Below are 143,010 nucleotides of genomic sequence, written 5' to 3' on the forward strand. Positions count from 1 at the left end.
GCCAGGGATGCCAGTAAAACTCTCTGCAGGGAGAAACCTCCTTCACCCAGGAATGCCCTGGAGCAGCAGAGGAGTGATGCCAGGGAAGGGATGGGCATGAGCTCCCCCAAACCTGGCCCTGGGGACAGACCCAAGCCTGGCACTGGGGACAGCTCCAAACCTGGCACTGGGGACAGTCCTAAACCTGGCACTGGGGACAGTCCCAAGCCTGGCACTGGGGACAGCTCTGAGCCTGACACTGGGGACAGCCCCAAGCCTGCCACCCGAGCCCCAGATCTGTGTCAGCCCCAGGTGGGAGTGAGCCTGGTGTGTTTTTGCCCCAGATCCATGTCAGCCCCAGCTGGTGTGTACCTGGTGTGTGTTTTGGGGGCTGCAGCTCGGGCAGGGGCAGGCAGCACCTTGGCCACAGCAGCTGTGCTTTGCCCACGGGATGGGTGGGCTCTGTGGGGCTGCACAAAGGGGCTCATTCCCAGGCTGTGATCTCATCCCCATCCCTGGCCATGCACTCCAGGATATGCTCCCTGCACAGACCTGTGGAGGTGAGGGTAGCACGGGGAGGGGGGAACAGGGGCCATTTTGTGCCAAACCACTCCTGTGTGTAACACAGGGTTCTGCCCTGCGGTGGTTTGGTGGCAGTAGCTGCTCTTTCCAAACAAAGGGCTCCTTTCTTCCCAGCAAGCAGAGGTAGCTGGTGTGAGCTGAATACAACCTGCCTCCAGCCTTTGTTCCGTGCTGCCTCGCCCATCCCAGCACTTGGTGCTTGGCATTTGGGCAAATATACAGCAGGAAAGAGATGGTCCAGCCCCCCCAGGGCTCAGAGGAGCTGCCTGGCTTTGTCCCACCGCTCCATCCATCCATGGCCTTTCCCAGGGATGTCCCAGCTGAGGGTGGTGGCTCTGTTCCTGCACTGGCTTGGTGTGCCAGCTGTGTGCAAGCACCTGCCCCAAGCTCCTGTCCCCTGCCCCATCCTGGCCCTGGGCACGCTGCCACGCTGCTGTGCTTTCAGACAGGCACAGCTTGTCTTGGGAGGCAGCTCTGAGGTGGGGAATTCGGGCATGGCTGGGGCTGGAGGCTGGGGCTGCAGCAGGGGGAGCACAGCAGCACTGCTCAGCCCTCAGGGGTGGAAAGCTGGTGCCAGGAGCCAGTACCATGGGCTGGTGTGGATGTCCAGGCTGTGATCTGGTGCCATGGATGTCCAGGCTGTGTCCCTGTGCCATGGATGTCCAGGCTCTGACACAGTGCCATGGATGTCCAGGCTGTGACAAGTGCCATGGATGTCCCAGCTATGTCCCTGTGCCATGGATGTCCAGGCTGTGATCTGGTGCCATGGATGTCCAGGCTGTGACACAGTGCCATGGATGTCCAGGCTCTGACACAGTGCCATGGATGTCCAGGCTGTGACAAGTGCCATGGATGTCCCAGCTATGTCCCTGTGCCATGGATGTCCAGGCTGTGATCTGGTGCCATGGATGTCCAGGCTGTGTCCCTGTGCCATGGATTTCCAGGCTGTGACACAGTGCCATGGATGTCCAGGCTGTGACCCTCTGCCATGGATGTCCAGGCTGTGACCTGGTGCCACAACCCATCCAGCTTTGACAGGGCTCTCCTGTGCTCCAAAGTGCAGCTGTCCATGTCAGCTCCCTCACAGTGCCAGCCAGTATCTAATGAAGCAGAGAGGCACCAAGATCGTTTCTGGCTGACACATCACTTGGGAGGAAATTTTAATGGTTTGTTACAGTGTTTTAAAATCTGGGTTAAGCCCAGATATGGCTCAGCAGAGGTAAATGTCAAACAGCAACAAAACGGTGCCATCTCCTCTTCCCAGCTGCACAAGGCCACGTTGTGACCAATCCTCCTTTCTGCTCACATCACCTTTCTGGATTTATCATTTTAATGTTCTCTGGGCCACCAAGCCCCACAGCTGTAAATTAATTTTTAAAGTAATACAGGTTTTAAAACTTCCATCTGCTTTAATGAGCTTGGGGGAATCCTGTTGTATTAAAAAACATGCATGCAATTATTTTTCCATCTTGGGTTTCACCAGCTCCCAGCACCACTCGGTGATGACATCTTCCTCCCCTCTCCAAAGTGTTTTCCTGTGATAATGTGGCATTGTATCCTGATGGTGTGTGTGTGTTTTGCTGCACGTGGGCAAGGCTAGAGAGGACTTCTCTGAGGACACAGCAGTATCATTAGCAGGTCCCTCGGTGGCTTCCCAGTCACCTTTCCATTAATCCAGTTCTGCATCACAGAATTACACAGCAGCTAATGAACAGCTCCAGCGCCGGGAGCCTGGAGGTACCGCATTAACCGGACGTCTCTTTGAACTCTCTGATTTCTGGTGGGAAAACTTCATGGAAAAATGAGATTGTGTTTGTTTTCACAGCCTTCTGCATCTGTTTTTAAATATTTGCTCACAGTAGTTCTGGGCTTTTTTTCTCTCTTTTTTTTTTTTTTATTAGCAATTAGCCTAATAAGGCACCTTTTCATTGCTTTGCATGTAGATTAACCACTTCAGAGAGTACAAAATAAACATTTTGCAATGCATGCGTGTATCTTCTGGAAAAGATGAGCAACTTGCTTCCACTGAGACAAAGTCCTCTTAACATCAGGGTTTTGCTCTAATCATTAGTGCCTGAGATTTTTTTGTTGTTGTTGTTTGTTCCCCTTTATTTCCCCTTACAGCATTTGTTAACCTGAATTTTAAACACAATTAATTCTTATTTAGCCAGTACATTTAAAAATATATTCTTTATAAGTAACAAATAAATAGCCTGAGATTGTGCAATTTCCTTCTGGTATCTGAGCATTTAGAAGATGCATCTCGATCAGCCTGGCTGGCTCTCAGTTGAAGCAGGAGCACAGCCAGGGAGTTGCTGTGCACTTTGTGGAGACCCTCCTCTAGTTCTTCTCCCCCACATTTGTAGGATATAAACATTGTCCTGGCTTCTCTCTAGGTGTTCCCACAAGGATGTGTCCCCAAGGACGTGTCCCCAGGATGTACCCCCAGGACCTACTCCCAGAATGTCCCCTCGAGGATGTACCCCAGGATATGCCCCCAAGGATGTCCCCATGATGTACCCCCAAGGATATCCCCCCATTATATCCCCCAGGATATGTCCCCCTGAGGATGTCTCCTAGGATGTCCCCCCATGATGTCCCACATGATATCCCCCAGGATGTTCTCCAGGATGTCCCCCCGGATGTCCCTCCTGATGTCCCCCATTATGTCCCCCATGATGTCCCCCAGGCTATCCCTCCCGGGATGTCCCCCATGATGTCCCTCCTGATGTCCCCCAGGCTATCCCCCCGGGATGTCCCCCATGATGTCCCCCAGGATGTGCTCTCATGATGTACTTCAGGATGTCCCCCCATTATGTCCCCCGGGCTGTCCCTCATGATGTCCCCCAGGCTGTATCCCCCATGTCCCCCTAAGGATGTCCCCCCTGATGGTCCCCCATTATGTCCCCCCCGATGTCCCCCGGGCTGTCCCCCCGACGTCCCCGGGCTGTCCCCCTGATATCCCCGGGCTGTCCCCCCGATGTCCCCAGGTTGTCCTTCAGGCTGTCCCCCCGATGTCCCTGGGCTGTCCCCCAGGCTGTCCCCCGATGTCCCCGGGCTGTCCCCCAGGCTGTCCCCCCGACGTCCCCGGGCTGTCCCCCGATGTCCCCGGGCTGTCCCCCAGGCTGTCCCCTCGACGTCCCCAGGCTGTCCCCCGATGTCCCCAGGTTGTCCCCCGATGTCCCCAGGCTGTCCCCGGGCTGTCCCCTGATGTCCCCAGCCTGTCCCCGGGCTGTCCCCCCGATGTCCCCAGGCTGTCCCCCGGGCTGTGCTGGCTCTCCCGGGCCGGCCGGGCACGCCCCATCTCTAACCCGATCAGCGCTGGGCGCGTTCCCCGAGCAGCAGCGGGAACAATGAGCCTCTGTCCCAGCGCCGCCTCAGCGCGAACAAGAACCAGGCCGAAAAACAGAGAGCAAAAACAGGAGGAGGGGAGGAGAAAAATCCTCATTTCTGAGCGAAGCTGTGCCCGTGTGCCCCTCCTGCCTGGGCAAACTGAGCCGCTCGGTGCCCAGCCACAGCATCACCTGCCAGCTGTGCCCAGGGACAGTGTGGGGTTTTCCATCAGCCACCCCCTCGGGGACCCTTCGCTCCTCTGTGCCCACACGGCCCCTCTTCAGAGGGGTGACAAATTCCACATCATTGCAAAGGAATTTCCTTTCACTTCCCGAGGTACTGGGCCAGGCTGGGTGCAGCAGGGTGGCCCCTTCCCCGTTGGCATCTCCCGAGGGGGTTTGCTGTGCTGCCCAGGGGGCAGGGAATGCCTCCTCCTCTTCCTTCTTTTCTTCCTCCTCTTACTCCTCCTCATCCTTCTCCTCCTCCTCCTCCTGCCATCAGCAAATGGGGTCCGTGCTCCAAACAGAGGGGGCTTTCCTGTGCCACCCCGGGGGCAAGGAATGCCTTCTCCTCCTCCTTCTCCTCCTGCCATCACCAAAGGGGTCAGTGCTCCAAACACGAGGATAACCAAGCACTGAAATGGAGATGGGTACGTGGGCACCACACTGTCCCAAATCATGGAGTCACAGAAAGGTCTGGGTTGGAAGGGACTTTAGAGGTCATCGAGTTCAATCCCTACCACGGGGGGGTGGAAGTGCTTTCGCTGTTGTTCCAGGATTTTGCCTAAATGACAGCTGCAGGTTCTTGGGGAATTTGATCTTCCTGCCACTCTCAGGGCCTGGACAAGCCCAGGGTTTCCTGCTGAGCTGCTGGCCCTGCTCCAGGCTGGCTCCTCTGAGCACTCCTCACCCTGCAGGAGTGTGGCCCCAGCAGAGTCCAGGGCTGTCAGCAGGACAGCAATGACCTTGGACCAGCCAGGCTGAGCAGGCCCCACAGGATTAACAGAAAATCCACTCTGGATTTTCTTAGGAAAGGTGTTTTTTTGGAGAGAAGTTCTCAGGAGAAGGTCCTTCCAATGAGGCAGGAATCGTGCTCTTCCCTGCTGCTTTTTTGCCTAAATCTTTCCCATGGGCCAAGCAATTAGTTGGTGTGACTCAGTGGCTTTGATGGAGCAACTGCTGATTTACACCAGTTGATGAGCTGCTCTGATTTTCTTACAGAAAATCACAGTTAGGCTGTTACACTTAACCTGTACTAAACTGTGCATGAATGATTTATTGTGAACTTCTCATGCAAATGACATTAATAGACTCTGTCATACATAGGAGAAGATGCTAGAAGATTACTAAAAGCTGCTGCACTTAAAAATGTTTCAGAAGAAAATAATGTCTTATATTGTATTACCTGAGAAATCCATCTGATCTCCCCTTGAAACATGAACATGAGAGAACAGTGTGAAGGTTGTGCTGTTCGTGTGTAGTACCTTGAGGCTGTACCAGAAAAGCTACAAGAAGTGTTTTAAAGGAATAGATATTGATACCCAGAGCTGCATTACAAGCAGGGAGAGAGCTGTTTTCCTCACACACATCCTTCACCCCGCCTCGTGATCCAGGAGTATTTGATGACTTCAGGATCACACTGCAGAGAAGAAACAAACCAAAAGCAGTCCTGTCTAATTAACTGAACATATTTACATGTGTAAAACTCTCCTGTAGTCCTCGTAATGACTAATGCATAATTATGCACAGACAAATCCCCACAGTAAACACAAATATTTTTGTTTGTGATTATTTATCTCAGGAGAGCTTGGCAATTTGTCAGGGCTTTGCTGAGCTTCTCAGCTGAGCCCAGTGAGGTGTGGGCAGAGAGTGGCTGCTGTGGTCACCCCAGGAGCCCTTTCAGCCATGCAGCAATAGAGGAGGGCAGCTTTGGGCTCCCAAAATGCCTCTGCATTGAGAAATGTAGATTTGTGGAATCACAGGATTGTTTAGATTGGAAAGAACCTTTAAGATCGAGTCCAAGCATTAACCCAGCATTGCCAAAATCACCACTAGACCATGTCCCTCGGCACCACAGCTACATATCTTTTAAATACTTCCAGGGATGGTTTGGATTAAAACAAAGTATTTTGCAAGTTTATTCCAATTCCATGGAAATCCTGTGATTTTTCCCAATTTTAGGCAACATTCACAACCTTTTCATTTGACAACCTTCTCTCTCTTGTGCTGTCTCCCTCAGGTCGCTGGGATGGAACAGGCTCATGTGTGCTCATCTTGTCTGGATGTTACCAGGTGATGTTTGCCCACAGAGAAAAGCCATGTCCCAGTGGCTCCTTCCTCTGTCCATGTTCAGTTATCTGAGCTGCAGGAGCCAAGCAGGTTTTGTACTTTGTACTTTGACTTCAGCTTTTGTTGTCCTGGCTCACTCCAGGGCATTTCTGCAGGGACAGACAAACCTCCCCTACCCAGCCCCTGACCAGGGCTAGTTTGACATCAGCCCTGATTCCCCTGGTTTCACTGAGGCATCTGCACCAGAAAATCCATCCTGTTTTGATTCTCCACAGCACATTGTGGTGCTCTGGAAGGCTGTGGGGAAGGAGGGCATGGGCACCGTGGCCAAACCAGCACTGCAGCAGGTACAGGCAGCTGTGGTGTGGGAACCCAGGACATCCCTCTGGCTGTCCAGGACAGCCAAGACCCCTGCCAGGGGGCTCAGAGACCCTGGCACAGAGCCCAAAACTCCTGTGGCTTTGATTATGACCCATGGAGCAAATTACCAACCTTAGATGAGGATCAGCAAGCTACAACAGTTTAGGTAGAATAATAGTGAAGTTATCAAAGGGTGGAAAAGTAGATTTTGGGGTTTCTGGTATGGGGGTTCAGGAGGCAAGATGGAGGGAACTGGGTGTGTCCAGCCTTTCTCCTTCTTCTTCTTGGCCTCCATTTTCTGCTGTGATGTTGGCACTTTTGGATTGGTTTAGAGTAGAAGCTCACTGTCTAACATAGGTGATAGGTATTGGAAAGCAATTGTAAACATTGTACGGGTAGTTTTTAGTATAAAGACATAACACCACCCTGGGGGCAGGCAGAGTGCCTGGAACTGTCCTGCTGGATGGACCTGGGCAGGGCAGGAGAAAGAATTTTATAGATAAGATGCAATAAACAACCTTGAGACCAAGAACTGAAGAGCCCTGACTCCTTCTTCAAGTGCTGGGCTGGGAAAAGAGACTTTCAAACTCTTCTCGGGGTCACTGATAAGCAGAGATCCTGACACTGTGGGAGCATCTGCCCAGTGCCCTGAGCGTGTGTGAGAGCTCTGACCCACCCCACTGGTGTTGTGTCTCCTCCCTGAGCTGCCATCACCCTGCCTGGGGGCTGTGTCACATCTCAGCCCATGTTGCTCCTGCCTGAACCCCCCCAGGGCCACCAGGAGCTCTCCGAGTCCTCTGTGCCATGTCATCTTAATCCATGGAGCCAAGCAACCCCCAGTGACAAATTCATCACTTAGTCATTGCCTTTCCTCCTAAAATCCTCTTCAGGGAACAATTCTCCCATGTCTGATGCAGTGACTAATTGATAACTTTCTTTAAGGGGACTGCACGATAACTTTCTTTAAAGCAGTATATTATGATCAGTGGATTTTCCAAGGAGTGTGCTGCTCTCTTAATTCTCACCTTCATTATTTTAATATCTCCGTAAAATGGATTTCTAATGGATCTATATTGCCATAAAATTTTAGGGATGGTGGGTGGGTGTCAATAAATTCTTTGCAATCCGAGCGGCTCCGCCAGCCGGGTAGGGAGCAGAGTGACAGGCTCTGGGGACAAGCCAGGTCTTGACTCAGGATTGCAGCTTCCAGCAGTGTGACCTTCCCTGATTTGACCCCATCCTGCTGTTTCTGAACACCTTGCAAAACTTCATTAAGCAACATGACTAGTATCTGTCAGAAGCAATTCTTTCTCTCCCACCTCCTCACCCCAGGGATAAGTCATATCAGCTCTGGCAGGAATACAGAAGCTGCCCTAGGTACAATCCAACCCCAAGTGTTGATACCTGGTGAGTCTGTGCAGAGCAGCAGTCATCACATCTCAGTGTTTTCACCCAAAGTTCCCAAGGCAGGTAATAAATGTACATTATATTGGCATCAATCCCCTTCAAAACGTCCTCTGCCACTGACAGAGAAGGAAAGCAGCAGCCAGGGTGCCCAGCTTAATCAAAAAAAGAAAGAAAGCAGTGGATGTTGTGGTCCTCTGAGGATTTTACAGAGGTCAAATTATTCCCATGTGTATTAGCCAGCACATTGGGAAAAACTCCTTTACCACTGGGTCCCATAAAAACTGCCCAAAAATCTAATTTTTGTCTCATCCATAGGGGCTATCATAACTCATTTTTATCTTGAAGACTGAAATTGCTGGCCCAGTAACTGCTCAGGAAGGAGCTGCAGCTGTAAGCATTGCCACTCTGCCATGCTTTACCCTGAAGAGCTCCAGGATTAGGAGGTGATGGAGGGAGGGTGATGTCCACACTCAGCACATATGACATGAAGAAATCCTCTGACAGAAATGGTGGGGGCTGAAATCTGTTCTGTTGTTCCACTGCCAGCATGGGATGACTGGATATTATAAAGTCCTGCTGCAAAACCCCACCAAAGGCTGGTTTGCCCTGAGGAAATGGTGTTGGGCTGCCACAGGCACTGCTCAAACCAGTGTGGGAACAGTGCCTGGCCCGAGGTTTATTTTTTAACTTAAGCATTTGCAAGTTCTTTCACCACTGCTTTAATGGCTGATGGGGTGCTAGGAGGTATTCTCCCTAGCCCTGGTTTCTGAAGAGTTTTCATCCCTTAGGTGCTTCTTGGGTGCAGCTGTTTGAGCTGCCAAAAAAAAGTCAGACTGGTGTATACAGCAAATTAACCTTTTTTGTGGCCCCAAATCTGCTTTCTTTTACTGGGGTGAGAGACTTGCAGACAGGTAGGAAAACCAAAAGCACCTTGACTTTTAAGCACATCATGAAAACAGCTCCAGTGCTTCCCATGTGCAGGAGGCTCTGTGTGGGGTGAAGATAAAAATCTACAAGCTGAAGGAGACTTGGAAAAACCTTTTTGGAAAGGTTTCTTTTCAGCAAAGAAGCACTGGCAGCTTCCTCCCAGTTCATTGAAATGTTGGGTAATCAGGGTTTTTTCCCTTTCTGCTGCAGGATTTTTATTATAAACACTTGGCTTGGTGCCCCTGTCAGTACCAGGGGTGACAACTCCAGTATTTCACTGGGGTTCACATGCTCAGCAAGGGTTTTCTGTGCAAAACCAGGGATTTCTGTAACATTTGCACTGCCTGGATGATGAGCACTGCCTGTGCCACTGAAACACTCTGTGTCTTCCCTCTGCTTATTCCAGCCCCCTTGTACCAATATGTGATGACCTAAAAAACAGAGGAGGAGAGGCTGATTAATGGCAATACTTTTATTCTCAGAAGCACAACGGGAAATTTGCATCTTTGCACATTCCTCCAGCCTATAGACTTATCTCAAGGTGCCACATTCAAAGGTTCCAACCTCTAAATCATTGCTTCCTCCCCCCCAAAATAAGCTATGGGGTAAGCAAACCCTGGGCTCTGAGCCCTCTGTTCAGGGCAGATTATGTATTTATTGTAAAACAGCTATTGATAATAAGCAGAACGTGTTATCACTGCTGTTGTGGCAGGCAGGGTAGGGAGTCATGTGCTTCTTGCTTGCTTTTTGGCCTCAGGACACTTGTGTTCCTGTTTGTACAATAGCTCTGCTTGGAGAGCAAGAATAAAAAATCCCATGTTTTCCCCCCTGCCAGATTGCTGTTTAGCATCGTGCTACATCTGTCTCGTGGGAAATACAGGTTGGAGACTCTCGGGTTGGGGAGGGAATTGAATCCAGATGTTGTGTTTTCTGGGCAAATGTTTCAAGTATTTGGTTGTTACACAAAAATAAAAAGGGGAACCAGCTCATCCAGTGCAGGGTAAAAGGTGAACTGGTGTTTTCTGGGCAAATATTTCAAGTATTTGGTTGTTACACACACAAAAAAAAGGGGAACAAGCTCATCCAGTGCAGGGTAAAAGGTGAAGTGTCAGACTCCTGGGATGATGCTCACCACAGTGGGTTTGCTGATGTGAAATGTCTGTGCCAGGCATCAGGAGGAACATGGGGTACCAGGTTTTCAGGAGCTCTTTCTGCTTTGGGCCAGTGCCATGAGAGGACATTTCATAGTTGATGTGGAGGTGTCACAGCAGGGCATGGTCCCAGCAAGTGGGAGGAAAACATGGGGAAAGAAATATAAGTTATGAAAGTGAATTTTTCCAATAAAAAATTATGTATAAGCTCAGTACAGTTCATTAATGGTTGAATCAAAGACCTTTGAGGTCTTTTCCAGTTTAACAATTCTGTGATTCTATTTAAGTGTTCACCCCAAAGACACCATTTGTGTTAGGGTGGCCGGGGAGGGATGTACTTTGCATCCTTCAGAGGGACTTTGTACAAATGGTTTGCACATTCATATTTTCATATTTTCCTTGGAAAACTTGGGAAGAGCCTGTGGTGTCCTGGATCCTGGCTTCCCAGAGTGATCCTGCCCTCTGAGCATCACCTCAGACAAGGGAGAGCCTTGGAGCTGTAGCTTCACTTTGTGTGGGCTCTGGGAAATCCTGTTCAGCACCAGAGACTGGATTCTCCTTAAGGAATGGGGCTGTTTGTCTCACAGGAGCACAGCACAAGGCTTTCACTTTAATTTTGTGTGTGCTCCTTATTGCTGGGTTGTAGCCCCATAATTCTCTTTGCAGAGAAAAGCAAGGCACAATTCTTCCCAAGAATATTCTTATCTCGTTTGCTGTGCCTGTGCTTGTGCAAAAGTAGGATGCAATATGGAGATTGTTTCCCCACAGTGATGGTGTTTTGTTTCCTTGGCCTGTCAGGGCCAGGTGTGTTTGTGTTGGGACTGTTGAGTGACAGTCACGAGATTTAGTGCAGCTGGAGTGCAATTGTGTGCAGGGTTGAGTGCTTGGCAGGTTCAGTTTTAGATGTATAGAATAATAGAGTATAATCAAATAATTAATTAGCCTTCTGATAAGATGGAGTCCTCCTCGTCATTCCTCCATCATTGGGGCCTTCTCAGCACAGCAATACTGGGTAAGAACTGTAAGAAATGCTGAGTGATGATTTTGTGCTCGGTTGGGTGATACAAAACCAAGCAAGGAATATTTTGCCTGGGTGTTGAGCCATTCCAACACAGCCCTGAACGTGTGAAGACCTTTGCTTAGCTTGGTTTTGTCACTCTCAGCAGAGAAAAAAGCTGTATCTGTGTGAGTGCCTGGCTCTGTGTGCTCAAAGCCACCCACCCTGGGGACACTGTGGTCACAGCCCGTTCCCTAACACACAGGCAGACTGGGCAAGGAGGTTTACAAGGCAGCAGAGGAACTCCTGCTCTGTGAGCACTGAGCCCTGGATCATCTGTCCCTTGGCCTCCCTTCACCCCAGCTGACATCTGCTCTTCCCCACATGTGACAAAAGCACTACCTGGCTGCTGGGGAGAAGGAGAGCCTTCAAAGGCAGCAGGGGCTGCCTGGAGTGATGGTTCCTGTGCTGGAGCAGCTCTGGAAAAACACAGCTCAAGGAGAAGCCTGTGCCCTGCCAGGGTCCTGCAGCTCAGGGCAATTAGGGGACAGATGTGCCATGAGTGGTGACAGCAGCCACCAGCTGCTACAGAGCCCTAGGTACTGGGGGGCAAACCCACCTGGATCTGTGTGAGCTCCCCAGGAGAGTGGGAGGGCAAAACCCCAGTGGGAGACCAAAATAGGGGAGAAAAAAAAAAATCAAATTACATTGGTTATAGCCCTGTATTCAATGGCAAAGAGCTCAGGTAAGACAGGAAAAGTTTACTGGAATGTGTTTTTATCCATCTAGGACAGTATTTCAGAACAGGGGTGTCAAACACAACAGGCTCTCTGTGGGGCTGTGGTTATATCATGCTTTTGGTGGTAATTTCTCCAGGGCCAAGAAAACAGATTAGTACACAAATCACTTTCAGTTTTATTCCATTTTGACATTTCAGGGTCTCCAGCAACTTGGCATCACTCTGCGAAGCCAGAAATATTTGTGTGTTAAGAGTGTGTTTTGAATTACAAATATTTCAACGTTCACACCACGGAATTTAGGGGACCAGGAACATTCCTGGGCACAATTGCCAAGCAGAGTTTTTGGTGCAGGGCAGCCTCCTGTAGGTGCATGTTGTGCCACAAACATGACATCTCTGGAGTGAGAAAGGCAGAACAGAAGAAATCTCCTTTCCAAAAGGACTCTCCTTTCCAAGTCTCCTCGGAAAGCAGCAGTGGTGCGCTGCTGCAGCTCAGGGGTGTTGGGAAGGAGTCTATAGGTGCTGACCTACATTTAAGTGAGGAGAGTGAGGGGCAGCTCAGCTGGCCCTTGGGATGACACAAGGGCATTTTCCCTCCAAGCCAGGTCTGTCACCATCCTGGCGTATGAATTCACTCCCGGTGAAAGGTGCCAGACTGACATTCAAAATAAGAGAGGAGAAAAAAACGAGCCTAGTTCTTAATAATTCTTTCTCTTCTTTGTGCTGATGAAGTACAATGGGACATTTAAATCTGATTTTTATAACATTTTGCATTGCTATAGATCACGGTCTGACCTGGAGAAGACACTTTGTTCTGACTACAATGATCTGATATTTCATATTTTAGTATTTTTTTTTGTCTTCCCCGTAGTGTTTCTGTTGCATTCTGGCACAATATGGGCTCCCTCCAGTGGTCAAGGGGCTCCGGGCTCCCGGTGTCGTTTGCCCAGGGGCTGGCACAGGGCGGCTTTGGGGCTGGCATCACAAATGCCAACGGGAATCATGCTGAGATTGTGCTTCTTTGCCCCCAAATCCCCCCTGCGGCTGCCAGGAAGCAGAACCACCCCTGCTCTGTAACCCCTGCTCCATTCACATTTCAGATTTCAGTGGAACAGCCCGAGAAAATAAAGATTGAGGCTCTGGATTTCCTTGCAGTTCCCAAAACGTTCGCTGCAGAAGGGGGAGAGGAAACAGGAGAGGAGAGGGAACGGGAGAAGATCTGCTGGAAGACCCAGACACAACAATTTTTAGCAAAAAAAAAAAAAAAAAAAAAAAAGACTCATTTTTTTTGCATTCTACTCTTCCCGTGGGATTTTGAGATCAGACCCTGACTTTCTCCTGACAGAAACACTTAATGTGGTTATTGTGGGGGACAAGTCAAGCGCTGCCACGCTGAAATGTGACATTTCCATGTGCTCAGCCAGGGTTGCATTTCAAACTGGGGAATTATTTTTGGAGTCCCCGTTTAGGACGGGGATCCTCTCCGATGGCCCTGAGCCCAGCAGGGCTGTGCAGGGAGGTGCCCTGGAGGGCAGGGCCGTGTCCCTGGGTAGCCCAGAGTGTCCCCAGGTGTGTCCCTGCAGTGTGTGCTCACACCTGCCACAAACAGGGATGCTCTTGGGGTGCAGCAGGGATGTGTGTGTGATCCCCCTTTCCACCCCTGGACCAGCCCCACAGAGCCCCAGCCCGCGGGAGGGTGTAAGGAGGGGTGAAGGCACAGACCCCCATTTGCAGGGGGTGGAGGTGAAGCCCCACTGCACCCCTTTATACACCTTTGGGGGGTTCAGATCTTCTGCCACCCCCGTTCCCAGGGGTTGTGAGGAAGGGATGAATGCACTTAACCCTGTTTTGCGGTTTGTGGGTGTGAATGCACCGACCTCCATTTGCAGGGGGTGGGGGGAGCCCTCTGCACCCCTTTATACACCTTTGGGGTCTTCAGCTCTCCTGCACCCCCGTTCCCAGGGCTTGTGAGGAAGGAGTGAACACACCTAACGCCGTTTGCCGGTGTGTGTGAAGGCACCGACCCCCTTTTGCACGGGGGTGGCGGTGAAGCCCCTCTGTGTCTTTTGGAGGGGGGGCACAGCTCTCCCGCTCCCACCACCTCTCCGTAGGGGTGTGCGACCGAGGGGTGAATGCTCCGACACCCATATGCACGGGTGTGTGTGTGTGTGTGCATGTTTTGCATCCCTTTCGCACCCCTTGTGGGGGGACACAACCCCTTTGGGGGGGACACTTTTCTGTCGCCCTCTCTCTCCCCTCACGCACGGGGTGGAGGGAGGGGTGAATTGCCGTTCGCCGCCGTTGTCACGGGGGTGGTGTGTGTGTGTGTGTGTGTGTGAAAGCACCGACACCGACCTGCCGGGGTGGGGGTGTCCCCCCTTGTTCCCCTCTGAGCTGTGAGGGGATGTGGGGGGGGGGGGGGGGTGTCACATCCCTCTCCCCCCTTCCCCCGCGCGCCTCGGCGGGATGGGGGCGTGGCCCGCGGCGCGCGCGCGCGGCCTCGCCGCCGTTTGGCTGCGGCCGCCGCGCTCATTTGCATACCGGCGGGGGCTCCCCCTCCCCTCTTCGCGTCACGTGGTCGGAGGGGCCGGCTCGGTGGTGGTGGCGGCGGGCGGGGGGGGGAGGGGGAGCGCGGCACTTCCTGTTGGCGGCCAGCGCGGGAGGGGGCGCGCGCGGAGCCGCCCCGCGGTCTCGCGCTGCCTGGCGGGGCTCTGTCAGTCAGCGACAAAATGGCCGCGGCGGCGGCAGCGGCGGCAGCGGCTCCTCTGCTCCCCAGGGCGGCACCGGCGGCAGCGGCGGCGCGGAGGAGCGGGGGACCGGCCCGGCGGCACTGAGCCCGGCACCGCCTGCCCTGCGAGCGGACGAGGCGAGAGCGAGCGGGAGAGACGGCGAGCGACGCTGCGTTCCCTCCCCCCTCCCCTTCAGCACCCCGGCGGACCGACCGACCCTGCCCGAGGCGCTGCTGCGGCTCCCCGGGGACACGCCGCCGCCTCGGCTGCCCCGCTCCCCGCCGGTCCCTGCCGGATCCCTGCGGAGCGCACGGAGAGAGCCGCGGGATCGCCCCGCTCCCGCCTGCCCGCGGATCCCGCTGCGAGCCAGGCACACAGACTGTCGGGTTTCCCCGCTCCCTCCTCCCTCCGTGAAAGACTTTGCTGGATCCTCCTCCCCGGATCCCCTCCCCGCGCTCGCTCCTTCCTGCGGGAGCGGCTGCCGGATCCTCCTCCCGCCGCGGATCGCCCGCGGGGTCCCTGCGGAGCCGCGGACCCTCCTCCCCTGGCAGAGCCTCCGCTGGATCCTCCGCCCCCCCGGAGCTCCCGGCGGGATCCTCCTCCTGCCCGCAGCCCCATGTGAGACTCCGCAGCCCCCGTGCCTCCGCCGTGCTCTTTCAGTTGGTTTTTTTTTTTTTTTATTGTTTTTTTCCACCCCCTCCTCCTTTTATTTTGAAGGGGGGATCCATCTTAAAACTCTTTTTCTGGATCCCGGTTTCTCTCTTTTTGATTTGCACTTTTTGAAAAACCCTCAGATGCTCCTCCATGTGGACTGAGAACCCATCAAGACACACACACGAGAACTCATCCCGATCAACTCCAAATCCTGGCTTTCCGTGGGTTTTGCTGCAACACATGAAAGCAAACTTGTATTTAAGACACACTCGTGCAGAAATTTAGCTGGGGACTTGAACGTGTATTTTGTCTTGGTTTCTTGGTCTTGGTTATTTTTTTGTTGTTTTATTTTTCTTTTATTTTTTTTAAAATTTTGCTTCACTGGAAATCAAAAGCTTGTTTTGGAATTGGACCTGCTTTTGCTGCACTTCTCCTCTGGGCTGGATAACACTGAAGCTCTTTGCTTTTCTACTTGGATAGTGTTTTCCTGTTGATCTGTTGGGTTTTTTTCATCTCCTGTGTGGCAGACTTTTTTTTTTTTTTTTTTCCCTGAGGGGGGTAAACAAACGACGACAAAACAACAAAAAACTTAATTTTTTTGGCCGTGTGAGATTTTTTTCGTATTCATATTCGTGAAATTACGGGTACACTTACAAAAAAATTGAAAAAAAAAAAAAAGAAGCATTAAAAATAAGAAAGGAACACGTCAGAGAGACCCCTACACGGTAGACAAAATACTCACTTGTTTCCTTACAGCAAGACTGAATCGAAAGCTGCCAAAGAGCCCCATAAAGAAAAGACTAAAAGGTAAGAAGGGGTAAGAGCATCTCTTAATCCGGGCACGGTAGAAGTTAGCAGGGGAAGAGACCTGCAAAGCCGGTGCATTGCTCCTTTTTCACAAGTCTAAACTAGATTATTATTATTTTTAAACTGTTTAATAGTCAGCGAAGCAAGAAACACCCCAGAACATTTCAAAATCTTTTATTTTTATACGATTTTTTAAAAATGCGAGCAACCTGCGGATATTTTTTTAATGGTAGAATTAACTGGGTGTTTTTTCTGTGTCCGGAATCGCTGTTTCTCCCCGCACAGCGAGCAGAAAGTGCCATTTGTGAGCGTGTTGTGCCATTCAGACATGACATGAAGGCAGCTCCTGCTGCAAGGCACGGCCGTGTGCTCTTGCTTTAGAACTTACACGTGTGAAAATTATCGCACAGCGCCTTGGAAATGATCCCAGGGCTGGAAAATTGTGGGCATGGCCAGCATTGCTGCCCTGTGGGCGAGCACATGAGCTCCAGCTTTGTCCTTCATGGCTGCTTTCTCTTAAAAGTTCAAATACCTAGCTTTGGGTTATTTTTCCTCTTTTTCCCCCGCGTAATGAGATTGTGAGGATCCGCAGTAATTTTCTCCTGAGTGTTCACAGAGAGATCTTCGTCTAAACCTGGAATGTCCAGGGGGAGAGAGAATAGTAAACAGAGTTTTATTCCTTTAACTGCGACGCAGAAGGGTAGGAAAATGGGGAGGGCTCAGTTGTTAACCTGAGAAATCTTGAAACACTGGAAGTTTATTAATTGTTCGAGGCTTCTTTGTTTGTATCACAAGTTTGTGTCAAAGGTTAATCTTCTTAATATGTAATTAGTTGAAGGTTCAATTATGGGATTTATTGAACTCAATTGGGTTCCCCCCCCCCCTCTTTTCCCATTAAAAATAATACTGCAGGTCTTTGTGACTAGTTTATTTTCTGCTACAACTCGAGTGTATCTGCGAGATGAGATTTATTCAATTATTCTAACAGCCAGTTTAAATTTAGAAATAATCTTTGGGACGTCATACCCATGTCTGTTGCATATTTTTCCTTCTCGTTTGCATATGTATGTATCTGGCGAATTATGCTAATTTATGTACAGAAATTTGCTGTGGACATTAGGCCGGTTAAGGTAATTAAAATTCCAATAAATCCCGCTGTTAGTGGTGCAGAGCTTTAAATCAGGTGGGTGTCGGTGGTGCTGTGGACCTGAGGACAATGCCGGAGCGGAGGAGCAGGAGAACATCTGCACTGCTGCTGGGTGCACTGGGAGAGCCAAGCACGGCTTCCGGATCCTGCCCTCCTTCCCTGCGGTGGGTGGGGGTTTTTTTGGATTTTTTTTTTTTTGGATTCCCCAGCAAATTTAAATGAGAATTTAAATGGAGTTTCCTCTCAGATATTACATTAAAAAAAAAAATAATTTCGAGAAGGTACACACGGGTTCTCACTGCTTCCCCTGGTGTTTTCCAAGGAAATAGGAGGTGACTTGCAACCTGTGCTTAGCATATCACAGAGTTTCCTTCCCGCAGTTCCTGGGCTTCAGGAATCCCTAGGATGTCTGGCTGGCTACTCCTGTGTGTTATTTGTGAGCTCAAAATGGTGTGTGCTGAGCAACAGCCCCCGGATGCGCTGGCGTCCCTGCTGTGGCTTCTGGAATTCTTTCCAGAAGGTGAAAGCAGCACTGTCAGCCCTGGATACCCCAGTGAGGAAGCGGCTCCAGCCTCTGGAAGCTCGGGCTGCTCTGGGGAACACTTGGTGTTTTTTGGCTGAGATTCCTCGTGGATAACGTGGCTGCTTCCGAGCCCAGGACTCAGTCTGTGAGAAAAAACCAAACCTGTAGTAAATCAGATTAATTTCAACTTTTTTTAGGGAAAACGAGTGCTTCAGGGCAGCAGCAGTAGTTTAATAATGCCTTGTGTGGCTTTGTCCTTATCTTCAAAGGGGAACGGATCATTTCTGAGTGGAAGTGATCTGCCTGGCTGCCTGAGATGAGGAGGGTTCATTGCAATCCAGCCCCCGGAGAGCAGGTGCTGCCACGGGGAAAACTGCTGCAGCCAGCACTTGCTCCAGGGGGAAAGGGGTGGGCATAAGTAGGGGCTCATTTTAGCCAATATTTTGTACTTTTGTCTAATGGTTTTGTTCATAGCAATGAAAGAAACAAGACAAACCTTTTATTGAGAGCTCCTGTGGATTGCAGCAGGATATATTCATTTTTCTGTTCTATGTGTGGATTCCCATATTGACAGATTTAAGTCTGGGATCCATCAGCCTAGGAGATGTTGTGTGTGTGCTGTACATCAGCTTTGCAGCACATGGATTATTTTGGGGCTGTCAGCGGTGCAGGTTGCCAGTCCCAGTGCTGGGAATGTCCTTGTGGGCAGCCTTGGGCTGTGCCATTTCCCCGCTGGCCACAGCACAGTGGAGTTTGCTCTGGGACACTGCCCTTGGGCTAAAAACCGTGTGGGGACTTGGGGGTTCACTCTCAGCCATGGAATCTTGGCTTCCTCCAAAATCTGTCTCTGATCGTCTGCGAGTGGATGGGTTTGCCCATTTGCAAAGCCTGCTGGATTTGATGAGATCAATGAAAACCCCACCTCCGCCTTAATTTCTGGTTTCTTCTCCAGGATTTGCCTTTTCTAATAACAGCTCGCACTCTGCTTTTAATAAGTTGAGGTCTCTCACTGATGTTTGTAGGAAGTAAGGTAATTCTGTACTTTTTCTTGAAAGAGGTTTTTAAGACTTTGAAAATAATGGGATGAAATTTCCTTAAAATAAGAAAAAGAATTGGGCATAAGACTATTTTAATCTGAAGATTCTTTGTTGAAGCTCTCAAAGCTCTTATGTTCCATACCTTGCCCAGTATGGACTAACAATAAAACAAGATCGAGTGAAAGGTTTTGTCAAGCAGGGGTTTATAATCTTGTGTAGTCAAGCAAACTGTTGCTGAGTGGCAGTCTTATGGAGAGCATAGCCTTAAATTAATCTAGGAATAAACCCGCTTATTTTTCAGTTTTTCATTCACTTCATTCAGAAAGGCCAGGAATTTTATTGACAGAGTTACTGCCTGCTGTTCACTCTAAATGACCGGGACCTCTGCAGCCCCTTCAGATGCTCCGTGCCATGGAGACTCCTTTTCTCTTTCACGTTACATTTATTAAAAGCCCAATGGCAGCGTTTACTTTCAGTTTTAGCTGTGAAGACTTAACCAAGAGCGGGGGATGTGGGAACGGGTAATATGTTAACTTAGCAGCTGGCCTCGCCGAGATAAACATGCGCTTTTCCAAATGCTGTCATCTGGCCCCTTTCCAAAACAAGCTGAAGGAGGAGGTCAGGGGTGGAGCCATCCCCTGCTTCAGTAAAAAGAGGCTTTCATTTGGAAAGAATTGCCAGATCGTATTGACTAAAAGAACTGCAGATTTTAAATAAAATGACCAAACCTTTCCTGAGTAAATCAAATGGTCTCTCTTGATGGCTTAAATTTAAGTGCCTTGTTACAGTGCTGCTTCTCTTTAAAGGTTCAGCAGCTTCAGTGCAGAGTGCATATTTCTGCATTTTTTTTAAAAAAATCAGTGTTTTATGTAAGACTTTGAACACGACAACTGATAAAAAATGTATCATCTTTGGTAACAGTAAGAGACCTGCAACACAAAAGTGCTATTGTTTTAATTGTTTAAAATTCAGATTACAAGATAATGGTAATACCATTAGAAGGTTTCCCCTTGGCCTGGAAGCTGCAGGTAGGAGTGTGTCGATCCCTCAGTATTAAAGATGAATGATAAGGAAACCTCTTAAATGCCTGTGACGCTGCAGTCTAGCCAATTTAGGATCAGCTGATGCCTTCTAGTGATAATGGCTTGAGGTTTTCAGCTGTATTATGAAGATATCAGCCAGGGCAAATAGTGTTTAGAAGAGAAGTATACTTTATTGAATGGGGAGATGATCTAGAAGTGACAGTAAATTGCATTACTAAATGATCTATGTGCTCTGTGCCGTCTCTTCACTGGCAAATGGTGTTGGTAAAATGAAAGATGGTTATTCTTAATGTATGAAAGCAGTGGAATCAAAGTATTATTTGATCTCCCTTTAGGAATCTGTGCTAGTTAGGAAAATTGTCAACTGAAAGCATGGCTCAGTTGTACATCTTAAATACCAGAAGGAGATGTGCTTGGGCTTATTTTATCATTACTTAATCATGGTTAACTTCGCTGTGGATTCCCAAATACAGTTACAACTGTGTTTTCTGAAACTTCATTGTGCTCCTTCCTGCCTTGTCACTAATATGTTTTAAAATCTGCCACCCAAGGTACAAATGTGTGGATTTGATCATAAAGAAACTGGCACCGAGCAGTCCCTGGGCTCTTTGAGGTCGTGTCAAAGATGGTGGAAAACCCAGCACTACTCTAAAACATGCATCTGATTCTTTTGTCTTATTTTTGAAGAGAGTAGCATGTCTGTCTCTTCCTCCCAATAAAAAGGCTTCTGTCACTGAAGGCAGCTGTAAAATCACTGGCTGTTCTTGCATCTCGAGGTTCAGGGTACCGGGCAAATCCGAGTGAGTTTTGGTCTCAGCCCTGGGTGTGAATCAGCGCTGTAATTTTTCAGCACTGAGGTCTCGAACGTAGTTGTAATTCAAGTTCATAAAATATTAGAAGCCCTGGCAGTCCTGAGGTCTGGTTTCTGGAGCTCTTCCCCGTGGGTTTGCAGCCAGGGATGGCTGAGAGGGGGAACAGTTATCTGTGCTGCAGCAGTGATGGTTTATGGCTGGGTGCCCAGATTGTCTGGCTTTGCACACAGCTTTATAGTTTGCCTTTGAGGGCTGTGGAGGAGGTGGAAGTCATTTGTAATAAACAGCTATCTGCAGCCTGCTTTTTCTGGGGTTTGAAATGTACAGCCATTTAAAAAATTGCAAACCAGATGTACATTTACTTAGATTTCAGTCCGGAGCCTCTATGTTTTAGGGACTTGGTTATGAGAAATGATAACAATTGCTTACTGCTTTGTATTGAAAATACCTAATATTTATCCCTTGGATGTTTGTGCGGTTTTTTTAAGCTCTGCATTGCTAGACAATAAGATTTTTCAGGTGGGTTTTTTTTTTGGTGTGTTTTTTTTTTTTTTATTTGAGAGAAAAATTGACTTGTCAAATCGGTTGGCATCCTTTGTGGTAATTAAGCCCCAGAGAAAAAATATGTTTATATATCTCAAAATAGTTATCATGCAGCTACCAGCTATAGGCTCATTTAGGAAAAGATAACAGCCACCCCCCCTTCCACAGCAAGGAAAACAACCACCCTGGGCTATGTTTAGTTGCTGCCCATGGGTGTTTTCAGAGGGAGATCCATTCCTCCCTCTATTTCTCTCCCCCAGCTCCTTGTTCTGGGGTCTGTGGTGTTTTCCCATGCTGATTTTCTGTAGGGATGGTGCTGCTGCCTTTGTTACAGTGTTGCCCAAGAGGAGTCTCTTAGAATGGCATTACCTGATTTTTCTTGGTTGTGCTCTTTTCCTTCCTATTCCTTTCTTCCCTTCCCGTGCTCTGTATGCACAAAGTTTACAGTTTTCTCTCATCCTGCATTTCCAGAGCTTCCCCGTGGGAAGTGGGAGAGCTGTTTGTTTTGGTGAAGGGATGGGGAGTGCTTGCTGCGGCTTGAACACATTCTGGGTGGTCAGTGTGTCTGTCCACAGATCGATTGTTAGTCCAGGCTGACTTCTGCCAAGTCTATTTTAAGCTCAGCCAGATATCTGTGTTGTGTCAGTTTGATTTCAGTCCTGCTCAAGCCTCCGACTCTCAGGTCTTTGAGTTCTTCAGAATTCCAAAGTGTTTTCATGGCTGATGCTCGCCTCATTCATTGGTGCTGACAATGGAGATCCTTGTTTTTAAACAGTGGCTGGTTACTGGTAAACAAAAGAGCATCAGCCCAGTGCTTTAACACAAACCGTTCTAGAAAAAAGGAGCAGTTCAGGGAGAATGCCAAGGGAAAAAAATAAATAAAAATCAGCTGTACAGATGCATAATGTGCTGACTGCCATTTTCCTGTGTTCCTACAAGGTCATTCATAGACCGTGGAAGGTGCTCTTGGTGGTGTTTGTAATGTTTTTGCTTGAACACAGTGTATGTTCACAGTAGCCTTGAGGATGATCCTGCACATGAAATATGGAGCTAAAAACTTCAGTAGCACTGCAGGCATAACCTAATGGGGGTGTGTGTAAACCAAGTAAATCACTACTTACACTACACAGTGTGTTACCAAAGGCAGGAGCAGGATTCCTCATTATCTCTCTGCTAACATCGTTCTGTCCATCTGCAGGTCTCAACTTTCCTCTTCTCTCAGTGTTTTTAGTTGCACTTACCAAGTGCCCAAACTTAACAGAAGAGAATTGCTCCCAGTGTTTGTATTGTCTGAGTTTTTACCACATCGTCAGCTTTCAAATGGGTGCTACCCTGAAATTCTTTCTCTTACAAAAGATGCTCCATCTCTGCAAATTGAATCATCCTTATCTCCTTCTGGTGGAATGCTGTAAGTGCCCAGTACTCATTCCTGTTTTGTGATGCAGAAGAAATTGCTCTTAGTTAAAAATAACCTGTTGGCATACATGTGCTGTTCACATCTTCCTGCCTGTGAAATTATTTGGTTTCTCTTTGCTGATGTAAACTATAATGAAGTATATGTTTATCTTGAATCTTTCAAAAATAAATTAATATGGGGAATGCAACATCTTCTGATAAGGAAGGAGGAGAGCCTAGTGGTAGCAAACTAAATGCTATTTATTGTTTTCTAGTATGATCATTATAAAAGATGTCTGATCCAGGTGTGGAGCTAAATTTGGTGTCTCACAGCAATAGAACTGCTGCTGTTGAGAAGCAGTCTCTGTATAAATAGCTCTGTTTCAGGTGAAAGATTTATTATCTAGGTGGAGTTTGGTGAATGTGGTGAATTTTTACTATTTTTATTCTTCTAATCAATCTCAGAGAATCAACTCCTTCACTTGAGAAAAGAATGGTCCAAATAAGTCTCATTACACCAACAGTGCATTAGAGATGTCAGTGTTTATACTCTGCCACCACATTTACATGTATTAATTGAATAAAGCAGAGGTTGGCTTAGTGGATGGATGTTTACGTAATGATTTGCCTAAAAAAAAAAAACCTTTAATTTTTTCTTAGAAATCCTCTCCCTTAACTTTAATTTTTTCTTACATTTGTGAGAATGAAATGTACTTCACAGATCTCTGGGTGAAATACTGCAGTGATGACAAAACTCATTGCTTGTGAAACCAACAACCCAGACTGATAAAATCTTTTTTATCTGGGTGATATTGCAGCACTGATAGTCCACCTGCGCTGAAATTGTGCTTCCATCCTGCCCCATCCCCAGTCCCTCAGCATCCAGACAAGCAAAAGCTGCTTTTTCTGGGATTCTGGCTGCATCTACTGATCAGATAAAATACTTGGAGACATATTGGATATATTTCTGAGAATATTTGCTCCCCTGGGCATTTCATGCACTAAATGAAGGCATAAAATAGTTATTACTAAGATCATAATTGACCATAAATTGATTTCCAAAGTGGTATTTACTGCAACTAGTTTTCCTGTCCTGGAAGATCATTTATGGCTATTTCCTTTGCCCATCTCTCCCCCACCCTGCCTCTCCTCCCCCGTGGAGCTGCTATTCATTTGCTAAGTTGAAAAATGCATGATGGCCCATTCTGATGCTGGGTCTGATATTCTAATTTATGCTTTTAGTATGGAAAGTGAGGAGAGGAGCAGAGAAGTTGGTTTCCATTAAGCACAAGTTTTAAGGATTACCCTTTCAGCACCGCGGGGCTAATCTTTTAAACTCTGGTAGGTTTGTGGAAGGAAAGGTGGTTGGATTATGCTGTTTCCTTTATTTTGGATGACAGGATAAATCTTGAACTGAATCCAGTTTCCAGCCTAAAGATAGGTACAGAGTTATCGTTTCTTATCTTACTCAAATTATGCTGCCATCTTAATTTTCAAAACAGTCTTGCAGCTGAAGATGCAGTGGAACAAAAACTTAAAAGCTTTAGAAAGTATTTTCTTTAAGTTAAATGACATTATTAGGGTGAACAGTGTGTTTTGATTTTTGCAGTGAAATACAAGGAGTGTATAAAGTGCACAGACCAAGTAGATTTTCTTCATTTGTGTTTAAACTTTCAGAAATTCGCAGTGCACAACTTTTAGTACAGTTTATTAGTCTATAGTGTGTTTTGTCTTCCTTGACTCGGATCAAATTTGGTGTTAACCTCCTGCCGAGAATTCCAGGACCCCTGACATTTTATTGTGACTCTTGATTAGCTCACCAGGGTTCCTGCTAAGAATTCTTCTTTCATTCATTTGATAAATTGAATTCCCTATTCACAGTGCCTTTAAATAGAATGGTATTTGGAAAACTTGAAGACAACAGCTTGAATGTTCAATGAGCTCACTCAGCAAATTTAAAAATGCAGCAGAAGGAAATTATGGGTTTGTGTATTCTGAAATCTTCTAAAAGAATAAACATATTACAAAAAGTTAGATCTCCATCCTCAGATTTGCTTTGAGTGTATTTCCCATTTGGTTTCTAAGACAAGGAGGTTTTTTTGACATCTCTTTTCCCTTTTTCATCTTGTTTAGCTCGTTGTGTCAGCAGCTGTGCATTCAGCTTGCCTGTGCCCGTGGGAGCAGGTGTGGTGAGGTGTCACAGCACAGAGGGACAGAGGGACTTCAGCTTCCCAAGGCAGTGTGGGGAGAGAGCACCTCATCCTGCCCACCCTGGGCTCTGCAGCATGAGGAGCAGTGTCCTTATTTTTCTTCTGATTGTAGATTTTGGGACATCCCTTCCCTGTGGGGCTGCTGTCCTGTGATTCCCCCACCCAGTGCCCTGCATCTCACCCACCTGTGCCCCCAAGGTGACACCTGGAGGTCTCAGTGCTGTGGTAACAGAGGCTCACCCCCTCTCTTCCTAGAGATTGGCTTCTACAGCTTCTGCCACACATCTAGGAAATTATTTTAATGTCACAGGACAGCCCAGGCTGGAGGGGACCTCAGGTCATCTCAGCTGGGCAGATGAGTGTTCGGCTCGGGTGACACGTGTGTGTCAGGTCCCTGCTGCTGTGCTGTTTTATTCCTGGAGCTGCCTGGTGCACTGTCCCTGCCTGTGGCTGCAATGAGGGCAGTGTGTGTGCATTTTTCCACTCTGCCTCAGGGGAGGTGTTGCTCACCTTCCTGGGCCTGTGTCATCACACTGAGCCACTCATGAAGGTGGACACCCAATGGAGCTGTGGCTGCTGTAAGCTGGGGGTCTTTTGCTGAAGGTGTTAACATCACCTTATTCCCAGAATAATCACAAGGGCAGCACCACAAACCCTGGCTTCAGGGTAAATTCTCTTTCCTTTTTTTGATGCTGTGAGTTGTGTTGTCCACCCCACCTGTGTGACAGCACCAACCTGGTCTTCAGCTCTGGCAATAAATAAGTTCACTGTGCTTTCACCTGCTGCTGACAAAGTGATTTGGCTCAGAAATAATTGAGCACTGGCACCTAGCTGTGATGGAAGGGGGAAAGGAGGATTAGGTGGAAATCCTTAGAGGTAAAATGGTGCATCATTGTAGTAACACAAAGTTGATTTTCAGGTTTTTTTCAATGGAGGAGCATGAAGGCTTAGCTTTGCTTGCTGGAGGGCTCTGAGGGTTCACTGCACAGTGCTCCCAGCTGTGGCCTGTCCCTCCTGACCCCGTTGTCCCTTCAGGATGACAGGTGACTGACTGGCTCCAGCAGCCTCCCTCCCTGGGAATGGCAAAACATCCTGTGGAGCTGCTGCTCCTGTTCCAATTTCCTGGCCTCCTACATTGCAGTCTCTCTGTGCAGCTGCCCCAGGAAGCAGAGCTCCTCTAAATTGTTCTTGGAGTTCAGCTGCATAGAGCCAGCAGCTTGTCTGTGGCTCCTGGGTCAGCTAAAGGGTGACACTTGGTCACTGAGGGGGACTGGCACAGGGCTCTCATCTTCTGAAGTATTTCCAGAAACCAAAATAGCCAGCAGTATCTGGAGAGACAAACATGCTGTGCTCTTGCTGAGCTGCTGGATTCCAAAGCTGTTTTCCTTTGTGCATTATGTCCCAGGAAGATTTGGGACGAGCTGTGGAGCAGATGCCAGATCAACTGCTGGTAGCTATCATCAGGCCTGGGAGGGAATGGAAATCTGGTTATCTGCACCCTTCACTGTGTGGAGCTTAATTTTTCCATCACTCTGTGTTTGCTGGGGGAGGAGAGTTGTTTTTCAGAGCGTGTTCCTTGCTGTTTGTAGCCTGCTTTCAGTGATGAATTTAAGGCAAGCTTTTTTTTGGGCATGTGGGGCTTTTTTACTTTTGGTGCTTGCATAGCATGAGCGGTGCCCGTGAGCTGTGGTGTTGTCAGCAGATTGAGGTAGTAAATTCTGGTATGGTTCATGCCTGAAATGTGCAAATGGCTGAGGTTTGGTGTAGAACTGGGTGCTAGAATTGCCCATGGCCACATTTACCTATAACTCCTTGATCTGCTCCATATTGGAGCTTGTGTGAGCACTAATATCCCTGCACTGTGGAGAGCAGCACTCCCACAGGAGCGGGGATGGACCTGTGTGCTGGCATCCCTGTGGGATTACCTACATGAATCTCTTCATTTGGATTGCAACTCCATGATTGATCAGCTGATTGTCCCCACTTGCTGTGCTTTGATTGGTGTCATGTGTCGTGGAGTGCAGTTCTCAGATGCCTTTTAAATCAAATGTCACTGGGTGATGAGTTCCAAGGGTGCAGTTAATGCTCTCCTGCTGCATAGGAGCAGGGATGGTGTCAGTAGGAAATCCTCTGCAGTGTCACTTTTGCTCAGTAATAAAGGGTTAACAGCACCTGCAATATTCCTGCTTTTACTCCAGTGCTCTCCTCAGCACCCATCCCTCTCAGCTAACACACCAGGAGAAACTGGAGTGTTTAACAAAACCAAAAGGAAATCTTTAGATGAACAAAAAAACAACTCCAAACCCTGCAAACGTTTGCTGGAACTTGACAGTGCTCAAATATGGGCTCTTCAAACTTCTGGTTTGCCAGTCATAGTTCATCTGCATCTTTAGTTTATAAGACTTTTTCTTCTCTGGAATTTCCCTCCTCTTCCAGTCATTGGTGATAACCAGGAGAAGCTAAAACAAGGCCAGGTTGGTGTGCTTTTGAAAAATACCTTGAATTGAATGATAGTAACTGCCTGTTCTGCTTTATTTTTGTTCTAATCTAATCTGCTTGAGTGGTTATTTACCTTATGTGCACACAAAGGAGGGTCACAGCAAGTTAACACTGGCTGAGCTGGAAACTTCCAGTGGGAGCCCAGGTCCTGCAGCTCACACCAGCTGCAGTTCTCTTTTTCTCTTCTTGGGGTCCTGCCAGGATTTTATTGCTCTTCAACCAATATTCCAGAGTGACATCTTAGAAACTCTGTGTGCTACTGAGACAGAGCATGGAACACAGACACTCTTTCTGATCCTGGAATTTCTGTTTTACACTTTGTAGGAGCAGGATTATTAATTTAATCTCTTGGACAATCTAAAATCTGCCTCTTATTTCAGCAGTTTTAATAGAATGTGTTGCTTTTCACACCATGTTCTCAGCTAATGCTGTGATGTTCTTGGTTGGTTTTGAGTGGCAGCTCCATTCTGCTCCTGCAGACTCCAGGTTTGGTGGAATTTCTGAGTGGATGCAGAAATCTGACTGCTGCCCCTGTTCAGATGAATTTTCTGTTACACATTTCAAGATAAGTTCATCAGAAACTGGAGGTAGCAAAGCCCCAGCCCACATCTGTTAGCAATGGATGATATCTTGATGTTTCAGAGGAAGCAATCTCCTGTCAAGGCAAATAATCTATTAATGAGGGTTAATTGCAGGACAGAGACATAATTGGACAGTGAGAAACCCCAAAACATGGCATCAAGGAATCATAAATTGTGGTCCAACAAAAACTCTCATTGAACTTCACTTATGACTCCCCACAGGAACAAATTTTGCACCCAGACTTTCAAATTACAGGGTGTAATTTCAATCTCTGTGCTCACAGCTGTACCTGTAACTCCTCCATAGATTTATCTTGTGCACAGGGTGTGACTGGGGGCTTTCCCCCACTAATTCCCTGGAAAGGAGATTGTAGGATTTCCCTTTGTACATGGGCAGAGGCCTCCAGTTCTTTGTCTAATTGTTTTTGTGTTTAGGAGTTGGTGTGGCCATATATCAATTTTGCTTCATAAAAAATAAATAATCTCTTCTTTTTATGTTTTTCCTCTTCTCCAAATGTATATTATAAAGATTTGATATACATTTTAATGTTGGGAGTTTTTAAAATGCTTCAGTGTGGAGGATTTTTCTTTACCTAATCCAAATCTTCTTTGTTGCAATTTAAATTCAGTGCTGCTTACCACAGCTAAAGGAGAAAGATTTTACTCCTTGCTTCTCTACCTCTGTCTTTAACACCTTTTTGAATAGCAGGGTTGCCATTTCTTTAGATTAAGTGAAGTTTTTACCAAGAGCCTGTGCTTTTTTCATTTCTTTGGTGCTGTTTTCTGGGTTTTCTCCAGCTGACCTGTGTCTCTCTTGCTGTAAAAGTCCCAAACTGGACACAGCACATCAGCTAAAGAACTTCTGACCATCTGTGGAGTGAAATCCACTGCAGCACCTGCTTTTTTGTCTCCCCAAAACTGGTGTTCTCCCACTTGTTCCCTATGCTGTATTTATATAGGATATTTCCTGCCAAACATGGTACCTTGTGCTTTTTCTCACTGATTCTCTGCCTTTTTGAGTTCATCAGGGTGTTCTGAGTATTGTCCCTCCTTAATTGTTTCCCAGCCCCATGACTTGATATATTCTAGAAACTAAGTGGACACATTTTCCCAGCAGCCAAGTGGTTCATTAAAATTTTACTGCTGGGCATGTGGCACACTGCAACAGAAATTCATCAGGTCCCTGCCTTGGGGGAGGAGTTTTGTGGGTTTTTATTGTTTTTTTTATTATTTTACATACTACTAATTTTGGTATGTACCTTAAATTACTAAATAATAGTTCTTAAAATGATTAAATAATAAAGCAATCATATTCCTACTAACAAAAATCTCCATGTGGATTGAAAAGTAGTTTGGTTGCTTCTCTTTCATCTTTTCCAAAAATACTAGGACTGTGCTGTAGGGAAAAAAATCAGGTTTTTTTTTCCCTCCACAAATCCTTGTTAGCTCTTGCTGATATTTTTCTCTCTTCCCTGTAAGTTTTGTGCAGTCTTTGCCATCTGCTGCTTTTCCAGAGTGCCATCCATCCACCTGCTCGTGCTTTAGGTACCCTGCAATGACTTAGAGATGGTAAAATGTCAGCAGGCCCAGCCAGGGGGGAACATCCCATTTCTCTCAGGAATTTTTAAGCTGTTCTTGCCTTTGCTGGCCTGATTTCCTCTTTGGAGTGGTAGCAAAATGTTTATCTCCATCTCCTTTTCTTCCCTGCTGTATCATGTAAGTTTTTCTGAGACGCCAAATCATCTCAGATTTTGGGAAAAGGGACTTTTTTAAACACATCTTGAGTGTTTTGCCTGTATGGTTGTTTGGTTCTCTTGATGGGGGAAACTTTTTTGTAACAGTTTTGTGTTAGGAAAGAGAGACCTATGGGACTTCTTTGGTCTTCATTTTGTTGTTTATTGTTCTCTTATTACAAGTTTCGGTACATTGTCTGTACTAGATTTAGTGTACAGGAAAAGCACTGTAAGAAGACAAAGACAACATTAAAAATATTCCATCTTATTTCCTATTTATGTCTACAGTAAAAATCCTAAAACTTAAATTTCTCACCTGTGGTGGTGTTTGCAGGGGTCTTAGGATGAGGGAAGAGATAAGAATGTTGACTCCATGTTTCAGAAGGCTTGATTTATTATTTTATGATATATATTATATTAAAACTATGCTAAAATAATAGAAGAAAGGATTTCATCAGAAGTCTGGCTAAGAATAGAAAAAAAATTAATAACAAAGGCTTGTGAGTGACTGAGACAGTCCAATACAGCTGGACTGTGATTGGCCATTAATTAGAAACAACCACATGAGACCAATCCCAGATGCACCTGTTGCATTCCACAGCAGCAGATAATCATTGTTTACATTTTGTTCCTGAGGCTTCTCAGATTCTCGGGAGAAAAAATCCTAAGGAAAGGATTTTTCAGAAGATATCATGGCTACACTCACCTAATAACAAACTACACTGTTCTCTATTATCTGTTTTACACTCTAGTGAACTTCAGTCTATCTCAAAGTCTTAGTAGCCCTCTCTATAAGCAAAAATCAAAACCAGTACGTCAAAATATTCTCTGTCCCTTAAGTTCCCACATATAGCTAGTGCTGTATTCATCAGAGCTTTGGGAAGGAAGCCAGAATGGACCATTGCAGGGATGGAGGTGGAGTGTGGGTACCCAGGACATGCCTCTGGCTCTCCAGCATGGCCAAGACCCCTGCCAGGGGGCTCAGAGACCCTGGCACAGAGCCCAAAATGCCTGTGGGTTTGATTGTGACCCATGGAGCAAGTTACCAACCTTAGATGAAGATCTGCAAGCCATGACAAATTTGGTAGAATGATAGTGAATTTATCACAAGGTGGAAAAGTAGATTTTGGGTTTTTTTGGAATGAGGGTTCAGGGGGCAAGATGGAGGGATCTGGGCATGTCCAGCCTTTGTCCTTCTTCTTCTTGGCCTCCATCTTCTGCTGTGATGTTGGCACTTACAAGTTGGTTTAGAGTAGAAGCTCACTGTCTAACATAGGTGATAGGCATTGGAAAATAATTGTAAACATTGTATAGGTAGTTTTTAGTATAAAGACATAACACTGCCCTGGGGGCAGGCAGTGTGCCTGAACTGTCCTGCTGGATGGACCTCGGCAGGGCAGGAGAAAATTTTTTATAGATAAGAAACAATAAACAACCTTGAGACAGAGAAATGAAGAGTTCTGACTCATTCTTCAAGCACCAGGCTGGGAAAAGAGACTATCACATCTCGGGGTCACTGTGAGCAGCTAAAGATCCTGACAGTGGAGCAGGAGCAGCCTGGCTGTGGGTGCTTTGCTGCCCCTGGCACCAGCTTGGCCAGAGAAATCCCTGGGAGAGGAGAAATCCCTGGGAGCAGAGAAATCCCTGGCAGAAATCGGTGTCGGCACCACAGCAGCGCGGCCGTTGTTGGCCATCTGTTCCCTGCTGACCTCTTTAGGGAGGGCTGAACAGAGAGAAAAGTGCTGTCACTTCAGCCCTCACAGGGTCATCTGTCACTGCTCCCCCTTCCCCAGCAAGAATCAAAACTAATATTTCCTCTTGCATGTTAATGAAGCAATTAAAGGTTGATTTGTTGCTGTTTTCTGCTGATATTTTTTTGGCTTTTCTCAGTTTGTCCCTGTGTGTTTGCAGTGTTTTTTTTTTTTTCATATTTCCTTCTTATTTATTTGACCTAGTTTTGCATGCTGCTTTCTTTTTTGAGGTGATTGGAGAGCTTGTAATTAGGGACCAGCTTGACTCTTTTTGATTAATGACTGAGCCTGGATATCAAGGGAACAAAGCTGGCACTTTACCAGTCACACCAGCTCCTTCCCTTCACCCATATTTACTCTGCAAAGGTCACAGAGCTGCACCGTGCAAAGATGAAGCAGGAAACAAAATTAGCAATAGGCAAATACAGATTTTTGGTTTATCTGTTGCAGCACTTGTGAAAACAAGGATTGCAGATGCTCTGGTGACCTCCTGCTTTGTGTAGGATTCCTGCTGTACATGTGGGTATCTGCATTGTTGTTTAAATTCCTGGTGACTTCCAAGAAACAGCACCTGCCTCTTCATGTGGGACAGTATTTCAGGTGTCCTGAAGGAATCCAAGCCTGCCTTTCCAGAGTTTGATACTTATTTTGATGTTAATTTTTAATCCCATTTCATCACCACCCTTCAAGCTCTTTTCTGCCCTCAAGATTTCAGCCACTTCTTTCTTACAATGGGATCTTGAAGAATTTCTTAAGTAGCCATTTTCTTCCTTTCTGTTTGAAACTGTGATACCAAATTTGGAGAATTTGTCTTTGAGAGCTCCTGTCTGTGCTGTCCAAACCCTCTGTTATCTGTTCCTGTAACCATGCATGGATCTATTCATTCCTTCCATAAAACCTCCACACCCTGCATTTGAATGATTATTTGCCAGTTCCTTACAATTCCAGTTAGAAGATTTTCTTTTTTTTCCCATTTTTTCCCCTGCCATCATCACTGTTAGTAAAAATGCCTGTGCAGGAATGCACAATGACCTCTTGTATGGTGAGGAAAGTCAAAACTAGAGCAGTGCTTGAGCAGCTGTGTGCAAATTGTGGATTTCTCTCAGTAAGAGCAACTTCCACCACTGTCAGGGGAGTCTGTTCCAGCATAAAGTAGGATTTAAGGTGCAAGAGGTACCTTGGAATTAAAGTATGGTGGCTAAACCAGACAAAGGCATCTGTAGGCAGGGATTAGGAATGCTCTGCTGAAAAGGCAGTTTTCCTATGTTATTAAATAAACCTTCAGCATCTTGCTTATACAACAAAATTAATGAGGTTGTTGAGGTTAGGAGCAGTGTGACATGGAATGACAAGAGAGACAGGTCTGTGTTTAGCCCTCAATTACTGCAGGAACTTCTGAACTCTAAAACACTGTGTGGGCAATAATACAAATAGACTCTACCTGAAGGGTGTTGAAGAACAGTGTTCCCAAAAGGAATATTGCAAAATATGCAGTATTCATCCAAAATGTCCCCTCAGTGCTGGTCCACAATGCCAGCTGTGCCTTAAGCTGTGGAAGCAGGAAAACTCAAGTTCCTACTTAGCTAGATTTGTTAATTTTTTAAAGGGATTAATAAACCTTTCAGCAGCAGGCAATGACAGAGCCACAGTGCTGGAGTTGTTGTGGCCATGACCTGAGCTCCTCTTGCTTTCCTGCTCTCAGAGAGCTCTCAAGCACATCCACTTTAAAGATAACCTTGGCTTAGGCTTGGATTTCATAAGCAATTTGCAATCTGTGAAAACACCACTTCATTCTGTAGTAAAACTCCTTGCTCATAAAAATCCCTCCCCATTCAGATCCATATGTAAGAACAAGGCAAACTCCTACAGGGATATTCTGAGACACTCCTGCTTTAGAACTTGAGCTTTGTATTCAGAAATGTTTTAGCCAGTTTCCTGCAATAAAGATTAAATTGTCGCTCAGGAAGCAAAGCTGTAACATGTGCCTTTGACAACGTAATCAAACTTTATATAGCCATGTTTTTATTGTTTTCCTTTTGTTTTGCTCTTAGATGACTAATTTCTGCCTAAAAGTGACAGCAAGAGTTGCCATCTGAGAGGCCGCTCGGAGCTTTATTTCTATTTTAAGCATATTTAAAGCACATGTATTCACAAGTGTCATTATGTAAATCAGGTTTGAAAATTGAGCTCCATTAAAAATTGCAGTATCATTTTCTGAGCTAATCCAAGGCTATTTTAATCTCACAAATGAAAAAATAACCCCACAACCAAACCTCAGGTTTTTGTTAGGAGCGGCACTTCTACCTCTGATGTTGTAATTGCTGTGCTAATATTGTCATAAAATACATTGGATTCTTAGTGGAGGAAAATGTTTGCTCTTCTTGGATTTCCAACTGTTCCAAATTTCACTGACCTGAGATTTGGAATATTTGGAAATTCCACTACATTGCCTGGAAACAAAAATTGATAGTGGAGTCCAGTGTAAGGAATGATTTTGGCAGCGGTGAAAATGTCCAACCCTTTAAAGACTTGGCTGGAACAAGAAAGGTTGGACCAGATAATCTTTAAGATCCCTTTCAACTTGGTATTTTAGGAAAAGAACTTGATATTAAAAAGGAGGCTTAAAAAGGAAGTTGGGTAATAGATAATTTATAGCTTAAAGAAAACTCTGCATGTTAGGCAGAGTGGTGGTGGTGGTTTGTTTTTGTGTGTGGTTTTTTGTTTTTGTTTTTAAATACTGCCCTGAGTATTGAAGGGGATTTAAATGTAACTGTGGTGTTCTGGAATGGCTGTAATGGCATGGGGTTTCTTAAATACCAGCAAGAGAAAACCAAAAAGTTTCTCATTTTACATGGACTTGTTTCATTCACCTGCTTTCAAAAACCAGAAAAAGCTGAACTTGCTCTGGCAACAGTGTGAGAGCTTGGGGGAGTTCACTGGAACTGGGCCTTTGTAGAGTCTGCTGTGACTTGGGTAGGGAGCGCTGCAAATGAAGGGCCTGGATGTTGTTTCTTTGTAGTTTCTGAGGTCCTGGGGACTTCAGTTCTCCACTGAGCTAACAGGGATAAAGGCAAATTGTTACAGTTCCAACTCCGTTTCTTTTGGCAACCCAAGTCATCACTTTTTGTAAAGTCCTGCAAGAAGCCATTTAAAAGTACGGTTTCATGCACCTTTCTCTTAAGGGTGATTTAACAATTTTGGATCCCCACCTGCAGTTCCTAAGGGCAGATATTTCCCAAACCTCAGTTTACATACAGGGTTTAAAAGGTGGCCCCTTGGGACTGGCAGAAGCTGAGCAGGTGTGAATTTTTGGCCATGACAGAAGGGTGAATCAGTATTTTAAAAGCAGATGATTAATGCCATCCCAGCTGCCTGGACCTCCAGTGGTGCACCAAGAGCTCCCAGATGTGCCCAACCTCTGGCTGCTGTTCCAGGCCCTGGGTCTTGCCATATCTCTGACTTCTGTAAATAGTCTGAGTGCTGTAAAGTGCCTTAAAAAGACACCAACGCCTAAGCTTAGAGCTGTGAATTGCTTTCTGTAGTGTTTATAGTTTGGGGTGACACGAGGAAAGGGAATCTGCTTTTAATTTAGTCTGGAGCTCCATACAGGATCTGTGTAAGCATTAAAGCATCTGCATGGCCAGGGTCAGTATTTACAGGCAAGGGAAAAAGCCAAATCCCAGAACGCCCTCCAGCACCAAAATATCAGAAGTTACAATGTTCCCTTTTTTATGACAAAGGGAAACTATGTAGGAAAATGGAAACTTGTTAAGAGGCAAAATGTTTAATGGGGAATGTCTGAAGACACAATGTGCAAAATCTGAAGAGTGGTTTGTTTTCTTCTTTAGGTAAAGAGCAGTCTGACAGATTGTGACCAAAAATAAAGAGTTTTGTAACTAAAAACCTCTTTTTTTAAACAACAACAAAGATCCAACAAAGAAAAGGGAGGGGGGGCTACAGGCTTTGGCAAGTTAGATGTAAAGCAATAGTAAATTAGACTAAAAGTGATCTTGAGGAGTAATTGGAAGGCTTTGAATCTAATAATAGTGATGGTAATGGCTTCAGCCCATCAGAAACAGCCTTCTCAGAAGATCTGTGAGGCTGATAAATGATCAGGACCTGAAGAGCTGTCAAGGAAGATAAAGCAGTTATAGAGAAGTAAATGAATTATTTGTATTGGTATTTATTGGAAAGGATGTTGGGAGGGTCATTGCTATAACCATTTATTTCAGTGATGGACATAGGAAGCAGAGAAAATGTTTCAGGTGGGTTTTCTTCTTGATTTGGAAGGATTCAGGTTAATTTTTAATCAAGATGATACTGGAACAGTCTTGTTTTGCATTAATGCAAATTCTTCAGCAAGAATTTATAGGATGAGCACAAAATATGATTATTGGAATTCATCTGGGCCTTAGTTTACAACTCTTGAGAACAAAATTGATGCGTGTGGAAAATTAATGCAGCATGTGTTTGATCAAAAAGAGAAAAATAGTTGCAAAGTAATGAAAGTAATGTAGTTGCTTATGTTCTTCAAGGTGTATTGTGAATCACAGCTGCTGAAAGCCAGCAGAACTTGCATTCATTACTTGGGTTTGTTCCTTTTTTTTTCCAGTTTCAAACTTTCTTTCCCCAGGATATGCTAATATTGAACAGTGCTTATGAGTGATTGTGGAAAGAGGTTCCAAATAAAATCTGTCCTTTCTGAATTCTCACTGCCTGCTATTTTATTTGTTGTGAGTTTCAATTTTGGAACAGCTCTTTTTTAGAGCTTTTATTGCAGCATTAGAAGCAGCCTTTTTTAGACATGAGATGTAGAAAGTTAGCAATGCAAATATGGATTATTCACCTTCCTGGAGAAACTTCATCTTACTGGAAAACTCTTCCTAACTTTTGTTCTTACCAGGGAGAAAGAACAAGAAACACAAGAAGAGGAACATTTGATGGAAGAAAAGAAAAAGAAAAAGCAGGAAGAAAAGAAAAAGAAGGAAGGTGCTCAGAAAAAGGTTTGTTCATGTTCCTGTTGTAATAATCCTTTCACTTTTTAATGTGATTATGGCTACTGATGCTGCAGCTCCACTTGTGGGAGTTTTAATTTGAAATAAGAATTGATGGCTGTCTTTTCTGGTATAAAAATCAGGCATCATAAAAAGTTCCAGACAGATTATAAAATAAACAGGTCCTCTGTGCAAGGTGCTGGTGTGGGTGGGTTCAAAGGGATGCTGGATAAAGTCCCAGAAGTTCATTGTGCTGGGTGCTCAAGGGTCCAGAAAGGCTCTGCCCCCCAGGAGAGGGAAGGCTGGCTGGGTGGAAGGGGCCCACTCTTGTCATTCTTTACACTTCCTCTTTGGCATCTACCCAGTGAGGTGGTGGAGTCATCATCCCTCGAAGAGTTCAAAAAAAGACTGGATGTGGCACTTGCTGCCATGATCTAGTTGAATTGTTAGAACATGGGTTGGACTTGATGATCTTACAGGTCTCTTCCAGCCTTGAATTTCTGTGATTCTGTGATCTCCTTCTGGCTTCAGGCAGACATTTTTGTCACATGGAGTTAAACTAAAATTCTCTAGTCCTTAAATGAAACCAATGCCTGATTTATGTAAGCAGTTTCTGCAAAAAGTTAGGCCTGCAGCCCTATAATTGGTAGGTATCATTTGCAGTATTGACAAGTGGTTGATTTGTTTTGTTCTTCCTTTCTTTCAGGCTGCTGAACAAAAAACCAAAGGTAAATTCATGTTTATTCTCTGTGAAATGTTTGATATTTTGATAAGCTTGTTTAAAAAATGTGCTTGTACTTTTTATTCATTGTGTCTGTTTAATGAGGGGAGTATATCTTACTAGGATTGTTATATTCCTAAAGTTTTGTTGGGATTCTCAGCATAAGCTGTGGCTTATCTTGCTGGGTGTATTCTATGGCAGCCTTTTGACAAGAATATATGGATTAATTTTCTGTGAACCATAACACAGCATGTGTCATCTCTTTTGTCAAGACAGATGCAGTTTTCCATTTAGTTGTTAGTAGTTATTTATCTGTTTCAAAGACAAGTAATTGCCCCTTTCCCCTTACACAATTCAACTAAATTTAATGTGTAAACTCAATTCATGGAGCTTAGAAGAAACTATTTCCCCTGCTGCCACCACTGCCTGTTTTTCTTTCTGTGTGGCTTTTCTGCCTGGGAAGTGAGTGGAGCTGCTTTGCAGCAGGGTCAGGAAGCAGCAGAGGTAAGAAATGCCTTTCCCTTTGGGGGCACTGGGCTGCCAGCTTCCCTGGGAGAAAAGTTAATGAAGCTGTGCCTTTCAGAAAGGTGAGGAAGGGAGGCAAGGTAATGTCTTTCTTCTGCATCTGATGGCTTACAGAGCTTTTTGTGTCTCAGTTCTGAGGCAGCTCAAATGCATTGTCATTTCTTGGTGGGTAATTAGGTGACAACCAGGCAAGTGGAGCTTCCCAGAGTCCCAAAGAATGAGAATTAGGGAAGAGCCAAGCCTGACATAAGGGCTGGACTAAACAACTTATGTTTCTAACACTAATGATTTATACAGCAGAAATTAAATATTACTTTGATAAGATGAATTCAGAAAAATAAAGTAATAACTGCATGATGAAGATACTGTAACAGTAATTTATCAAAACCTTGTCCTTTTCTTTCTGAGTTTTTCTTATGTAGAAAGGGAGAGGTCAGAAAGTTTTAGTTTAAATTCTGTGGCATCTGCACTGTGAGATTTCATGTCATTTATAACACTGGATTTTACTTTCAGGAGAAGGGAGCAGAGGTATGTGAGTCCCACCAAAACTTAGGTACATGAAAAACCTTGGAATTAAGATACATAGGAGCAATTTCTATCTAAATGGAATATTTCTGTTTTCACAGCATTGCTTGTTTTGTTCTCTGTATCAGCTCATTTCTGTGATGGCAAGTTTCTAGTTAATAACCTCAATTTTTCAGGTATGCTCGTGAGTTTGTTTCTTTCAAATTTAGGGACTGCATTTCTCCATCTGTTGGATTTTTTTTGTTCATTATCCATGTATTTAAGAATCTTCTATTGCCATAAAATATGGATCAGGGAGAAGACAGCAGTGCATCAGGATAGTTGTGTTAGAGATTAAGCAGCTTTGGCATTTATTGTTTCATCTGTGAGAGCAGTGATGCAGCTTTCTGTGGTTCAGCATCACTGGAAGGGGGGACCTGTCCTACAGAGAACCCAAACCTCCTGTTCATGCTCAGGGCAAGGGCCAGGGGTTATTTACAGTCCTGTGAATGACCCTTCTTTAAATTTCCTTTGTCTGGCAAATGCCTTGTTACTTTTCAGGTTGCTCTGTGGAAATGTTTTATTTCCTCTTTGTAGTGCAGTTCCTTACATTTATCTTTAGGAGGGATGTGCATGAGCTTAGGAGACGTAGCAGGAATTTCTTAAAATAGATAAAATATTAATACAAAATTAATAAGAGGAGAAATCTGACTGAACTTTTTTCCTACAATATTCAGAGCTGACTGTAAACTTTATTGCAATGCTGCACCAAGTGCTTTATTTGGATACATTTTTGAGGATAAGTGACACATGCTACTAGAACTAAAAGGCAACACAGGGATTATCATTGAATTTAGTTAATTTATTTCCTATCTGAGACACAGCAATTCAATTAGTTTTGATGACAGCATGGCACAGCAAAACTGAGTGGACTGCAGCAGATAATGCATGCCAGTGAGCAGGATGTATTAAATCAGAGATTAAAGCTGGACATTTTGCAAAATGTAGATTTTGGTAGGTGAGATCTTTATAAATATTATTTAATGGAGCTCTTTGTGCTAACTTAAAAAAAATTTGCTTAATTTTATGTGTGTGTCATTGAGTTCTGCAAGTGGGTTGCCATGGCAGTGAGAGGTGCTTGCACTAGTTGGGTCCTAGTGGAGAAAAAGAAATCACACAAGTGCAGGTGGGATCTGGCAGGGTTTTTCAGTTTGTTTTCAGCTGGCTGGGGCAGGGTGTTTGTGCAGCCCCTGTTTGCTCTCAGCAGTGTTTGTGAGGAGAAGGCACTTGGCTGAAGTGGGTAGGAAGGGCCAGGTGGTGAGGCTTGAGAGGGAGGGAGGAGTTGGCTTCTTCTGTGCTAGAGACCTGTGACCAAGGTCTAATTGTTTTTAATTAATAGTTAGTTTTTCATGGATTTGTCTGTCCCAGAGCTGTGGAGTTGCTGTGCTGGCCAGTAATGAACTCGTGTGGTTTGTTCATGTAGCTCGGAGCTGGTCTGGGCTGCTGCAGGTTCAGTGTCTGGTGAGGCCTCAGGAAAGAGAAGGGAAGAAAGAGGAAGGAGGTTTCCTGTGGGGGTGTGTTTGTGGTGCGTTGTCAGTTCAGCCTTGCTCTGAGGCCTCAGCCCCAGCTGAATGTTTCCATTTGTGATGTGGAGCACAAACCCTTCCAAAATAAACACACATTTCCACCCTTAGGGGAAAGGTATGTGCTGCTGCGGGAGCCCAGGCTAGCAGCGCTCCCTCACACAGCTCTTGCATCCACTGAAATAAATTCTTTTCTCTTTTTTAACAATGATCCAACCCTTTAAATCTTCTCTACAGCTCCTTCAGTTTCTATTTTTTTCCCTGCAGCGTTGTTTGCCTCAGTATTTTTGTGAGGCTGGATCTTTTATAAATACCCCGTTGGCAACAATTCTAGGGAATGTGAAAAGAAGAGAGATTGGAGAGCTGATAAAGACCTGAAATGTTTCTCAATTACTTGAAAACAAATGAAAGTAGTCTTCCTGTTCAGCTGGAGAGAAGCACTGCAGAATTAGATGAGGTGGGAAATGAGCAGGTTTTTATTGCAAATTCAAGTTGTTGTTCTTTTATGGTAATTTTTTTCAGAACAGGACTATTGAGCACAGGCTATTAGTGTTTATTTTACATGTATAAACTCTTGCCAGTTTATGTGCACTTGATCAAGAAACTTTATGTATAAAGGCTTTTCTAATGAAAACATTCAGCTGTAATTGTGAGCTCTGTTCTGTGTGGTAAAGGGTCACTAGCATAGGAATGGCTTTTATTTAATAACCACAGGGGCTTTCAGGGAGCTGGGCTTGTCATAAAGACTGCCAGGGTGGGTTTTGCTGCCTGCTTTTCTTCTAGCCATCCTCCTGCAGGTTTAGTCAGCACAGGTGATCAGTTCCTGGCCTGCTCCACTCCCACCTCAGCTGAATGCATTTGTTTAAAGCTGATACAAAATAGCTTAAGTGGTTTGTTACTCAAACATCCACCCTGGTAATTGAAAGGCAAAGTATCCATCCAACCTTCCAGCTTTATATGCAATAAAGGTAAGTGCTAAATCTGCAAACAGAGAAGTAAAAACAGTTAAGCCTGTATACTGCAGTAAGTCTAACATAAAAAGTGTTTTGGTAAATATTTTTATTAGAATTGTTAGCTGGAAAATATTTTTATCCCTTGACTGTAAAGCAGAGCTGGTCAATCTGTGCCTTTGAACCTCCATGATCCCTGCAGGTCTGTCTGGCATGTTCATGGCATGGGACCAGGCAGGGAGAGGTGGGCTTTTCAAGGGGAAAATGGGAATTTCAGCTCATGCTGGGGAGGGATGGAGCAGGATTGCAGGAGCTGGAGTGGCTGCAGTGACCCTGGGGCTCAGCACTGGCTGTGCTCTGTCCCAGAGGGGCAGTGGCTCCTGAGCTGAGCATCATCCCCTTCCATCTGTGCTCTGTGAGGAGCTGTCCCCTCCCCCAGGCCGTCTGGGCTGTGTGCCTTGGGACTGCTCAGAGTGTGATGATTTTAATATGCAGCTCGCAGAGTCAGGGAGCTTGTCTGCAGGCTGGGAGATTGCTCTGCCAACCTTTATGCTTTCATACATTTTATTTTGGGGAACTGAACAGAAATCATGTAACAGTGTGTGGTTGCTGGGTAAACCATTGTGGTGTCACAAATGTTGGCATACTTCCTTCAGGTTATCTGTTACCCCACAGGCAGAGCTGGATATTTTACCTGGAGGAGGAACATGCTCTGCTCTATTAGAAAAGAGAGTTAAAAGGAAAAAAAGAATGGATGAAAAGATCTGAGATCCCACCCTCTGCTCTGGCATTTCTGTTGGGATGACAGGAGTTGCAGCATACCTGTTTCCAAAGCTGGGTTATTTTTATTTCCAAATCAGCCACGTAGATCATTGCATATTTGTAAATTGATTCTTTACTTACCCTGCTCAAATGGGCTGTTAGAATTTTCTCTGCCTGTGCTCATGTGTGTGTGAATCACCTTCCTGTAACCTCCATCCTGCTCATACAGAAATGAAGTTTGTGTATATTGATAATATGCTCCTTCTGGCTGTGGTAGATGTTACTGATGTTTAGTGGTAGTTCCATAGGAAAAAGGGAAAATGAAAATTTTTTAGAGAATCTCATCAGGATTTTAAGTAGAATTCTGACAGAGTGTAACACAATCAGTCTTTTTTCAAAAGAAAAGTCTTGAGTTTTTCTAGTTCGTGTCATATTATTGTAGGAACCAGCAGAGGCATTTTCCATAAGATTAGAAAATGTGTTCCAGCCTACAAATCAGGTATGATTTACAACAGATTTACAACCTCTGACTCATTTGAGTATTTATAGCTTGTGCTGGAATATCTGCCTCTGTCATCTTGTTAGTTAAGTGCTGTGTTTGTACTGAACTGCTGCACATTGTAGTGACAAAATGTGCCATAAATCATCATTGCAGAAGGAGGGAGAGCCCTGCAATAAGTTCTTCAATTAGATCTTAATATGCAGTCAGTTGATAACTTAATGATAACCTGTGGCCATACGTTAAGGCTTTGTAACACAGAAATGTTTTCTTTTTGATAAACGTTATCATGGGGGTGTTCTGCTGCTATAAGTATCTTTAAACAAACATGAATTTGTTCATAAAACCCACTGAGATATCACTTCTCTGATAGAGCAGTAATTACCATTTTACAGCCTGCACAGAACAGAGGATGGAGGTAATTTGTGAGTCCAGCACTGGGTGAAGAGGAGTAGAAAATGCAAAAAGATTGAAGCAGAGAGGAGGAGTAATTTGCATAGTCAAGGAGACAAAGAAGGATGAGCTGGGAGAATTGGAGTTAAAATACTAAAGAAAAAACTTTGCTTTCCTACCTGCTTTTCTTTCAAGTGGAGTGACTGTGAGGTATTTAATAAGCTTTTTGCTCTCACAAGTGCAAGAAATATTATGAGTACCTTCAGCATTGCCTTTGTGAAGTATAAAAGGTAAACAGTAAATGTATAAATAATCTGTGGTAAGCATTATTTGGGTTTGTAGCTCTTTCTGTGTGTGTCTTGCTGTTTGCAAGTCAAAGGTGCCCAAAGAGAGATTTGCATTGATAATTTTTGCAGGGTTTGTCAGGGCTGGACAGCCTGAGCCCTGCAAGCAAGCACTGACACTTCTGAAGGTTTAAATCTTCTGTAGCTCCTGGGAAGCTACAGATTCCCCAGCTTTCAAAGAAATGCTCTTTTCAGACAGCAGAGCAATTAGTACAGGCTTTTGGGAAGAAACATTTATCTCTTAAAGGAAAACAAACAAACACATAACTCTGGGGTTATTTGAAAATAAAAGAAGTAACCATGAAATATATTCTTCCTAATGTACTCCAAGCTTGAGCTGGATTTACAGAACAGCTGCCCCTCAGAGGTGCTTTGATGTCCTTGCCCGGAGTTGCTGCTGCTTTGCTCCAGTGAAGCACCTCCAGTCCTGGTGGTGCCTGGAGAGGCTCCTGCAACAGAGGCTGGACAGAGCTAAAGAAATAAAAGAGGGATTTATTTGTCACTATGATATTTTCTGTAAAATCCTTTTGCCAGCACTTCTTCTCCTAGGAAGCTGAGAAGCCTCAGAAAAGAATGAAAACAATAATTATCTGATTGCTTGGGAATGTGGTCTGGAGATCTTTTACCAGCAGGTGCATCTTCCATGTGAATTGTTTTTAATAAATGACCAATCACCATCAGCTGTGTTGGACTCTGAGGAGTCAGTCATGAGTTTTTATTATCATTTTTATTTAGCTTTCTGATGTATCCTTTCTCTTTCTTTATTGTAGTTTTAGTATAGTATTTCTTTAAATATAATATAGTATAATAATAAATCAGCATTCTGAGAACATGGAATCAAATTCTCATCTCTCACCTCATCCTGAGAACCTCACAACACCACATTTATTAAAAGGCCTTCAGAGGATACACCTGGGGCAGTACAAGAGCCCAGTCTGGGCTTACACCCAAGATAGACCTTGAGTCATGAGTTTTCACACTTTTATAGGTTTTGGTCCATTTTGGTATTGGGATTAATTGTCCAATTACAGCTCCAGTTTATGCAGTCCCATCCTCCCAAACAGCTCTCTTCAATTGTTGTTTACATTTTCTGTCCTGAAACAGCCCAAAAGCCCCAATAGTCTTCTCAGACTGGAAAAGGATTGTTTTGTCTGACTGAACTGTGCAGAGAACCTGCCAACACTTTATATGAAGTTCAGAGTCACACACTAAGGCACTACAGAACCTGAAAAATGGGAAAGGTAAAACTTAAGGCATCACTGATCAGTGCTTGCCTTGTGAGCTTTGCAGCTTCCTCATCTAGGAATGGAAAAGCAGGTAAGGGCTCAAGCAGGTACTCCTAGTGCTCCTCAGGTAGTTTTTATTCTCCTTAGAGATGGTCTGTTGTAGTTTGCTGTTCTGCAGATTTTGGCATGTGCTCATAATATAAATACAGGCAGAATATTGCTTTTTCTGTTTCCTCAGTTAGGAATGATATGGGTTTATCAGGTTGAAGATGGCAAGAGCCTGACCTGTAAATAGTTAGTTCTAGAATTAGATAAAAAATGGGAATTTCCCAACACTAGACACAATTGGTTAAAAGCACTTTTCAAATGCTCTAGGTTGTAAGGGTTGATACCCTGTGCATCATCAGATTTCTCTTTACATGATCCATTGTCAGATGCACTTCTAGCCTAGGACATTTTCTCTCCAAGAATACCCTTTGAAGAGAGAGCAAGCACAGACTGGGTAACACAGCTAGGCTTTTCTAGTCTAGACTAATTGTCAGTGGGAAATGCTCTCAGATAAATCCCAGTTTGCTTTCCCAGCAGCAAAACTGCCAATGCAGTTGTGGACAACTGGGTATTTAATGGATAAATTTTAACCCAGCTGCACAGTGCTCGTGGTGTTGGTTATGCTCAAACTGCACGCTGGGTTATGGGCATTTATCTGCCCACAGTGGGTGCTTTGCTCCCTGCTGCTGTTCCCCAGTGCAGTGTGTGGAGGCTGTGGGCTGTGAAATAGCCAAACTGCTGCTCTTTTGGCATTGCAGCAGCTCAGGCGCTGGCAAATGCTCTATTCTGCTGTCAGTCTGCTTGTAAAATAACTGTTTTCCAATTATAAATAGAATGTTGTCTGATATTTGCCCTCCATCAGAGCATGTATGCCCCAGTATTTCCTTTGTAGATGCCACTTTTGTAACTACTGACAGCAACAAACACCCATCCCACATCTCCTCCCCACCCTGCAGAGATTTGTTTCCTTGGAAGTGATTTTATAGCAAAAATATAAGTGCACTGTTCATCAGTGTGTTTCTTTCTCTCTTTACTTTCTGAACTGAAGTCTGCTGTTCACTTTATTGTTCTTTTAGAGAAATATGTCCATGAAGGCAGTTTCTTCTCTGTCTTGAGGCCTGGCTCACACAGGTTTTCTTGGAGAAGGCAGCTAACAGTTTCCCATAAAAAAATGACCTATCAGCTTTGATTTATCTGCAGTGTGCTGACCACTTTCCATTATTAGATTATCATCTTGCTACCTGGAGGAGGCTTGTAAGGCATATAAATATAATGTTGATAAGATCTGCAGACTGTGAGCTGGAGGAGAGGTTCATCAGGAAATGCATTAGCTCTCTTTGGTAATGATTGTTTTGAGATACATGCTGGGTTTCTAAGCAAAGGGAAGGATGAAATCCACTTTGAACTGTAACACTAGTAGGTGCTCCTGGAATAGTCACTGTACAAATGCTGCAGAGGGTTATCTTGGGAAAAGGAAGGGAATGAAAACGTGTTTTTGATTCTTTTACACTGTGTGTGAAGTGTTTGGCCTCAGGGACCTTTGTTCTCTTGTTGACTGTCTGGTGTTGACATTCCTCTACTCTGAGAGCCCTTGGCTTCCCTGTGTTTTGCTAGATTATTTTAATGTTTTTCCTGAGTTGTTAAAGGTGGTAGCCCATACTTTACAAATCCTACAGGACTATTTAAAATATCTCTTCAACCAGCTCACACTCTGGTAAATGCTCCAAAGCTTCTGCTCAGGTGTGCATGGTGCAGCTGATCCTTCAGGTTATTCCTGAACTGGTTCAGGCAGTGCAGAGTGCATCAGCATCCAGAGAGGAGGTGATTTTCCCTGCAGGCATCCTGCCCCTGTGGGGTGCCAGCAGTGGCTCATGCTCAGCTTCTTGTGGGACCTGTGTTTAACAGCAGCACTGGATCCTGCCCTGGGCGTGGCAGCCACTGTTATTGTCACCTGCCCCATGGGAACAGCTGAACTTGGTGTGACTCAGGCTCCTGGTGACCTTGCCCATGTTAACAGAAATTATTCTGTGTTTTAGCATAGTCTCCTAAAGACCTGTCCTGTTACCAGGATGCTCTTACAATTTCAGGCAGAATTTCTGATTTGGCTACTGTTGCTATATTTTTTTTTCATAAACCAGATTTTTTTCACCTTTAGGAGGCCAGACAGCTCTCATGGACTTCTGTTTTGAAGCACATCAGTTACTAATTGTGAGAATTGATGATTCTTCAACTCTGTTAAAAATTCAAATGCCACCTTGAGGTCTTATTATCAAAGCATTAGATATATCCCTTTAGATGAGCAAAAAGGGATGGTGTTAACCCTCTCCCCTCTCTCAGACAGGCCCAACTGATGTTCTTGAAAGATATTTTGATTATTCTTGGAAAGGCATCTTCATATTCAGCCTGTCTTTGCTATAACTTTAGCCCCTTCTTTGTTAGAACCCCTTCTCCTGCTTGGCCCAGGAGAGCTGATCTTCCCCTCTACTGCAGAGACCTTTTTGTGTCTCCTGTTTTTTACTGAACAGCCCATCCAGTTTTCCCTGGTGCTACCATTTTCAGGCTGTTTTTCAAACTATAATAATTTATGTTTTTCTTCTTTGGAAGTCCTTCCAGTTAGTGGAGAATTATTTTTTTAAAATGCAGTATCTGTATATTGTGGTTTAACCTCAGGCAGGAGCTGGGGCTCACTCCCCCCTGGCAGGATGTGGAGAGAATTGGAGGAGTAAAAGTGAGAAAACTCGTGGGTTGAGATGAAAACAGTTTAATAAGTAGAGCAAAAGTCACACACACAAGCAAAGCAAAGCAGGGAGTTGATTCCCCTCTCCCATGGCAAGCAGGTGCTCAGCCATCCCTGAGGGAAGACAAACACCACCACCCCAAACATCCTCATCTTCCTCCTTCTCCCCCAGCTCTGTGTGGTCACCATGGCACCATCTGGTGTGCAGTATTCCCTTGGCTCAGCTGGGGTCAGCTGTCCTCTGCCTGTGTCCCCTCCCAGCTCCTGGTGTCCCCCCAGCCTCCTGGCAGGCCTTGGCTCTCTGTGAGCACCACTCAGCAGTAACAAAAACCCCAAACCACAGCCCCACACCAGCTCCTGTAAGAAAATGAACTCTGTCCCAGCCAAAACCAGCACACTCTCATTGGAGAGTTATTAAGATGCCCCTGAGTTGATCTGTGGACAGCAACCTGCTGCTGTTCACAGGTAAAACCTAAGGCTGATTTATTTTCTGTGCTTTTCAGGCTCACCCCATTGCACAGCTCTGTAATCCAGGCTGTTCAGGGCAGTGCTAATCCTTCTCTTTCACTTTTCTGTCCCCAAACTCATGAAAAACCCTTAAGTTTCAAATACCTTATCCCATAAAAACCTCAATTTGATAATGTGCAGTTTCTTTTTCAATCCCCATTTCTCCTGTTTATTCACTACCCATTTTCTCCCTGCTGTATACATTTAAATCTATTCCTTGCTATAATTTCCCACTGCAGTTGTTTAGGCTTGATTGACAAACCATGAGCACCCTTCCTGCAGGTGCTGGGGGTGTCAGGCTGTCCTGTCCTGCACTGGCAGTTCTGTCCTGCTGTGTGAACACCTAGAATTTCCTTTCAAAACAGGAGAAAGGCTTCAGAGTGGACCAGGATGAAAATGTGTTCAGTGCCACCTTTCTGACACAGGCTCCATTGTAGTTCATATCTTGCTACAGCTTCTATATCTTCCTGCCAGTTTCCAAGAGCAATAATTTAATTTTTTTTCCTTTGTCCAGTGATCACTCTGGGAAATCAGGTGAAAGATTGTCTTCAGCCTCCTCAGTTGTTCAGCTATTCCTTCCCAAAAAAGATCTGTAAAAGACTTTGTGATTTGCTGCCTTATTATAACTACTAAGACTTTAAAAAATATATATATAATTCTAACTTAAAATCTGTGGCTGATAACTTAAAAGCATAGTAACACTGAACACTTAAATCCATAATCCCATTTTACTGATACCTGCAATGGAGGTGGGATGTTGAAGCTCATCCTGCTCCACCCCAAGGGGTTGTCACAGCCTTAATTCACATTTGCTGGAGATTCAGGGGATGTTTTAATCCTTATTTACCATTTTTATTCTTTTAGTGGCAGTGCTGCCTTTCCTCTGGGTGTTGGGCTGACGTCATTGTCACCCTGTGGCCAGTGGCAGATGTGACAGCTCCGTGTGCTCCCTCTGCTGTCACCGGCTGCATTCTCAGCACAGGCACAGCTTCTTCCTGAAACCCCAATAATGGATAAAACTGGATCACTTGGTTCATAATTCTGAGTGATTTTTGTTAAATAGCCCCTGGTTTTGCCCAAAGTGTCTTGGTGTGTCATGAGTTCGAGTCAGGGTGGTGGGACAGCACAAACACCATCAGCTGCAATTTTCACTTTTTATTTACATGAGAAATTGGGAGCATGATAGATTTGCCTCTCAGCTGTCTGTCCTCCAAAGTGCAAAATTCTACCTTAAAAAACAAACTTAATAATGCATTGTTGGATAGATCTGCAAAGCCATTAAAGGGCTGGTTTTTTGTACCCTGCCTAGGCAGACATGGTGTTTTCCTCTTTGTTTGCAATTGGCTTTACTGCAAGACATTTTCATTTTTTTCTGCAAAAAGCAGGAATGAAACCCTTTGGAAACTGGACACACTCATTGAAAGTGTGGAGTTTACCCAAAGTGTGAGTGGGGAGGAAGAATCTTAGGATACCACTCATGAAACCAAGCTGTATTTCTTCTTAAAGTGCTGGTGTTACTTCTTTTAGCTAAGTCTAAGCCCCTTTCTATGAAATAACTGTGTGTAATGCATGTGGAGTAATTAGGTATTCCTTCCTAGTGAGGGGAAGACATGTGTCTAAAATAAACTGAGCAGAATTTTTGAATTAAAATGAAGTAATAATATTAAGTTATTATTAGTAATCTTTATTAAAACATCTTTAATTTCTTTTAACATTCATGTAATAGAATCTGATTTACTGGGAGTGGCATTTAATTAATTTAATTCAATTTAGAGAGTTAACTCTATTACATATTAGTACAGAAAATTACCTCTGAACAGTCATTTCTCACTGGTGACACGCAATAAGTTAATTTAGCTCGGAGTTGGTTTGGGTGCATTGTGAGTTCTTGGTGAAAGTTGCTATGGTGACACAGGGCTGTCACTGGGACAACAGCCCTGCTGGAAACATGGGGTGCATCCTGTGGCCTTGTTCTCCTGCTCCACGTGGTGCTGGGATCTCAGAAGAGTTTCCCTGGGCTCTGCTCCCTGAGGGACTGGGCTGTCCTGTTACAAGGGTTGCAGGTGAAGAGAGGAGACGAGAATGTTGAGCTTATGTTCAGAAGCCTTGATTTATTATTTTATTATATATATTACATTATAACTATACTCAAAAGAAATAGAGAGAAAGTTCTCAGAAGCTAGGTAAGCTAAGAATAGAAAAGGAATAAATAACAAAGTTCTGTGTCCAGGCAGAAAGCAAGAACAGCTCTGCTGTGAGTGGTCAGTAAATACAAACATCCACCCGAGACCAATCACAGATGCACCTGTTGCATTCCACAGCAGCAGATAACCATTGTTTACATGTTGTTGCTGAGGCCACAGCTTCTCAGAAAGGGGAAAAAATCCTAAAGAAAGGATTTTTCACAAAAGATGTCTGTGACACTGGCCTGCAGGATGTGCTCAGCAAATGAACTCACTTGGGGTTTCCTTTGATTCCACCTTACTTGCAGGGAAATGATTGCTGAGCCCCCATCAGCTTTTAGTCTGCTTTTCTTGAATAAATTTTCCTGAGGAACCTGAGTAGAAGAAGGTGTGTAAACTTCTGGAAGTGCTTTCTTCGCATTCCTGAATAATTTAAATCCTGTTTTTCCTATGTAGCATTAATGCACAATGGTACTGGAAACGTAAAAAATCTGTTCAGCTTAAGTGAATTAATGAAGAGTTTGCTTCAGATTTGATGTTGAATCAGAAATGAAGAGTTTGTTTCTGACTCTCCAGGTCTGACTGTCAGGTAGATGAGCTCAGAGTTCCAAACAAAAACCTTCCAGCATTGAGAAGCTCATTCAGAAAAACACTTGCATATGAAATGTCATGTTTAGGTTTAAAAGGAAGTATTGAAGAAACTGAAATATGATTTTTAAGTTCAGGGTATTTTCTTCCTTCCCCCACTGCAACTCTGTATGCAGACTTAAACACTCATTTGTTTGTTTTATCTCTAGAGCATGACTTTAATTTCATTTGGTTTAGCTGAATAAGGGATCACTCTTCATTTTGGGCTTCATGTTCTTCTCAGCTGCTCTTTTCTGAAGGCAAGAATGACATTTTCATGTCTTTCAAATGCTAGGAACTGCATCCAAAGGAGGATGTAGAGCCCCAAACAGGTTTTTATATTAGAAAGTCTGTGGCATTTTATTATTAGACTCCCTAAAGTGATAATGATATCCCTATGGGTTCTGTATGTCAAAGACCTACTTGCTCAAAGCAACCATTTTCAAAATAATTTTACAAAACATAAATGAACACATCTTCAGTTATCCTAATAAGGACACAAGATTTTAACAGGTAAGGCCAAAATATATTAGGTTTACCTTTCACTGACTTGGCTCCATGCACAATTTCTCAGGGTGATGCTACCTGAAACTTGGAATAAATCCACACTGCCCAGGAGTGGGGGAAGCTGCTCCATGCTGGACACTCTCTTGGCTCTGCTTCAGTTTTTCCTGCTGACTGATTTAAAATGATAGCTCAGATAACTCTACACTATCTTTAGAGCTGTAGTATAAACATATTAAGTCTTCTTTTGAGATAGAAAATGAACTGGAAGGGTTATTCCAAAATTACAGAAGCCGGTTACTGGTTGCTCACAGAATTGTTGCTATTTTAGTGTCACACATAAAATATTCATTTGGTACCAGAAATGCCCATGACAGGAGGGCTGAGGCTTGGTGTTTGCACAGCCTTTAGTCAGTGTGACACGTGTGCCCAGTGCCATGGTTCCAGCTGCACAGGCAGTGTCAGGCAACATTACACTTCCCATGTGAGCAGCAGCCCTGTCATCTGCAGGCAGTCCCAACCTGCTTCCATGGGCATGTTTGAGAGGAATTAAATATCCCCCAAAACAGAAATAAAATACCTGGAGGAGCTGTATTTGTGGTTTCCAGGAGAACAAAGTGCCTGTGTGTAGTGTTGGGATGTGTCTGGGCTGTTGGGTGTGTCCACCCTCTCCAGGCCTGGGGCTCCCTGCACACTGAATTTTGGGTACACAAAATCACACAGGCACACCTGGCAGCCCAGAGGTGTCCTGTCACTGATCTCTCTATCCACATTGATCCAGAAATACACACTGGTGATTGCAGGCATTCCAGAAAACACCCAGAGAGTCCTTACCTTCTTTCCAGCTCCAATGTCCAAGTGGAAATAAAGGTGTTGTACCTGCTGTAGCATGAGTGCTTGGTATTCCCAGTTGTCCTGGGTGGGATGGCAGCACTGGCTGTGCCCTGGGACACCCTGAAACTCTAGGAGCACCCACCCAGCACGGACAGGCCATGGTACAGCACACATTCCAAGTGGGAATTGTGTCTGAGGCTCTGTTCACTGTGTGTGTCAGTGCTGAGTGATCTCTGTAGAGCAACCCCAGCAGAAACAATGGGGATGTGAGGCGTGGGGTAACTTTACAATACCCAACCACATCTGTATGAAACTGGAAGCATTTTCACTCAGATTCACTCTTCAAGCCTCAGCTGAAGAGTGAGCTGTACGTGTAGATCCATTACTGTTCAAAGTGAAGGAAATTTCAGGCTCTTGTATCCAGTAAATAAGTGGATACTGAGGATATCCTCATTTTCAATTTCTTAGGAATGTATTATTTACTGGGAATTTGCATATTTAACTGTTTGTGTGTATAGTTTAACAATTTGATTTCTGCTGTAAAGAATATTTACTCCTCAGTCTGTGCCTGGAAGTGCTCTGTGGAAAGGAGGAAGAACACGTCAGGTGTGATGGCTGTGCCATTTGTAAATTTGTTTTTAAAAAATTCTTTTGCATATGAAAACTGTGTAAAACAATGTGTAATGAGATTAAATGCACACAGTCAGTTTAAAATTGAAGGATTCACTTCCTGGGTCTGCCCAGACTTCTCATGTGACTCTGTATGAAGTTATTTAATCTGTTATTATATGCTTGAATTTTCCCACTGGCACTTGCAGTGATGATGGTGTTGGTTTTGTGTCATTTAACTTTAAGCTGTTTCCTGTCTTCTCTGACTCTTTTATTGTGTAGTTCCTGCTGGGGGTACCTTGCCTGGAGCAGCACTGAGGAGGGTTTGGATTCAAGGGGGAGCACATGCCCATGGCTGGCTCCTGACATCCTTTGCTGTGTTCCTGAATTGTTGGGATTGTGTTTGGGATTGTGTTTGGGATGCTCTCATGTCCTGTTGGTGGGATAGAACTTATATTTTTCCCTAGTGGGTCTTTATGCAATTAGTTGATGGAGTTCAGATGTTCCTAAATACTCTGAGAAGGAATACAAGATGTGAATTCTCTGTGAAGAGTGCTGAACAGTCTATAGGAAAGTGTTATAAAACCTGAAAATACTCTGCCAGCATTTCTAACCACTTGCTGAGAATCCTTCACTTAAATCTGAGCTGCCCTCTCACTTAAATTTTACAGTAGTAATTTCCTGCACCAGTTAATTCATCTCAGCAATGACTCTTATCTCCCTCCTGTCCTTTTCAGACAGTTGTTAATGCAGTTGTTTCTTGATGTTATTAATATGGGTGATTAAAAACTTCTAATAGCTTCATTATTTTCCTTTAGAATAGCCAAGTTCTCTGGAGGTGGGCGTTGGGTTTGCAGGAGTCTGAATTCCAAGTGTGATGATGTGTTAAAGGAAATACTCCTGTGCTGAGGTGTCAGAGGCTTCAGGACAGAGAGCAGCTTTTAGTTAGGTGAATTCATTGATTTATTTATCTGTTGCTTTTCAGGGGTAGCATTTGGGCAGGTCTGTGTGCAGAGATGTCCATGATTAATGCTGGTACTGGAGAACTCTCGCTTGAAAGGAAACAGATGAATTGTTAATTCTTGAAAGTTACCATCTGTTCTCAGTTCACGTCCTGCAGGAATGCTGCTCTGTGAATTTAACTGTTTAACCACAGTCCTGGTTCCTTGCTTGGGCTGCTGAGTTTTTGCCTGGTGTGTACAGTCCAATTTATGCTCATCAATTAGCTGATGGCAAACCCCATGTGTGTGCACTCAGAGCTTTCAATAAACATGAGAGAGTTTGGCTTGCAGTGGGAGAGCATCATATTTACTTTGGATTATCAATCTATTGTTGATGACAACCTATCAACCTAATTAGCTGTACCATTTTTAATGGCACAGCTAATTAATTGTGAATTTAAAATTAAAATTATAATCAGTGTTAACGTGGAGGAAAGCAGTGAGGCAAATATTAAAACTGTTAAAAGTATAAGTATTCTTCACAAGATTGCTGCATGTGACACCAACCTGAGTAATGTAGAATAGGATTGGAAAAAAACCTTAAAAATACATGTTGAGTCACCCAAAACAGGTTTTGTATCTTTCTGTCAAAAGATGTATTTGTCACCATCTCTGCTGACAGATCTGAAAGAAAAAATGTAGATGCTGTTCTAGAAAGGGAAACAAAATCCTGTGTCTGAGCTCTGAAGTACTCAAGAATCCGTGTTTTCGTTAGGAACTTGTCCAGCTCTTAAGAAAAAAGTTCAATTTGTGAATAGAGTTGGGCTCTGACCCTTTGCTGCACAGAAGTACTGCCTCAGGGTGGGCTGTGCTGGGCTTACACAGAGGATTCACTGTGGTGGTGGATGGATAAAATGTCACTCAGAACTGATATAATTTCAAATTTACATGAATCAAGAACAAAATGGAGAGGATCTGCAAGCAGGGCTAGTGAAGAAAGGCCACATCTGAAACTTATTTAAAAACCAGCAGAAGCTGGGGAGAGTGCTGTGGAATATCAGCCTGAGGGAAAAAGGATTTCTTTGTCATGGCTGAGGGAAGTGGGAGAACTGAGTAAGATGGATTTGGAGCTCTGTTTTACATGCAGAGTGGTAGAAAATGTGCTCTAAAGGTTCTTGAGAGGTCATTTATTCCATCCTCTTGCCCTGAGACAAGATCACCGAACCTGTATCATGTCTGCAGATAATCCTTAATCATCCTTATTGTTGGAAATGTAAATCCAAATCTCCCTGACTGCCATTTAAACCCAGCAAGTCTTGTTTTATTCACTGTGGGGCAGAGCAAATTATTTCCTCTTTTTTGTATTTTTTAAAATTTGTGTACCCAGTGTCTTGTACACTGACCACTCCCTTACCTCTGCCTGCTGTGGTAGTTCCTTTTCCAGATTCCCAATTCCTTTGTGCCCTTTTCAGGTGGTCCAGCTCCATCTGGAAGAGCTGTGGGTACAGCCAGGGAAGGCTTTGTGATGCCAGGCTCCAGTAGATGGGTTACTGGTTGTTTAACCTATTCCACCAATTGGAATCTTTACAATCCAATTGGAAAATTCCAAATTGGAATTGTTACAATTTTTAAAATGATCTTTTCCTCCTTTTTGTTTTATGATCTGCTAAAACATTGCTTCTTTTTCTGCAGAAGTGCTGTGGGGTGAGTTGTTTGCTGTTCTGCATTAATTCCCCCTGCTCATGACGTGATTCTCCTTATTGAATTGTAGGAGTTTTGTCACATCTCTTCTCCAGTTCCTCACTGCTGAGCTCTGATCCTGTCACACAGTGATCTGACCACCCCCATCTTCCTTCTCCCATCTTGGTGTCATTTGCAGATTTAATAAGGATATTCTCTAGTCCATCATCCAGCTGTTAAGGAAATATTGAACAGCGTAGGCTCGGATCAAGTCCCTGTGGAATCTCTTCTGAAACATTTTCTGTTTTGACAGCAAGCCATTGATTCTCCCAGAGAACATTTCAACCAATTTCACATTTTGCTCACATTTCCCCACTTTGCTTATGACAATATCAAGTAAGAATGTCATTTCAGCAGCCATTACATAGTTAGGATATATAGAGTGAGCTTTGGCTGGTGGGACATGGGTGGGAAGTGTGAGCAAACAGAACTTGTTTGAACTGAGGTGAATGAAAGAGTCTGAGGGGTGGGAGGAACAAAGGAGTGTCTGGGGTCAGCTGGGTTTGTGGATACATTGCTTTAGAGTCAAAGTGGAGGTGGGGAATGGAGTCCTCAATGCTTCTCTATTTCATAGCTTTCCATAAAGCCAGCTGTTAAGAACATAAGACCTTCTATAGTTAAGAAATTCCAATTACTCATTTAGAAGTTTTCCATGAATTTTGCACCTTTCTGTTAATTCTTACTCTGACTTTAGTTGCCTGGCAAAAAAAAAATTAAAAAAACCCCCAAGTTCTGTGTAGAAAGTCCAAGTTGGTAGAAGTCAGAAGTCTGTCAGGAGAAATGGATTTTAGATGAGATTTTTGCACTGGGGTGGTGAAAGACTAAGGAAGGAAGGAAATGTTGTAAAGGACAAGAGAAGAAGGTGGAGAGGAAACCTCAGGAAGAGGAAGCAGAAGAAGCTGCACCATGATCAGCTGTGAGGGGGGAAATGAAGTTAAACCAGGAAAAGACTTCATTTGTTCTGGGTATTAGATAAATGATATCATCAGGAATTGGCCCAAGGTCAAGGCATTTCTTTAAATAAATGGTGACAAAGTTCTAAAGCCACAATAACTCATGTATTTTTACTTTTATCACTCAGTGTGGGCTTTGATGTCTAACAGCAGCTTCTGGTTACAGTATTAAAGCTATTAGAAGTTTGGGGATTATCTTGGCATTAGACTGCAGTTTTTTTCTCCCCAGAAGTTCATGATTTTGGGGGAGGGGATGATCCAGGCAGAAAATTTGGCATTTTATGTGTAAAAGCGTTAGAAATGGGTTTTATGCAATAGTTGTGAGCACCTTTGCTGTTACCAGCAGATGTCACTGTGGATAGCAAATCCCAGCATTTAGGAGACAAAGGAGGTAATTTGCTAAATGAAAATTCAGCCTTTGAAAGTAGATTGGAGGGGGGGGGAAGGCAAGAATATTTTTCCAGCAACAGACTTCTGTGAGCAAATAAAAATGGGTTTCTCACTAATGAGGACTTGTGGTTTTGCCCACTCTAATGCTGTGTTTGGTGGCTGCCTTCACCAGACTTGGGTGAGTTCCTGGTGCTCTGTGTGACCTCGGAGGGGGTGTCTGTGGGTTTGTGCTGCTGCTCAGCTTTATTTGGAAAGCCTTTAGTGTTTGGAGGGAGGTGAAAGCAGCAGTGATGTGCTGCAGTGTGTGTGTGAGTGCAGGGAACTGGCCGTGGAGGAAGTGGCTTCATTAAGGTTGATTTGGAGGGGGGAGCAAGATGAGGAAAAAAATTGCCCAAATGATTGGCTGGGAGAATAGCTCTGAATTATGGGATCCATCTGTTTCCTGTAATGAATTCATAAACCCATCAAACAATGACCTGAACGAATTGCTGAAGGAAAAAAATAATACACTGGCATGATATGTTTAACGCAGTGAGGCATTGGCATTGTATAATCAAAAATTCTCCTCACATCCAGCACTTTGTAATGGAGCTGCTGTGTTTAATAGAAGCTGTAAATAAATCCTGTCACAGTAGCAGCCAAGAATGCATTTCTGGGTTTAACTGTTTCTCTTCTGGAATGTCTGGTCCTGGAAGGCTTTAGAAATGCAAGTTTTATAGAGCTGGAGTGGGGGATTCTGAAATACAGAGACATGTTAATGAGGTGAATGAAAGGAAAAAGCTGCCATAAATCAGTATTATGTGGCTTAACCAGTTTCTTTCATTTATGCATGTTCTTTCCTTATGTCATAGAAATGTACTTAAAAGCTATTGTTGTAATTGAAATCTGTTGGACTGATCCTATTCATTATATTAATAAAATCCACCTACAATTGCTCGTAACACTTTTTTATGCAGTTGGGATTCCCGAGATTGTAATCATCAAAAAGCATATGGAGTAATTATTGGATTTGTTTGGGTAAAATTGGATTAAGAAGTTTAGATACCATTAAGTACTGATAATTATTACAAGCAAGCTCATTGTTTAGTGTGTGTACAGCTCGGAATGGAGAGTAAGCAGATACCCATCACAAACATCTTAAGAGCAAGCAATCTCAAGGCTTTCATTTTATGCCTTTAATTGTATTTTTGCAAGAGCCTTTCCACTTAAATGTTTTTGCTTTAGCTCTTTATTCACGTGCTGGTTATGAAAATCACTGCCTGTTAAATCCTTTCCCCCACATGATTTAAACAACATTTTTTGCATTCAGCTATAAAATGGCTAAAATCTGTGTTTTAATTCCTGCCTTTCCAGCAGCTGCCCACATGCCATTAGCAGTGACAGTGGGTTCCTTGCAGGTGGGAGGGTGGGCAGGCTGCTCCTGGGGCTGCCAGGGCTCTCTGGGGGTTGGCAGCTCTGCCCTGGTGCCCACAGTGGGTGCTGCAAGGCGCACCCACCATCTCAGGGTGTGGGATGGCTTCATAAAGATGCTGTTATTGCCAATATCACACAGCAAAATTCAGAATTAGGACAGCCAGGGCAGACACTTGGAACATTTGGTATTTCTCACAGTGCATATCAAGTGAAAATTTTGCTGGTTAAACATTGCTGAGGATGGCTTTTAGAACACAGTCATATTGTCTTTGTAATATATATTCTCTAAGTATTGTTGCTGTGTTTGAAGTCTAAATTCCAGTCTGGTATGAAGCTGGAATTTAGGGCTCAAGCCCATTCTTGTGATGTTGTGCACTCTTCTTGCTTTATTCCCTGTCATTTTGTAATCAAGCAGTTCTTTTCCAGCTACCATGATTTGTAGACATAGTATTCTTGCAAGAGCTTCCATTTAAGCACTCTTTAAAGAGATTTTGATGTACAAAAAAAAAATTACTTTGCTGTGTTGATTAGAGAAAAAAACCAGGAGCATGAATATGCAGAAATATTTTCATTCTAAAATACTGTGATAATTTGATTTTCTTTGTTCTTTTCTCTCATCTGTAATTCAGATATGTGGAGGGAACATTGTCTCTAACACTGGGAAAATGGGTTTCTCTGGCCTCACCTTTGTGATGAAACACCTTTGTTTACATTAAAGTGAAAAGTGTTGTCTATTCTATGACTTAGTGATAGAATAGTGATTTCTAAAAGATATATCTATATGCACACCTCTGTGTAAGTATCAGATGTGATTTATATATACAATATTGAGAATATAATGCTTTTTACAAAGCTGCCTGTCTTGTTCTCTAAAATACCTTTCCAGTTAATTAATATTCCTCATGAAAATCTCGGGGCCAGACAAATCCCAGCTCTGCTGGCATGGTGCCAGTGAGTGGTTTCCATTCTCTTGTCCTTTTCCTCCTCTTGCCTGGCATTCCCTCTCAGCTGCTGGCACCAGGGGGTGTGTGCTGGAGCAGCTCCCTGGCTGCCATGCTGGGTTATTTTTGGTTGATCAGCCTGTGTCTGCAGTGCTCTGAGTGAACCTTGTGGTAAATGACTTTGCAGAAATCCTGAGTCCTTCAGATCTCACTGGTTGTAAATGTTTGCATCTCTGTGATGGTGGTGGTAGTAGAGGTAAATGCTTACATTGCAGTACCAGTAGTAGCAGAAGCAGTAGGAGCTAAAATAAACCCATTGAAATGAAGTCAGACTTATTTTCTCTTATTTTCTTTCACATCAATTATCTATTTGTATTGTGGAAACAGAATAGTTTTCATATGCATGTTGAATATGCAGATTTGGTATTTGAAAATAATTACTCTGCATACCACAATACTTTCTAGCTACTTTTTAAATTTCAAAACTGTCTGTTTAGGTGACAAAGCTAAGGAAGGTTTGTTCTCTGCTCTTCAGGTATTAGTAGTACTTCAAATTTTTTAATATTCTTAGAGTTCCTTTTTTGTTCAGACAGAGTCACAGGTGAAAGTATTTAGGCTTCCAAAACAAATAGCTTGGAGAAGTGAAGTGCTGATGGCTCTGTCAGACTTTTTGGCATATTTTACTTGGTCAAGTCCCTGCTTGTTTTGAAGCCACCCTGGGCATTCCCTTGGTGCTGATCACTGCTGCAGCTGTAGAAGTTGTTCTGTTTTCTCAGTGTGTCAGAGCCTGGAGAGAGGCTGTGGGTTTGTAGTGGCTGTGACAGAATTCAAGCTACATTTGAATACTGTCCTTGGGCACTCCTGGGGAGGGTCCTGTGTGAGGCCAGCATTTGGGGGATGTTCCATGTGTGTCCTTTCCCACTCAGCATATTCTGTGACTGAGAGAGCTGCAGTTTTGCACTTGTTGGATGTAACTTGTGATGAAGAGAGTTTCTCTGTGTGACCAAAGAGCTGCTGCCAGGTGAACTGAGCCAGGGCTGCCATCCCCCAGCACCATGCCCACTCTCTCCTGTCCCAGAGGGACCTGGCACTGCTGGTCACTGGTGCCAGGTGTGCAGGCACATTTCAGGGCGGCCTGGCTGGCTCACTGCAGGCTGGGATAGTGTGGGAGGCATCACATGAATGCCTGGAGTGAGGATGTTGGTGGCTGGGATGTCCTAAGTGTTTGATGCTAAGGTTTGGATAAAGACCACAAGAAACCCAAAGTTTGTGTGAGTGCTGAATAAGCTGGTGGATCAGATCTTTTAGCTTGTTTGTTTGGGAGCTTATTAGAAGCTTGAAAATGTTTGTTTTCATGGATGTAGGCCCTGGGATTTGATGTTAATATTGGCAAGGTCACCCCTGGACTAAAAAAGGCAGTGGGGGTCAAGGTGGGTGCAGCAGAAATGAGTGTTCTGTTCAATACTGAATTGTCAAAGCTTTCTTTTCTCCTCCCTCCTGTTTTAAACCATTCAGATGATTTCTTTCAGTAGGGCATAAAAGCTTCCAGTACCATCACAGAGAGCAAACCTACGCAAAAAGTAACACACTGCCAACTTCTCAATGGCTGCAAACCACCAGTTTACCTGTTAGTTAAAAACCAACCAGATAGCTTTTCAGATCCTCAACCAATGATGTTTCTTTTTTTCCCCCCTAGTGCCAGAACCTATTAAGACCAGTTTAAGCCAGCCCCAACCTGTTGGTACTGGTACCAGTACTTCCACCAGCAGCAATGGGCAAGTGTGTGTCTGCCAAAGGGCAGCAGCCTGGTATTTTAAACCATTCAGATGATTTATTTCAGTAGGGCATAAAAGCTTCCAGTACCATCACAGAGAGCAAACCTATAGAAAAAGTAACACACTGCCAACTTCTCAATGGTTGCAAACCATCAGTTTACCTGTTCGTTAAAAACCAACCAGATAGCTTTTCAGATCCTAAACCAAAGATGATTCTTGTTTTCCCCCCTAGTGCCAGAACCTATTAAGACCAGTTTAAACCAGTTTACCCCAACCTGCTGGTACCGGTACCAGTACTTCCACCAGCAGCAATGGCAAGCACACATCTGCCAACAGGTGGATGGTGAATTTCAAAATTCAGGCAGCAGTCTGCTGTTTTAAACCATACAGATGATTTCTTTCAGTAGGGCATAAAAGCTTCCAGTAACATCACAGAAAGCAAACCTATACAAAAAGTAACACACTGCCAACTTCTCAATGGCTGCAAACCATCAGTTTACCTGTTAGTTAAAAACCAACCAGATAGCTTTTCAGATCCTAAACCAAAGATGATTCTTGTTTTCCCCCCTAGTGCCAGAACCTATTAAGACCAGTGTTACCTGTTACAGTTAAAAACCAACCTGATAGCTTTTCAGATCCTAAACCAATGATGTTTCTTCTTTCCCCCCCTAGTGCCAGAACCTATTAAGACCAGTTTAAGCCAGCCCCAACCTGCCGGTACCGGTACCAGTACTTCCACCAGCACTCTCACCAACAGCAGCAATGGCAAGCGCGCGTCTGCCAACGGGCAGCAGCCTGCGGCGTCCCGCTACCTGCCCCGAGAGGTGCCTCCCCGCTTCCGCCAGCAGGAACAGAAGCAGCTCCTAAAGCGGGGGCAGCCACTGCCCACCGGGGCTCTCGGTGCCCCCGGCCCGGCGCCGGGCACGGCAGCAGCAGCGGGAGCCAGCCCTCCTCCTCCTCCTCCTCCTCCTCCTCCTCAGCAGGGAGCAGCGGCACAGCAGCAGCAGCAGCAGCATCCCGGCAAGGCGCAGCCAGGTAAGGGCGGCACCGGGGGAGCGGCTGCTGCAGCAGGGAGCTGCCTCCTCCACTGCTGAGATTGGTTTAAATGCTATTTGAAAATTTTGTTTTAAAATTCCATTTTCAAATTTCGTCCTAAAATGCCATTTGAAAATTTTGTTTTAAAATGCCATTTTCAAATTTGTCCTAAAATGCCATTTGAAAAGTTTGTTGAAAATGCCATTTGAAAATTCTCGTTTTAAAATGCCAATTGAAAAGTCCCGTTTTAAAATGCCATTTTCAAATTTGTCCTAAAATGCCATTTGAAAATTTTGTTTTAAAATGCCATTTTCAAATTTTGTCCTAAAATGCCATTTGAAAATTCTCGTTTTAAAATGCCATTTAAAAATTCTCATTTTAAAATACCATTTGAAAATTCTGGTTTTAAATGCCAATTGAAAATTCTAGGTGTAAAATTCCATTTGAAAATTTCATTTTATAATGCCATTTTGAAATTCCAATTTTTAAGTTGCCATTTGAAAGTTCTCGTTTTAAAATGCCATTTGAAAGTTCTCGTTTTAAAATGCCATTTGAAAATTCCCGTTTTAAAATGCCATTTTCAAATTCTGGTTTTAAATGCCAGTTGAAAAGTCTGGGTTTAAAATTCCATTTGAAAATTTCATTTTATAATGCCATTTTGAAATTCTGATTTTTAAGTTGCCATTTGAAAATTTTGCTTTAAAATGCCATTTGAAAATTCTCGTTTTAAAATGCCATTTGAAAATTCTGGTTTTAAATGCCAATTGAAAATTCTGGGTGTAAAATTCCATTTGAAAATTTCATTTTATAATGCCATTTTGAAATTCCGATTTAAATTGTCATCGGAAAATTCTGGTCTTTAAATGTCATTTGAAAATTCTGGTCTTGAAATGCCATTTGAAAATTCCAATTTTAAAATTCTGTTTTAGAATGGCATTTTTAAATTCCAGCTCATATTCTTTCTCGTAACATCTTCTTATTTGAGGATTACTTGTAATTCTTGGCCATATACTCATATTCTGACACAATGTGCCATTTCTGGCATCCACTTGTAAAATATTTTTTTGTTTGTTTGTGTGCTCAAAGCTGTGGGGTCTTCCTCCAGTTTGGTTTTTTCCCCCCTCGTGTTTCTTTGGTAGCTGTAATGGATCTTCAGGAAGTGTAAATATTTAGTGGTGATTCTTACAGAAGCATTGGTAATTTGGGTGTTTACAGGTTCTATCTATCATTCTGATAATTTTAATGTTTCTTGATCAGTGTTTTGCAAGTTTGTGAATAAGGAATAGAAACTTATGTTCTGTCGTGACATTTTTATACCTTTGGTTATGCTCTCAATTATTATTTTCACCTTAGGAAAAGAATAGTTTGGGAAAAGTAGTTGAGTGTCTTAGGCCTTTTTACCACTTCATTCTGTCCTTTGCAGGTCACAGAATGGTTTGAGTTGGAAGGGACTTTAGGGAACAGCTATTTCCAGCCCCCTGCCATGGGCAGGACACCTTCCACTGTCCCAGGTTCTCCAAACCCTGTCCAACCTGGCCTTGGACACTTGCAGGGATCCAAGGGCTTCTCTGGGCACCTGTGCCAGGGCTTTCCCACCCTCACAGGGAAGATTTTAATCTCAATATCCCATTTAATGCTGCCCTGTGCTGGTGAGAAGCCATTCCCCTTGTCCTGTCCCTCCATCCTTTGTCCCCAGTCCCTCTCCAGCTCTCCTGGAGCTCCTTTAGGCATTCCCTGGAGATCTCCCTGGATCCTTCTCCTCTCCAGTGAGCATCCCCAGCTCTCCCAGCCTGGCCAGAGCAGAGGGGCTGCAGCCCTTGGAGCATCTCCATGGCCTCCCCTGGACTTTTCTCTCCTGCTCTCCATCCTCCTGATGCTGGGAGCCCCAGAGCTGGACACAGCACTGCAGGTGGCTCTCAGACTCACAGGCCTTTCTTTGGCTGTTGGAAATTGGATGTTGAGGAATAAATCCCTTCATTTTCCTGAAGCTGCTGATGGGAAATAAGAGCTCTCTTCAATGGTGTGAGCTTTGCAGTGGGGATGGGCTCAGTGCTGCACATCCCCTTTTCCATCCGTGCTTTGTGTGGATGTCAGGCAAAGCAGGGATTGTTCTGCCATACAGTTATCCATGGCTTAACAAAGTGATCTGGACTAAATCATAAAGGAGGGGTTTGATATCTTGAATATTAGTCATGTCTGTGTGATCTCAAGTGTTGCTCATTATCACTCATTAGCACTGTCAAACATCACAAAATCTGGATCTGAACTGTCTGCAGTTTTTCCCTTTGGGCATTAGTGAATCTTTCACTATTTTTGCTGCTGAGCAGAACTACAACAGAGAAAATTCTTTGGTGTTGTCCTTAGAAGTTTTAGTTAGATAAGAGAATAATCTCTCTCTGAAATTACAGCTTCTATGGTTATTGAAATGCATTTGAAAATATCACTCAGCTACTCCCCAGAAACCTAAAACTGAACAGACAAAATGAAACAATTTATTATTTATTAAAGTGGTTCTTTTTTAGGAAGGGTAGAGATTCTGCTTCTGTATTCTCAAGTATTTGGCTTTAGTGAGATGGAAAGTAATCATTTCCCAGCAGTTCTCTAACTTTTCTGACAGCAATCTTCCCTGCAAATCCCAGTTCATCAGGGATGGTTCTGACATTCTTGGCTTCTTCTGGATTGGGAAATGTTTGTTAACTGTCAGACTAATGTTCTGTGGCAGAGATATGTTTATTATTTTATTATCAGAGCTCTGGAACCATAGAAATCATAGCATATTCTGAGCTGGAAGGAGCCCTCAAGGATCATCCAGTGCAGCCCCTGGCCCTGCCCAGACCCCCCAACAGCCCCACCCTGGGCATCCCTGGCAGCCTGGGGGCTGTGCCCATTCCTGGGGAGCCTGGGCAGTGGCCAGCACCCTCTGGGGGAAAAACCTTTCCCTAAAATCCAACCCAACCTCCCCTGGCACAGCTCCAGCCATCCCTCAGCTCCTGGGGAGCTGAGATTGGAGCTGCCCCTCTCATCTTTATTTATGTGGCACACTCAGAGCAGCCAACTGCAGTGGCTCAGGCTGCCTGAGGGTCAGGAGGTTTCTTCCAGGCATCCTTGTAGATGGATCTGAAGCATCTGTGTTTGAATTTAATGAAACAAAGGCCACTGTAAATCATAACATAACTCATAAAAGAACTTTCCTTGTAAGACTGTAGTACGAGCTGTCTGACTTTGATCTTGCCAGATGCATTTCTACCTTGAGGCTTTATTTTTTTTCCCAATTCCTATTTTAACTTGCTGTATGTGTAGTATTGGCAACCCTCAGCAGATGTTTTACACTGTTGAATTCGTTCAGGGGGTTTTATTTTTCTTGCTTCTTTTATGTTACCATTGGAAAAATTCAGAGGACAGTCAAGGTTAGTAGAAATGAGAGGAAAAGAAACAGTGCAGCAGCTTTTCAGCTTCATTTTATCTTATTGCCCCAAACAAGTTAACCAAGATCAAACTCTTTGTAAAAGTGCTACTTGGCATCACAATCATGGAATGGTTTGGGCTGAAGGAACCTTAAAGCTCATCTCAAAAACTGGGACACCTCCCACCAGACCAACTTGCTCCAAGCCCTGTCCAACCTGGCACCAGTGTCCCACCACCTTTAGAGTGGAGAATTTCTTCCTAATATTTCACCTAAACCTACCCTTCTTCAGCTTACAGCCATCTCCTGTGTCCTGTCCCTCCATCCCTTGTCCCCTCCAGCTCTCCTGGAGCCCTTCAGCCTCTGGAAGGGGCTCTGAGCTCTCCCTGGAGCCTTCTCCTCTCCAGGTGAACATTCCCAGCTCTCCCAGCCTGGCTCCAGAGCAGAGACATTTCCATGGCCTCCTCTGGCCTTACTACTCTGAGTAAATAATTTCTCCCTCACTTCAAATCTAAAGCTGCAATTTTAATTACTCATAGCAGTTTGTCCATAGAGTCACAATTGTCCTGTTGCTCTTTACTCTGTAAAGTCAAAACAAAAGATTTCAAAGGTACCACAAGATCTGCACCTTTTGGAACAGGATCTTAAACAGACTGTCTTGGCTACCTTTTGTCTGCTGACACAAGGGGGAGATTTCTTTTGGAGAATGAAATGTTTGGAGATTTCAGTGCTGCCCTTTTGCACTCAGAAAGAACTTGCTGAATTCTGGAGCTCACGTAGTTCTTTCCAGCAGGTGGAGCATCAGCTCATTTGCTGACTGAAGGCACAGGAGGAAAAAAGAAATGTCCAGCTCAGTTTATAATGACAGCAGCTCTGTGCCTGGCTGCCCTGGGAGGCCAAGGAGGAGTATCTCTCTCCTGAGAGACCTTTGTTGCCATGAATTGCACATATCCACAATCTTACTCAGTCTCTCATACAGGCTTTTGTTTTAATCTTGTCAAGCATAAAGAGGAAAGAAGTAGGAAAAATATCCAGGGAAGGCCAAAGCCTTCCTTTTATCACAGCTGTTGGGGTTTGAGTGACTGTTAGATTTAGAAAAAAAATAGGGAATTCTGTATCTTATAAACATGAAGATTTTCCCAGAAATCTTCAACTGGTGTGGTTTTGTGAATATGAAAATGAAGAATTTTAAACAGGAGAATTCTCACCAAGAAATACTTAATCAAAAGAAAGTTTTTTACCATCCTCCTCTCAGCATCAGTAGAAACTGTTTTCTTTAAATGTCTGTTTCTTGCTCCCTGGATATTTAATTTACTGAAGAGTCTGCAGGTAAAAGTTCTCTGGGGAAATGATGGGAAGGAAAAAAAAGTCAACCTGTCCAGAAGAGTCAGTGTAGGTACATGAGCCATGTGTGAAGAGGAATTTTGTTGTCTGAACAGCACCTGAAGTGTGGGAGAGGGATCCCTGCAGGGGCATGATTGAGACATGCCCAGGGTGTAAAGGCAGAGATGGAGCAGTGCTCAGGGCGTTATTGGCCATACTCAGAGTGTAAATGCAGAGATGGAGCAGTGCTCTGGGCATTATTGGACAGAGTGTAAATGCAGAGATGGAGCAGTGCTCAGGGCATTATTGGACAGGGTATAAAGGCAGAGATGGAGCAGTGCTCTGGGCATTATTGGCCATACTCAGGGTGTAAATGCAGAGATGGAGCAGTGCTCAGGGCGTTATTGGCCATACTCAGGGTGTAAATGCAGAGATGGAGCAGTGCTCAGGGCATTATTGGCCATACTCAGGGTGTAAATGCAGAGGTGGAGCAGTGCTCAGGGCATTATTGGCCACACTCAGGGTGTAAATGCAGAGATGGAGCAGTGCTCAGGGCGTTATTGGCCATACTCAGGGTGTAAATTCAGAGGTGGAGCAGTGCTCAGGGTGTTATTGGACAGGGTGTAAATGCAGAGATGGAGCAGTGCTCAGGGCATTATTGGCCATACTCAGAGTGTAAATTCAGAGATGGAGCAGTGCTCTGGGCATTATTGGCTATACCCAGGGGTAAAGGAGCACCGCTCAGGGCTCCCTCCCTGTCCTACCCTGCCCAGAGCCCCTCAGACCTGGGCTGGCTTCTTTAGGCTCGTCACAAACGACAGCAGCACATTTTAATGGATGATCTGGTGTAATCAAAGTGTCAGGATTGTCCTACATGAGCATCTTGAACCCAGAAGATTTTTGATGTAAGTTCATGTCTGTAGCTTTTCTTCTTACAGCTTCATATCCCTTCTGAGTTAATTTGTAATTATGCCTCCATGCTCCTTTCAGGCCTTATTTTTAACTACCCAGGTACAAGAAATACTGTTAGAGAGTCACTGCCAGTCTCTCCACTCTAACAATCACACTATTTTATCTCTTTATTCTCTTATCAGCAGCCCCTGTTATCTACTGCCTCCGCCTATCCAAAACACTTATCAGAATTTAACTGCAATGTCATGAATTAAAAAGGATGTTCTGCCAATGTAAGGCAAGTGGGAATTAATGGCCACTAATATATTCTTTGTCAGGTTTATCACCTGGAAGTATCAGTGAAGTGGAAGAGAGTAGGGATTTTTTGTTTCTCTCTTAAGGTAATCTCTAAAACATTAACCAGACAAACTGTTATGAAATGAAAACATTTCAAATTGCATAGGATATTTTAGAAATCTTACCCCTTGAAAACAGTCTTTTATTCGTTGTTAACAATTATGGAACTGTTTTTTGAAGTACTTTGGAGTAGAATAGTTATTTGTCTGGAATGTCTGTGTTGAGCCACAGAGCTTGTTCTTGACCTGCCCCCTCTGTAATCCTTTCCAGGATTACACTGAAGGAAAGCTGTATCTCTAATTTATGAGCAGTATTCTATTATCTAGTCCAGTTTGTTATTTTTAAAGTTGTGACTCTCTATCTCTTCCCACTTTGTCATCTAACTCCACCAAACAGGTGAGTAAATAACTTCCCTCATTAAGGTCTGAGGCATTTTCCTATTAATTGAATTATTGGAATGATCCTTTGCCACGTGATCTAGAAGAATTAGGATCATTTCTGGAAGCTACCATGGGAGATTAAAAATAACAAGTAATAGAGATTTCTTAGTTTCTTTACAAATGATGAATTTTATATGGGAGTTTCCAGGCAACCAGTGTGTTTGATGATTACTAGAGCAGAGATCAAAAGAAGTAATCAGTTCTCCAAGATATCTTTGACTTTCCTGAAATTCAGCAATGTGAAATCACCATCTGTCAACTCAAAAGCAACCTGCAGGAGTCAGGGTGGAACTTGTGCCCATCTTTTTATTGGCAAGTAGATTATTTTGCAGTGGAGATCCACATTATCTGTTTCCAAAGTCCAGAAAGAAATGAGAGCAAATAACTCCTGCAGTAAATCAGAATGAGTAAACACACCAGTGTTGTGGGAACTCGAGTTACACTCTTAATTTCTTCTATCTGTTGTTTGTTGTGAAGTGAGAATTTGACAGCAGTTAGAAACAGAGATTTATTTTCCACGTGTGGGCTGATGCCAGATTTTGTGCTGAACTTTGTTCTTCTTTTCTCTGGAGCTGGAAGGTTTATTTTGTGTTTGAAGGTTTCTTTAGCTGCAGTTGAGAGATTCATGCTCATGGCATGGTGTGGTGTGCACCTTGAAGTGGGCAGCTGGAAATTGCTGAGTGCTCTTCTGTGACAGGTTAACTCTTACAATCCCTTTGTGTTAACTTTCATTTTAATAGTTTTTTAGCAAGCAAGATTAAAATATGTTGGTTACTGTTAAAATCATGTCTGACAATACTCATTCCAAACTCCAATCCTTTAACTGCAGTTACTTCAGAATTCCCTCAGAATTTTATTTGGTTGTAAAATCAATTTTGGAGAGAAGTTTTAGAGAAAGATTATCATGCCTTCAGTCAATATGGTTGGAAAACACTGATAAGCTTTGACATACAGTTGTTTCATCAGATCCAGCAAAGTGATGAGACCTTTCTGCTAAAGTCATGCTTGAAGAATTCAGCTTGAGCACTTCAGCTCATTGTGATTTGTGAGGGCTGTAGGTAAGGCTTGCACGTGCCAAAGAGGTTCTGAAATATATTAATAAAGTTTAATTTCAAAAGTCTGAAATAAGATTTTACTTGATCTCCTGGAGGCATTGCAAACAGGCTGAGCCTTGACAAACAAAGCACATGTGGAAAGTGCTTTTATGGAAATGATTTGCTGAACTTCACCTCTTTGGGCTCATATTCTGCAATTCCATTAGCAGTATATCTTTGCTGGCAAAACATTACTGTGCTTTTGCTTTTAGTTGGAAAGTTACACAATTAAAACCAGAGACTTTAAAATGGATTTATTCTGGATTTCCCAGAGCAGAGTTTTTAATCTGTAATAGTTGAAACACTAAAAGCTTTAAAGTAGAAATTTGGTAATATTAATTCATTGTGTTTGCACACTTGCTAGGTATGTAATTTCACACTTTATATAGAAAATACACTTTAAAAAAAATATCCACAATACCTTGATGATGTGCTTCATAGAATCATGACTGTTGATCTCAAATGGAGATGTTTTTTGGAAACACAGGAATTGGCTCTTCATGCTGCTTCAGTGGAAGGTGACTGTGTGTGACAAACACACAGTTCCATCCTGCAAGAAACTCGTGAGAGCTGCAATCCTTACTCTCCTCTGTTTGCCATGATTTGCAGAGCAGTCCCCTGTACATCACTGTCCACACATTTCTGTAATGTGGCTGTGGAAAAGTTTTCCTATACTGGGATCAAAACATGGGAAAAATCACCAGAATTTGGCAAATGCTGGTTATTTAAAACATTTGAGAAATTACCAGAAATTTGAAAAATTACCAGAATCAAGAATTTGGCTCGATTGCATTTTTTGCCACTAGTGCCAGGTGTAGGTTCAGACAAAAGGAAGTTAAAACACCACACAAGGCCATAAATGTAGCAGATAACACTGATAAGGGATCTAACCCATGGGTTAGATCTCCTGGGTGAGGAACATTTCCTGAACTGCAGTGAGAGGAAAGTTGTGGCAAGCGAGTCTCAGCTACTTGAGAATTTTGTCTCCCGTTAAAATTTTAAAAAACTCCTTTTAATGCTTTGAATACAAGAAAACGGCAATCTCCTAGCCCAAATATGGGCATTAGGAATGAAAAATGGTAGAAACTCATCAGTAAACTAATCTTTGGAACAAATTTTTCTGTATTGTGGATGTTATCTGACATCAGGCAGCAGAGCATGAAAAATAAATCTGCTGCTTCAAATCTCTTTGACAGTGATTAGAATTTTGCACAGGGAGAAAGAAAAATAGAAATCCGTGGAAGGATAAATAACTGAGGTGCTTTTGTAGTTTTGCTGTCCTCACTTTCAAAGAGTGGGGCTGTACAAAAACCTGGCTTCTGCTTCAGGAGCTGCAGCTCCTCTCCAGCTTCACTGTGGATGGCTGTGCTGCAGGGACAGCCAGGGACAGAACTGCCCTGCTGAGGTGTCTGTGAGGAAGAAAAGGTCAGAAAAAGCCTGGCAAGATGGTCAAATGTGCAGGTGGCAGCTTCTGATAAAGTATGTGAAGAGACCAAGTAGCAGGAGCTGTCCTGATGGTGGAGAAGTAAAAGGTACAACACAACTTAAAGTCACAGTGGCCAGGGGTGGGAAGAGGAGAAAGTCCCAGGTGCACACTCAGGTCATGTGAAAATTACAGGAAACCTGAATTTTTACAGCTCAGGAATTATATATAATTATACTAGGAAGAAATAAAGACATTTGTAGCAGTTTGGAGGGAAAAGAGCCCCAAAGAACAAAAAGCTGAGTCTTTCATAAGTGAGTCGGTAGTAAGAGCAAGGGCAGTGGGACAGAGGGAACCACTGATGGGTGGCATCAGGAAGACTTTAAATACCTTTCTCCTTCATCTGTAAACTTAGAACTAAAGCTAGAGTGAGTTAGAGACTTCAGGAAATAAAGTTTCCAGTTGTGTGGAAATAATGACATGTCATCATGTGCATCATTCATCATGTAGCAGACTGAGCAGAGGAGGGATTGGAGCAATGTGGTCACTATAAGAGTGTGAAAACTACAAAAGAGAAAAAAGCCAACCCATGTCAAGAGGTGAGAAGATAGAACTGAGGAAGTGTAAATCAGCCAGAGTAACTGTTAGAATGATCCCAGGAGGGAAAAAACCCAAAACAGCCATTTCTGTGCATGTTGAACTTTTCAGGAGAGAAATGCAGAGTCACTGGGGATTGTGGAGAGCAGGTTATACCAAAGGGGATGGTTAAACAACAGCCTTCAATAAATTTTTGGTTGAGACCAACTGGAGAAGAGTGCTAGGTAACAGAAAGGCAAAATTACAGTATGGAATACTGGTGATACAACTGGATAATTGGGTAAGAAATAAAGAAATATAAAATTTCTTTATTTTGGCCAGAGCAGCTCTGTACCCAAATACAGATGTGTGGGTCTCACAGTGCAAAAACGGGTCTGGGCACAGGGTAAGCTTGATTAATGTGTTAAAAAGAGAACAGAGCCTGAGGGATAGAGGCAGAGCTGTTCCTGAGGGACATGTGGGTAAGGCCTCTGAACTTTCCAGCTGGAGGTAGAAGGAACCACTTGGAAGAAGCAGAGGAATGCAACAGGAATGGGTAGAAATCCTGGAGAAAAGCCTTGCAAAGAAGGAAGAAATCAGAGCTTCTGATTGAAAGGAAGATTGGAATTATAAATGCTGAGATACTTAAATGGCTGCTGCAGGGAAGGAAATTATACTTTCTATGTGCCTGTGAGGGATCAGATAAAAAATTATGGGCTAAACTTTCAACAAGGAAGATTGAGGGGGGACATTAGGAAAATCCTGCTGTTACGAAAGCAATCTTGAGAAGTGAGGTAGAGCACTTGGGAATGTGCAGGCTCCATTTCTGGAGGCTTCCTTGCTGGGCTGGGATAATGTCACCTTGTGTGTATCAGGAATAGTTCCTCTGACCAGGTGAGCAGGCTGCATTACCTCTCAAATCCCCATTTTTAGTCTTCAGGTATTAATAATTATGAATTTTAAATTTATGAGACACAGTCCCCATCAAAGTTTGGCCCAAGACAGGAAGGGAAAGGATGAGCTCTGCCAGCACAGTTAGTTGGAAGCTGCACTTCTTTTTGCTCCCAAGCTTTTTATAGGACTGTGACTCATTTCTTGGGGTTCTTCTTTGCCTTTCTGTGTGCCCTGACTGGCAAAAACAGTGCCCTTCAATAGATGCCCTATATAAGTACTGATCTTCATAAATTGGAGTTTATTATAGGAAGTTTATGTTATTTATAGGAAAAATACAAGGAACTCAGTTTTGACTAATCTTTTTAACTAATGGAAATTCCCATCATGTATAGTTAGTTTTAAAGGAATGTAATAATACCACAACAATAGTTCCAGTTAAAACTGTTCTTGCAAAGTTGACTCTCAAGCCTAGTTCCTGGGTGCATTTGAAATAATTTTCTGACTAGAAACAAAACCAAACAGATTTGATTTCTATTTATCTGTTGTTTCTGAGATGAGGTTGAACCCAACTGGTATTCAGACTATTGCAGAGAAACAGAAAATAAATGTCTTCAGGAGGAAACCAGCTATTTTCAGGAGTCCTTCAGTGGAGTAGCTCTTTAGCCAAGAATAGCAGCAGTGATTGTGCCTCAGTGATGGAGTGGCAGAGACCCTGAGAGCGTGGCCAAAGCTTGAAAGAGCCATGGTGAGATCCAGGACAGAGGGGCAACACTGCTCTGATGAGAAGTGAAACAGCACAGCTGAAACGTGCCCCATTTACCACATCATTAATATGTATTTGGGGCAGGTAGGAGGGGAAATCATCGTAAAGGAGCATATTGGGCATGCTGGAAGCTTGTGTGAATTAGCCATTGAGATTTGCACTGATAAGAGCCCTCTATGTGCAATTATGCATTTATGATGATCTTTAGGCCCTAAAAAATGTAAAGCTGACCCCATTGTGAGTATTCCTATGCTGTGGAGGGAGCTGAGACTGCCAGCCCAGGGTGTTCCAAGATGGTCGGTCCGGCTGTGCAGGCAGCGCTCTCTCTTCTCTCCACTCTCCTCTCTCTCCCCTCTCTCCTCTATCCTCTCTCCTCTCTCCTCTCTCCCCTCTCTTCCTCTCTCTCCTCTCCCCTCTCTCCTCTCTCCGCATTGTTCGGGCAGCTCTTCCCTGCCTCTATAAACAACCGTGCCGCTGATTAATGCGCTCGCATTTGCCACTTAGAGCTGGTTTAGATAGAGGCAGGGAAGTCATTAAGGGCTTGGCAGCAGTCCAGGGTACATCTGGGACTTGGGAGCTGCCGCTGGGGCAGGGAGGAGGGCGGCGGGAGGGAGCTGGGGCAGGGGAGAGGACGCTTGGCACAGGAAGGAGCCGGGGCAGGGAGGAGAGCGATGAGGCTGGAGCTGGTACTGGAGCAGGGAGAGGGTGATGGGCAGGAGATGGGGCTGGGAGAGGAAGGAGGACACTGGGCAGGTGGCATAGATGGGGCTGGGAAAAGGAGGAGGACACCAGGCAGGAGCTGGGGCTGGGAGTGGGAGGAGGACTCTGGGCAGGAGGCATAGATGGGGCTGGGAGTGGGAGGAAGGCATTGGGCAGGAGATGAGGCTGGGAGAGGGAGGAAGGCACTGGTGGGCAGGAGGCACAGATGGGGCTGGGAAAAGGAGAAGGGCACCGGGCAGGAGGCAGGAGATGGGGCTGGGAGAGGGAGGAAGGCACTGGGCAAGTTGCAGGAGCTCTGAGGCAAGAGGAAGGAGGAGGACTCCGTACAGGGGCAGGAGGAAGGAGGGAAGACTCTGAGCAGGGGCAGGAGGAAGGAGGAGGACTCCAAGAAGGGGCAGGAGGAAGGAGGGAAGACTCCGAGCAGGGGCAGGAGGAAGGAGGAGGACTCGACTCCAAGCAGGGGCAGGCGTTCGGCAGCGCCCACGTCTTGTCTTGGCTGACTTTCAAAAGCGGCAGAAAAGCAGCTACGGGCGCTAATTGTAGCCGGGTCCCGAAGTGAAAATGTTTTGTGACAGTTGAAAGAATTTAAAGAGGAAGGAAGATCGGTTTAGTGTCAGCTGCAATTAGATAATCAAAGCTTAAAAATCCTGCTCTGTTGATACCTTCACCTAGAGCCGGGGAGCGGAGCGGGGAAGGGGGAGGAGGGCTGTGCTGGAAAGGGCATTTCCATAGCCAGTGCAGCCGAGGCCCGGCCGAGCTCGCAGGTTGTCTGGGCGCGCGCTCGCACAGAGAGATTTTCTTGGCAGCTCTACAGGATGAGGCTTACACTGTACACAGCCGACATATTGAAGCCGGGAGCCCTGGAGAACGTAGAGGCAGGAGTAGAAACAGCTCTGCACACAATGTAGCGTCTCCTAGGATGGTTGGGCGGCTCCTTTCTTCAGGTATTTTATTACCCATCAGCCCTTTTTAGAGCCAAAAAAAGAGAGAAAGTAACCCTAACCCTGAGAAAATAGCGTCTGCTTCTGTTAAATCAATTTATTACATAACATTTCAGCGAGAGAGCAGCAGCACAGCGTCCTGAGCTTTTGGCTGCGTTTCAGGTTTGATAAAATGGCGTCTTCGCAGCGAGCTGCTTGTAAAGATATGTTGCACTGAGCAGAAAAATGCAATGATTTGATGTTTTCTACTGCTGCTTTTGTTTCAGAGGGGTAGCATATAGTGGAATCTCTAGTAATAATGAAAAATCTTGTTTATTTTTTTGCTTGTTTTCTTAATGCATTTGAAAGCTTTCAGCATCAGAGGGAAGGAGCTACGTTTGAATGTCGTAGTGCGGAAAATGAAAAGGGGATAACAGGCTTTCCCCCGTGTGGGCTTAGCTATGGTTTAGTTTTAAAATAAATAAAGCTGCTTTATTCAATGCTTCCATCTCTTTTCTGCCTTTCCACATTGTGTGTGCTGTGCAAGATTTCAGCTTCCTCAATCCATGAGACTTGTGAGTGAGCTTTTTAGGGGCTTCAGATAGATGCCAGTTTTCAAATCTGTCTCTGTGCCTAGAGCTGGATGCAGCAGGTAACCTGAAATGTTAGCACTACAGTGCCCAAATTTTCTGCTTTTTTATATTTTGTGATTCAGAGTAGATGCTTATGTCATGTTTTCTTTATGAAATTAGGCTACATTTGATTTAGCACTTTGAATGTTCCTGGCGATTCCTATTTGATTCAGATTTGGAAAAACTCATTTGTAGTATTTTAAAGATCTGCTCACGTTGAATTGAAAACTATATTTTGAGGAGGGGAGAGAAAATAATTTGCCCTTTTTTTTCCTCCTATTCTGACTCAGGATCACTAACCTTTATGTGCCAAGGAAAATCCCCAGTGGGACTGTCAGCGGCCCTTGGGATTTTTCTGTGTTCTGCATGTCAGAGCAGGGAGCACCGTCTGTCATCTGTCCTTTGGGCAGCACAGGGCGAGCCAGGGGGTCTGGTTGTTGTTACGTGACAGACGTGGGCTGAAAAACAAAACAAGTCATAAGAGAGGAGTCACTGTTAGATCTGATTTAAAATGGGCTGAGCACAATTTATTAATAATGTTCCATTAAAAGTTCATCCCAGGCTTTGCCATTTCGTACCCTGCCCGTGCTTTGGTTTCAAAGTCAGCTGAATGCTGTGTTATAGTTGGGGAGACAGGGTTTTACTGCACAGCATTTGAACTAATCATTGCAATGGAAGCTATGAAGATACAGTTAGTTTTAACTCACCTGAATTAAAAAAAATTAAATATGATTGTAAATGAGATTTTCAGAAGAGGAGGGAAGTTGGGGTCAGTTGCTTGTGCAGGCAGAGTATTTTCTTTTCTGAGAAATGCATGCAACAGCTTCTCCCATTTCACTCTACTCATATTTTGCACTTGTAATCTATGTAAACATTAAACTGATTTTGTAACTAATTATTCACTACCCAACACAGCAAAAAATGTTTTCTGTTTTTAATAAGTACTGAATTGAAGCTGGTCAAGTATGTTGGCTACAGTGCATAATAACACCAGCAATCTCCTCCCACCCCATTAAGGATATTATTTAAAAAAACAGCAATCCAAAACAAAACAACTCCCTCATGCTGTTATTTATACTGCTCAGAGCTGTGCATTTTCCAGGTCATGTGTATGGTTGCAGTTGGACAGAAGTTCTGTGCTTGTTAAAAACAAATTTAAGCCATTATCCTCAAATTAATATTTCCTTCCTGATGGCTGAAGAAATGTTGTTGATCAGGGGAATGATATTTTATAAAAGATGCATAATTAAGATATTGAAACACAAAGTATTAATTTAAAAATAGTTCTCACTCTGTGGTGTCCCAGCACTAGGATTTGCTAGCATGGAATACCTGTGGTTCCTGTTCCTTGTGCCTTGTTTACAGTCTTTGCTCAGCTCACAGAGGAGGGATAGAAATGCTTCAGGTGGACTCAGTGCTTTTATTTCACATCTTTGCATAAATAAAGAGGAACCCATTCTTAAGAATTTTGAAAATGAGTTTCCCATTTCAATCTTAACAGCTTTGAAAAGAAAACAAAATATTGTGAATTTTTGTGAACAGTTAGTCTCCTAGAAAGTTGGAGTAAATATGCTTTTTCAAAAAACAAGCAAATAAACAAGCAGAAACGGTCTCTTGATTTAATCGTATAAAATATTTCATATTCATTATTTTTCCCAAATGTTTAAGGTTGTTACAGATTAAGTAAGACTGTGCTACTCATTATTTATTTCATAGCAGCAAGCCCCTTCTAGTTAAAATGGAAAAAAGCCTTTTTGTTATTTGCTTCTAGAGACAAGAATATCAAACTTACATTATTTTATTCAAGATCGGTATTCAAACTCTTGGTTTGTCTGACAGCTAAGCCCCAGTTTTTGCAGGTATCTGTTCATGCTGTGAATTTTTTTTCCCATTTTCTTCATATGTCTATTTCTTGCGAGCTTTATGACAGCAGCCTTGGTGTTACAACTGATTTTTCCAGTGTGTGTTGGACATTCTGAGATTATTGTGAAGTTTTTTTCTGTGATTTTTGAGCTGTGATTTGCGGGAGGTGCCAGCAGGACCCCACTGCTGCTCCACAGTGGATCCCTGGTTTCACATCCCCTCCACAGAATTCCTGTCATCCCTACCACCGCCACCACTGCCAGATTAGCCCATGGGTATTGTTGGGGGAATCATCTGAAGCTCAGGGAGAGTGGGACAGGAAAGGGAGCACCTGGGTTTGCAAAGCCTTGGGAAGCCCAGGGGTTGGAGCTGCACGTTCCTGGTGGGATCTTGCCAAGCTGTGCTTGGCCAACCAAGCCCAGGCACTTGGCCATTTTCTACTCTTAATATGGTCATCTCTTTGGTTTTAATAGTTCTTCTCCATCATAATTTTATTTTCTTCATGGTTTCTCTTACTGCTCCTGAAGATCTGGTCTTGTATTTAACAAATTGTTTTGTTCCCTACTCTCAGCAATCATTCCAAGCTATTTTTTAATCTTCAGTCCCTCTCCTTCCCTTTATTTTGTCTCCTAAGTGTTCTCAAATTTGAGCACTGCTTTAACCAATGTCTTTGGGGAGAGGAGAAAGAAACTGATTGAACAAACAGCTCCCTTTCATCTCATCAGCCATGGTGCTGTGAGCATGGAGACGTCCTGGGTGCTCTCCTGATCCTCCTTCCCCAGCCTGCCCTGCAGGGCTCTGCTGGGGCAGCACCTGCACACAGAGCTGAGCTTTCAGCTTTGAGGAGACCTTTCATTGCAGCAATGGATTTCCAGCCACTTTCAAATCCTTCTGTCAGCCTCAAACGCAGCCCTGAGTCGCACCACCCACAGGGTTGAATAAAATCTCCTGTAACTCCTCTTATCTGATTCCTTGGTTGCCTCAACTTCTTTTCTTCTGGCCTGGCCTGCTGCTGCTTTTTTCCCTTTGTTCATTTCAACTCTGCTAAGAATGTTCCTCGGCTCATTTCTCTGACCCTGCTGACCCTTTTCAAGTCCTTGCACAGCTTGCCTTCCCCTTCCATGTCTTATCTGGGATTCAGGGCTCGGTTTAACACCTGTGTAGCAAATCTTAGATCATCAGGTAAATGTTCAACGTGCTGTAGCAGTGGCTGTATCCATCCAGGAATAACTGGATGCTTTCTTCCTTTCCAGCCATTGCATGCAGAGGAAGGAATCCAGGTAAATAAATCCAAGTGGTTCTGTTCACATTATTTCAGATTTTTCATGTGCTTGTCAATTATTATGGAAGAAATTCTTCCCTGTGAGGGTGGTGAGGCACAGGGTGCCCAGAGCAGCTGTGGCTGCCCCTGAGTCCCTGGAAGTGTCCAAGGCCAGGTTGGACAGGGTTGGAGCACCCTGGGACGGTGGAAGGTGTCACTGCCCATGGCAGGGGGTGGAATGAGATGATTTTTAAGGTCCCTTCAAACCCAAGCAATTCTATTTTCTGTGATTATTTAGGTCTTTTCCTGGTATGATGAGAAGATAGATAATGAACTAAGACTGTTTTTCCTTTCCTTTCTCTAAAATCCTTTCTTCTGCTTCAATTAATTTAAATTTTTTTTAAAAAGCAATCTGGGTTGGTTTAGCACGTTATTTCTTCATCTTGCAAAATTTTCATAAGGCAACCAAGCAACCACCTTAAAAAGGTACAGGTAGAATGTGTGAACAAGACTTTGTCAGAGAGAAAGAGCTTTTTCTCATCTCTGGAGTAAATTTTGCAGTATCAGAACACCTCTAATTAGAGGAGCTAATCACACCAACATATTTGTGATTTAAATTAATTCATATTAGGCATTCGTTGTTAACAACTTGTTTGGGAGATTTGTTGCATCCATCTTCCCCACAAAAATATTCATTTTATTCACAAAAAGAGTACAAGCCATGTTGCAGCAGATTCAAAGCAAGTTAACATAATTGACATCCAAAATTCGTTACTTTGATATGTGCAAGCATTTAAGAGGAGCTCTTCTGCAAATTGGATCAGACTGAAATACTTGTTATCAAATTCCTGTCAAAAGAAACTGAGAGAAATAATCTTGCACAGAGCAGTTGGGATGGAAAGAAAATGCAAAGCCTTGACCAAAGCTTGAGTTCTTAACATGAGACGTGTTGTGCCTTCCAGTTTATCGTCATACCCTGGTGAGCAAGCAGCTGCTCAAGAGCTTTTGGTTAATTTTTGGGTTAGTGTCTGTGTTTGAAGCTGTGACAGTGTTGAAAAGGCACAGCATCACTTTTCATTGGCTTGGGGACACAGGGGATTGTGTGAACAAATCCCAAATGATGTATTAACCACGAGTAAAGCCTGTGAGAGGTAAGTTTCCTGACAAAGCTGTCAGTTATTTAGAGATGCCCAAGTTCTCTGCTAAAATATACATTGGTGGTGTTTATAACTGGCACCTAACAGTAAAGGTTGCTGTCTGGATTTGTTTCTTTGTTTCCAAGAAGGGTTGCAAACCTAAATACTGTATGAATTTTCTGTGTTGTGATGTGGGTGTGTATGTGATATCTCAGGGCAGGATGACATTTTACATTTTTTTATTGAATGCACTTTCATTGTGTTTCTCTGAAGAATGAGAATTGAGTCAAGATAAATGGTAAGAGTCTGCTAGGTACTCTTCTGGTTTTTTTCCAAATTTGCTTTTTTGATTTTACACATAAATTACTATATTTGCTCTTCTTATTTATTGCCTGCTTTTTATTTTTACTGGTACACTGAGGGCTACAAAACACTTCTCTGTTCTAAAGGGAAATTGTTCAGTTATTTTAATTGAGAATTTTTTCAGATTAAAAAAACCCAAACAAGTTAATAGGAGCATCGTAGTGAGGAAAATTGTAGCGTTGTAGTGAGGAAAATTGCTGTATTATGTTAGAGAATGTACTCTAAATTTTAGCAGAATGTAATGTTGTAACTAGTGATGTAAAACAGCGCTTTTAATAGAGGGCTTTTGCAGTGCTTGAACAGTGGACTCATTTTTAACCTTGGATCCTTTCAGATCTCAGCCACAGTGGATTGGGAGACCATTATGAGAATTCCCACTGGGGACAGCAGCCCGCTTTCAGGAGTGAAGGCAACTGCAGCTGGGATAAAGTGATAATAGACAGGACTGACAAGGAAGCGTGGCCTTCCATTACCGGAGCTGAGACTGAGTCTGCCTCAGAATGTACTACAGACACTGACTCTGCCTCCAACTGTGGCTCAGAGAACAGTAGCATGGCTACAGGGAGTGCCCAAGGCAACTTCACTGGACATACAAAGAAAACTAATGGCAATAATGGCGCCAACGGAGCACTCGTCCAAAGCACTTCTAACCAGAGTGCCCTTGGAGCTGGTGGAGCCAACGGCAACGGCAGCTCGGCCAGGGTGTGGGGGGTGGCTGCGGGCTCCAGCTCTGGCCTAGCTCACTGCTCTGCCAGTGGTGGGGATGGAAAGATGGACAACATGATGGGAGACGGTAGAAGTCAGAACTGCTGGGGTGCTTCCAACTCGAATGCTGGCATTAATCTTAACCTTAACCCTAATGCCAATCCAGCTGCCTGGCCTGTACTTGGACATGAAGGAACTGTGGGAGCAGGCAACCCTTCCAGTATTTGCAGTCCAGTCAGTGCCATAGGTCAGAACATGGGCAACCAGAATGGGAACCCAACAGGCACCTTAGGTGCTTGGGGAAACTTGCTGCCGCAAGAGAGCACAGAACCACAAACGTCCACTTCTCAGAATGTGTCTTTCAGCGTACAACCTCAGAACCTTAACACTGATGGACCAAATAACACTAACCCCATGAACTCTTCACCAAACCCTATCAATGCAATGCAGACAAACGGACTGCCGAACTGGGGGATGGCCGTGGGCATGGGGGCCATCATCCCGCCCCACCTGCAAGGCCTTCCTGGTGCTAACGGGACAGCGGTTTCTCAAGTCAGCGGGGGCAGTGGTGAAGGAATGGGCAGTTCAGTATGGGGGATGTCCCCAGGTAATCCTGCCGCAGGAAACAGCAATTCTGGGTTCAGTCAGGGGAATGGAGACACTGTGAACTCAGCATTAAGTGCTAAACAAAACGGATCCAGCAGCGCTGTGCAGAAGGAAGGAAACGGAGCGAACGCGTGGGACTCGGGGCCTCCCTCCGGCCCCGGGGTCCTGGCGTGGGGCAGGGGCGGTGGCGGGGTTGGCAGTGTGCATTCTGGAGCCTGGGGCCACCCCAACCGCAGCGCCAGCAACGGCGTCAACGGCGAGTGGGGCAAGCCCCCAAACCAGCATTCCAATAGCGACATCAATGGGAAAGGATCAACAGGGTGGGATAGCTCGAGTGTTACCAGTCCCAATCCTGCCATGCAGCAGGGCAATGAACAAATGAACTCTTGGGCCAAAGCTGCGGCGTCTGGCACCACGGCTAGTGAAGGAAGCAACGACAGCGGTGGGAGTCAAAATGAAGGCAGTACTGGGAGGGAGGGGGCTGGAGAGGGCAGGAGGAGAGACAAAGGGATGATAGACCAAGGGCAAGTTCAGTTGCCAAGAAATGACCTTGACCCCAGGGTCCTGTCCAATACGGGGTGGGGACAGACCCCTGTGAAGCAAAACACTGCCTGGGAATTTGAAGAGTCCCCAAGGTCTGAACGGAAGAATGACAATGGAACTGAGGCCTGGGGTTGTGCAGCTACTCAATCTTCAAACTCAGGGGGGAAGAACGATGGGTCCATCATGAACAGTACAAATACCTCTTCAGTATCTGGGTGGGTCAACTCTCCACCGGCAGCTGTTCCAACAAATACAGGTTGGGGAGACAATAACAACAAAGCACCAAATGGCCCAGGGGGGTGGGGAGAGTCAGCAAGCTCTACTACTGTTAATAATGCTGCTGCTGCCAAAAGCGGCCACACTTGGAGTGGGACCGCAAATCAGGAGGACAAATCACCTACCTGGGGTGAACCTCAGAAACCCAAATCTCAAAACTGGGGAGATGGACAGAAATCAAATCCAAGCTGGACTTCAGGAGGTGGAGACTGGACAGATTCATCATCTGTTCCTGGACACTTGGGTGATGGGAAGAAGAATGGATCTGGATGGGATTCTGACAATAGATCGGGGTCTGGCTGGAATGATTCCACAAAGTCTGGGACCAGTGGGTGGGGGAATGGCACAAACAGCAAGGCTAATACAGGTACAAGTTGGGGGGAATCTTTAAAGCCAGGCCCCCAACAAAATTGGGCTAATAAACCCCAGGACAACAATGTGAGTAACTGGGGAGGAGCTGCTTCTGTAAAACAGACGGGGTCAGGGTGGGTTGGTGGGCCAGTGCCAGCCAAACAAAAAGAGAACTGTGAGGCAACTGGCTGGGAAGAGCCATCTCCACCGTCCATTCGCCGCAAGATGGAAATCGATGATGGTACCTCAGCTTGGGGCGACCCAAATTACAACAACAACAAGACTGTAAACATGTGGGATAGAAATAATCCTATAATTCAGAGCAGTACCACAACCAACACCACCACCACTAGCACCATTATCAACACCAACATGGTTGAACCTCAGCCATCGCACCAGTCAAGTGCCCAGCCGAACCGGTCCCCGCTGCTTGGCCCAGGTATGGCAACAGTTTTGTGAAATATTTCATAAAATAGGTTTAAGAGATGCTTTATACCAGTACCAGTTGCTGAATGCTGTCTGTCCTGTTGGTGTGTTGAGTAGAAGTCCTGTGTTTATGTCCAGAATATGTTTGTTCCTTTTCTCTAAAGCTGTCTTGTCTTGACGACAGAGTCCATGGAACCTGACACAAATTTCCATAATCTAAATGAATGTAAGAAAGGCTTGAAGCAATATTTAGTCATTAGCATGGTAGGTTTTAGGTTGTGGATCCATGTTCATTTTAACATCTCTTCCACAGTTATTTAACACCTTTTAATTCAGCCATTTGAGAGGCTGGGGGATTTTGGCAAACCTTTCTTCTGTTATTTTCTGCTGTCCCCACTGCGCAGGCTCAATGTGTTTAGACAGTCTGCATCTGTTTCTTTTCTGCAAAACATCTCTTGGCAACAGATGTTTATTAACAATTGCATGAATTTAGGCTGCTGCTGTTTCTCTGTCCAGCTTGTTGTCTTTTATGAAGAATGGTTCTCTTCTCAGGGGTCAGGCACAGGCAGCATCCTGGATTTTGTGTGGTTCTCAAAAAGCAGGACTGATTCAAGGTGTTATTTAGGGTTGCTGAAGTTAGGTCATCCTAACTTCAGCTGTGTTTCAAAGACAAGGATTTAGACATTTAGGAATTTTTCTAATCAAAGGCAAGGTGCTGTTGCAGACAAGCAGCAAGGAATAAAAAATCATAAAAATGGGAAAAATGCTTAAAAGAGAGGTATTTAAATAAAAGTTACACTAGTAGCCCATATCTATATCATGACCACAGACCTCTCCAAAATAAATCTAATCATGCAGTACTCTTTTAAATTCTCCATCTGAGTTTTGTTTCCAGGTTTTTGTTTCATCATAGTCATGGCTAAGAACTGACTTTTTAGCCACGTTTTTCTCCAAGTGGGATTTGTTCTCTTGATTCCCATCCTTTTTCTCTTTGATGTTTTGGAATGTTTCAAATTTGCTTTAATGTCTGTATAAAAATAGTCTTAGGTTCCCCACTCTGGTCAAATATGTTAACAGCAGAGGGTACCTATTTAATGAAATAATGTGCTCCAGAAGGAGAAATCTTTAAATGGCTTTGTACTTGGTCAGCCCAACATATGTGACTGCCTCATGTAATCCATATTTAAAACTTTATCCATGAAACAACAATTCAGATTCCTGAATTGTAATGGAAGTATCATGAAAGTGGATTTTTGTTTGGGTTGAGGTGAGGTTTTGTTTTTCATTAAGGTGATTTTTGGAAGATTACTTTGGTGCTTGTGAAACTGTTCATACACAGCAATGCATTGTTAATATTATTCAAATAATTAACACCTTATAGAGGAAAACTTAACGGTCCTGAGCCCTTCAGATTTTGAAAATGGAATTTAAAAGCTGGTATTAATCTGCAGTGATTCCTTTGGAGCATAGACAACAGCAAAGGAAGGGTTTCTTTGAAGCAATTTGTTTACATATTCAGAAAGCTGCCTATGAGCACATAACCAACCTGCTCAAGCTGCCCCCAACCAGGTTCAAGTGAGTGTTGGGCTTCTTGAAAAATGTGAGCTAGAAAGATTCTAAGATCTTTTAAGATAAGCAGATCATTGATCTTCTCCTTTATTTTTTTTTAATTTTCCAAGATAAGCAAAGCCAGCTCTCAGAATATATTTAAGTCAGCATGCAGGAAAAGTACAAAATAAGTAATAGTGAAGATAATTGAAGACAATTTAAAGTATGATTCTGACATGAAAATTTAGATCAGATTTTAGCAGGCATAAATTAAACCTTATGCTTGGTATAGTACAGCATTTCTGGGCACAGTACAAGTATAAATGTATATTACCAACTCTTGGTATAGTACAAGTATAAAGGTCAAACATGGAAATATTTGGAAGGATTTTTGTCTAAATGGAAGCAAGGAGCAGTCCCTTGTGTCTTGAGCTCTGCTGTGTTTGCTTGTGGCTGTGCCAGAGAGGGAGCTGTGCTTATCTCCCACCCAGAGCAGCAATTCCAAGGGATGGATCCCAGGGGTTTCCCTTCAGGCATTGGGCAGGAGCCCCCTTTTCCCAGGGCAGCTGCACAGCAGCATCCCCGTGCTCTGGGGGAAATGTAACTGGACCTGAAACATCCACAAATCATCCAAAACATGGGAAGCAAGTAGTGAGTGTCTTGTCTCCCACGCAGACAGGGCCCTGCACTTTGGGTTTGTGCTGTTTAACTCTTTTTCCTACTCCAATCCCCTCTCCACTTGGCTGTGCATTTGCAGCCTCTGCAGAGAATCCTGTCACCAGGAAACTTCTGCAATTCACAACCAAAGTTCATCCAGCAGCAATTCTTTTCCATGCAAAGCATGATTGTGTTATTAGAGCCTGTGCTACAGTGCACGCTCATCTAAAATCCTGCAACTCTTGAACTCTGTAGTTACCATGGGCATTTTGTCACCTGTGTGGGTCATGACAAGCTCTGCCAGTCACTTTCAGGGAGTATAAATAATAAGGAATCATGGATTGCATTCCTGTATAAGTAGGGAGGAGTTGGCAGATGGAAGTTGTCACAGTCACACGTCCTGCAGGCAAAGAAGTGGATTTTAATTCTGCTGCACAGCCCTAGTTAGGAGTTCACAAAGGATTAACAGTTCCTTTTGGGATTGGAGTGTATGCTTTATTAGTTTGGAAATAGAGGCCAAGTTACAGTCTTGTTATTCAAGTTGTCACCCATCCCCAGAAGTTCTCCAGATCCTTTGAAGGCAGAACTTAAAAGCCATTGATGGGAAGCAGATGTTGGTAAACACTTGGTGAAAATAAGGAATGCTCTAAGGAGTTTCATTTTCCATTGGAAAAGAAGAGGAAAAAAAGAGGGGGAAAGAAATAGATAATGTGATAGATACAGTCTTTAGTGGTTATAGGAGCTTATTTTTAAGGTACTAGTGAATTACTTAGAAAGAGGGGCAGAAAGCTGGTGGGTTTGGCTTAGATTGGGGTTTAATCAGAATTACTTGTGCATAATTCTTCCTAACATTTCTAACTCATGCAGCTTTGATATGAGGGGAATAGGAAATAAGAAATGGCTTTGCAAACAGAATTTATTTCAAGAGATTTTTGGATCACAAACAGCATCAGATCCTCCCTCCAAGTGCTGAGGAGTGGGCTTGATGCTTTCCTGCTCATTACATCAGGAGAGCCTGGCAGGGTTCCAGCATCCTCCAGCTGAGGAAAGAAACAACAGAAGATAACACAGCCTTTCCTGTGGGGATTGTAGGTCACAAATTAAGGTCTTTGTGGTTACTAGAGAGTGAGGAGCTTAAGTTTTAAAAACCTGAACTGGGTCTAAGTTCTGAAAGCTCCAAACATCTCTGTTCCTTTTATAATCCTGTGCTGCTAAGTGGCAGCTCACATGGCAGTGTTTTCCTTACTTTGAACTTCCATCAGAATGGATTTGAAAGCAGCTCAGCTTTGGGCTCCTTTAGGGTGCTCATGTGAAAGCCTAAAACCCTCTGGTGGGTGCTCAGCCCATGAATAGCCAGGTTTTGGGGGGCAGCCAAGTGATGCTGAGAGAGCTGCCCTTGATTTTCACACAAGGGTGATGTCACTGCTGAAACCCAAATTAGAGCTTTCTGAATGCTCAGTGATGAACTGGAATCCCTTTCAGAAAATGAGAATTTGAAAGATTTCAAATGGCTCTTAAATGTATATATATAAAACCCAGAATAATTAGTGTGTAATTAGTAAACAACCTCTTTTTTGCCTGATATCTTCTTTTTTATCTATATAAGGTTCTAAAATTTTGGTTTGCCTGTATTGTGCTCGTGTGCTTTGGTATTTATCACAGACCAACAACTTGAAAGAAAACAATTTCTGCCATCCAAATAGCTATAGGGTTATTTTGAGGGAAAACAACTGCATCCTGCCACAGCTTAGTTAACATTTCACTTTCCCTTGAGGATTTCCTGTTGGCTGTGGCCCAATGTTAATTATGTTTTTATTTCTATAAAACAAAGCTCTGCCAATGTGTCCATGTTTATTACTTACTGGGATCTTTTCATTTCTTGCAATTCTAACAATGTTTCAAAACTTCAGTACTAAAACCTCACTTTCTTGCCAAAGAAGCCTTTAAATGGAGCACATTCTGTTGTGAAACAACATTTGTGAAGATCTGGGTGGGTTTTGAGGATCTTTTACCAGGACAGCCTAAATCTGTATCATTTTCATCGGAAAATAGGAAGTTTTCTCCAAGCAGAACTTTTGAAAATGTTTGGCCAGGTTTTTTCAGGTTTTTGCAGTGCACAGGTTATTTTTTCCAGCAGCCTTCAGGTTTTATTTACTAATTTCCTGCACTTAATTTTATCTGTTAAGATAGTTTGGAAAACTTTTTGTAGATTTATTTTGTTTGCTTTTATGTACTTGTACTATTTTCTGTTAGTAAAGGCTGGCTCTTCCATTATTTGTAATCCCATATTATTTCCCGCTCAGTGCATTTAAAAGCACTTAAAATAATTTGGACATGACACATCTGTGGCCTTTAGTTGAAGTTGAATTTCTAAGGGCAACAGAGGAACCAGGTTTTTTGAGGTTTTTACTCTATAGCATAGCACACTTTGGCTTTTTAATGTATAAATTGTGTTTTAAGGATGATTTCCTAAATTGAATTAGGTAAAGTTTCTAGTAGAGGTTGCATGAAGCCAGGGGGATGTTAATACTCTGCGCTGTCCCTGTTTGCAGTCTGGGTGGTGTTGTGGAGATGTTTTGTTTAGTGTTTCATTTGCCTGCAGTTAATCTTTTGCAGCTGCCAATATGATTTAATACTCACAGTTGTCTGCCAGTTGCCTCCTGAGTAGTGAGGCAGAAACTCAAACAAAGCCTCCCTTAAATAAAGTTGCCTAGAAAATACAAGCAGGAACCTTGAAATTAGCATTTCAGGTGCAACACCAAGGAAGCTGTCATGTTAAGTACAGGTTCATTTAGGTACATCTGTGGATCTGCCAGTTTATCTTCTTTACACACCTTAAAATAACCAGAAATGTAAGGTACATTGCTGGAGCCTAAACCACGGCATTTTTGTTTCAAATGGAAATAGCTTGAATGAAACAGTGATATTTTGAGTTAATTCAGGAGCTCTCTTTAAATTCAGTGCCTCTTGCTGGTAGAGAAGGAGTTTTCTGAAGCTGCCACACACCAGTGCAGACTTTGGCACTCGCTGTGCCATCTGCACTGGCATCAGTGTCTGAGACAGCTGCTGTAAGGAATAGAGCCTAAGATAAATATATAATGCAGAAACATGGTATCAATGCACAGCTCTGGGCCCATCTATTTGATTGTTTTCTCTGCTCGGCAATGTTTGAGTTGTTATTGGCAATGGATGCTGCTGCAGCTTCTGGTGAGGGGAATTCTGTGGCATTCAGTGAGTTCTGCAAGGACTTGTTGCTCAGTGAACCATTATGTTTTGTTATTCCAGTGTATTTCAAGGTGCTGTTAGACACTCCCTTGCCATTGCCTACCTTTTCTGGGGGTCAATTTGTACAAAAAATGTTACTCCTGCTTTTTGAAACCTTTCCAGAGTATTTTTACAGATGCCATTGTGGAGCGAAAAAAAGGAAATAATGCTGTGGCAAAGCAGTATCTGGTCATTCACTTCGAAAATACTCATCTTAATAACATTCATCTCCAGTGAAAAGGGAACAAGTTCCAAATTTAGCAGCCTAATTACCAGTGGAATTTTTAAACAACAGACTGAATTCTACAATATTTGTGAAGATCTCAGCTGTCATGTAATGTGATGTAGGTTTTTTTACAACTGTAGAAAAATAGGTTAGTGTCAGGTATCTGTAAGAATTTTGTTTTCTTGCTTGTTGTTCCTCTCTTTGTGCTGGTTTACAAAGTACCTTGAACTCCACCTGTGATCCAAGTCCTCTCTGCAGAAAATCTCTGGTAACAATGGCTGTAAATTCAGTTTACCCCTTTGCTGTGTTGGTCAGGTTGCTCTGTAGGCTCAGGAGCCCTGTGGCTGTTGCTGCAGGGCTGAAATCCTGTCAGATGGATTTAAGAGCATTACATTCAAGGCCAGCCAGACTAAAGCTGTTTCTTTGGAGTAGCTTACGTCTTCAGTGAGTTCATGTAATGCTCTGTAGGAAAACAGTGGCTTCTACCTGCCATTCCCTGTGCTTTGATTATGGATTCTCATTGCAGTCTTGATTAAATCCCCTTAAAATAATATTTATTATAATATAGAGGGTCAGTGATGAGGGATAGGTAGGTAACCATGAGCTGTAATAATAGCTTTAAGGAATACATTCAGCACAGATAATCTTCACTCAGATTAGATACAATCAAACAGCATCTTACTGCCAGGGCATGAGAAAAGAAATTTTATAGTTTTTAAACAGTGAAAAGGAAATAAAAAAGGTTAAGATCTTTCAAGGAAGCAAGGCCCAAGTCAGACTGGGGTCTTGGTCTCTGGAACTTGGCCCTGGGCAGGTGGGAGCAGCTGCTCCTTGGGACCAGTGTGGTGCTCACTTGGCAGCCTGGTTGCTCCTGGCGCTGGAGAAAAACCCTCTTTCTGTTGTGTTAACAACATTGCATTAGTATTGAATTAAGAAAAAAACTCCTAAAACCAAATTTAAGGGATTTTTTTAAACACACTTAACTACAATCACTGTATGTACTTACTGGTTCATGCTCTTTCCCGAGAAACTCATGTGCAAAATTTAAACTTTTTTTGTATTATTTGATGAAGAAACCTTACCTCTCATCACTGTTCTCCTTGCCTTGCTCCAGCAGGCTGGGGAGAGATGCCTGCTGTCCACACCAAGAGTGAAGCTTCCTGGGGAGAGCCTTCCTCCCCTTCTGCTGCAGTTGATAATGGCACTTCAGCCTGGGGGAAGCCCCCCAGCAGTGGGACCGGGTGGGGAGAGAATCCTGCCGAGCCTGCAGGGACCTATGGAAGAACAAATGCTCCAGCTGCTGCCCCAGCACTGTGCAAACCAGGTACACACAGGGCTGCCACTGTCCTGCCAGGGGAGGGGGTTTGCTTTGCCACTTCTGCTTTTCTCTGCATCTCAGTCACAGGAGTTTGCTCTGCCACTCCTGCTTTTCTCTGCATTTCAGTCACAGGGCCGCCTTCATTATTTCATTCTCAAAACTGTTAGCTGTCACAAGGCCACACTAATCCAAATACCCAGTTAATTCAAAAATATGAATATGGTGCATCCATCTGGAAATTTAAAGGAGAGTACTGTTGTCTAAATGAAAAGCAGGATGGCAGAGGTGCAGGAAACTGTGAAACTGCAGAAGAACGTGACTAGGACTTAAACCCTTGGTGTCTAAAAGAAACCTGTATTGGGATGAGAAGCAGTGGAGAACAGTCAAGATAGAATTGATTCTGGTAGGAAAAGCAACACCTGAGACCCACTAATGATAACAACCTCATGTTTGGTTAAACTGAGTGAGTGGGTGTTTTCTTCAGCCATTAAAATTGTTGCCAGGTTCAGGAACATCCTGAACTACTTCCTGCTTCGTGATTCCTAACTCGTGGTATTTACTAAAATCTCCTCCATCTCTGAATGTCCTGAGGGCCACTGTGATTGCTTTAGACTCTCCTCTTGGCTTTGCAGGTTGCCTAGAGATTCTCTCCTGCATAGTGAGACATAGTTAGAATTCCCAGAAAACATAAAAGAGGGAGTGAGAACTCTTAAGATGAGTAATCCCAGCTTCAAACAGAGTAAACAGAAAAAAACAGACTGAGGTGACACAACCTCGTCACTGAATGTGAAGTGTTCCTGCAGCCCACAAGCTCCTTTCAGATTCTTCATTCTTCAAGATGGGAATGAGTGTCTGAGCATTAATGACTTGGAAATCTGGTTTGTTCATGGAAAAATGTGGTAGGTAAAATGGTGAGATTTATTGAAAGCAAAATAGCACTTAACAAATGTGTGCTCATACTTTGCTTCCTTGTTCCTGGGAGAGTGGAGTGGCCATGACCACAGATCTTACTGGTTCTGGGAAAAGCAGGACTTGGAAGTTGCTGGATGTTTACTTCTCTTAAAAAACTTCCCTTTTTTGTTGCTAGCTTCAAAGAAGACCTTCTAAGCTATGTGATGAACTTCTTTGTCTCTTGAAAATGCTCACATTAGTACCCTGGATATGGCACAAAAGACTATTTTTTTGAAATTTGCAGGAAACTGAATAATATTTTTCTTCTCCCACTTTCCTTCCAGCTTCAAAATCTATGCAAGAAGGCTGGGGCAGTGGTGGGGATGATGTGAATCTCAGTACTAGTCAGTGGGAAGATGAAGAAGGAGATATGTGGAATAATACTGCTTCACAAGAGAGCAGCTCCTCCTGTAATTCCTGGGGGAATGCCCCGAAGAAAGGACTTCAAAAGGTAAGACAAAAATAAAGACACTCTCTTGCAAGAGTGGAATTAGTGTAACGTTTGTGGAATAAGTTGTCACAAATTTGCTGGTGCATTACACCTGAAATTAAAGCTCTGACACCTGAACATAAGCACAGCTTGCCACTACAGTGGTTCAAGTACAGCCTACCTTGTTTCCAGGGGAAAATGGGAGATCTCTGAATTTAGGCATATCAGATGCTTTGGGAGTTTTGTTGTTGTTGCCTTTGTTTTCTCTAAGTTTTATAAACTTCCATGTATTCTAAAGAAATTATAATGTATTAACAGAAAGACAAGAAGGTGTTAAGGGGGCTTTCAGACACTTCCCATGGTGGTGGAAAAGCAAACATTGTGATGGAGCTGTTTAACACAAAATGCTGTTTTCTATTTGTGAGGACAGTGTGTGTGTGTGTGAGAAGAAAGTGAACTTGTGTTAATGCTGCACTCAACCGAGAACGTAGACAATTGTGTGAGGAAATTTTCCATTGCAGAGCCTTTATTTCAGGACAAGGCCAGGCTGTAACTTAAAGGAATTGGGAATGCATTTAGCCACTTTGTTTGTTAATCCATTAGCCAACAGTTAGGCCGGTGATTTGATCAAGTATGGTTGTTTCTTGTACTGTCCACAGCCCAAAACAAATCCGCGCTTGTCCCTTGGTACTTTCTGGAGAACTGAAAAGAAGAGACTTCTTAAGGATATTGTGATAGAAAAGCTGCACAAAGATCTTTTAAAGGTGTTTATCTAGACGCTCTTGTTTGTTTTTAAGAAAATACACTGAGTAACATTCTTAACTTCAAGGTTGCAAACTTGTTTTTGGGAATGTTTTTCAGGAAGTGTTGTACTATTTCAGCTTTATTTCGTTATATTTTTCTGCCAAGGATTAAAATGAAATACTTAAATTCAAAGGTGGCTTTAATTCAGTGGCCAGCAAATCAAATACTAAATAGTACACTGAACACCTATTCAGCTGAGATAAATTTTTACACTTTTGGGGGAAGAGAATCTTAGTCGCGTTGCTCGGAGGGTTCTTCAATACTTTCTGAATTAATGTACTAATACATCTTTCAGTAGCATGTGCTATTAATAAAAACCACTTACCATTTCTTTTATGTACATCTCACTACAATGAACGTGGCAAGCAGCCCATTAATGGAATCTCCCATTTATTTACTAAGGGCATGAAGACATCTAGCAAGCAGGATGAGGCCTGGATCATGAACCGTCTGATAAAACAGCTCACAGACATGGGCTTCCCTGTGAGTAGTGCTCAGGCAGCACACTGTGCCTTAGCTTTTAGCTTGTACTTCTGACTGTGGCTGTTTCAGACTGTAGCTACACCAAGATCTTCAGTCTCCAGGCCAGGAAGTAGCTCTGACCTGCATTGAAACATACTGTGATTTCAGAAATCTACTCTAAACGTGTTCAGTGCTCTGAGATGAACTGGAATAAGATTTTGAAGTTCATAGTTTTATAATAACAGGTATTACTTTGAAGTGCAGTAATAATCCCCTCCCATTCCTCTTTTTTCATTAAACAGGTGAAATGAGAGTAAAGCTGGGTTGTTTCTTAGAGAAAGTCATATCATTGTGACATTTGAGCTGTTCATGGAAAACAGGAAGATGTTTAAACAGAACAATGTGTTTCGCCTTGTAGAGCCAGTACTTCCTTGACAAACTGAAATACCTGAATTGTGAGAATTGCTGAAAGCAGGAAAAAACCACACACAGACATTATTTAGGCTGCTGAGTAAACATTAAGCCCAGTGTTTAAGAGTTGTGTCTGTTTTCTCAGGTTATTTTGAAATCACATGGACATGATTGCTTTTCCTCTTAACATAATTCCTGTTTTTAACAGAGAGAGCCAGCGGAAGAGGCCTTGAAGAGCAACAGTATGAATCTTGATCAGGCCATGAGTAAGTATCTGTGTAAGTAACTTTTTTGTCTTTAAAGCAACACAGGAACCCTGCATGATTATAAACATTTGATTATACTCCGATTAATTAGAAAATATTTATTTTCTTGCCTTGCTTTCGTAAGCAAGATGAATTTCTCTGAACTGTTGTTGGCAACTTTGCTCCCTTTACCTCACCTTTTCCAATATATTTCCCTTTTCTGTGCAGGTGCTCTGCTGGAAAAGAAGGTGGAAATGGACAAGCGTGGAATGGGAGTGACCGACTATAATGGAATGGTCACCAAACCCCTTGGCTGCCGCCCACCACCAATCTCCAAAGAGTCTTCCATGGACCGCCCCACCTTCCTTGACAAGGTGAGCTCAGCACAGGAACGTGGTGCACAAGTCACAGTGTAAAAATGCTGGTGATTTCCACTGTCTGCTTAGAAAGCGTAGAAAGAAATGTGATGGATGTGGTTTTGTTCCTTTTCTTGTGTTTTTTCAGTCTTGTGGGGAATTCAGGTCTTGTGGAAAGGAGCAGTGATTTGATTTTTACATAGAAATAAAGAATGATCATCCCCAGTTTTACACTTGAAAACTTGCTAAGGAATCAGGAACACAGTAGAACTAGAAATGGAAAAAAAGGAGCAAAAAAATTAACCACAGCAATCTATGAGGGTGCAGTCAGTGAACCTTGCCCAAATTCACAATCAGGCAGGACCAAGGCCAAAATCTTCAAGAATTAGGCTCTTAATTTCTCTTCTTTTAGTTTTGAGCTTCTTAGAAATGTCAGTGGAAGTTCAGTACCTAAATATGAAGGAGGAGTTCAAAATATTCCAAGAATTAGGCTCTTAATTTCTCTTCTTTTAGTTTTGAGCTTCTTAGAAATGTCAGTGGAAGTTCAGTACTTAAATATGAAGGAGGAGTTCAAAATATTCCAAGAATTAGGCTCTTAATTTCTCTTCTTTTAGTTTTGAGCTTCTTAAAAATTTCAGTGAAAATTTCAGTGCTTAAATACAAAGGAAGAGTTCAGGTATTTTTGTTATCTCAGAGCAGACATGCACAGTCATAAATAGCTTCTCCAATGAGCTTCCCTTTCTGTGACCACATATGACAAATTTTCCAGCACTATTTAATAACTGAGGAAAAGGCTCCAGAAGTTTGTGATGTCAGGGATTCAAAGTTACTAAAGAAAAGAATATATGGAAAAGTGCAGCCAAAATTTCATTAGGAAATGAGATTTACAGCCTTGACAGAAAATCCTACAGAAACTTAACAAATCACCTAAGAATCCCCCTGAAAATTATTGATAAGTAAAGAAGAATCTCAGATGTCATTCTGTGTTTCACAGGTTATTTAAAGGTTCATACAGATGAGTGGTGGAGGATTCTGACCACAGAAATCAGTGCTTTTGACAAACTGTGTTGAAACCAATTCATTTCACATGAGCTGTGCACAGGGTGTGAGGCAGTAATGAAATCCACTCATATAAAGCTCATTCTTTGCCATGGCAGACTTTAATGAATGTGTTAATTGAAGGCCACAAAAGATGCATGCATGCCAGTTAGCCTTTCCTTTTCTTGGATAACAATACCTTCAGCAGTGAAATCCTTGCCAGAGAGAGAGGTGCATTATGTGCAGCATGATGCATAATTCTGGAAACATATGTTAAACACAACTATTGAGAAGGGAGTACTAAAATCATTATTATTCATACAGTAAGTAAAATCTATCAGTCTAGGCATAATCTGTCACAGTGACTTGGCTCTAACAAAGGAAATAATCCCACACTGTATTTGTTAGCTATCACAGTGTTGAGCAACTTGCTAAGTGAATTAAATAAATATAGTTTCTACTCTAAGAACACAGAGTTTTTATTCCTCCAAAGAAATTCTTTCCAGATTTACAGCTCATGCTAGTTAAGCAGTTCCTCCAAAACCTTTTTGCCCTTTGAGGTACTGTTTCAGGGCATGAGTCTGGAGCTGTCTTGTTTCTGTTTAGGTCATCCTTGGTGAGGAACAAGCTCTCCACACAGCTGGACAGAGCACTCCAGCCAGCATTCCTTGTTTTACTTACTGCTTTATCAACTCATCATCCTTTTGTTTAGTCCTCAATAAGTTCTGCAAGGTTCCTCTCCATGAATTTGTAATTTGGGGTGGTGTAATTTGGCTCATTGTTACCACTCAGCTCACCTCCATTAAAACACCATCATTTTTCTCTAAACAGCTAAAGCCAGCACTTAATATTTTTTTAACTTTATACATTTGAGGAGGGCAAATTTCCAACCCTGACATTTGCCTGTGGATCCAGTGAACTCCCTGTTCTCTCTGCATCAGGAGTGATCTGTGCAATTCAACATCACCTTTGAGTGTTTGCTTTCTCTGCTTGCTGCAGGTGCTCTTTATTCCATGTCACACTGAGTCAATCTTCAGCACTCATTGCTTTGTTAATTTATTATTCCTCAGGATGTTATCTTGACCTGTAGCACCATAAAAGGACAGGGGAGAATATCCAGTGGCCTTGAGGGAATAAAGATGCAGGCCTGATACGTGATCTCAAGCACATTATGTCACACTTGGTGGCAGGCATGCTGTGCTTAGGTGTCAGGTTTGCCTGAAGTTGTTACCTGTTGCCCTCTGGAGCCATCAGATTTGTAAGAAAAACATGTCAGATTTTCTTGGAAACATCCTTAAAATACCAGAAATAAGCCTAGAGAAGGGATCTTTTTTTTCCAAGTGTAGAGTTTGGCTTGTGACTCTGAAATTCTCACCTTGCAGATGAAGTGTCCTTTTCCCCTACCCTCACAGTCAGTGATCAGCTCCTCTGCTCTACTACTGCAAAATTCAGGTCTACAAGCTTTGATGCCTCTCAGCATCCAAAAAATCTTCCAAAAATCTTCTGACTAAACCTATTCCTTGTTTCTGATTTGAACATCATGTTTGTTGGGATTTTTCAGCCTCATCCTTCACATTCTGAGCCCAGTAATCTCTGGGGACTGTGATTGGTTTTCATCTTTGGGACAATAAGGAGAATATTGTGTTAATATGGAGAGACTTTTTTAGAAGTCACAATTAGATAATGATCACTAGGATTTTGAAGTTTCCTTTTCAATTCTTCTTTGCTTCATCTCTGCCACCTGTGATCCAATGACTGAAGCCATTTTCATCACCCCTTGTATGATGAGCAGTTCTTTGACTATTGCATTTCCTCCAGGTTTCTTTTGCCTAATTCCTGTTTGATTGGAAGATAACTTTTTTTTAGATGAGATTTTATTACTTTAACTTCCTCTTTTAGGAAAGGATTTTTTTATTTCAATCTTTTTTTTAAGAAGTCAGTGTATATTTTCCGCCAGCTACTTCTATAAGTGACTTTATACAAAGAGCTCTGGCAGATTCATCAGCCTCTCATCTGCCTGTTGAGACATTTTGATTCATGAAGTGGCAGTTGTTGGCAGGTGACTGCCAAAGTGTCCAGGCATCCTCTGCTAAATTGTCCATATCTCATAAGACTAAAAACCTTTGAGTAATTCCACTTGCATTCTGTCACATTTGATATGTGAGACTATTGTGAGAGACTTCCTAAAATCCTAAAAAACTCCAGTGTGGTGCTTTGTGTTAGATAACTATAGTAGGCAACACTGCTACCAGTAGGATTTTGTGGGTGTGCCAAATCCCTTAAAATAAAGTTAAAAGCAGTGCTGGATTGAGCATTAATGTGATGACTCAGTTTTTAATTGAGTAGCCTGAGGAAGAAGTGTAACATAAATTTCTAAGAAAATCACTGAAGAGGAAAGGCTAGGTGGAAAAGATTATTCTTCAGGAAACAATTATTACATAAGGGATCCTGAGAAATAATGGGTCAGAAACCACTGTGAGCAGTAAAATTGTCCTCTAGTCTGGCTTGAAAATGCTAAAGGGTGCCTTAATTTGACCAACTAAAATACTTCTTGTTAAATAAATTGATTTTAGTTCAGTTATAGAGCATAGATTTGTGCAGCACAGTGCAACAAGTTCAAATTAAATAAAATAGAACCAGGTGAATATGAATAAAATGTTATAAACTCACACAAAGCCATTTGCTGCAATTCAGCCAAGGAACACACTTGTGAAGGAGTCTGGAAATGAAATGCCTGAGTCTCCAGTGTGTCCTTCACCATCCTTGGCATTGCCTCTATCCAAATTGAGAAAAAATAATGTCAGCAAGGCAAGACTTGAATAAATTTGGGGGGCAGGGAGGGTTTTTCATGGTCAGTAGGTCTCTTCACATAGGGAACAATGGCATCTGAAGGGGAGAGCGAGCACCAAGCTTGAAATTATTTTCACTTTGAAGGGGGAAGGGTAGAATTGTAAACATGTGTCTGTGATCTAAAGAGAAATCCTTGAACCTGTTACTGTCATGCAAGCTGCAGTTGTTTGTGGAGTGTGACTGATGTCCAGTAGAATGTAAAATATCTCAAGCTGAAAGGCCTTGGGGATATCATTAGAAAATGTCAGTGTCCCCCTCAGGATAGTCAGATAGGATGTCAAGTGTCACTTTGCCTGATAGTAAAGAAACTTTTCCTTTGCATCAAAGGAGAGCTGTAGAAAATGCATTTTTCAGGATTAACTTAAAACATATAATTCACTGAGCATGCTTGCTGCATGAGGTCATCTGTTTGGGTATGTGGGAAGCAGACTGGGCTTCTTTTTCAACAAAGGAGCCTCACCAGTATCTCACAGTCTTCAGGGGCATTGAATTTATTGGTTGAAATAAAGCTCCTCACCTCTTTAAAAATCCTTTCCTTACAATGATTATACTGCCTGAAAAGCACCAACCCAGCACATTGCAAATCAAAGCTTTTTCTCTCTGCCTGTTTTTTTGGAGCCCTACTTTGTACACAGTGTTATTTGATCATGCTTACCCCAGGCTTCCCAGACATCAAAGCACAGTTTGAGATGGAACTCAGTGCCCCACTGAAACACGAGCAGAGAGATCTACCTGTTTGATTGGGGGTGCTGTTGTAATTTATTTTATTTTCTGCCTTGCTGTTTGCCCCCTCCTGTGCATGAGATCCACGCTCAGCTGTGCTTCCTCACAGCCCAGTTAGCAGAGAGGGCTCCTCCTGCCTTGCTAAAATCTGCCTCCTCCTGGGGATGTTCAGGAAGGCTGCCCAGCTGATATTGTCATTACTGGGGTTGCTGGTTTGTGTTCACTGGCTGCCTTGCAGTGTAATGTTTCAGAGTGTGGCATTAATAACTCAGCGCTGTGTGAATATTAAAAGAGGCTCGTGTGTCTCAGTTAGGAAAGGGGATTAATGCAAAAATGTTTTTTTTATGAGCAGAGCTATGATGTGGAACCTAATCCAGACTGGTGTCAAATAAGCTGATTTGGCCTTTCCCAAGTCTTGGGTTTGTTAAAGTGTTGGGTTATGTCTGGAGTTTTCCAGACAGACAGAGGGGCTTCCCTGAAATGTGCTGGGCCTCTCCTCTCCCACCTTCCAGTCTGGTGGAGAAGAAAGGAGAAAACCTAAGTGGGGAGGAGGCAGTGGCCACGTGATAGCTCTGCCATCAGCTGCTAAAATCCTCCCTTTCCTCTGGAAAGGTGGGTGAGGGTGATTGTGCATTTGGGGAATTAAGTACAACAAAGTTACCAAAAACAGTACCTTAATCCTGTTTCTCTCTTTCTTCTCCCTTCACTCCATACTTTCCATTCCCTGCCATTCATCCCTTTTTTTTATGTATCTCTTTTTACTCATCCTCACCCTCCTGTGTCTCCATGGGACTCTGGTTTGTGCTGTGGGCTCGTGGCATGCACACAGCTCACCCTTTCTTTCTCCAATCAGGATGGCGGCCTAGTGGAAGAGCCCACTACTTCACCATTTTTGCCTTCACCAAGCCTGAAGCTCCCCCTTTCAAACAGTGCACTCCCTAATCAGACCCTGGGCGGGATTGCCTCAGGGCTGGGCATGCAAAACTTGAATTCTTCTAGACAGGTAAGGCTGTTGGGGGAGATGCCCAGGGGAATTTGGCTCTCTTTGAGTAGCTGCTAGTGCCTGTCAGCCTCTTCCCCAGGAAAAACAGGTTTTAACTGGAGGTGCAACAGCTTTGTTCATGTGAAATATCAGAGAGGAGCTGCCTGCTGTGTAAATGTTTCACCTTACAGGACATAAAAAGCAGTGTAACTGTAATCTGATGACACATATCCATCCAGAAGAGACTGTAGTGTTGTGGATTTATACCCCTGAACCCTGGTGTGGCTCTGCCTCCATTGATGAGAAATCTCTTTTTTTGAGGCATTGCTAATTGTCCCAGACTGTAATGCAGTGAGATTTCTCTAATTCATCTTTCCTGGCTAGTATAAATATTCTGTGATGTGATGGGGGTTTTTTTATCCCTCTCCATGTGTCAAAGCATCTCATGGTTTTAACAGGTGATAAGAAAGAAACTGGGCTTCCAGCACCTGGGTCAGGTAGAGCATTGAGTTAAGGGGGTGTTGTTGCCCCTGTGTAGAACAGGTGAGAGGGAAAAAAAAGGACAGGAGATGAAGGGGATGATAACTGATAAAACCCCCATGAGAGTGAGAAGCCATTAAGTACTGTTGATTATGATAAGGATATTGTTGCCATCAAACTGAAGTCCCAGCAAAGATATGAAATAACAACACTGAAAGTCTTCATCATTCTGTTGTGGCTCTTTATTATGTATATTCTTTTAAAGTCAGTTTTCTTAAGGCAATACTTGTCCAGCACCCACAGCCCATTAAGCACAGCTTTCCAAAGCAGTCTCCACTAATAGCTTGTCCATTATCAGTAGCTTTGTAAAATGACTAAGTAAAAAAACTGCTTAGCCAGCTGGAGATGGGGTTACTGTGAGTTTAATGCCTCCATTCTCCTGTGCCTTGCTATACAAATACAAACATTTTTGGCAAGTAGTTTTGATTGTTCACCTTGTGACCCTCTAGGGTCCTGAATCCTTATAAAAGCCATCTTCAACTTCAGCTGCCTTTTGTTCAGGCAGCTGTAAAAAGTTTTGAGGGTTTGAGATGTTGGGTACACGGCAATCTTTGCCTTGCCTAATTTTAAATTTTGTATGTGCTGGTCTCTTGATTCCTGCCTGTCATAATCACTAAGAATAAAGCCTGCACAGACAAGTAGCAGCCAGGTTGTGTCACTAAGTGCCCGTGTCACTGTTGTCCTGCTGCAGATACCGAGTGGCAATCTGGGTATGTTTGGCAATAGCGGAGCAGCACAAGCCAGGACCATGCAACAGCCGCAGCAACCGCCAGTGCAACCTCTTAATTCATCCCAGCCTAGTCTTCGTGCTCAAGTGCCTCAGTTTCTATCCCCTCAGGTCAGACAACACCTCACTCATGTTTTCCCTTTCCCTGGAACTCTTCCCAGGTGCTCTGTCATGCTGCTGCCTGGCTGTGTCTGTGTTATGTGTTTGTTTCCTAGGCAGGGAGATGTGGCATGGCTGAGGTGTTCTCACTTGCATGTCATATAATTACCTCTGAGAGCACACTCTTATCCTCTTTTTTGTACAATGGTGTTTCTGAGGCATTTATTCTCATCTCTTTTTTTATACATGAACACTTGACTACGACTATTATGATTGTATTAGAGCCTCTTCTAATTTTTTTGATAGTTCATGGTGATAATAACATTTTCCAGCTGATGCGACTCTTATTAATGGCTCACACAGTTACCAATGTTAGAATTAAATGTACAATGTTTAACACTCTTCTCTCCTTTAGGTTCAAGCACAGCTTTTGCAGTTTGCAGCAAAAAACATTGGTCTCAGCCCTGCACAGTTAACCTCGCCAATTAATAATCCTCAGCATATGACGATGTTGAACCAGCTCTATCAGCTGCAGCTGGTAAGTTAAAAGACATGGCAGATAAGCTCTAAATCAGAATTGAAGGCATGAAGATAAAATAGCAGAATGACTAAATTTTTAAATGACATGACAGATCTTCAAAACAATCAGCTGCTGATTTCTTTGCTAAAGTTTCTTTTTAAAGAAGCACAGTAATTTTTTTTTTTTGCCTCAGGCTTTATAAATAGTCATTTGTGGAATAATTATTCTTTACAGCTGATCAGTGGAACTAAAAATCAGCTGTCTTCCTACTGGTGTGAATAACAGTGTGTTCTCAAACAGCACTGGCCTGTGTGTTGCATGGCAGTGGAAAGATTAAACTGGGCACATGTGTCACAACAGAACAAGAGAAATCTTGGCAGTGCTGGTCACCTGAGCTACCTACAGAACTTCTTCACTTGCCTCACTGAAAAATGAAGCTTAGGGTGAATTTTCTTTAGTTAATGGAGTGTATATTAAACATGTCCTGTGATAAGAACTGCTTCTGTGTACTTCTGCTGTGTTTGCAAATTTTACATCTGTATTTTTAATACATATGAAAATAGTTAATTAGGTTTTAAGAATATTTTAAAAAGAAATCTTGTGAACTCAGTATTGGCCAGGGTTAAAAATAAAATTACAGATGGCAGATTAGTTTAGTTGCTGATCTCAGTGTGCTAGTCAAACTCTTTTCATTCAGTGTTCGATACTATTACTCATTTCTGATTTTTTTCTCTAGTTTTGAGGAGCACAGCATTATTCTCATAATAATTGAACAGTACCCAGCTACATGAAAATACCTGTACAGAATTCCTTTGTTTGAATTTATCAAAATGTTGATGAATTCATCAAGATGTTTCAGAGGAACTTAACCTTGCAAAAGGATTTGCCTTGCAAAAGTAGCTGCCAAGCTAGCTACTTGAAAATTGTGGATTTTTTTCAGGAATAAAGCAGCACAAGTGATTTAACTAGAAACTGTTGGCAGAACTTGAAATGGCCAAATCAAAAACAACCATCAGTATTTGTACTATTTGTATAATATCATAAACTTTTATTTTAATTTTTGTTTTGTTACAGTTATCTCAGAAAAATAGTAGGTTCCTCTCTTTATAGACCACTTTTTGCCACGTGGATTTAATGGTTGTTTTTGTTTTAAAAATAACACGAGACTTAAATAAATGCACTCTAAAATGCAGGATTATTACTGTTGCTTGGTGGAGTGTTTTCAGAGCACTGCAGAGCTGGCCTTTTCTGAGCTGTGGTGCAGCAGAGCAGCTGGAGGGAGCGTGCTGAGGGTGCTGTGTCTGACTGTCCCTGTCCCCACAGGCGTACCAACGTTTACAAATCCAGCAGCAGATGTTACAGGCTCAGCGTAACGTTTCCGGACCCATGAGACAACAGGAGCAGCAAGTAGGTGTCCCTGCCAGCTCAATCTGTGCTTCAGGGGTTGGTTTCAGTAGCTTGGAGAGGCTCAGTGACATTACAACAAAGCAGCTGAAGCATCCTTAAATCAGGGATGCAGTGCGTGCCTTGAGTGTTGGGCAGGGAGGGTGCTGAGTAAAAATAAAATAAAAAATAAAGCTGTTCCACAGCTTTGCTGGAGGAAAGCTCTTCAGCCCTTTGCACAGGCAGTTTGTATTTGTAAGGACATGCAGTGTGTTGTTTCACTGTAGGGAGAGGCAGAGTGTTTGTTGTTACAGCAAAGCAGCTAAAGCGTCTTTAAATCTGGGATGCAGTGTGTGGCTTGAGTACTGGGCAGGGAGGGTGCTGAGTACAATAAAATCAAAAATCAGGCTGATCCACAGCCTTGCTGGAGGAAAGCTCTCCAGCCCTTTGCACAGGCAGTTTGTGTTTGTAAGGATGTGCAGTGTGTTGTTTCACTGTAGGGAAAGGCAGAGAAGTGCAGTGTGTTTGTGTGGATTGCCCACTGACAGCTGTTTGTTGGCTCTCTCCCTGCAGGTTGCACGTACAATCAATAACATGCAGCAGCAGATCCAGCAGCACCAGCGCCAGCTGGCCCAGGCCCTGCTTATGAAGCAGCAGCCTCCCCCTCCACATCTATCTTTGCACCCCTCTGCAGGCAAATCAGCCATGGATAGCTTTTCACCCCATCCCCAGGCTCCCGGCCTTCCTGACCTGCAGACCAAAGAGCAACAGTCTTCACCGAACACCTTTGCTCCTTACCCTCTTGGTGAGTTCCTCCTGCAGCAGCTCCTCACAGGGAGCCCAGCTCCTCCAGTCACACCTCAGTATTTTGCTCCAAACTGTGACAAATACATATCTCTATATCTATATGTTTATATGTCTCTCTCTCTCTCTCTGTATATATATATATATATAGATAGATATAGATATAGATATATAGATAGATATATAGATATGTAGATGTATAGCCATCTCCTCAATTTACACCTCAATATTTTGCTCCAAACTGTGACAAATACTTATCTCTATATCTATATGTATATATGTCTCTCTCTAGATAGATAGATAGATAGATATAGACATAGATATTTAGATAGATATATAGATATGTAGATGTATAGGCATCTCCTCAATTTACACCTCAATATTTTGCTCCACACTGTAACAAAGACATATATCTATATATATTTATATATCACTCTATATATCTATATTTATAGATAGATAGATATAGATACAGATATTTAGATAGGTATATAGATGTATAGATGTATTGGCATCTCCTCAATTTACACCTCAATATTTTGCTCCACACTGTAACAAAGACATATATCTATATATATTTATATATCTCTCTCTATATATATATATCTATATATATATGTATAGATATGTGTGTGTATATATATGTATATGTATATATATAGATATATATGTATATGTATATATATAGATATATATAGATATATATAGATAGAGATAGATATAGATAAATGGAGAGAGAAAAATATATATGTAAATATAATTTTTAAATATACATATGTGCGTTTGTTTTAATTTAAATTAAATAGCACTGAAATCTCAGAAGAAAATAATGCCTTTATGGTAGCTGTACCTGCTCACCTGTGCTCTGCCTACAAATATCAGAATATTTGCCTAACTAACTACTTATATATCACAGAATAATGAGGTTGGAAGAGACCTCTAAGATCATAGAGTCCAACCCATGCCCTATGCTGCTATTTATGAACTGAATATAAACAGCATCATGCTGTAAAATATACAAATGTCATATTGATAAACAGGAATATCATCTAGGAAAATGTTGTGCAAAGTCATCTTTTTGCTGTAGTCAGCACTGGTGAGGGATCAGTTTTGGTCAATGTATTTCAAGAAATACGTGGATCAGTTTGAAGGAATGCAGAGAGATTGTAGTGGAGGTGATTAAGCATTTCAAAAACACAACTGGTAAGGAAAAAATAAAATACTCTGCTCAGAAGTCTAAAGAGAAGATTTAAGAATCTTCAAAAATGTAAAGGAGGGCTAGAAATAATTTTTTTGCATTTCCTAATGCAAGAGGTAATAAAGGTAAGTTTATTAAAAGATCTAGACATTAAGGATCACTTAAACAGAGTAGAGTACTGGAATAAATGATCTAGGAAGTTCCTGAAATCTTCACCAGCATTTTGTGGTAGATTAGACATAGATCTGTCAAATATGATTGAAGGCAAAATAATTGATTGGGCCTGGATACAGAGGGAGGAGAGCAACCTTTCAGACCTGTTTGCTGTGTTATTGTTTGATGTATGCTACAGCCTTCCTTTCTGACATAAAGGAATTAATTTAATCTCTTTGTGACTCTCTTTATGCTGAATACAATAGCATTGCCAAGCTTTATCTGCCATGCAGCAGTTAAGAAGGTAATTCTGACTGCTGTGGTGAGCTGTTGTGCCTGGCAGCATCAGAATGCAAAAAAAAAATTGTGAATTAAAGGCCTAAGTCTGAGAGGTTCTTATGATATCTCAGCTTTCTGTGATCTGCTAACATTCAGGATTATATATCAAGAAAGACCCAGATTCATGTCACAGAAGCATTTCAAAATTATTCCCTTAATAACAGTCTAAGTGATTCTCTTCTGTGTATACAAAATAGAAACCAGTTAGTGCAGAACCTGCTATGAAAAACAGCAGCTGTTTTTCTGACCTTTAATTAGTTCATTTTTGGGGGATTTTTAGCAAAATGAAGTGGCAGACATTGTGGGGGATGCTGGGGAGACATTAGGAATATTTTGGCTTAGCCATGGAATGGTGCAGACTGGTTTAAACTCAAGATTCCAGTACATTCTTCTGAGACAAGTGAAGAGACTGCAAGTAAAAACACCGACAGCTTTAAAATATTAGCCTTGCATCTTGTTTCCCCCTCTTTTTAGCAAGGTTTTAACTTTTTTCTGAATTCATGGGAGTTCAATTGCAGTTCCATAAAAGCAAAAATTCTTGAAAATGTGCATTGAAAATGCCACATATGCATACAGATAGAAAATCAATGTTGTGGCTGGATTTCAAACCCAGCTTTTCAATCCCTCAGTGTCTGATGGATTTCTAAGGATCTCTTTCCCTTCCCAGCTGGACTGAACCCGAACATGAATGTAAATAACATGGACATTACTGGTGGTTTGTCAGTGAAGGACACTTCTCAGTCCCAGTCTCGCCTTCCTCAGTGGACACACCCCAACTCAATGGATAATCTGTCTAGTGCTGCTTCTTCTCTTGACCAGAACTCCAGCAAGCACGGTAATGTCCCCTGCCATTGTCCCCCCCATGTCCCCCTGCCTGCCTGGCTTTTGGTGATTCCAGCCACAGTGCAATTGGAATTATTTCCCTCGTGTTCCTTTTTTGTGTAAGTGCTCACAAAAGGTTGGTAGCCTCTGAGCCTGTGAGATTTTATAGATGATTTCTGCAGTGAAAGGCTTGCAGCTGTCACTCCCTGCATGCAGTTGTAGGAATGTATTTTTCATGTGTTGATATTTGTTGCTGAGAACATGGAGTTCAAGTAAAACAAGCCTTTAGTGTTGGCAAAACAAGTCCCACAATCTTCCCCTTATTCCAGACCTGCATACCTTCAATCCAAAAAAACTTTACATTGGCTTTCTCCCACAATTTTTCCAGTATCATCAACCTTTCCTTGTGCAAAGTATGATGGATTACATAGTTACTCAGCCTAGAATTAGGGGTAAAAACTTCTTACTTTTCCAGAAGTGATTGCTAATCTGTTTGAATACCTTTATCCTTAACACCTCAAGTATCCTGAGCCAGTTATTCCTTTATTTCCTGTATCAAATTTATTCTGTTAGAACATGGGGCTCTGTTAACTTTATTATATCCTGGATTTTATTCTGAGCAGCATGAATTACTTCTTTTACAGCAGTTTTTTATTCTGCAAGTAGCTGCACTGCTGGTGCCAAATTGTTGTTTGATAGTTTGTAGGAACATGAGAGCAGCCATTTCAAATCATCCATCCTGTCAGCACTGAATGCTTGGGGAAAGATGAAATGAGGGATATTCCTTGGTATGCTGCCTCAGCAAGTTCCTATTTACCAACAGAGTGATGATTTGAATTACTTAGTCTCTTTTTGGCAGGAATTTAATGCAGAATTCTTTAACTTGAGTATCTAGATTGTACCAGCAATGTGTCTGTTAGCTGTAATCCCTGCTAAGGCTTCAGATGCCATTAAGCTTGGCTTACTGCGTTTGCATTTTAGTTTTCTTTTTATCTTTGTTATACAAAAAAAGGCAAATAATAACAAAATATATCCTGCTGAAATTCCATCCTACAACCTCTGTTTGGCTCCTTGTAGGTGCTATCCCTGGAGGTTTGAGCATTGGTCCTCCGGGCAAGTCCTCCCTCGATGACTCCTACGGCCGCTATGATCTGATGCAGAACAGTGAGTCTCCTGCCAGCCCACCTGTAGCTGTTCCTCACAGCTGGTCACGTGCCAAATCCGATAGTGATAAGATATCCAATGGCTCCAGCATAAACTGGCCACCAGGTAACTCAATCCAAAGCCTTGCTGTTGGTCTGCTGTCCCTCAAGTGTGTTGTTGAGTCCTCCCGATGTGCAGGAGTGTGGCACTCACATTCTCTGAAAAATCCCTTTGCCCAGGATTTGTCTCCTGGGAAGCTGAGAAGCCTCAGAGAAAAGGAAAACAATTCTTATCTCATTTGCTTCTGTGTATTTTCCTTGTCTGGAATGCGTTTGGAGATTGTTTACCCACAGGTGATTCTTTCATTAGTTTCTGCTGTCAGTTGTTTTCACTCTTTGGCCAATCAGGGCCAAGCTGTGTCAGGACTCTGGAGAGAGTCAGGAGTTTTCGTTATTATCCTTTTAGTGTATCTTTTACTAAAAATATACACTAAATCTTTATACTTATAAAAGTATCTTTTCTGTATTCTTCAGTATAGTATATAGTGTTTACTTGGATTGTGTTTGGAGATTGTTTCATTGGACTCCAGTGTGAGTTGTTTTGACTCATTGGCCAGTCAGTTCTAAGCTCTGTCAGGACTCTGGAAAGAGTCACAAGTTTTCCTTATTATCTTTTTAGCATTCAGTAAGCATCCTTTCTGTATTCTTTAGTATAGTATTCTTTAATATAATATAGTATTATAAAATAATAAATTAGCCTTCTGAGAAAATGGAGTCAGATTCATCATTCCTCCCTTCATTGGGACACCCTGTAAATACAATACAGAAGCTTTGGAGAATTACAGCCTCACACATTTCCCTTTTTATTGTGTTTGAAACAGAGTTTCACCCAGGAGTGCCATGGAAAGGACTGCAGAATATTGATCCTGAAAATGACCCTGATGTTACTCCTGGCAGTGTTCCAACTGGACCTACCATAAACACCACGATCCAGGATGTGAATCGCTATCTGCTCAAGAGTGGAGGTAAACAACAAACTGCTTCCACATCTCTGCATCATTTCTTTTCCCTTCCAAAAAAGGGTTGGCCTCATTTGTTACAAATGAACATATTTTTTGCATGTGCTTCTAATCTAATAATGCTTCTGCTCAGAACTGTCACTGAATATCCAGAAATAATTGTTTTAAAAGAAGGGATTAAGAAGTTTCTTGTTTTCCGTGGGAATGTAAATACTTTTATATTGGAAAAGGCTGTGAGATGTAATTTAAACTTCTGCGGTCACTGGAAGTTTTTCTGACCTGTATGACAAGGTTTTGAGCAATGTTTTGCTCTCCACAATGCCCACCCTCCTCCACACTTAATGAAATTCTCAGAAGACTCAATACAAAGTTCCACAGTTGTTGCAGAGACAGCAGGCTTCTGGTACATTAATTAATTGTAGATTTGTTAGAAGATCAATAAGTAAAATAAATTAGAATTGGTTTATCTCCAAAACCATAAAAGAAAAAATTGGGAATTGACTAGTAAACTAGTATTTCCCAGTACTGTTTCCATTCCTTTTGTCTTGGCAATGCCTTCTTCAGAATAAAAAGGGAATTCTGTAAAACAAGAAAGCATTGTAACTGTGCTACTTGTTAGCCACATGTGCTGGAAGTTGATCAAAGGAAAGGTGGCTTGGTTAATTGTGATCTGAGTGCTGAAATAGCCAAGTTACCTGCACTCTGTCAGAGCACTGCAGTTGGCACAGGAATAGCATAACCAGGCTGTCCAGAGGGACCTGTCAGGAGTGAAAATGTGGGGTTTGTTCTAACAGTTACATCTGTGATGCCAGCCCAGATTGTTATTCTGTGACCCCCTTGAAGTGGGGGTCCAGCTCTGGGCTTGTTACCTCAGGTAAGGGCTGTGAAACATGAGGCAAAGGAATGCAAAGTGTTGATTTTGGTTGTGTCTTAGCAAGAAGCAGCCTTTCTTTCAGCTGAAACATGAAGTATTTGGGTAATGAGTAAGGTTGAATTAACTTAAATGACTCCAAAGTGCTTCCAAGGGGACAGGCAGGTTTGAAGTTATAAAAAGAAAAGCTGTAAAATGTTTAATTCAGTGACACTTCAAATAGAGTTCACCCAAGAAATACTCCTCAGGCCAAAAACCTAAACCTGCAGAGCTCTCCCTGTAAAATCAGATGATATCCACTACAGGTCTTGCTGCTTTAGAGAAGGAACATGAGCTCTGTGGGTGCATAATCTGCCTGTGGATTGAAGAAATAGCTCCTCTCATTAGACAGAGTCAACAAAGATGGTCTTAGCAGAAGTACACTGGCCCTCAAGAGGTCAGACCTTAAAACCAGTGCCTCTGGGGGGTCAGTGTGTGCTTCTTTTCCTCATTAGCTTTTTAGCTTGGTAATAATAGAACTTTATTAAGAACTATAGTTGCAGAGTCTGTTTCTTTATGCTTGTATAACTGCAGCCTGAAGCACAGAGCTTGTGTTGACAGAGCTGCTCCTCAGGTAGAGGGTCAGGCTGTGGGGTGTGCTGTCCTTACCCTGTGCACTTAAAAACAGGTAAAACTTCAGCTTTTGGGTTGATTTTTACTTTGCCCTGTTTGCTAGTAGAACTTTGGAAGGTCAGCTTCTGTGAGCTGAGAGTTGCAGCCACAAGGAATCAGCACCATTTTCATCTCTGTGAGCCTTTGAATCTGCTATAATTCCATACTTCCTGCCTGGGAATAGATTATTTCCAGACAGGGTTTGATACAGAGTTCTGTTGCTTTAAACTAATGTCTTAATCAGTGTCCCTTGGAGCACAGGGAGTCTGGTTAAGGTGAAGTTTGGTTGCTTGCTGTTCCATTTGAAAACAAAGCCTGTGTTTTTTATTGAGCTGTGAGGGATGAGATTGTCCTTTTACTTCTTCTCTTCTACCTCAACACAGTGCTCTTTGCTACAGAGCTCACCTATTTTTATTAGTCAGTTAAAGATGTTTCAGTATCACAGCCCATCTCTGTGTGTCAGGAATGATAACTCACCCAGGATACACACTTGATTTTGTTGGTGGCTAGAGAGAATAGTTCCAGCTCTCCTGGTTTTTGCAATGAAGATTTTTGATTTTATGTTCAGTTTCTTTCATTTACTGCCAGTAAGGAAATTGTGCATGTGCTTAGATAGCTGCTCAGATTATCAATGATTTACTGAGGTGGTTTTGTGCTGTTTCATTTATGTTATCAGTTTGAGAAGAGGTAGCTGAAATATATCTTTGCTTTTACTGAAAGTCTGCAAAAATTTAAAGATACTTGTGGGCATTAGGATGTAGGGGAAGTGTTTACCTTGAGTAATTTAGGACAGATCACCCATGGTAAGAGGTTAATTTATCATACACATCTCTGCTCATCTACACGTCCCATTGCCTAAGTCAGCTGGCAGAGGACATTTATAATTGAAGCCTTTTCCTCTGAGACTAAACACTTTAACACTGACTGTTTGAGTCATGTATCTTAAAGGAAATACAGAATTTACCTTCTGCACTAGAATTTTTCCTGTGCCAGCTTGCTTCTCCTTCCTTCTACTTTATCACGCTTCCAGCAACATTTCATTCCTAGACTTCAGAGACCAGGCTAATTCAGGAGAATTCCTTGCATGGTTTGTATTTGCACATAACAGATTTGCTTATGTCACACCAGACATCATTATGCCCATCTTTCTTAGTTGCTTCTCTGCTGGTTCTGCAGGGTCATCCCCAACATCATCTCAGAATGCCACGCTGCCTTCATCGAGTGCCTGGCCGCTTAGTGCCTCCGGCTACAGTAGCTCTTTCAGCAGCATTGCATCTGCACCTAGCATTGCAGGTACGGCCTTTCTGCTTCCACAGCTTCTGCATTCCCAGGAAAAGCCCCTTGGGAGTGCTTTTCCAGTGCTGACAGGAGGGCTACCCCAGGCAGAAATGAGTTTGGAGCCCTGTGCTGGGTGGCAGCTCTCCTGGCAGCTCTGCGGTGGGGAGTGGTGGATGGTGAGCCTGGGATTGTGCTGAGGAAAAATGGATTTATTCCCACTTGGTGTCACTCTGGCATCAAGATCTTTGGGGGAGGAACACTGCCCACGGCCTCAGCAGGAACAGACCCTTCCTGGAAGAGCTGATGTGAAATTTGTGTAAAAAACTCACTGTAAAAGTGAAACACCTCAGTTTCAGTAGTACCTCCAAGGGGTACTTTTGTCATGGCACTGGGGGTTGGGTTTGGGGCTCTGCAATGTCTTCTAATAGTCAGGCCAAAGCCTGATGCTCCCCTGTATGGGTGAGCTAAATAATTTCCTTTTCTTCAGTGCCTTTTAGTAATCAGGCCAAAGCCTGATGCTCCCCTATATGGGTGAGCTAAATAATTACCCCATTTTCTTTACTGAGCTCTAAATTCTGGAGCTCCTTTTTGCAAAACGTGGAAACTTTGCTTGCAAACTGGCTGCCTAAATATGCATTTTGTCCCATTATGAAGTTGTGCTGTATAGATGGATTAGATAAGAAAATGCTGATCCACTGAAGCCCCTCCACTTCTTTGAGGGCGCAGCCTCTGGGTCAGGCTGCAGAATGCAAAACAAAAAGGAATGGTTTGGGATGTTTTCCTCCAGTGAAAGGAAAAGAAAGGAGTGGCTTGCTTTTCTTTATCTGCCATGCATTTCTGCTTTATTTGCTGCCTTCTTTTGTTGTTGTTTTTGCAGTGTCATCTAATGTTTGTTTTACCCCCCATGACAAGCAGTGACATAGCAACACCTGGCCTGTGGTGCTGTGCCAGTCTTGGGGGCTGCTCTGAGCTCTCAAACTCAGACTTCCTCCTCTCCTCTCACCATTTTACACTCATTGATGTCCTCATTGTCATTGTCAAATTATTTCTGTTGCTACAATTTGCCAGAAGATGGGAGAGTGGTTGCCCTTTCACTTAAATTGTTATGATTCAATATGAAATAATTGAGTTAAACGATTGAGATAAATGGAGGCAATTTGGGGAATGTGTGTGTGTGTGTGTAACTGAGCCTGGGATTTTGCAGCTGGTAAATTTGGCTTTGGGACTTATAAAATTACTCAGTGCCTGCCTGATGTCTTAAGCACTGAAAATTAAAACTGCCAGTTCTAGTTTTATAAAAATTCACAAGATCTTTGCATCTTGGACTTTATCAGACCAAATATTTTCTTATTCTGTGCAATCAGCATTAAAACATTGGGGCAGCACAGTCACAGCATCATTTGCTGGGGCAGAAGATACAGGATTTGTGTCCTTTTCAGTCCATTCCAGCCCTCCATGTGCTGCCAGTGCTGGTAACAGCAGGACTGGGCTGTGACAGGGAAATTGGGCTCTGATTGCACAGCACATGTTGGTATCAGGAAGAAAGGCTAAAGGTGAATAAAGATTTGCTTTGTTATCCATTATTTAAATCAATCCAGTCTGCCCCTCTGAATGCTGTAATGTGTCTGCTGTTGTTGGGTTTGTGTTATTTTATAAAACTTTGAATTGGCAGTTACAGCAGTAAGAGTTTGAAAACTGATCAGGGAAAGTACAAGCACAACAGAAAGTTATAAAGACTGAACGGTTGTGGTGTGCTCTGATCTTCTGAAGACAGTTTTTCTCAAAAATACTTGGAAAAAAGAATATAGGTTACTTCAGATATTCAGAAATAAAGTTTTTGTTGGTCTTTGATCTTTAGAATTTTAATAATGCATCAGAAGAACATAGATATACTGAATTCTTCATATTAGGTACAATGAGTTGTGCAAGAAAAAGTGTTTAAGTCCTGTTAAACCTTTGAGAGAGACAATCTTGAAGTGTTTCATTATAATTTTGGCGAAATCAGGTTTCAAATACCTACATTCATTTTCTGGACTTGTTTCCATGTATCATCTTTTACAAGAAAACAAAACAATAGATTTTCAAAAGGGATCTTGTATGTAGCAGGTAGTGTGAGGCTCAGTAAACACAGAAGTACTGAAAATTGTGAACACTGGTTTAAGTAGGTTCAAAAAATACAGGATTTATAGCACTGAATGGTACAGAAAGTTGCTATTTTCCTCCTGAGAAGCTGGGAGGATGTAGCCTAGGATGCCCATTGGTGAAGAACACCCCAATGTACACCAAAATGTTTTTCTGTTGCAGGTAAACTGTCAGATATCAAGTCCACGTGGTCCTCTGGCCCAATCTCTCACACCCAAGCCTCTCTGTCCCACGAACTCTGGAAGGTACCCAGAAACACTACAGCTCCAACCAGACCTCCTCCAGGCCTAACCAACACCAAGCCATCCTCCACGTGGGGTGCCAGTCCCCTGGGCTGGACCAGCTCTTCTTACTCCTCTGGTACTCACAGCTCCTTTTTCTGCTTTCTTTTCAGCATTGTTTGCTTCTGCTCTGCCTGTGAGGCTCCAGAAACCAGAGCTTTAACACAGCTGGAGTGTTCTGTGCTGGGGATGCATCTCTTGTCTCTTTATTTCACTTTGAATGAGTTGTAAATGAAGCACCTTTCAGCTGGTCATGGTGGTGATGTTACATAGGAATTGCCCAATTTCTTGAACTCTCAACTAGGATTTTTTTCCCCCAGTTCCTTAATTTCTAAAAATGTCTTTCAAACATGTGTCCTGTTCTGTGGTGTGATCTAAGACTCCAAGAGGAGCCTGTGGAATTTCATATGGAACCCATGGATGGGAAGCATTTAGGCCCTGATGGCATTGCAGGGCCCTCAGGGAATGCCTGAATTTTTTCATGCTGGCCCCTTTTTTTATATGCCTTTGTTTGCTTTATTATTAATTTGAGAAGCCATGGATCTGGCTAAATATGTCTATCTGTATTTAGGTATCTCTGTTGATATAAATATAGATATATATGCAGATATTACTTCTATTTTATAAAGCTCTTTTAATAATCTGCTTACACTTAGTTGAGAATAAATGTTCTTCCCTCTTCCTGCCATTTATTTTGAATATTTCCTCACCAAACCCCCACCTGGAAGGTCAGATAAAGCTCCAGGATTCTCTCTGGAGCACCCACAGAATGCACTGTGACTCTCAAATGCCACTCATAAATATCAAGCTTGTACAGCTTCTTACTGTAAAGCACCAGGCTGAGGTTGTTAGGGCAGGATTTTTTGGTTACGTTCTTGTATCTTCAATCAGGACATTGTCAGTGCAGAAATACCTGTTTTGAATAAGTCATACACATTAATCTGTCATTGACAAGAGAGCAGAGTGCTGCAGTGCTGTAAAAATCTTTATTAGCCGGCAGCAATCTGAGCCTGGACATCAGAACTGCTTTTAGAATGTGTCCTCCAGATTAATTGCAATGCATCCTGAGGATCCAGCTTGTTGCAGTGCCATACCTGCATCTGTTAGTTCCCTAATATTTACTGTGGGAGTATGAAAAATGCCACAGATCTTTGAAAAGTAACAAGAGCAGCTTTTCATTCAGCAGCCTTTCCTTCCAGGGGAGGCAGTAAATCACGATACAAGGAAACTGCTGTAGGATTTGTTTTCAGCAGCACTGAGGCTTGTTAGTCTGTTGTGATTCCAGATACATTTGCCTGTAAGGTGCTTTCCAGGGACCTTGATCGAATGTTTTGTTGTGGAATTTGTGTTGCAGGTTCTGCATGGAGTACTGACAGCTCAGGGAGAACAAGCAGCTGGCTGGTTCTTCGGAACCTCACCCCCCAGGTAACTGCAACTCTGCAAAACTGGCCAGGAAAAAACACTGCAGTGTAAGAGATGATGAGAATAACATCTAGCAGCCTTGGCCATTTGATTCATTTGAAAGAAGAATAATTATTCTGCATTTATCACCTGTCTTCTACAGGGAATTTGTTACGTTTTCAAAGTGCTGTCAAATCAAGTATGAATTTTCAAGCCTGTAATTAGTCATTCAGTGGGCACCATTTCTCTGTGTGTAACTTTGGAGGTGAATGATAAAGCACAGACAGAGATGTAAAATCTGATTTTCCTATGGGTTTTTTGGGTTCTTCTCATGTGTCTGTCACATCCTCTACTTGTCCTTCATGGTGTCATTCCAAAGGGAGAACATAAGCCAGAAAGCCTTGGATGCAGACATCCAAATTAACCTTGGGAAAAATTTAATTATATTTATGAAGTATGTTTTCCCTTTGACTTATGTCTGGATTTCTATAGATGTCTAATGATAAATATAATTTGTATAACCTAAATTGAGAAAATTTGTGCTCTGGACTCTAGGGAATTCTTTAAAAATCAGAATGTCTCCCTCAATGAAGAGAGCAATAATTGTGCAATTAAGTACTTTACTTTCACTTGTACTCTCTCTTTAGCTTTTAAATACTTGTTAATTAAGCATATAAGGTAAAATGACAATACCACAGGTAACCTGTTGGAACTCAGGATGTTAAGAATTTTAAACTTTCTGTACTAAAAGGCACAAACTCACTAGAAAATACTACATTTAACCTAAAGCCATAAAAAAAGCTTCAAAAATTAATTAATAGCACTGGGATTATGGGTGTGTAGTTTAATTAGACGTGTGAAATATCACCAGTTCGGGGGAAAATACTTCTTTGGAGAAAAGTGGGAAAAAACTTGTTTATTAAACAATAAAACTTAAACAATATTAAAGAATAAAATCTAAAGTTAAAATCTTAAAAACTGAAAGTTTAAAAACTTAAAATTAAAAACTTAAAGTTTTGAAATAGCAATATATATATAACAAAATAGAAGTTTTAGAATAGTAACTAATGCTTCTTCTTCACCTTCTTCTCCATAGTTTGGGGTAATATAAAAATAATTAATAATGGGAGTTTTAGGATAGTAACTAATCCTTCTTCTTCACCTTCCTCTCCATAGTTTTGGGTAATATAAAGCAAAATAGAAGTTTTAGGATAGTAACTAACCCTTCTTCTTCTCCATAGTTTTGGGTAATATTTTGTAATTAGATAGAAAACTCCACATTGTGGACTTGGAAGGATTAGTTATTGAGTTCAAAGTAAAAATAATTTAGGTGTCATTTCTTAATTAGATAATTTAGCCTTAAAAAACCTTATCTAGAAAAATAGTTAACCATTTTTAACTTATTAGTAAAATACTATAGAACTCACAAGTTATAATATGGATAAAAATAATAATATGGATAATAATAATAAATAAATAAGGATAAATATTAATAATAAATATGGATAAAAATAAACATACACGTCTAAACACAAAAGACCATGTGAAACCCTTCAATCCCCCCTGAAGAGGAGCAGAAGGGAAGGCAGGAGCAGCTGTAACCTTTGTGCCCTGTCCCTGCAGATCGATGGCTCCACGCTGCGCACGCTGTGTCTGCAGCACGGCCCCCTCATCACATTCCACTTGAACCTGACCCAAGGCAATGCTGTGGTCCGATACAGTTCCAAGGAGGAAGCAGCCAAGGCCCAGAAGTCTCTGCACATGTAAGTTCCTGCTCCATTTTTCTTTGATTACCAAGCCAGAAAAGATTTTCTTAGGCGTAACTGATCACTAGTTAATTCAGTCTTGCTTTTCAAGATTACCTAATGAGAGAGGAAAAAGTGAACTGGGGGTAGATACTGAATAAAAGGGTGTTGGAAAATTTTGTTCAGCATAAATAATTGTCTTGCTGCACCCTAAGTCCCAGCTAGGTGATATCAGGGGTGTGACAGATCCCCCTTTCAAGCTCTGCAGAATCAAAAATGCAGCAGCATGGGCCCGGGGTGAACGGGGGTAACTTTATTTGATGGCAAAACTCCCCAAATCCAGGGTCACAGGACCCCAAACTGAGGGCAAACAACAGCTTATAAACAGGGGAGGTCTCAGAGGAGGATACAATCTTTAACCAATCTGAGAACTGGGGTGGAACACAAGGCAGGGAATACCATGTGGAGGATTTCAAGGGCGGAGAACAGCTCAAATGAACTAATGAGGTTTCAAAGGATAGAAAACTGACAGGGAAGTTTCTAAAGGGAAGGGCAGGTTCTGGGAGGGATTGACATTTAATGGAAGGAGGAGTAAGGAAAGTTCTGGGGACACCCCCTATAGCAAGCCCTACCATCACAAACAGCCCTATCCCAAGGCCATAACCACATAACCCTATCCCAAACACAACCAACCCTATCCCAAGGCCATAACCAACAAGACCCCAGTTAGCCCAGGCTTCTGGGTAAGGATCCACCACCAACAACGCTGAATAAACAAACACTACCACCATCCCCCCTAAATAAACAATAACAAGCACCAATCCCAATTCCCTCTGCCATTCCTGACAGAAAGCACCCTTTAACCTGTCTTGGTTTGGAAAGACAGGAGCCTGCTAAGGAAGGCAGGAGCCTCCCCTGAAAGGGAAAATGTAAACCCTCTCCCCACCCCTCTGAATTGCTATAAAATTTAAATTAAGGGGCTCTCAGGCAAAAAATATGAGAGCAGGAAATATAGGGAAGAAAACAAATAAAAGGATAAAATAAACAATGTAGTACACTAGAACAACACTGACAGAGTCAGAACACAGCCTGACACCCTGTGGGTCAGGGTGTTGGCAGCAGTCCCATTGGAATTGTGGCTCAGCCCTCCTGCAGTGTCAGGGGTGGTTCTGTTAGAGCAAGGGGGTTCTGTAGAGAAGGATGTATTCTTCCTCTGAAGATCCAGTGGGGAAGCTGTGCTGGTGTCACAAAAACCTCTGAATTATATCTGGGTAGGAATGCTTGGCTCCTCCCCCTGGGCTCCCATCTCCCAATGGGATGCTGTAGTTCTTATCAGTCATGCAGGGACATTCAATAGCTGTTATCAGCAATGTCCCCTCCCTAGGGAGGTGTGATTGTGGTCACTCAGAGAGAGATAAGGCAAACTGCCCACTTGACAAAAGCTAATCTGCCATACAGATGGTAATAGAAAACATAAAGCGATGGTCTTGCATTGCAATCTGGAACAACTCTCCCACCTTGCTGTCCCTCAGGTGTGTCCTGGGCAACACCACCATCCTGGCGGAGTTTGCAGGTGAGGAGGAGGTGAACCGGTTCCTGGCGCAGGGGCAGGCGCTGCCGCCCACCTCCAGCTGGCAGTCCAACACTGGATCCACGCCCGGCCGCCTGGGCTCCTCGGGCAGCTCGCACGGGCTGGTGCGCCCCGACGCCGGCCACTGGAACCCCCCGTGCCTGGGGGGCAAGGGCAGCAGCGACCTGCTCTGGGGGGGGGTGCCCCAGTACTCCAGCAGCCTTTGGGGACCCCCCAGCGCCGACGACGGAAGGGTCATCGGGAGCCCCACGCCCCTCAACACCCTCCTGCCGGGGGATCTGCTCAGCGGCGAGTCCATCTAGGAGACACGGTGGAAGTAACAATCATCAGCACTAAAGGAGAACAGAGAATTTAAAATTTAAAAAAAAAAAAAATTCAAAAAAAAATTCAAAAATGGTAACCCTTTCCAGTCCCGGGCTTGATGAAGAATCCAGCTTTAACCCATGAGACTGGCAGCCCTCCTTAGTACCTCTGTCCAATATTGAATCTGAAACTGCAGAAGTCCTTGTGAACTGTTCCTGAAACAGTATGGGCTCCTTTGGTCAGTGTCACATGCTAATGACAGGTTTTACTTTTTTCATGGCTTTTTTTTTTTTTTTGTTTTGTTTTGTTTTATGTCGTCTTTTTATGTTTGTATGGTGATTTTTCAAAACCAAGTATAAAAGCTGCTTAGAATAGGTCTATCATGAAGGGCACTTTTCAGAATTTGGGCTGGAAAGGGTTATTTTATCAACTTGGGGGAGGGTGGGAGGGGGAAATGAAAGCCTATTTAAATGAGCCTGTGACTATTATGCACATTACAGAGGCGGACCCAATAATCAGAAAGGGTGAAGTGTGATATTTTACCATTGGTACAGAAAAGTGACGATTCCCAGTGGCAACTCTGGACTGTACAGGTTGAGAGGGGGGGAGGGAGGGCAGGGTTGGGGTATCTCTGTGTCCACTACTCCCATGGATCTGCCTATGCACATTACCCTTGTTTCATTACTTTTTCATGTCATTTTTTTAATCCCAAAAAATATAAAAAGTAAAAAAAAAAAATTAAAAAAAATCAACAAAGAAAGAAAAAAAAAACTTTAAAAAAAAAAGCAACAAACCATATCAACATGCAAATACTTGAATCCAGCAGGCCAATAACAAAATGTGAACACTTTCTGAGTTGAATTATTACACTTCCAGGTCAGCATCAGTACACAAAAAACAGGCTCTAAGAATTTTGTTTTTTAAAAGTTCAGACTATGTTTTTGTTGGGACAGATGTGAGTGAGTGTGTGTGTGTGTGTGCCTGTGTGTGCGTGTGCCCACATGTGGTTTAACTCAACGTGTGAAGTTTTTTCCTTTGGTTCAGTATATGCTTTTTATTTGCTCATTGGTCAAATGTTTAATTGTTATTAGCTTCTAACTTTGCACTGAGTGTCCGCAGCCCTTCTTGTAGCTAATCCTGTAATGGTAAAAACACACAAAAAACAAAAAAAGAAAAAAAAAAAGGAAATATAAAAAAAAAGGAAAGAAACTGATAGAAGGGGCCGGCGACAATTCACGTGTAAATGTTTACTCAAGGACTCTTATTGCATTTTAAAATTACAGTGTGTATCTCTGGAGAATAATATGTATATCTACCTTTAGCGGCTTTTTATTGTGGACTAATGCAAGAAAATTATTACCGGAGTATTGCACCATTTTTCCATTCGGAATATAAAGTTTAAAAAAAAAATACTCTTGTTGAACTGTGGCCATAGATAATTGTAAAGAGTTGATAGTTCCCTTGCAAGCAGGAACAGAAACAAGCACTTGGACATAAGTTTTGACTGCTTTTGGAGGAGCCAGGAGTTTTGGCTCCCACCTGTTTACAGACCTTTTTTTCTCCTTCAAACTTTAAAATAAAAAAAGGAATTAAAAAAATAAAAAAAAAAAAAAAGAGAAAAAACAAAACAAAAAAAAAGACTTCCATCGTAAAGAAAACTATTTTCAGAATGAAGATATGCTACTTCAGAGCTCTGGGATTGAACAGTGTTGTTGTATTATCCTTTTCTTTGGCCATTGCTGTGTACTATTTTTGTTGTTGTTTTCCTCCTCTTCGTCAAAGTGGCGAAAACTTTGTGATCACTATCTTGCACATGGTGGAAGATGTCTCAGGAAAGCCGGGTTTCCCGAGGAGCAACTCCACACCATTTCATGTATTTTTAAAACCCAACTCCTAGCACTGAAGATATTATTAAAAAACAAAATAAAATAAAAAAAAAAAAAAAGACAGTAAGAAAGAAGAAAAATACCTAATCTAATGTGTAGCAGTTACATATTTACCAAATAATGGACTCAAAAGAAATAGATGTTTGAAGAGTGCTTTATATATTAAAAAATCGCTTTATGTTTAAAAAAAGATCAATGTTTTTGATTGTTTTGAAAGGAAGAAAGACAATGGAATAACATACACTTCAAGTATGTTTTAAAAATTATATGAACATTGTGCTCCCTGCCTGCTTGGATCAGGAAACTTGTGCATTACATTTTTTTTTTTTTTTTGGAAGATTAGCTTTTTAATGGTTTTATCAGATTTAAAGGGTCCTGCAAGATTGCAAATTAACAAAAGCTGGTTTTATAGAGGATCATGAACTATGCACAAACTGGGTTCAAGACTTGTTTTTTTTTTTGTTTTTCCTCAAGTTTTAGTAGTGTATTTAGCTGAATAACCTTTCCTCAGAGTAATTGCATCTCATTGCCATTACACGCCTCCTACATATATATTTTATATATACATATATATACACACACACACTTATATAAAATATGTATGTGTGTATGTGCGTGTTTACATACAATTTTCCATGCTGAAGTTTAGCATTGAGTTGTAGAAAAACTCCTGATATTTTCAAATTGGGAATGAAAATTTCTGTTGGAGGGGTTGGGGTGGGGGGAACAGGTGGGTTTTGTTTTTAGGGGCTTTTTTTTTTTTTTTTTTTTTGCCTTTCCTTTTGAATTCAAGATGTCTGTAACTCTGAGATTAAAAAGAAAACCAACAATTGTGGCTTTTAATGTTTATTCTCCTCATAGAATGTGATTGTTAAAAGAACATGCACCGAAAGTTGCTTTCAAGAGTACGAAGATTCTTTGAAACTTAATAAATTGCAGTTTTTTCTTGGCTGTTGAAATAACGTGTACTTTTCTTTTATGCAGGGGATACTAAATATATATATATATTGTTAAATCTGTGAAGGTATTTCATGGAAGGAGTTTAATTTTGAATGAGAATGCTGTGTACAGACAGGCAAACCCCTCCTGTTGTGGTCACCCCTCTGCTCTCTGCTGGTGACACTCATGAGCTTTTCCATCAACACTTTGCACATCTCATCCAGGAGCAGCAGATCCCATTTTTGCCTTCAGATTCTGGTTTTTTCTCATTTATCCATGTCTCCAGTCACACAGTAGGTTGTTTGTTACCCCCTCCAGCCAGGCTGGGGCTCCCCCAGCTCCTCCCCAGTTTTCTGGCCCTGGGTGTCTCTAAATGCCATTTTACAGATCTGATCTTTTTGAGGTGAGCAATAGCCCTTAAAAAGGGGAGAAACAGCAAAATATTTTCATTACAGCTCTAATGAAAACATGTTCTTCATGTTTGGCCTTGCAGGGTTTTAGTTTAGGAAGATGTTCACCACTTGAATGTTCTTTTAGCCCCAAGGTGTCAGTGCAGGGCTGGGGGTTCATGGAGAGATCCCAGCCTTGCTCCATTCCCTGGGGTTTCTGCCTCCCCCAAAGCAGTCCCTGAGCCCCCACTGGTGCTGGGGGTGATGCTCAGCAGGGTCTCAGGGGTGTGAGTTGGTGCAGAGGAGCTCATTCCCCACCTCCATTTGGGAAGGAGAACCTGCCATGAACAGTTGGGTCCTTGAGGGTTGTTCCAGCCCTGAGGCACCACCCAAAGTTACTGGGATTGTCCATGAGCCAGAATTCCCAGGAAAAACCCAGTGGGCAGTTGGGTCTGAGTTGTGCTGGCAGCTATGATATAGTTAAAATACTCAAATTCAGCTTTGGGATAACTTCTGATATGGAAACAGCAAAACCTCCCAGTCTGGAGCCTGTTCTGCCAATTTGATTGATCTGGCCCTAAAATCACACCGCTGTTTTTCACTGGAAGCTGCTTCCACTCCCACCTCCATTTTTTTTTCTCTTCCAGATGTTTATAATGAAACATAAAAGAGAGTTGCCTTTTCTTTTCCTTCTCTGATTCTTTCTTGGGTTTGTGATTTGTTGGGCATTTTGTCCTTGGTAAGGAGGGCTTTCAGTTTTGGTGTCTCTGGGCCTTGTTGCCAAGACATTGAGGTCCCTTAGAGTCAGATGTTTTATTCTTCCATGAGGTTGGCAGCAACAACTTTTTGTAAACCAGATGCACTCTTAAAATTCAGAACCCCTCCCGATACATTAAAGGAAATTTCAGCTTCAGGCCAAAATCGATCTTTCAGTGTTTGCATAGCTCTTTATTTTTTTCAGTGTCATTCTTCTGCTTCAATCCTATCCACTATTTCTTAAATTGTAAAGAAAGCTCCTGATGATCAGGATTCACCCTCTGGCTGCAGAATCTTTACAAGAAAACATTTTTAACAGTTTGTGTTTTTCTGTATATTGCATTTGCTGTACCCTCCATGGCACCTTCACTGCATGGCTCCCTGTCTTTAGGCCAAGAGAATTTCTCTTTCCTAAGTGGTCTGAAACTGTCAGATTTCTTAGTTCTTTGTCTAGTTTGTGGGTGGCACTGGCAGAGCAGATGTTTTGCTATTCTCCCAGAAATATATTATTGTTCTTGCTAATTCAATATATGATTGTGTATGTGAAGGAGCTTTTAAATTAAAAACAACAAAAAAAATGTATATGGCTATCTGTATATGTTAAGAATTACTGCAGTTGGAAGTCTGGAAATGAAATTAGAGAACATTTTAGGATTTGGGTTGTGGGCAGCCACAGCGTGGAGGACCCGAGGTGAGCTGAGCATGCCCCGATGTCACACGATGTCACAGACATCTTTATGGAAAATCCTTTCCTTGGGATTTTTTCTCCTGAGAAGATGAGAGGCCTCAAGAACAAAATATAAACAATGATTATCTGCTGCTGTGGAATGCAACAGGTGCATCTGGGATTGGTCTCATGTGGTTGTTTCTAATTAATGGCCAATCACAGTCAGCTGGCTTGGACTGTCCGAGCCACAAGCCTTTGTTATTAATTTCCTTTTCTATTCTTAGCCAGCCTTCTGATGAAATCCTTTCTTCTATTCTTTTAGTATAGTTTTAATATAATATATATCATAAAATAATAAATCAAGCCTTCTGAAACATGGAGTCAGATCCTCCTCTCTTCCCTCATCCTCAGGCCCCTGTGAACACGGTCACAGCCCCGGACCCGTCTGTGCTGCTCGGGGTGTCCAACCCTGGCTGTCCTGCGGGGCCGGGCAGCGCTGCAGAACCGGGCTCGGGACCTCCGGGTGTCCCCGCACGGCGCCACCGAGCCCGGGGCCACCGCGGCTCCAGCAGCTGCTGCGGGAGCCGGGAATGTCCCCACCGTGTCCCTGTGTCACCTCTGTGAGATTCACTCACCTGCGGGAGCCGGGACTGTCCCCCCCCGTGTCCCTGTGTCACCTCTGTGAGATTCACTCACCTGCGGGAGCTGCGCTGTGCCCTCAGCCCCCTCTGCCCTCCGTGCCCTGTAACTCGGGAGAGAGCCCGGCACACCCAGCTCCTGTGCCAGCTCCTGTGCCAGCTCCTGTGCCAACTTCTGTGCCAGTTCCTGTGCCCATTCCTGTTCCAACTCCTATTCCAATTCCTTTGCCCCCTTCTGTGCCAGTTCCTGTGCCCTCTCCTGTTCCCTCTCCTGTGCCCTCTCCTGTTCCAGCTCCTGTGCCCATTCCTGTTCCCTCTCCTGTGCCCTCTCCTGTTCCCTCTCCTGTGCCCATTCCTGTGCCATCTCCTGTGCCCATTTGTGTTCCAGCTCCTGTGCCCTCTCCTGTTCCCTCTCCTGTGGCCTCTCCTGTTCCAGCTCCTGTGCCCACAGCACAGACAGTGCCCGCTCTGCTCCCACTCTCCCAGGAGGATGTTCCACCAAGAGGAGATGATTTTTGGATGATTTCTGGATGATTTTTGTCCTGTGTGCCCTCCCCATGTTCGTTTTTTCCCATCCCATGTGTTGGAAATGAGTCACTTGTGAATGAAATTGTGGTCCCGGTGCAGTCCTGGTTTCGGGGATATTAAAATGGAATCAAACACAATGAGCTGCTCTGCTGTCAATAAATGTGGTTGTTGGTAAAGGGGGTTTGCCTTGATCCACCTGTGGGGCTGCTCACTCCTGGGAGAGGTGAGTCTGTCCCATCTGTCTGTCCTGAGTTAATACTTCATGATTTTAAATGTTCGTTTTGTTCAAGGCATGGTCTTGACAATATTCACCACTGTGGCAAATTCCTCTGTAATTTTTCTGTTGTTCCACCTCCTGGATCCTTTGCCCAGTTCTTAATTTATCTGAATTAATTCTTCTTTTATACTGAGAACATATTCAGGCAGGCTGCAGACTTGTGTGACTGGTGGTGTTGGAAAACAGCAGATCCTCTTTCCATTTTTACAGTGGGCCTCCTTGTTTTGGCTACAATATTCAGGCTTTACAATTATGTTTTACTCACAGGAATACCCCACAGGAGCAGAAAAACCTCACATTTTTTCATTATTTTATCCCATTTCCAGCAAGGCCCACTTTTCCTGCCTCTTCCTGTCACTTGTCTCTGTCCCTCCCATCTCTTCCCTACCTACAGATGCCAGGGAACTTCTGATAAAGGCAGAGGAGGTGATTATTCCCCAGGTAAAGAATGGCAGCTTCTGCCTGTGTGAAGTCTGGAAGTTGCCTAATTAGAGCTGTAATCCCAGTGGGAGATTGAGCAGAGGCACAAAATACCTGAAAGCCAGAGGAGGGGACAGACATCAGCCCCCACAGCTCAGCAGCCCTCGGCTCTTTGCTGGGAAAATCACAAATCCTGAAGGAAAAGATTGCAAATGGCTCTGATCACCCTGTGATGCCTTTATTGATGAGGATTTTGCAAAAAAACACCTGCCAGGATTGTGTTTGCCAGCACAATTCCCCAGCTGCCCGAGCCTGCAGCATCCAAGGGAGGATGGAGCTGGAGAGCACAGGGACAGGGAATTGCACAGGGATTGCCAGGTTTATAGGGGAGACTCATTGCTGAAAGGACTAAAAATTACATTAAAAAGGGGAAAAAAAAAAAAGAAAGGGAAAAAAGAAAGGGGAAAGGAAAGGGGAAGAAGGAAAGGAAAGGAAAGGAAAGGAAAGGAAAGGAAAGGAAAGGAAAGGAAAGGAAAGGAAAGGAAAGGAAAGGAAAGGAAAGGAAAGGAAAGGAAAGGAAAGGAAAGGAAAGGAAAGGAAAGGAAAGGAAAGGAAAGGAAAGGAAAGGAAAGGAAAGGAAAGGAAAGGAAAGGAAAGGAAAGGAAAGGAAAGGAAAGGAAAGGAAAGGAAAGGAAAGGAAAGGAAAGGAAAGGAAAGGAGCCACAACAAAACAAAAAATTGTTTTCCCTGTTGGCTCAGTGATGCATTTCTCTACAGCAGCACTGTGTAAACACAAGCACTGAGCTGGTTCTGGAGCTGTGTCCAGGTCACTGTTTTGGACTCACATCCTTTATTTCTTGCTCCTGAGCTTTCTGTGCCTCTTGGGTTGTGAATTTTGGGTTCCACAGTCCCCTGGCTGGGAGCACAGCTGGGAGTAGTTTCAAAATCATTTCCTCAGGCTGTTTCAGCACCTTTCTTGGAATAATCCCTTTTCTGGGGGCTCTTCTGAAGCACAAAACACAACGTTGGGCACTTGGGACCAGCAGTGACTGCAGCCTTGGACAAGTCCTTGGACACCCCTTGGTGCTGCTTTTGGGCACAGCCATTCAGGGACTCAAACTGGGTTTAGTGGAGAATAAAGCTTTAAAACTCTGTCTGCAGCACAAAAGTATTTTTTGTTATTTAGTGTGAGCTAAGCACAAAACACTAAACCCTCATAATAGAAAATTTAAGACACAGTGTTGGTAATTTTTGCTTTTGTCCTTAAATGGGGGGGTGGGCAGAAGGAAAAGCAAAGTAATAAGAAATAACAGGACCCAGTAAAAGACAGGAGGTTGTGTCATCTAGTACAGCCATCTCACAGCAGAGATGGTGATCCTTATGCCCTTGCAGCTCATTTTGATCTGAATTTTGATCTGTTTTAGAGAATCCAGGTGTTCTAGGACATGGGAACCCCCTGTGGGCACCGTCTTTAGATGAGAGGAAAACTTTCTGAAGTGAGTCTGAAGGGAATTGGTTGAAGTCTCCTTTTCTACTTGGACCTTCAACAAAGTTAAGAGGCCAAAAATCACATTTTTCAAAAGGGGTTATTCCTAGAGTTCTTGTCAATAGGAGACATTTAAAGTGCAGCGTTCCCTGGCACAGCAAGGGTTGATGCATTCTTAAAAGTGCTCTGTTGGCTTCATTGTCACCACAGAGGGATCAGCTGTGTGCCCAGCTGCTGTCCTGGGTGGGACCTGAGAGCAGAAATAACAAATCAGAGGACTTATCAAGTATTTTACTTTCACTCTTTTTTTTCACTTTTTCTTTTACATATTTATCACGGAAATCTCTGAAAGTCCATGGTCTGCAAAACAAGAAATGGTTGCCAGCACCGTGGCATGTCCCCATGGGTTCCAAGACTGCAGCAAGAGGGACATCAGGGCTCCTAGAGCACGGACAAGGCTGGATGCTGCTGCCCTGGGATTAAGGGCAGAGCCAGGATGGGGATGAGCAGCCCTGCAGTGAAATCTGGGCAGGCCCTGCTTGGAGTGGAGATTGCTGTGGTTGTGGTGCTGTTGCCCAGCCCAGGAGCCCTGCCCTTGCAGGGCACAGCTTTGTGCCAGGGCAACAAACCCCACTTTTCCTCTCATTTTCTGCAGCAGCCCCATTCTGTGAAGGCACAACCATGAGCCTGCAGGGCCAGAGCCGTCCTGAGGGCTGCCTGGGTACTCTGAAGGATGCAGCCATGGACACAGGTGTTGGCAGAGCAGCTCCTCATGGAGCCCCTTGATTCTGAAAAGCCTTTGTGTCAAGCAAAGCACAGCACGCTGAGCTTTGAGCTGCCAATTAAAAGGCAGAGGACTGTAAATCCTCTTTGCAAACACTTGGAGCCGTGCAGTGGGTGGCTCCCTGAGCTCCTGCAATCTGTTCTGTCCCGGGGAAGAAATCTGCAGTGGCTCCATGCCTGAGCTGGTGGTCACAGGGGACACAGGGGTCAGTGTTCAGAGGGACTGGTGGTCACAGGGGTCAGTCAGAGGAGCTGGTGTTTGCAGGGGTCAGTGGTCACAGGGGATTGATGATGGGGGGGGTTGGCGGTATGGCAGTACCAGGGATTGGTGGTCACAGGGGTCAGGGGTCACAGGATCCCATTGTCACTGGGGTCACTGGTCACAGGATCCCATAGTCACTGGGGTCAGTGGTCACTGGTCACAGGATCCATTGTCACAGTGGTCAGGGGTCACAGGATCCATTGTCACAGGGGTCAGGGGTCACAGGATCCCATTGTCACAGAGGTCAGGGGTCACAGGATCCATTGTCACAGGGGTCAGTGGTCAGGGGTACATGTTTCCATAGTCGCTGGGGTCACTGGTCACAGGATCCATTGTCACAAGGGTCGGCGGTCACAGGATCCCATTGTCACAGTGGTCAGGGGTCACAGGATCCATTGTCACAAGGGTCGGCGGTCACAGGATCCCATTGTCGCAGGGGTCAGAGGTCACAGGTTCCCGTTGTCGCGGGTGTCACCGAGTCCCCCGCCTGTCCCTGCTGCAATTCCCGGTGTCCCCACAGGGTGGCGCCAGAGAGCCGCTCCGAGCCCCGGCCCGGCTTTGTTGATTGTTTTGTTTTGGGGTTGGGTTTTTTTTCGGTTTTTTTTTTTTTTTTGTTTTTTGTTTTTTGTTTTTTGTTTTTTTTTTTTTTGTTTCTTTATAACATTATTTTCTAGGACACAATTCCAGGTGGGTTTTGTGTCCCGCGCTGCTGCCGGGGGAGCTCCGTGTGCTGGAGGCCGCTCTGCAGAGCAGGGGGCGCTGGGGTCGCCCCGCACGGGGCTGGTTCCGCAGGCAGAGGGTGAATCCAGGACCGTGAGCTGTGCTTGGATCCAGCCATGGCATCACCAGGGCTGGGAAAATCCTCCCAGGCCAAGAAATCCGATGGCCAACCCAGCCCTGCCAAGCTCACCTCTAACCCATGTCCCCAAGTGCCACATCCACGTGTCCTTTAAATCCCCCCAGCCACGGTGACTCCACCACTGCCCTGTGCCAGTGGAATAAACAGGGCAGGAGATTTCTCTCCTTTTAATGCCTTTATTAAAAATCAGCTTGGGTGGGAAGAATGGATGGATCACACATATGTCACCACTGCTCCCAGGAGTGGCACAGAGGAGGAGGAAAATTAGCGCAGCTTTGTCTGCTGGTCTGTAGGCAGAGCTGGGGGCTCCATCCTCATGAGAACATCACAAAATTCCCAGTTTTTTGGTTTGATATTCAGGGTCCTCTGTCCAGCCAACATCTTTTGAGGTTAGGGTGAGGGGTGAAAGGGTCTTAGCAGACACCGGATTCTGTTCCTCACGTCTAGACATCACTTCGATCCCTCAGTTCCGTGTTGGCTCGTTGTTTTTAGGGGTTTTGCTAGGTTTGGTGAGGGGCTTCTTCCTTTGCATGCCAACCCCGATGTCCCCGCCTCTTCACCGTCCCGTGTGCCATCCTCCACTCGACAAAAAGGGGAATTCTCAACCATCAACGACAGGCAGTTACCGAAAATCTATTAACAACAGGTGATTACAACAACAAACAGCTACAACTCCACCCTGGCAGCAACCGGCCCAACCTGAGAACTCTGCAACCTTTTGTAAAAAAATGGGCAACTTTTCTACTCATAACAGCAGGGCTGGGCAAACCTTTTGGAGAAGAAATTTCCCCCAGTGTCCCATCTAAACCTCCCCTGGAGAAACCCGAGGCTGTTCCCTCTCATCCCCCTGGCAGAAGGGACCCGTGTTTTGGTCCCCAGGCGGGAGCTGCGTGTCGGGGATGCAGCCCCGAGGATGCTCCCGCTGCTCCCTTCAGCTCCGGGAACTCGGCGACCTTCCAGGCCTTTTGCAGCCTCAACAACGCCACAATTCCCCGAATGGCAGCCGGCCGGGAGAGCCCTAATGGGGCTCATGTGATGAGGTTTGTTCTCTGCAGAGCACTCAGCGTTTCAAGGCAAACACCCTTAATTACCCCTCAACGAGTAAGAGCCGCTCTGGGGTTTGAAATGTTTTGCTCCTCTGTCGGGTGTCCTTGGCGTGGGCGTTCGTGCCTGTGAAAAATGCGTATTTTATGATTGGCTTTTCGCAAATATTGAAATGAATATTGTATGTGTTATGTTAGAAAGTGATGCTGTATTAATTTTCTTGAGTAGTGTGTTAGATGTAGTTTTAGGTTAGAACATAATGTTAAAATAGAAACTATGCTATGTAAGATACTTTCATTAAGAGAGGACTCGCGCTGAGATAGCAGCCACAGGACACCGAAATCTTTCGGAGAAATTGAATTTATTGCTCCATTATCAGGAGAAATGAACTTCTTCCTGCCTCACTCAACCCTGAAGACGCTGTTAGGATTCAAAGGAAGAAGTTGAAGATGACCAGACAGAATCCTGTGTTTGAATGGAATTTATGCATCATGTATGAGGTGTATGAATATGCAACAGGCTGTTGTTTTCAAGGGTTAATCCTTTGTTAATATGTGTCCTTTTTCGGGCTTATTTTGCCCAGAAAAAGGTACCTGGACCATCTGTAACTCTTTGTTTTTATTGTCTCCTATTGTCCTAATCCAAATTGTCCAATTTTTATTACTCTAATTATATTATTATTTGTATAACCATTTTATTACTATTAAACTTTCAAAATTTTAAAAACAAGTGGTTGGCGTTTTTCAGTGCCCATCAACCAGGGCCTGAGCCCAGAGCAGCAGCCAGAGCCAATTAATCAGAGCCAATTAATCAAAGCCAATTAATCAGAGCTGCTCCCGGCCCAGCCTCTGCCCCTTCCCGAGTTGTTTGTGCTCACAAATGAAGCTCGAGCATCTCTCATCTGTTCGGGGTTGTGCCACATGATGCTGCGAGGAACGATGGGCTTGTCCTCACAAACAAACTGTGGGGCTGCTGGTAGATAAAAGTATAAAAGAAACGATGGGAAGGATTCTGCTGATTAATGGACGGGAAAAAAAGAGATTTGCCTTTAAACAGTTTGTTTGTAGGTTTGCTGATAAATGGAATTGGATATTGAAAGATGAAAGAAATAATGGGGAAAAAACATAAATTCTATAAGAATTAAAAATTAGGGTTGTACATTAGAGGGAAATCTCTGGTATCAAGAATTCCAGGAAGTCTGTACCTCTCAGGTACCTCAGAAATGGGCAAAGGGAGAAGGGAAATTGGATAAAAAGGAGGCTGCATCCTCCAAAAACTTCAGAGGCCTCAGGGGAATGCCCCATGGCCTCTCCCTTTATTCAAATGAAGTAAAAGGACTCCTCTGTCTCCTTTTTGGACAGAAACCTCTGGTGTTTGTGGATTAATCTTCCTGACAATGTGGAACAGAACAGGAGGGATCACACGGAGCTTTTCTCCCAAGGTGAGGACAGGCAGGAGTCTGGAGTGAAGTGGTGCAGCTGGGGGAAGGACAGGGACAGCAGGAAGATGTTCCAGATCTTTCTGGTGTTTTGGGAGCTGGAAGAGCAGCCCTGGGTTCTGTGAGTTCACTGTGATGCTTTTTGTAGAGAAAACAGCACCAGAGCTCCAGGCAGGGCAGCACTGGGGACCTGGCTGTGTCCTGGCACATCCCTCACTGCTCTGGGATCTCCAGAGCACCCGGAGCAGGGACAGCCACGGCCGCCCCACAGAGGCAGAGCCTTTGTCCCACTGTGCCTTTGTCCCCTGCAGAACATTCCCCATCCCTCTGCACATGGACATCACACCAGCCAGGCAGGGAAAAGCAGCTCCAGCTTTAACCTGAGCGTGGAGAGCCAGGCAATGGAATCCCTGCAGCCCCAGGGATGGGATCACAGAGCAGCCAGGACAGCAGGTGCTGCCTGCACAGGGCTCGCTGCAGATTTTCCAGATTCCCTGGATCCCCTGCCCCTGCAGCAGCCCTGGGTGCCCAACCAGGGAACCTTCCCCTCTGCACGCTGGATCTCCTGTGGGCTGGGGGCACCAGCAGCTGCTCTGAAGGTCAGATCTCCTCCACCTGCTGCTCCCCTGAGCCCCAGGAGCTGTGGGTACCCAGGGTCACAGGTAACTCCTCTGCACAGACCAGTGGTCCAGGGCAGAGCTGAGTCAGGGCCCTGCACGGCCACAGCTGCCTGAGCCAAGGCCCAACAAGGTGATTGCAACCCCAGCAGAGCCACCCCAGCCACAGCATCGCATGGGAGCCATGAAACGCCCTCCCAAACCCACAGTGCCCAGAGAGGGGTGCAGGTGGGGGCTGAAGGGCTGGGGATCCCTGCACCCCGTTACCCGTGTGTCCCTGCACCATCCTTGTACCCCTACACCATCCTTTTATCCCTGCACCGTCCCTGTGTCCCTGCACCGTCCCCATATGCCATTCCCCCTGTACCTCTACACTATTCCTGCACCCCTACACCATCCCTTTATCCCTACATCATCCCTGTGCCCTTACACCATTCCTGCACCACCCCCATGTGAGGGGATGGAGATGAGAGAGACGGAGACTGACTTGGTGATCAGAATCCGATTTTATTGTGGGATACAAACACTTATATACGATTTCAAGGAGACAAGTAATGTGTACTACAACGATGAGGTTTAAACCACATATACAAACTTCTGCATATAACATCTCTTGCTTGCAGAGTTTAATGGGATTTTCTTTCTCCGGTAAACCTGTCTAATTAAATCTTCTCGCAATCCAGGTCTAATTTTCAAAGTTCCGTTTGCCTTTGCCAAGGCATCCTGTTATCAAATCTCTTATGTTAACCAGGTCCAAAGTCCATCATCTGTCTTGTGTCCCCCCAACATTCCATCACCTCTACACCATCCCTGTGTCCCTACACCATCCCTGTACCACCCCTGGACCATCCCTGTATCCCTGCACCATCCTTTTGTTCCTACACCATCCCTGTGTCCCTGCACCCTCTGTGTCCTTGCACTGTCCCTTTATCCCGACATCATCCCTGTGTCCCTGCCCCATCCCTTTAACCCCACACCATCGCTGTGACCCCACCCCATCCCTTTATCCCCACCGGGGGCCGATGGGGCTGGGGGCGGCCCCGGGGGGGCTCTCCAAGGCTGGCGGGCATTGGGCGAGGGGCGATGGGTGCTGGAGAGCTCCTCCAATGGCTCCGCTCTTTGCTGGAGCCCCGCGCTGCCGGGGCAGGAGGTGCGGCCGGGCCCGGGCTCCGGAGCTGCGTGCGAAGCTCCGGCACCTCCTGCATCTTCCTCTGCACCTCCAGCATGTTCCTCTGAACCTCCTGCATGTTCCTCTGGACCTCCCGAACCTCCAGCATCATCTGCATGTTCCTCTGGACCTCCTGCCCCTCCTGCATCTCCTGCACGTCCCTCTGCACCTCCTGCATCTTCCTCTGGACCTCCTGCTCCTCCTGCACCTCCAGCATCTCCTGCACGTCCCTCTGCACCTCCTGCCTGTTCCTCTGCACCTCCTGCACGTTCCTCTGCACCTCCTGCACCTCCTGTATGTCCCTCTGCACTTCCAGCATCTCCTGCATGTCCCTCTGCAGCTCCTGTGCCTTCCTCAGCAGCTCCATCACCTCCTCCTGCAGCTCCGAGCCTCCAGCACCTCCCTGTGCATCTCCTGCACCTCCTGCATGTCCCTCTGCACCTCCTGCATCTCCTGCACCTCCCTTTGCACCTCCTGCCCCTCCTTCTGCACCTCCTGCATGTCCCTCTGCCTCTCCTGCATCTCCTGTGTGTCCCTCTGCATCTCCTGCATCTCCTGCATGTCCCTCTGCAGCTCCGGCCCCTTCCTCAGCAGCTCCATCACCTCCTCCTACAGCTCCGAGCCTCCAGCACCTCCCTGAGCATCTCCTGCACCTCCAGGGTCCCTGTTCCTGCATCAGCTGCAGCTGCAGCATCTCATGGTCAGGATCCACCTGCAGAGCAGTGGCTGCTGCACCCCGCAGGTCGTGGGCTGGGCTGGCTGGGATTTGGGGTCCTGGAGCCCCCAGGGAAGGCAGAGGTGGGCACAGGGGGGCAGCTCGGGGGGCTCTGAGCCTGGGGAGGCCGCTGGGACCCCCAAGAGGGGCTGTTTCCATGGATCACAGCCAGCCTTGCCCATCCCATCGTCCTCTCTCCACACTGCAGAGAGATTTTCCTTCTGTTTTTAGCACAGTGCTGTGAACCAAAGGGCCTGGGGCTCCTGATTCTGCATCCCCCAAACCCAAACCCGCCCTGGGAGGGGTGGAACTGGGGCAGGGCTGGCTGAGAGCTGAGAGCTGGGGGCCCTGCATGGCTGGGGTGGGCAGGGACAGCCCTGGCAGGGGTCGCTGGTGGGCACATCCTGTGCCTGCATCCCTCACACCCGGCCCTGCTGCGGGCAGGGGGCACCGCGCCGGGTCAGCTGCCCAAAGTGAGCTGGTCCTGGTGTTCATTCCCTGCAGGGAATTCCCTTTCCCCAGGCACAAGGTTGGGTCAGCTGCCCAAAATGAGCTGTTCCTGGTCCTTCCCTGCAGGGAATCCCCTTTCCCCAAGAAAGGCTCCATCCAGGGCAGCCCTGTGTGTCCCCAAGCCTCTGGACAAGGGACAGCCACACACCTGGGCAGCGTGTCCTGGTGGCAGCATGAGGCACACAGCTGTGAGGCAGAGGTGAGGGCAACCTGGGTATTTTTATTTTCCAGAAATACCCATCTGTAATCCACAGATCCCCAATGTGCACAGGGTTTTACTCCGGACTATTCAAGTTGTGAAAAAAAAAAAGACAATTATTTATTCCATGGATATACTATATTTTGGTTGGACAATGAGGAAGTTGGAGGAGGGGGAAGTAGACAAATTGCCTTTTTAATAAACTGCAGACTAGGTTGTAACAATCCTCTGGCCGCCTAGCTGGCAATTTCTATGGGGTGAAGACATAAACCACAGTTTCTTTCATTCAGGAAATATTATTACAAGCTGGATTTGATTCCTCATCCTCACTTTTTTGATAAGCGGGTCCTGGTGGCACCTGCCTGTCCCCTGTGCTGCCTGTGCCCCCCAGCTGTGCCCTGCCCTGGCTGTCCCCAGCCTCACCCCATGCCCTGGGAGGGTTTTCCCTGTCTGGAGCTCGCTGTTGTGGCTGCAGTGCCCACGGGAGGGGTGGCACCAGGGTGTGCCAGCAGTGATGCCCAGGGCAGGCTGAGCTCTCCCTGCTGCTCCCCTGGGACCCCCAGGTGCCTCCCCAGCTGATCAGGGCCCCCCCTCCTGCAGGGCTGGGCTGCTGAGAGCTGCAGACCCCAAACCACCCATCCCCTGTGGCTCTGGAGGGTGGCTCTTTATCCATCAGGCTTTGATATCTCCATTGCTGGTGTGTGTGGGGGGCTGCTGAGCAGGTTAGGTGCTCATTACAGCCAGGCTGGGCTGTGTGAAGGGAGAGTAAATCAGTTCAGGGCACACTCAGAACAGCAAACACGACTCCTCTGTGCCTCCCCCTGTGCCATTTATTATGTCCTTTCAACATGTTTGTGTTTTTATTTCGGTGGATCAGCTGTCTTTTAATGGCTGGGTGTTATTTTCTGTGCTCAGAGGTGAGAAGGTGTTTTATTGTTGGTCTCTGCTGCTTGGTAAAAACTTCAGGGTAGGTAAATTATTAGAAAAATTATAACTCTGAATGTCCTGGCACTGCCAGGGGAGGCTCCTCCAGTGCCAGGACACTCCACATGAGGCTGGAGCACAGAGGAGAGAAGGCAAAATTCAGTGATAAGAGCATAAAACACTGATAGCAGGCACTGCAGCACCTGAAATACAGGAGAAAGAAACCGAGACATTTTCCAGCTCCACTTTGCAACAATTTATTTATTTGGAATGCTTAAAAAAAAACAAACAAACCAAACAGAAAGAGAATAGAGAAAACCAAACTGATGCACAGACCACCCTATCACATGCTCTACGCCAGGTACAGGCTCAGGATGTGCTGTGGGTGCCAGAGCCATGCCAGGAGCTTGGAGGTGCTTGGGACGAGGTGACACCGGACCTGAGTGCCCTGGGACAGCGGTGATGCAGCTGCAGGTGCCCACATCTGCCAGGGCCCTGGTGTTTGTGCCCCCTGCCCGTCCTGCCCTGGCTGACCCACGGCTGCTCCCCAGGTGAGCCTCCTGCGTTTTTGGGAGTTCCCCACACCCATCCAGCACCCAGCATCCCACCTCCCTGTCACCTCCCGCCCGCTGCGCTCCTGTGGGCTGGGTGGGGAACGGGAGGGAAGGGGTGGGAGGCAGCAGGGGAGGTTTTGGCCGAGGCAGAGCCTCTCCCACCCAGCCCACCTGAGTTTCCAGGCGGTGCCAGCCGCGGGGCAGCGGCTCAGCACACGGAGCAGCTGTTGGTCTTGTTCATGGGCGGCCGGAGCGCCTGCTCCTTGGGCAGTGTCTCCCTCCTCTTGCAGAGCGCAGGGCTGAGCCGGCTGGGCAGGTTGGCCTGCTGCAGCAGCTCCCTGAACACCTCCAGCACGTTCTGGTTGTCCTTGGCCGACGCCTCCACGAAGCGGCCGTTCCAGTCCAGCTCCACCAGCGCCAGCGCCTCCTCCAGGGGCACGCGCCGCTCGCCGCCGCTCTCCGCCTTGTTGCCCACCACCACGATGGGAGGGAACTTGTCCTCCTTCACCTCCAGGATCTCCTCCCGCAGGCTCTTGACGCTCTCGAAGGACTCGGCGTCGTCCACGGCATAGACCAGGGCGAAGGCGTCGCTGTTCTGGATGGAGAGCTTCCTCATGGCCGGGAAGGAGTAGCTGCCGCTGGTGTCCAGGATCTCCACCTTGACCGTGGCCCCGCTCACCTCGTACTCCTGGCTGTGCAGCTCCTCCACCGTGCGCCGGTGCTTGGGCTCGAAGGTGTCCAGCAGGAAGCGCCGGATCAGAGAGGTCTTGCCCACGCCGGCGGCTCCCAGGAAAACCAAGCGGACGTGGTTCTTCTCCTTGGCCACCAGGGACATGGCTGGCACGGAGGGCACAGGATGCTCCGCAGCTGGTGCTCACCCTGCAGGTGTCCCTGGGTGCCTGCAGCCCCGGTGGTGTGTCCCTCTGCCCGTCCTCCTGTGACTCAGCGCAGCCAAGGAATGTTGGTGTCACCGCTCCGCGAACTTCTCTCCGCGGACTCTACAAGCCCCGAGCCCGGCTCATTTTTTTATCCTGGTCCCTCTGTGCCATGTGGCACCAAGCTGTCCAATCTCTGAGGGTTGTGGGTGCTGGAGGAGGGAGGGCAGGGAGGGAGGAGAGCGGGGTGCTGCGGGCCAATCCGCACAGCGCAGCCCTGGAGTGCAGCAGCAGCATTGCTGCATCGCCGCCGCTAGCGCAGGAAAGCGCGGCACCGCCAGTCCCCACAGAGCCACGGCAGCTGCCCGGCCTGGGGGACACTCAGTGCCCATCCCCAGCCCTGGCGTGGGGGACACTCAGTGCCCATCCCCAGCCCTGGCGTGGGGGACACTCAGTGCCCATCCCCAGCCCTGGCGTGGCTCGTGGCCAGCGCTGGACAGCGGCACCCGCGGCGTTTCCTGCGCACTCGTCTGCAGACAGAGCTGCTGTGAACGTGCCCAATCTCCAGTGAAGCGATGAAATCTTTGGCTGGAAGGGGAAAATAAACTCTCCCGTCTGTCATAACCTCCTCATTCAGCTGTCAGTTACCGGTGATTTTTGTGAAATATTTAACCAGAGGGGGAAATGAAATCTCCGCGAAGACGACGCGCGGCTCTCTGGGAGCAGATGCCGGAGCCACGGCCCTGACCCAGCACTGGGGTTGCTCTGGAGGTGCAGGCTGCCCCAGCCAGGTGTGTTTGCTCAGCACTCACCTTCCATCCCTCTCTGGAGCCTGGAGCTGTCCCAGAAGCTGATTGATGCGAAGTACAAACACAAAGGGAGCTTGCACAGAAGTTCAAATAAGTTTCTGTCACAGACATGTTTTATGAAAAATCCTTTCCTTAGGATTTTTCCTCCTGAGAAGCTGAGAGGCCTCAGGAACAAAATGTAAACAATGATTATCTGCTGCTGTGGAATGCAACAGGTGCATCTGTGATTGATGCAGTTATTTCTAATTAATGGCCAGTCACAGTCAGCTGGCTTAGACTCTCTGTCCAAGACCAAAGCTTTTGTTATCATTCTTTCTTTTTCTATTCCTTTTTGCTATTCTTTTAGTATAGTTTTAATATAATATATATCATAAAATAATCAATCAAGCCTTCTGAAACATGGAGTCAGATCCTCATCTCTTCCCTCATCCTCAGACCCCTGTGAGCACTGTCACAAGTTTCTAACCTAAATTTGTGGATGTGTGGTTTTTTTGGAGCTTTAACTCAGGTGTTCTTCCATCGCCAAGTGCCAATTCCAGAATTTAGTTCTGGATGAATTTGTTCTGTTGATTCCAAAACCCTTTTCACTGGAATTACTCCTGCCTTTTCATTCTCCAGTTATTGTGCATTTTAGCTGTGTTAGGAGCTTTCCCAGCTGATCTTATTATCAGGAGAGCCAAGAGATTATATCAGGATGAGCAGGGCCGTGTCCTGGTGTCAGCCTGCCCTGGGAGAAGGGAAAGGTTGGGTCCCAGCAGGACTGACAGTGGGATTGGTGTCCAGTGCCCCACAGCATCACTGGTGATGCACCTTCCCTCACCAATGTGAAACTCCTTCTGGGGACACTTCCTGAGCCATGAGGAGATCCCACATGTCAAGGACTGAGCTGTGGGAACTGGAAGGAGCTGGGGATGCAGAAGATTTGATGGCAGGGTAACAGCCTGGAGGTGGAGTGGATGAACAGAGGGTGCATGAAGGAAGCAGTGATGGGGCTTGGTGCCAGTGCAAATGAGGAGCTGAAGGCAGCAAGGCAGGACAAGTAATCTCAAGCCAGCCCTTGGAAGCTGTTTAAAGCCAAACCCCTAATTTTTTTTTTAATAGGAAAGAATTTGGTTAATGCCTCTTTGTGTTTGGTTTTCAAGAGAGATGGAAAGGGTTTCCCACAGTCCCTCCCAGCTGCTGCAGCAGAGCTCTGCAGGCTCTCAGGATGTGATGGGGGCTGTGGTGACCTTGCTGCTGCTCATTTTCCCAGAATTTCATTCCAAAGGGCCTCAAAACATGGATATGTGCAATCTCACAACACCCAGCTTCTCCCTGACAGGTGCAGAAATGATGCCCAGGGTGAAGGAGGAACCCATGGCAGGAGGGAATGGGAACCTTGGGCTCCAGGCACCCCATCCTGGCTCTAAACCATCTCCCTTATTGCTGGCAGCCAGGGAAGGCAAATGCCAGGCAGCAATGCCATCCATGGAGGGCATCCAGAGCTGGGCTTGGGGAGGGACCCTGGTGCTGTGGGAGCCAGGACTGAGGCACATCACAACCACTGCCCTTGGTGTGGGTCACTCCTGCAGAGTGTGGGCAGGGTGAAGGGCCAGCCTGGCTGTGGCACAGAGCTGTGGCACCGTGGGCACACCCAGAGTCACACAGAGCCTCACAGAGCCAGGCTCTGCAGCCCCCCTGGTTTTTCACATCACTTGTCTCCCCTCAGTTCTCACATCTGTGCTGCTATGGTTACCAACAGCCTGAGAGGTTTTAAATCTCCCTCAGAGCAATGGAGGATTTCAGGGTAATCTTGTTAGGAGATGAGCAATGAATATTTCCAAAGGCCTTTTGCATGGATAGCTGTTCCCTGTGAGCTTATGGCCCCTGACAGCAGGGAAAGCAAAGCACGGAGGACTGAGCAGGGAAGGATGAGCACAGAGACTTGTTTGCCACTGCAGCTCTTTGTGCTCACTGCAAAGTCCCTAAATTCTGAATTTTTCAAGCAGTTAGGGTCACGTATTACCCCCCAAAAAAAAAAATTCAGTCTGTGTTTCTTCCAGGGAAAGACTCACAGGGCCTTTATGGGCACTTGGAGATGGGGACAGTGATGGATGGAAAAGCTCTGTGTGCTGCCCAGTGGGGCTGGGATGGCTCGTGGGAGTGCCCAGCATCCATCTGTGGGGTTTTGTGATCCAGGTGTGGTTTGGATCCTGCAGCCAGGGCACATCCTGCACCCACAGGCACTGGAGCATGGCAGGGCAAAGCCTCTGCCAGGGCTGAGCCAGAGCGAGCCCAGGGGGCAGGGGATTGTGACACCCCAGGGACAGAGAAATGAGACAGGGAGGGAGGGAAAGGAGGCCTGAGCAGGGCAGGGAGGAGGGGGAATGGGGAAGGGATGACAGCAGTGCTGGGCAGGAGCTGGGATGGAGCAGGGTGAGGTGTGGGCTGGGTTTGGGGCAGGGTGAGATGTGGGGTGGGTTTGGGGCAGGGTGAGATGTGAGGTGGGTTTGGGGCAGGGTGAGGTGTGGGATGGGTTTGGGGCAGGGTGAGATGTGGGATGGGTTTGGGGCAGGGTGAAATGTGGGGTGGGTTTGGGGCAGGGTGAGGTGTGGGATGGGTTTGGGGCAGGGTGAAATGTGGGATGGGTTTGGGGCAGGGTGAGATGTGGGCTGGGATGGAGCAGGGTGAGATGTGGGATGGGTTTGGGGCAGGGTGAGATGTGGGGTGGGTTTGGGGCAGGGTGAGATGTGGGATGGGTTTGGGGCAGGGTGAGGTGTGGGGTGTGGGGTGGGTTTGGGATGGGTGCAGTCCCCGCCCCAATGATCACAGGCAGGTCTGGAGCAAGCCTGGAGATGTTCATGGTCATCCTTACCCCAAATCCAACCCTGTGCAGGGCTGACAGAGCAGGGGGTGCCCTGTGGGAGGAGAGGGATGCTCCCCAGGGTCCCAGGGCTCAGGCAGAGCCATCAGCCCAGCCTGGGGTGCTGGATGGTGCCTGCCTGAGCCAAGGGATGGGTAAAGGATGGTCCCTGCCTGAGCCAAGCCCCCGTGGGCTGGGCAGCCTTTGGCAGTCAGGAGAGGCCAGTTTGGGTCAGAATGCTGGGAAATGGTGATGGGGCTGCTGCTTGCCACTGTGAGCTGGTGCAGGGGCCAGGGAGCACAGGACACAGGAAAGGGCTGAACCCTGCTCCTGGGGAAAGCCAACAGCACAGCAGAAACCCTGGGGTGTGCTCCCCTCACAGGCTGTTTGCCAGCAGGAATATTGAACAATGTGGTGCCTCTTCTGTCCCTGCACCAGCCCTCAGAGCTCCTCTGCTGGAGGGGTGCGCTCTCCCCAAAAACATCCTGATGTCCTGACAGGGTTTGAGACATCTTTTACAAATACTTGTCTCACTTTTCAGCTTATGTCTGGTGCCTGAAAGTGACTGAGTGAGGGGAAAGCCAGCAGGGCACAGCAGCCCTGCCCGCTGGCCAAGGGCTCCCCAGCCCTGCTGCTGCTCCCAGGTGGGAGGAAGGCAATGTGCACCCTCAGAACAGCCTGTGCTGTGCCTGGTGTGCTCTGGGGAGCTCCTGCCTCGGTGCTCACAGGGAACAGCAGCTCTGATGTTCTCAGCACTGGAGCTGCTGGTGCTGGGCTCTGCTCCAGCCCTGGACACGGTGCCCAGATCAGCTCTGCTGCTCTCCCAGGGTGACAGAGCCCTGGCTGGCCCATTGCTCACAGGCACTGAAGCAGCACTGTGGCTGTGCTGGTGAGCAGCCTGCAGCACCGTGGGGCATTCCCAGGAGCCTGAGCCAGCTGCTGGAGCTGCTGCTGAGTCCTGCAAAGGGCACCCAGTGCCTCAGCAGCCTTTGCACCCCACAGCAGCACAGGGACAGTGAGCACAGCCTGGGTGGATGCTCCCACCCCACCCCACCTGCTCGTGCCCCTGCCTCTGCTCCTCCCCTTGGAGAATTCACAGAATTCACAGAATCACTGAGTTGGAAAGAAACCTTCAAGACCATCGAGTCCAACCCAGCCCCAACACCTCAACTCACCCCTGGCACCCAGTGCCACATCCAGGCTTTGTTAAACACACCCAGGGATGGGGACTGCACCGCCTCCCTGGGCAGCCATTCCAGAACTTTATCACCCTTTCTGAGAAAATCTTTTCCCTGCTCTCCAACCTGTATTTCCCTTGTTGCAGTTTGAGGCTGTGTGCTCTGGTTGTGTCAGTGCTGCTGCAGACAGAGCCCAGCCCCAGCTGAGCACAGGCACCTTTCAGGAGCTGTGAGAGTGACGGGGGCACCCCTGAGTCTCCTTTTCTCCAGGCTGAGCACCCCCAGCTCCCTCAGGGCTTCCTCACAGGGTTTGTGTTCCCAGCCCCTCTCCAGCCATAGATCCATGGTGGATGGGAGGTTGGCTGTGTTTCCAGCTGTGTTTCCAGCTGAGGTGCTGAGAGGGAAGTGGCAGCACTGGGAGCCCTCCTGCCCTGCCAGCTGTGCCCCAGCTGTGCCCCTCACCTTGGAGGGTGGATCGTGGCTTCTCCCACCTGGAATGAGCCCAGGTGAAACAGGAGAGGGAGGAGCAGCTGCTGAGGGACAGCACAGGGCCAGCCCGGGCTGTGTGAGGCACAGGAGGGCGCAGGGTCAGCGAGGCAGATCCTCCCCCGAAAGGGTTAAAGCTGCCTCTCCGGAGATGAAATCCGAATGGCCTTTGATTCAGCGGCCGGTGAGAGGAGAAACCCGAGCCCTGCGGCTGCCGCCCCCCTGGAGGGGATGCATACATGGATCAGCCATACGTGCTGCTCCCGCCTGGCACAGCCCGGATCCTGTTCCCTGCGGGGCCACCAAGGGCCACCTGCCACCCCGAGGGGCACAGCCGGGGGTGCAGCACCTACAGAGGGCCCCACAAACTCCTGCCCGTGACCCCCAGGGCCAGCTGGGCTCAGAGGAGCTGGGTGTGAGAGCTGAGGGCTGAGCTTTGCCCACAGCCCCGGGCTGGGGGTCAGTGGGGATGGAGGAGAGTGGGGCTGTGGGAGGACATCCCTGCTGGAATCACTCATCACTTGGGGGAACCGAATCCTCACCTGCTGATCCCTCTCACAGCCAGGCTCATGGAAAGCAGGGTCACCTGTGCTGCCAGCAGCACAGAAACTCAGCTGGGACACCCAGTTTTAGGCATAGGATGACCCTGGCACGGCTGCTCTGCCCCTCATCCTCTTCCATGCCTAGGAGACCATCTGGGGTGTGGAACCCTTCCCTGACCCCAGCCCTGTTCCCTGGGGAGGGCAGGAACCACGGACAGCCTGTTCTGAACCACCTCGGGTAACAGAACCCAGCCTCCCTGTAAACAAACACCTCACCAGGGACTAGAGGGATTTAGTGTAGCTGTGCTCAGGCTCAGAGGAGTTCCTACAACATCCCTTATCTTGCTCTGGTTGGATTATTGGCTGCAGCAAAGAGCTCGCCTCTCTCCGGGCCACCAGCACGGCTTTTCCTCGGGTGACATGGGGTGACAGAGCAGAGCTCTCAGGCCATCAGGGGGTGAAATGTGTGATGCTGAGGGCTCCTGCAGCCCTGGGGTGCCAAGGGGGAGCAGAGCCCCAGCGCTCTGTTCTGCCTGGCTCTGCCTGCCTTTGCCCACTGCAGTGGCATCGAGGAGGGAAGCCCAGGCCTGGCAGGTGCCTGAACCTCTCCAGGCACAAGACAAGGCTGAATATTGGTGCTGATCTGCTTGGGGGCCCAGTAAAGACTGGTGAGGTATTACCAGGTACATGGGCAGCCAGTTGTAGCTGATTTCCTGCATGCTGCTCCTCCACTTGGGATTGAGCCCTGAGCCTCCTCCACTTGGGATTGAGTTTCCTCCATGTGGGACTGAATCCTGAGCCTGAAATGTGGAGAGAGGAGAGGGAGAGGGAGAGGGAGAGGGAGAGGGAGAGGGAGAGGGAGAGGGAGAGGGAGAGGGAGAGGGAGAGGGAGAGGGAGAGGGAGAGGGAGAGGAGCTGCTCCAAAGCTCAGAGGAAGCCTGGCACCCTCGAGGGATGGCTGCAGGGATTTTGGGGAGGCAGGAGTGGGTTTGAAGCTTCTCATGGCGGTGGCAGAAGGAGATGGGATCTTCAGCAGATCCACAGCATTAACACAAGGTGCAGGGAGTCTGGTGCTGGCAGGGGATGCCCAACACCCCAGGTTTGGCAGACAGGAGCACAGAGAGGTTCCTCACCCCTCCAAGGTGCTCTGCAGCCCAAACAGGGCCAGGATCCCTCTGTGCCAGGCTGGCACCGAGGCTGTCAGGGCACTGCCCCATCCCCAGGGCTCCAGGCTGTGCCCCTGCCCAGGGCAGTGCTGGCAGCCAAGCCTCCCCTGCCCCTGTCCTGCTCCATGCCATGCACAGCCAGACCTGATGCTCTCACCCTGAAAACAAACTGCTGCTTCTCTCTTCTCCTTTCCAGAGTGCATGAAAATGTCATTTTGTAAACATCCCCCAGCGCTCTGCCTGCCCAGGGCTGCCTGTCACCGCCCAGGGGCCCTTCCCCACTCACTGCATGGCCTTGGCTCCCTGGGCTTTCATGCCACAGCTCCCAACTCTTCCCCCAGTGACTTCTTGTCCTTAAATAACCAAATAAACTTCACATGATGGGGCACAAGTGACCTCAGTGTTGTCCTGGAACTGAGCTGATTATTGCCCTAGACACATTTATGGTCAAACTGCTCCTTCCAATTCAGGGCAGGAGCAAAGGACAGCTCTAGCCAAAAGCAAGGTTAAAATAAAATGAGGCTTGCATTCATTTTACAGGGGAGTTAGATGCTCCCTGTGAATGTGCCAGGCCCCACAGTGTGGGGGACAGGGTGGCAGCTCCTTGACTGCTCCTTCACTGTGGAGTTTCAGCATTTTGGTCTGCCCACCCCCAAAACCTCTCCTCTTTTGGGTTCAGAGGAGAAAACCTCTGTCCACCACTAAAACCTCACATCTTTTGGGTTCAGAGGAGGAAACTCTGAAACCCACTCCCAAAACCTCTCCTTTTTTGGCTTCAAAGGAGAAAACCTCTGCCCTCCTAAAACCTCTCCTCTTTTGGGTTCAGAGAAGAAAACCTCTGCATGCCC

At 44.7% G+C, this 143,010-nt stretch overlaps 2 protein-coding genes across 7 annotated transcripts; one reads left to right on the forward strand and one right to left on the reverse strand.

The window, feature by feature from the left end:
* Positions 1–14,734: 14,734 nt before the first annotated feature.
* TNRC6C (trinucleotide repeat containing adaptor 6C) lies at positions 14,735–118,819 on the forward strand. Of its 6 annotated transcripts, none has more exons than XM_058038551.1 (23): positions 14,744–15,953; positions 36,131–36,230; positions 36,928–36,949; positions 60,603–60,965; positions 79,359–81,944; positions 88,741–88,950; positions 90,180–90,346; positions 91,532–91,612; positions 92,211–92,268; positions 92,476–92,621; positions 98,044–98,217; positions 99,428–99,574; positions 99,978–100,100; positions 101,406–101,489; positions 102,039–102,270; positions 104,627–104,794; positions 105,859–106,050; positions 106,805–106,948; positions 109,641–109,757; positions 112,047–112,244; positions 113,520–113,590; positions 115,190–115,329; positions 116,844–118,819. In XM_058038551.1, the coding sequence occupies exons 2-23, from the start codon at positions 36,168–36,170 to the stop codon at positions 117,202–117,204; spliced, it is 5,847 nt and encodes a 1,948-aa protein (XP_057894534.1). In that variant the 5' UTR covers positions 14,744–15,953; positions 36,131–36,167; the 3' UTR covers positions 117,205–118,819. The 6 variants fall into 6 exon arrangements, with proteins under 6 accessions (XP_057894538.1, XP_057894537.1, XP_057894534.1 ...); XM_058038553.1 differs by having other exon boundaries at positions 98,068–98,217; XM_058038552.1 differs by having other exon boundaries at positions 88,744–88,950.
* A 15,653-nt stretch (positions 118,820–134,472) lies between these two features.
* On the reverse strand, positions 134,473–135,099 carry LOC131092356 (GTP-binding protein Rhes-like). The gene has a single exon (XM_058039016.1). The coding sequence runs from the start codon at positions 135,097–135,099 to the stop codon at positions 134,473–134,475; it is 627 nt and encodes a 208-aa protein (XP_057894999.1).
* Between the last annotated feature and the right edge of the window lie 7,911 nt (positions 135,100–143,010).

Source organism: Melospiza georgiana, chromosome 21 (genome assembly GCF_028018845.1).
Source record: "Melospiza georgiana isolate bMelGeo1 chromosome 21, bMelGeo1.pri, whole genome shotgun sequence".
In the NCBI taxonomy this organism is placed as follows: Eukaryota; Metazoa; Chordata; class Aves; order Passeriformes; family Passerellidae; genus Melospiza; species Melospiza georgiana.

Coding starts and splice junctions, on each gene's coding strand:
- LOC131092356 (XM_058039016.1), bottom strand. CDS start 135,099: ATGTCCCTGGTGGCCAAGGAGAAGAACCACGTCCGCTTGGTTTTCCTG.
- TNRC6C (XM_058038551.1), top strand. CDS start 36,168: ATGGAAGAAAAGAAAAAGAAAAAGCAGGAAGAAAAGAAAAAGAAGGAA. Junction 36,231..36,927: donor AGGAAGGTGCTCAGAAAAAG/GTTTGTTCATGT, acceptor CCTTTCTTTCAG/GCTGCTGAACAAAAAACCAA. Junction 60,966..79,358: donor TCCCGGCAAGGCGCAGCCAG/GTAAGGGCGGCA, acceptor GGATCCTTTCAG/ATCTCAGCCACAGTGGATTG.